Below are 144,179 nucleotides of genomic sequence, written 5' to 3' on the forward strand. Positions count from 1 at the left end.
CTTCATATGGTACTTCTATTACCCATGGAATTTTCCAGTGCTCGAGGTGTTTGTGTCCTAGGATGTCTGAGTCCGTGATGACTTTCTGGATGTAGGAATGTGAGGAAGATTAGACATTAGCAGAGAAGTCTGAGAGAAGAATCAAGGCAGGAGGTTTTACAGTACTCTGGAGACCTCAGAGATCACGACAAGAAAACCCTCCTGCTCCTCTGTTCTTGAGTTTCAGACCTGCAGGTGAGTGAGCAGTTCCATTCCCAGGCCTTGGGTCTTAGCTGTTCAGATAACATTAGTAGAACTCATAAAATACTAGCTAAATTGGGAGTGTAAAGTGTCCAAAGTGTTTTTACATGAATTTTATATTTATTATTGAAACCATGCACTTGTGTTCTGAGTTTCTTTTTAGCTCTTCTGTCTACTTACCCCTCATCCCTCCCAGTCAAACTCCCAGCACCTACTTCGGATCTCAAGCCCTTCCTTCCTTACACAATTTCTAGAGTTTCATCAGGGGACATTTTTCCAGACCATCTGAGAGAATTTTAATTAGAGATTTCACTGGAACCTGCCTGACTTTTTAATATTTTCAAGATCATAGTCATAAGTAGTGTCATGTAGTGACATGGACTTGAATTTGAAGTTAAACACACCTGATATCATTCCTTGGCCTGCGGAGTGTTAGCTGTGTGACCTTATGCAAGATACCTAACATCACTGAGTCTCTTGTATAAATATGTATGTATGATGACAATCTGACAGAAATATTATGAGTAGTAAGTTAATAGAAACAATGACTTAGCATACAGCAAGTGCTCCCAACATATTCATGCCCTTCATTCCTTCCACAAGAATCTATTTCTACTATTTTAACAATAAAATAGTTTAAGTAACATATTTTTTGTTATAGAAATGTTAGAAAATAACACTAAGCAAATAAAGTTAAAATAAACAAACAGAAGAAAGTAAAAATAAGAAAAGAGGAAAAAAAGCAAATTTGAGATAGCTACTATTAACATTTTGAAGTACTATTCCTGCGTACTTGTATTTTCACTCACTCACACACGCACACACCCCCATTTTAAATAGGTTCCCACAGTACATAATATCCTGTAATATAATTTTTTTCACTCAACAATATTTCATGGATGTTTGTTTATGTGACTATGTATTCTTCTAATACTCATTCCTTAAGCTGCATAGTACTTTATTATTCCTATACAACCCATAAGTGATTATCAGGCATTTAGGTGGTTCTAGTTTTTTACTCCTACATGCAATCTAGCCCTTAACGTTGTTGTAGTTAAGTTTCAATTTCTTCCTTGTGGTTTTCTGCTTTCAGTGGTGACACCTACAATGATTCTTCCTCTTCTCAAGTTAGTACTAAATCATACTTTTTCTGGTATTTCCTTTCCTATTTTATATTTAAATATATAATCTAAATATATACAAACAATCTGCCCGGCACTTATTTCAGAACATAGTATGATAGGAATCTACTTTTTTTCTCAAGCAGGAACCAGTTGCCTCAACATGATTTATTCAGTATGTCATTGTTTTCCTGCTGGTATTCTAAGCATCTATATCTAGACTGTCTCCCTCTCCTATGTTAGTATGATGTTGTTCTAGGTATTACACAATGGCAAGTTTCTCATTTCTCACTGACATTTCAGGGCATTTTTTACATTATTTCTGTGTGTTTATATTACACATAATATATTACACAGAAACATTCTGTTTTCTTTTTTGTTTTTTGACTCAAAATTAAATTATGAGCTATTAAAAAGTATTTAAAATGTTATTTAATATAACATTTCTTAAGGTTTTATTTTAGAAAAAAGAAAAGCAAACAGAAGAAAATTCAAATGGCTCATAACCACATTACCAAGTAATTTTTAGGAAAATTTCAAAAGGTAGAAATCTACTATATGGCTAAAAATTTTCAAATACTAGAGAACAAAAAGAGTAGAAAAAGACTCTTTCCTGAAACCCTACCTAATCCATAGTCCATCTCTCCAAAGTAAATCAACATAAGATTTCTTTGTATTTTTCCTGAAGATAAGTTTATTGCATGTTTGACTACATGTGCATGTAACTGTCTCTCTTTCTGTGTATACATGCATATCTGTACATATGTTTGTGTATATATATTAATTTTTTATGCACATTAAAGGACACATGCTACATACACTGTTTTGCGTCTTGCTTCATTTCATAATGATTCTTGGAGAACTTTCATAATCAGCACTTTCCTCTTTCTGGGTTGTGGCTGCCTGATCTTCCATTGTATATACCCGCCATAATTTGTTTGACTAACTTCCTATTAATGGTTATTTAGGTTGCCTTAAGTTTTTTGTTTGTTTGTCTTTGCTATCACAAACAATAATACAAAGAATATCTATATAAATGTATGTTGTGTTTTTTTTCCCCCAAGTATATTCATGTAAAAATTCCTAGCAGTAACATTACTGAGTCAAAAGATATTGCATGTCCAATTTGGGTGGATATTGGGAGATAGGAAATTGTTCTCCAAAGAGGGTGAATCAATTTACACCCTCACCCTAGCTATGAGGATAATTCAAAAACTTTGTGGAAAAATAGAAGTGGAAAATAACATAAATATTTTCATTTTTCTACTGGTCAGTACAAGCATTTTGGAAATTAAGAGAATTACCCCCATGTCTGTCATATGCTTACAGATATTTTCCTTAGTGGTTTGTTTATGGTGGTTTTTGCTACATAGCTATTTAAAACTTTTTCTAGGTCAAATTTATATATCTTTTAAAGGTTTCAAGTGTCTTGCTTAGAAAGGCCTTCTCCATTCTAAGATTGTAAATGCATTCGTCCATGTTTTCTTCTAGATCTTTCATGATTTCTTATATTAAATGAGAATTTTTTAATTAATTTTTTATTTTTGAACACGAAACAAGTCTTAATACATTTAAAAAGACTAAGATCATAGAAAATATGTTCTGTGACCACAATAACAGAAGGAAATTTAGAAAATTCACAGATGTGTGGAAATTAAACAACACTCTCCTACATAAACAATGGGTAAAAAAAAAGGGAAATTGGAACTTGGAGATAAAAATCAAAGCACGACACATCAAAATTTACAGGATGCAGGACTCATGCAGTGCTCAGAGGAAGATTTATTCTTGTAAACACCTATATTAAAAATAAGAAAAGTCTCAAATCAGTAATGTAAAGTTCCACCTTAAGAAAAGAGGAAAAAAAGAGCAAACTAAACCAAAAACAAATATAAGTAGGAAATAACAAGGATTACAATAGAAATATATGAAATAGAGAATTAAAAAACAATAGAGAAAATCAACAAAACACAAAAGTTGATTCTTTAAAAAGATCAACAAAATTTGCAAACCTTTATCTAGACTGACCGAGAATAAAAGAGAGAAGACAGAAATTACTGAGATCAGAAATAAGCGGGCGCATTATTGTCATTATGGTTTTTTGATGTGGTAAGATTTAGTTTCTTTCTCGTTTGAATTTTTGTTCTATCAGAGAGTTTTGTTCTTTCTTGTATATTTGTGGTAGTGATCATCATTTTTCAGATCCCAGATGTAGGACTTCCTTGAGGATTTCTTGTAAGGCTGGTCATGCGGTGGTGAACTCCCAGTTTTTATTTATCTGGAAAATACACTATTTCTCTCTCATTTCTGAAGGATGCCTTGCTGCGTGTAGTATTCTTGGCTGGCAGGTTTTTTTCCTTTAGTATTTTAGTAGTTTAGTTTTTTTCCTTTAGTATTTTAAATATATCATCCAATTTTCTCCTGATCTGTAGAGTTGCTATTGAGAAGCCTGCTGTTAAACTGACAGGCACTCCCTTGTGGGTGACTTGAAGCTTTTCTCTTGCTTTTTAAAGGATTCTCTCTTTGTTTTGAGATTTGCCAGTTGGACTATAACATGTTATGGAGAGGATATTTTTGGGTTGAATCTGTTTGGGGGCCTTTGAGCTCCCTTCATCTGAAATTCCGTGTCTCTCTCTATACCGGGGAAATTTTCAGTTATTTCTTTGAACAGGTTTTCAATGCCTTTTCCTTTCTCTTCCCCTTCTGAAACACCCATGATTCAAATGTTTATGCATTTAAGGTTATCTGCCAGCTCTCTTAGATTTTCTTCATTTTTTAAAATTTGTTTTTACATTTTTTTGTCTGCCTGGGTTATTTTGAAAAGACAATCTTCAAGATCAGAAATTCTTTCTTCTGCTTGTTCTAGCCTGCTGCTTAAGCCTTGGTTGTGTTTTTTATTTTGTTGAGTGAATCTTTCAGTTCCGTGAGTTCTGCTACATTGTTTTTAAAGGTATTAATCTCTGTAAATTTCCTTCCTCAAATCCTGGATATTTTTTCTCATTTCATTATGTTGTCTAACTGAGCCTTCTAATATCTCATTGAGTTTCCTTAAGATTGTTGCTCAGAATTCCTTTTCAGTCTTATCAAGGGTTTTCTGCTATATCGGGTCTGATATTTGAGAATTGCCGTATTGTTTTGTTGGTGTAGCATTTTCTTGAGTATTTGTATTTCTGTTATCTCTGTGTTGATGTCTGGTCATCTGGTAGAGCAGTTGCTTCTTCTATTACTCTGGAATAGGCTTTGAGGGGAGAAATAACCACTTCTTTTTCCAGTCTCTGCCGGTGACTCTCCTTATATCAATATAGTTGAGTATCTGGCAGGCCACCTGCTGTGGCATCTGCCACTTTTGCAGTAGCCATCACTGTGGCAGTAGCTGTGGGGGGCCACCCACGTGGAAAGGGTGTTTTTGGTGTGCTCCTTGCCTGCTTCCAGTTGAGGGGGCTTCCATTGGCTCCTGCCTGAGGACCCTGGGCATGCTCTCTTCAATAATAGTTTTTAATAATGTTTTATTAAAATATATAAAAAAGTGCATAAATCATAAGTGTAAAATGTAATGAATTTCACAAAACCCATAGCCAAAATTCAGATCAAGAAATGAAACATTATCAGTACCCCTGAAGCTGCTTTTATGTCCCTTCCAATCATTACCACTCTCCAAGGGTACTCGTTATTTTTACTTCTAACATCTCAGATTAGTTTTTCCTACTTTTTAATTTTTAAAATATGGAATCAAACAGTATGTACCCTTTTGGCTTTTTTAGCTCAACATAATATTTGTGAGAGTCATCCATGTAATGTGTAGTTATAATTTGTAGTTTATTCTTATTGCTATGTAGTATCCCATTTATTAAATATAGAATAATTTCTATTCTACTGTGAATAGATATTTGGGTTCTTTCCACTTTGGGGCCATTATAAATAGTGCTTTTATAAACATGTCTTTGGATAAATATGTACACTTTTTTTTTCTTTTTGCTAGGCTTATACCGAGGAGTGAGATTGCTTGGTTCAGCTTTAGTAGCTATTTCCAAGTAGTCTTCCAAAATGGTTGTACAGATTTATACTACCACCAGCAGTATATGAGAGTTTCACTTGCTTCACATTCTCACCAACTTCATATATTCTCTCTTTTTCATTTTGACCATTCTGATTGGTCTGAAGTGGTTCCCCACTGTGGTTTTAGTTCACATTTCTCTGATAATTAAGTTGAGGAATTATTTGTGTGTTTATTGGCCATTTAGGTATATTCTTTTGTGAAGTGTCTGTTCAAGCCTTTTGCCCATTTTTCTACTGGATTGTTTGTCTTTTCTTCTTATGGATTTGTAAAGATTCAGTATATGTTCTGGATAAGAGTCACACATTCACACATCTCCTATTCTATGGCTCACCTTTTCACTCTCCTCACTTTATCTTTGATAAAAGAGGTCCTTAATTTTAATGTAGTCCTATTTAACAATTTTTTCATTTGTGGTTAGTGATTTTTATGTACTGATGAAACATCAATTTTTTTTATTTCTTCAAAACATTTTAAAACAGATTTAATGAAATACAGCTGTCACGCAATAAACTACACATACTTAAAGTGTATAATTTGTTTAACTTTTGGAAGTGATGTATAATGCCCATTATCTTGATTATGGTGGTAGTTTCATGGTTGAATATGTATGTAAGAACATCAATTTTAATAGTTCAATAATATTTTATCCTATGAAGGTATTCTAATTTGTTTTCCCATTCCTCTAATATTGGGCATCGAAATTCCTTTTCCCCTATCATAAAAAAAATGGCTTTGTTAAATGTCATGGGATGAAACAGCATAGATGAACAGAAAATAGTGGATTTGGCTTGTGAAAGACAAGATGTGCCATGTTGCTTGGCAATGCTGTCACGTGAGGAAAGAAGAGCAAGAATTTTGCATGGGGTGATGAGGGATACCTGAGCTGTGCCGTGCTTTGGTAATGAGCTGTCATGTGTTGTGATGTGCAGTTCTTAAGTGATAAAGTATGCAGGTGGCATAGCAAGAGGTGCTTGCCTAAGGTGGTGACAGCTGCCTGCTTTGGAAGAAACTGACTGAAGCAGGAAAAAAACCCAACCTTTTTCTCTTCTTCAAAATGCTTTTTAATTATAAGAGTATCTGCTCATTTTATGAAAACTCAGGAAATATTTGTGCATAAAGTGAAAATCATTCCCTATCTTGGTTCCCACTCCCCATAGATAACCACTGGAAATACTTTGGTGTGTAATGTTTCAGACGTTATAAATATAGATAGATATAGATAGATAATAGTTACAGTCTACACATAGTTCTGTATATATTATTATAAAAATGTTTTTTTTTTTTCAAAACAGGACTCATTGAGCATAATACTTGGCAACTTGCTCTTTTCATTTGCTATCTTGTGCCTCCCTTTCCATAGCAGTGTGCTACACCTCTATAGGGGTGTCTGCACCTCTACTTCTCCAAATGCAGTTCAGGATGCACCTGATATGCCCCAGTCTCAGTCCCAACACCTGTAATCACCAAGGTGGTTCTGGCTGAGACCACAAGGGAGAGAGGTAGCTCGCCCAGGTGAGTAGATGGTTGAGCACCAGCAGGATCTCCCACTACAGCAGTCTTTGCTTTGTTCCCACACAATCACACTTCCAGGATGAGGACTGGCTTCAGCCCCCTCAGACACCTTCTCCCTCCCTGTCCCACAGCCTCTCCTCCAGGCCATGGGTAGCACACTCAGGAGCCTACAGGAGCCTAACAGTCAAGTAAAACGTGAAGCACGCTGGGTAGAAGTATGCCACCGTAAGAACTGGACAGCACTGGCTCTGTTTGAAGGGCAGCCACTACTCATGCCATCCAATTATCCCCTTGTAAGAAGGGAAATTGCCAGATCTCTAAATTTTTAAGAGAAGCCAGAAATCCAGATTTTATGAGAATTTGATTTGAAATAGCAGCTAATTTTTTTTATTTTTTGAGGAATCCAGGTCTTTATCCTTTATTTTATTTTTTGAGTAAACTTTAGAACAGTTTTAGATTTAGAGTAAAAATGACAAAGATAGTACAGAGAATTCCCATATACCTCACACCCAGTTTTTCCTATTATTAATGTCTTAGATTAGTATGGTATATTTGTCACAATTAATGAGCCAATATTGATACCTTATTATTAATATTTTATTTAGATTTCCTTAGTTTTTACCTAATATTCTTTTTCTGTTCCTGATTCTATCCATGATATCATATTACATTTAGTTGTAATGTGTCCTTAGTTTCCTCTTGGCTGCGACAGTTTCTGACTTTCCTTTTTTTTTCTGATTTTGAGAGTTTTGAGGAGTACTGGTCAGGTATTTTGTAGAATGACCCTCAGTTGGATTTTTCTGACATTTTTCTCATGATTGAACTGAGGTTATGAGTTTTCAGGAGGAAGACCACAGAGGTCAAGTGCCATTCTCATCCCATCATATCCAGGGTACATACTGTCAACGTGACTTATCACTGCTGATGCTGAACTTGATCACCTGGATGAGGAAGTGTTTGTCATGTTTCTCCACTGCAAAGTTACTTTTCCTCCCCTTTCCATAGTTTGCTCTATGAAAGAAAGTCACTCTGCACAGCCCACACTTAAGGAGTAGGGAGTTATGCTCTACCTCCTTGAGGACAGTGTCTCTACTAAATTATTTGGAATTGTTCTCAGCATACTCTTCCATAACCAGCTCTTACCTACCTTTCTGGCTTCAGCTCCAGCTGTCTCTCCCATTCCCACTCCAGGCGCATCATACTACAGATCAGTACCTGCAGATCCTGCATAGTACCATCCTTTGTCTTGTCTCTTTGCCCTTTCTAAGGTCGCCTTCTATTGTATGGACATTCCTTATCTCTTTCTCTTGAATGATCAATTCCCCTTTAAACTTGAAGACTGCTCAAGTATCCTCTACTCTAAGAAGTCTTTCCAGAACCCAGTCTACATTAGGGAACTTTCCTTCAAGTCCCAAAATACCCTGTGCATGTCTTCACCATAGCATTCATTTCTAGATCATTCTCAAGACTCTCCTCTGTTAGAATGAGAGTCCTTTGATAGCAGGCACTATCTTTTTACTCGCCTGTGTCTGTACAATGCATACATCAGACACTTAGTAAATATTTTTTGAATGAATGAATGAACTGAAAACTTTCAGAATTCTAGGTATGAGATTTCTTCTTTAAATTTCCAGTCTTTCTGTCTTGTCAACAATCATCATATTCTACCTTGTATAATAGTTGTTTGGGTGCTTGTCTTACTCATTGTAGTAGCTCCAATACTCTTTGAGGGCTGATATTGTGTTTTGTTTATCCTGTAGTTTCTAGGTCAGTGTCCTGCACGTAATAGTTTTTTAATAAATCTTCATTGAATGAGTGAATGAGTTAATGAACAAATAAATGAAGCTGCCTGAAAACATAATTGATAAAAGTGAATCACATTAGGGAGGAAAGCATTATGGACTGAAAAATAAATGGTAGAATTTTCACAGTAAATGAAGTTGACTTGTACTACCTCCTAGCACATTATTTCCAAGTTTTATCATGTGCAAATAAATGTTGTCATATTTTTTTTTTGATTAGAGAAATTTAAAACATAATTCCATTCTAAATGAAAATGCTACTTTGCTCCTTAACAACGAAGTAAAGCTTGATTCAGTTCTTAGACGGACCTTCCCACAAAAAGATACACCGTTACTCTTAAAAATATTTAACGGTTGTATAATTCAACATATGCTCCTCTCTCCCCTTTGAAAACCAAAAAACTTAAATCCAAGAGTTTTTAAAGAGGATTTTTCTCTACCTACCTCTAATTTTATGTAATTTTTTAATGTGTCCTCTGCTGGGGAGAAGTGAACAGAAAACAACCATTCTGGAAGGGAAAAAAATGTCCTTCCAGCAAGACAGACTGCTATTATCATCATCACCAAATTTAGCTGCTACAGAAGAACCTTACTAAGAGGAAGGTGATTTAGGAGGGAATTTAGTCCCTCTTTTGCTCTCACCAAAATGTAATTTTACGGATATTTCTCAATTAGTATTTGATCAGAACAACCTGTAGAGGGCGTCCTTGCACCAAGAGCCATAGAGATTTGAGCACTACTAGGAAAAAATTTTCACTTAAAACCCCATATTTACTAAGTCAAAGAAAATGTCTATTGTGTTGTGAAATTATTACCTTTAACTCACTGACGTTAGCATTACAATGTTAAAATGTCTTAAGGCTTGCCTAATGTATTAGTACATATATAATTGAATATTCACTGAAATAAAAAATAAATGTTGAAAAGAGGTAAGCATTTTTATTTGAAAGAAAAGAAAGGCTGTGAAGCTTTGGATGCAAGCAGGCAATTTTAATTTACTTATCAGTATGAGGTAGGGGCTAGGAGAATGAGCTTTGAAATCAGAGTGCATGGGACTGGAACCCTGATTACCAGCTGGCTATCCACAGTCAACTTACTGGACTTTTTGAGCCTTGTTTCACCATCAGCAAAATGGGAATAATAATAGCACTTACTTAAAAGAGGTGTGAGGGTTAAGTAAGCACTTAGAAAAAAAAAAAGTGCTTTAAAAATTAAGACACTACAAGCTCACATCAGTCATAATTGGATTTTTTGTCTAATTCCTCCCCCCCTCCTTTTTTTTTTTTTTTGTTATCAGTGTATAGCTGAAAATATTTCATAATTAGAAATGTATATTCTGTTCATTTTGGTAACTTCTCATGACCTAAATCTACTTAACAATGTACATGTCCATTCTGTTGTTTCTGATGCTTCTGTTTGTTTTCCTTCTTGAAGTGTACACTACTGTACAGAAGGCTGAGTGAAACACCATGCCCAGCCCCAGACACTCGATCCTTGGGACATTTGTCGCAGCATCTGGGTGCTAAAGAACAAAGTAGTAAACTTTTTCTGAATCTGAACTTCCTGAGTTTTTGAAAAACCTTTTGCTTCCGTTTTCTTTGCACATCCAAGAAATTGGCAGGAGGCAAAAAAAAAAAAAATAGGTCCTTTTTGCTAGGGTCGAGTGGATAGGTTATGCTGTAGCCCACTGCCAGCCAAATACACTTCTCACAGTCAAGGCCAGATCCTTGGTCTTGCCCCCAAGCGCCTGTTGTTTCAGTAACTGCATGTGCTCTCTCAAGTTTCTTTAAACAACAGCAAATGTAAAGATATTCACAATTTTAGGGGGGCCCTACTCCCAGGGGGTCAGGTACAGTTATCTAAATCCAGGGCCCAGGGAACTGTGCCAGGCACTGCCGGGTTATCAGGGAGACAGGCGGACCTCCCCACCTGTTGGGCGTCGGGCGAGTGAAGAACGAACTCCCTGCGCGTCGAGCCAAGCCGAGCGCCTGCCGTCAGCACCCCTGGACAGTTGAGTCTCGGGTTTTAACTGGGTGGGAGCGCGCAGTGTCAAGGGAAGATTGGGTTTGCAGAGAGGGGAGCGACCCTGGCGGAAAGGGAGCAGAGGGGGACATGCGCCTTCAGTTAACGCCGGGGTAGAACGCGAGTTGTCATCAGCAGCAGCACTAGCGCTCCATCAAGCCCAGCCTGCCCGTTCATTCGTGCCTCCCCTGGAGGAAGGGGACGTCCTGGGGGTTTCTCTGAGTGACGTACCGGAGATCTCTTTGAGTGCCCTTCTCCGCATCCCCCCAGCACCGCGGCTTGAACTTGGCCTCGGGGACCCCGCGCGGCCCCGCCCCCACTCGTTCCCCGCCCCCCAGCGGCTGCCGGCTGGCACCTCGCGGCCCCGCTCTGACTGCGGGCCTGGCCGGGCGTGCGGGCATCCGCGGCTCTGCCAGTCTTGCGTCTCTGCCCTCCCCACCGCCGCGCCCCTGCTCCTGCGCGGCTCCCGCCCGCTCGTCCCCTCCCTCCCGCCTCCCTCCTCCTCTTCCTCCTCCTCCTCCTCGTCCTCGTCGTCCTCCGACTCTCCCTGGCTCACTTGCACCCGAGCCAGGAGGCTACGTGCCCAGCAGCGGGAACGGCTCCGGCTGAGGAGACTGAAGCCCAGTTGGGTAGGTGCGGCAGAAGGAGTCTGACCACCTGCGAGGAGGTCCCCAACAGCATGGCCCAGAGAAGCGCCTTCCCCGCCGCCGCGCTCCGGCTCTGGACCCTCCTGCCGTGCCTGCTCGTGCTGCGGGCGGATGCCGGGCAGCCGCGGGAGGAGAGCCTGTACCTGTGGATCGATGCCCACCAGGCGAGAGTGCTCATAGGTAAGGCCCCCGCCTGCAGCACCTTCCCCGGGCCTGTGTCCTCTCCCTCTCCACTCTTCCAGTAAAGAAGGAGGGATCCGTGCAGTTTGTATGTCGTAAAACTTAAATTCCCAGGAAGATTGCTACCCCTCTTTCAATCAGATATTTTTCCATCTGAAAGCTTATGAACTTCTCTCTCAGGAAACCAGCTGATGTGGTGTTCTGTTCATGCTGTTGCTAGTTCCACAGCCCTGCGTTTTTAGGTGCACCCAGCATTTGGTTGCCTCAGTCACTCCATGTCCTAATATTCCTTTCCCCTGAAAGCGTGTATCTGTTGTCATCATTCTTATACAGAGGAAAACTAATCGCAGTAGCATTGTTGGTTCCAAAGGCAGGTGGCTTGTGAAAATAATGACCCATACCAATTCTTTGGTTTTCTTTTTGTATGAAACTTATGACTTGGATTCTTTCAAGTTTACCTAGTTTGATAGTTTTGTTTATTGTTTAAAAAACAGGATTTGAAGAAGATATCCTGATTGTTTCAGAGGGGAAAATGGCCCCCTTTACACATGATTTCAGAAAAGCACAACAGAGAATGCCGGCTATTCCTGTCAATATACATTCCATGAATTTTACCTGGCAAGCTGCAGGGCAGGTAAGTTCTGATAACCAGAAATAGTGGAGAAAATTGCCCCTTAGTAGTTCCACTGCCTGATGGCAGGTAGAAATAATATTGAATAGCATGTAGTCTTGTACATTTCACAGTTTTAAAGAGTAATTTCTCATCTGATCGACAAAGCAAATAAAAGAGGAATTCACATTTATTTAAAGTTGTAACATCAATTGAAGATTCTCAAAAGAAAAAGGTAAGCAATGTGCCTAAGCTCACTATTTGATAAGACTCGGTGTATTGAGGTTGCTGGAAATATAAAGACTTCAAATACCAACATCACTGTGTTTCTGTGATCATTGACATTAAAATTTAACATAATATTTAAAAGACACTTATCTGTAGTATGTACTAATCACTTGTGACATTATTTATACTTTACAACAAGTTTTAAAGTCTGTAAGTATTTTTGACATTGTTCATTTTTAAAAGTTGGTATGTTGAATAATATCCATTGGAATGTGTATGCTAGATATTTCTGATAGAAGTTCATATGCTCAAAAGGTGTCATGTAAAAACGTTGTAAAATATTGGAGCCTATTGATTTTTATTTTCAGTTAGCATTTAGATACTTTCATATGGAAAAAGAAAACCGCAACCCATTTTTATGAAGAAGCATTTCTTTTATTAGCATATTAGCATCTTTTGTATGTTGTTCCCTTTTGTACATTTTCAGTATTACATGAGTGGCTTCTAATTTTGGAAAGAAAGGGAGAACAAAATGCTTATGTGAGCTGAATTTATTTTCTGCAGTTGGACAATTTAGAGGACAAATGGTAAGAATAAATTCATTAGTTGGTAAAATGTCTCTACTACGAAAATCATTTTACTTATAATTAAAACCACCTTTTCAGGACTTTTTAAATTCTAAAATTACTTAAATGGCTATTTCAAGAGGGATGTGATCCAGAAAATGCTTTATAAAAAGTATTTTGAATTGAGAAACCACTTTGATTCTCTCTAATTACCTGTTATGGTATGGGCATGACCATTTTAGCTGTCTTTTTTTCCATCAGGTCTGTTCTCTTTTTTCTCTTCTCCTAAAATAGATCAAATCTAGATCCTTCAACACTTCAATTGGTATGTGGTAAAAAAGAGAAATGACATTTTGGATCCACTAAGGTTGTAATAGGAAGGTCATTTATTCTAATACCCTATTTTGCAGATAAATTCATTGAGGCTTCTATTACGTATGGAAATTATTCCTTTTCTCCCTACAGTTCTCTCTTCATAGACACTTTATGGGCAGTTAACTTTGGAATATTGTGAAATCAGTAATAAATCAACGAATGGCCTTTCATATTCCTTTTCTTTTCACCTGAATCTACTTACTTATGGTTGACCACTTATGAAATGGGCCCAATATTAATTCTGTATTTTTAAAAAGATATTTTTTGACCTATATTTTTATGGATCCATAAGAACCATTAGAAGGTAGTTTGAATTGAACTCCTCTAGCTGAAAGGGTTTAGTCACTGTAGGAGAAGCAGAAAATACCAATGGCTTTTTTCTTTTTCTTTTTTTTTTTTTTTACATATGAATTTGTCTTCTGACAAATGGAATTTGAAGCAAAGGCTTAAATTTCATGTTATCTACCTTATTGCTTTATAGCATAGTGTATGTTTTCGAATGCCGGCATATTGATTACAAAATGGATTTACATAACAATCACAGGAATATGTCCTGTAGGGGATTAGAGAAGATAGAGGAACTGGCACGAAAATGAAGCTTCTACATCTTTTCTCTTCTGCTTAGGTGTTGATCACCATGTGGATTATCTCATTATGCAGGATAATGTTAGCACCTCAATTAAGTTATCTCACTCTCTATGCTCAGTCTGCTCTGGATGGGTTTTGCGGATAACCACAAGAAATCTGGTGTCTGTTTTTCTTAGAGAAGGCAAGGGGAGGATCTGCACGATGCCAAACACCAAGATGTTTTAAAATATTATTTAAATATGACTAACTTTATTCACTAACGCTATGTGATTCCAACACCATAATTTTTGAAATGCATGGAAAGTTTGAAGATGAGAAAAATAATGACTTCAATACAAATTAAGTATTTTGAAAGGCATCTGTGGCTAAAGCCAAACCACATCAAAACATTTACATGGAAAATGAAAACTTGGTTCCAGTATCTAGTTATTTCATCCAAATGATATCAATCATTTAGGCGTTTCAACAATACATAAACAAAATACATAGCTGATTAATTAAATTTAAATTGTATATTTAAGTGTTTTGGCAACACCTGGACAAAGTTGAAATAACTTTCAGGTTGAAGACCTTGTAGAGGCAGTAAGGTGTTATCTACTTTCAATAAAGTATTAGTCCAGTAACCCAAAGTGTTCTTGGGTCGTTTAAAATACATCTCATGTTCTACTTCAAACAAATGCAAATAAAAATTACAGTGAGATTCATTTCCTCACGTCAAGTTTGTCAAATCTTTTTAAAAGCATTTTTAGTAAGTGGAGATTTGTGCATCCCCGTATGCTGCTGATGTGCGCGTCAGACTTTTTGCAGGGCAATTTGACTCTGGCAAAAGGTTTGATATAGATCCTTTGACTGGGAAACTTTATATCCAGAGATTTGTCCTAAGGCAATAGTCGTGGACACAAATAAAGATTTAGGTCTGAGAATGATTCTCATCATGCTGTTTATAAAAGCAAAAAAATGGACACAACATAAATGGAGGTCCAGCGATAGTGGCAGAAGAACACAGTGAAGCAATAATAGGGATATTCTAGACATCTATTTGAGGCCATGGAAAGATGTTCATGATAAATTAAGTAGTCTATAACATAGACTGTTGGATTTCATTACAAAATATGTTGGCAGACATAGGAAAAGTTGTCTAATCAACATCCAATCCCCCCAGGTGTAAATATTGGTTACATCTGCATCTATTATATTCTGGTTTTTCCACAATGAATATGTATTGATTTGTAATTTTTAAAATTATTTTACATTACCTGTGTATAAAAAATTGTACGAGTTTAAAATTGTATGGTCTATATTATAAATACTTCACATTTATCATCTGGTGTTGTTTCTGTACTACACATCATAAAACAAATGGTTTTTATGGTGATCATAACTATGGAGACCAAAGAATTCACTAATGTTTGTCTGATTCGATTCTTGCCAGTTTCTTTTGAGGTTCCCCAAAATACATTTTAGAACGCTTTCCTGACCAAAGTCCTTTTACCTGACCTCTCTCTCTCCCTGCAATTCTCATTTTCTATGGACAATCTTGCCTCTATTTTATCTACCATTTAGAATACTCATTTTCTGACATGCCTCTTCTCAAGGTTTTTAGATGAGAGAAGAATTTCTACTAAAGAGGCCTAAGCTTAAAGGATTTTTAGTAATTAAGGGAAAATGCCTGTTGTTATTGTTTATAACTTTTTAATAGTTGATATTTTTCACTGAGGCATGCCTTATTCTTTTTCCCTAAATTCGAGACAGGCAGGGGCCATAGCAGCCATTTCGGTTTTCTAAATTAGGCACTAATTAAACATTTTATATGGAAAATAACCCTTTCTAAACTCAATGGCTTTCAAGTAAAAATTTAATGAGAAGTTTTGTAGACAAATCTGAATTCTAACATTAGGACACCACTGCTGATTTCCATATGAACCAATTTGGTGTAGGGTCAAAATGTTTTATTTATAAAGCTGAGACAAATAGGTCTTTATTTATAAAGATCATATAGACTTGATCTTGATAACTACAGTGTGTTCTATCACCTATACAAACCTGCTAAGGTACTATGAATCTAGTATTTAGTTAACAGGGCACCTCTTTTTATATTGCTTTTTTAGCAGTGGCAATGGATTTATGCTGAGCCATCTGTACTAGTTTTCCAACCTCCTTGTGACCAAAGACCTTGGATTTCTGAGATGAATGGCAAGTTTTGAGGTGAAATTGGTGTCTGTGGAATAAAAATTCTCTAGATGAAGATAACCAAGCAATATTAACTTCAAACCCATCACTTGGATGACTAAGCAAGCTCTAGCCATCTGTACCAAATGTTAGATGTTCGATGTTCAGAGGTTAGAGTACACTTTTTATTATGTATAGTGTACAGAATTCTTATAACCACTAGAAGTCAGTGGTGTAGCTTCATTTTTCTCAATTTCAAGACATTTGAAAACCAAACGTTAAAGTATTGGAAAGGAAGAGGAGAATTTTGTTTGCTTGGGGACGTGAGAGGTCATGTGTATATTGTAGAAGAGTTGACTTACATTGAGTTAAACTGCAGAAATGTGCTCCTTTGTTTTTATGTATGAACATTGGAAATAGAAAATATTAGATATGATATTTTGATACAGTGTATCAAGTGAAACATTTTCCAACATGTTAGGTTAATTATAAGTGAGTTTATGACCCTTATTAGCTTCCTATCAATGAAAAAGAATTATTGAAAATTGCCAGAAATAATAACAATAATAATTAAAAATCAAGTATAAGCAAAGCTTGAGAACTTTGCTTGGATAGTGGTGCCTTTGTGAATGTTTCAGTACCACCCAAATTCAGCTTTAAAGTAAGGAAAGTCCCATTGGAAAAGGGGACATCAGAAACAGGCCATTTCTCTGACAATTGACTCACAGTTTTGCTAATTTAAAAAAAACGAAATAATTCTACTAACATGTTTCTGTAAAATCAACTGGATAATCTAATTTCATCATTAAAATGTCCCTAAAGCCTCAGATAGCTTGTTTTTTAGTGTGGTATTTGAAATGATGAAACACTGGTTCCATTAAATTGGCCGCAGTTTACAGTCTTGAGTTTCCCATTGGACTGGAGTTAAGGAGACCTGTATTAAAATGTTTTTTTCCTTCCTATTTCCCCTTGAGAAAAATCAAAGAAAAATAATAGCGGGTGAATTAAAATTCACATACTTCCTCTCCATCTTCAAAGGAACTGCCAAACACCCTTAAACACCTCTTTCCAACTCTGAAGTTATGGTAACACTTATTATTATTATATAAATCCCTTAATGTGTACTGTCCACATTTTTTCCTAATGGAGTTATAATTGTTATGGTAGTTACAACCCAAGTGGTTTCATACCTTTGCCCTCCTGGGGTTTGCCATCATATCTTAGTGGCAGTCTTATGTCACCAAATGGGGGAAATGCCTCATTTTCTGACCCCTGTTCCATGGTTTCAAAGTGGGAATGTGAATATGTTTACATACTGTGGGCATGATTTTCTTTAAGGAGGTACTCGTATCAAAAGCACAGCTTTAAACCTTTAATGTTTAGATTCGGCTATGCTGTGGTATTTTGCATTGTGGTGTTGTGGACATGCCACTAGGGATCAAAGAGTAATTCTGCAGAGAGCCCATTTCATTTAGCAAAGCAGGCATGTGCCAGCCATCTGTTGTATCTTCTGATAGAAAACAGCAGTTAGTTTCTCAAACTTTTGCCAGAAAAAAAAAGTCTTTATTGCTTAGAAGAGATGAGTTACAAGGTACCTTGTAAGCCACATCTGGTTCTATAGCAATTTACATGGCATAAATATAAACTCTGCTATGTCTTCCTTCCACGGTGGTGTAAAAGCACATTAACAGACCCTTCACCAGTATCTTCCTTGTTTATTCCTGACTTTAAATTGCTTGCATCAATAAAAGTCTTTTAAATAGTTGTGGTGAAGCAGAAAGGTATGACATTCAATAAAGAATTTTGTTTTGGATTATGCTTATTTAACTTAACTGTCCCTGATGGATAAAATGAGTGTTGTGAGGGAAAAACTTTGAGGATTAAAAGTTTAGTGAAAATGTCCATCCTGTTGCTGGATCCCTGGAGGAGTCCTTGCCAGATCCGGGCTGCTTCTGCTGCAGTAATTTGGTCAACTCACTATAGTAACATGGGAGCAACTTGGTAACATTCCTATGGCCTCTTGGTGGATGGGGAGTTGTTCTCCCCTGCAGCGTTTCTCTCTGACTCAAGCACTCGATCAATAATCACATAGTGAGGCACAGAGCATACAAAGAGGAATAACCCTGTACCTGCCCTTGGGAAGCTCATAGTCTAGAAACAAAATACTGTACTACACCATTTCCTTATGGGATTTGAGCATCCACAGATTTTGGTATTTGCAGGAGTCCTGGAACCAATCCCCTGCATATGGAGGGTTGACTGTATTTATCACACTCATCCAAATGAGGTTAGAAAGTACAGGACTGGCTGACCACACAAAGGAAGCCACTCTTTTTCCTACCTGGGGGAGGAAGGGAGCCAGGGGCACTTCACTGAGCTCACTGAGCAGGTGATATGTAAAATATTTCCCAAAGGGGAAGTCAGATCTGCAAGGGAGGAAAATGTCTTCCAAGTGCACAGAGGTCTTAAAAGAAAAGGCACACTGTAGGTGATCATGAGGAGCTTGTATCTCATCTAAGAGGTTAAAAAAAAACAGTGACGGAGAGGTCTGGGCCAAATATTGGAGAAGGGATCTAGGGAAGAGAAGTAGAAGGTAGAAGCAAGTCAGAGAGGGAATAGACTCAACATCTTGCAAGCTTGTCCCAGGGAATAAACCTTTGATTATGCGCTGGGTAAATGGCAGCTTTTCCATAACCGTCATTTAGCTCTTCTCTCTTACTAAGCTTTTGGAAGCATTTGTGATGATTAGTGTCAGATCCAGGTTTTGGTTTTTTTTTTTTTTTCTGGCGATTAGGGCATGGAACTATAAAAAATTCCTTTTTGTGTGTGCATATAGAACTAAAAAATAGTTTAGTTTTCTAACGGAGTCTATAACTTTGAATGAAACTTAAAAGGGAGCTTATATAAGGAAAACAACATGTTAATTGGAAAAAGAATTGATTTAGCATCTATTCTCAATTCCTATACTACCTTTTTATGTATCAAGAAAAGTACAGGACAAGGATCATAAAGAATAAGTACAATTTGTAATAATATGCATACCAGTAATATTGATTTGATCCACATATGTCAACATGGAATCCCAAAAATATGTATAATCAATTATGATTCAATTTTTTAAAAAGTACAATAAAAGTATAGAAATTAAACTTGGCAGGTCATCCTTCAATTTAAAGAATGAGAGTTTGAATACTGGAAATGGATTTATTTAAAATAAGCCTGTTTCTTCAAGTATCTGAATTTTTTTTAACCTCTTATTACGTAAAACTCTAAAGTCATAGGACAATTAATGGTTTTCCCTGTCTTTCTCAGATACACATATGGATGTTTATCCTTCTGAGCTGTACATTTTATCTTCTTTTTAGATTTTATGGATGAATGTGATAAAAGAATCTTGGAAGTTGTCAGGCATCTTTTACAACCCATTCACCTGAATAAAATATCACAGGGCAGTTGTGTGTTATGGGCCTGGGACATAAGTGACAGTTTAGGAGGTAAGTTCTTAAGCTGGCAGCATGAAAAAGTAGATGAATATCATCTTTGCTTAGCTGCTCTTGGCCAGAACTCAGATCATGACTGGGGGTAAAACATGATTAAGAACCAGTTCCCTACCCTTGAGAAAATGAGAAACTAACTGGAGAAACAGATATATAAACAGCATCTCAACAATTCCTGAGAAGTGATATTGTAGAAGTACTGAGGTATTCCCAGGTTATGATGAGAGCACAGAGGAGAAGTAACTCCAGAGCTGAGTCTGACTATTGAGTTAGCCTATCAAAAGCATGGAAGACAAGGTGCTTTTAAGTGAAAGGAAACAGCTTGAGGCAAGGCATAGACATATAGTTGTCTGGGGAACTGGCACTCTACTGTGGTTGGAGTGTATGGTACAAGGTAAGAAGTGGAGAGGAGCTAGGTCCCACTGGAGAAGTACGCAGGGGCTAGGTCCTCGAGGGCTTTGTCCATCATGTTAAGGCGTCTGGGACTTATTCTATAGGCAATGGTGAGTCAGTCAAAGAAAAAGTATAAAGCAGAGGACAACAGGGTCAGAGTTAGATATTTCAGTCATCCTGTCAACAGGGTGGAGGATAGCTTTGATGAGAGCTTGACTGCAAGGAGAGGAATCTGGACTAATGAGAAATCTGGGCTAATCAGAAATGAAGAGGAGGGAGAAAGAGATTAAAGGAATACTTAGAAATCTGAAAGTCTTGGTGCTAGGAATAAGGAATGCCTCATTTCCTCCACTCTTGTTTCACTAACTTGGCAGTAGCCCTGCTGGCCGTTCTGTCCCCCATTATCACCTTTCCTTCCTCAGGGCCTTTGCACGTGAAGTTCCCTTTGTCTAGAATGCACTCCCTTCTGATTGCTACATGGCTCACTCCTTTGCTTCTTCCATGTCTGATCAAATGTCACCTCATCTGAGAGACTTTCCCTGACTACTGTCTAAAACAGACTCATCACTTTTAGTCTTTTTCTCAGCTGTATATTTTTTAACGGCACTTAAAGATAATATTTGATTATATTTGGTTTTATTTGTTTGAATCCCTCATTCAATGTAAGATCATGAGAGCAAGGGCTTTGTCCTGTTTATCATATATCTCCAGGTCCTAGAACAGCTCTTGGCAGATAATAGGCAATTGATTACTATTTGTTGAATGAGTGAATAAATAAGGTAGGTCTCATTATTATTCCCATTTAACAGATAAGGCAACAAAGGCACAGAGGAACAAAAGTCACACAGCTAGCAAGTAGCAGAGATGGGATTCAAACCTAGGCAATCAGGACCCTTGCTCTGATAAGTGCTAAAGAGAGGTGTGAACACAGAGCTTTGGGAACAGAGAGGAGGATGCAGCTAATTTGGGCTTGGGGACTAGGAGAAGCCCTCACCAGGGAAGATATATAACAATCGAACTGCGACTTGAAGGATGTTCATTTCACGAAGCTGTTTAGCCAGCTGAGACAGGATAGAGGCACAGAAAGAAGGGCTATCACAAGCCGAGGCAAAGGAGTTGTGAAAGTGCATTCTAGAAAAGTTAATAGTTCCTGAGGTTGGGGTTTGGTTTGTGGAAGGGAGAAAATTGGGGGCCAGGAACAGGGGAAGATGAGGACATGAGGCTGGATGTTTGGTTAAGGCCAGAGGGAGAAACACTAGAGCCCATGGAAAGGTCACTTAACCCATTTGGGCTTCAGTGCTTTTATCTATAAGAAAAGCAGTTTGATTACCTCTAAACTTTCAAATTTTAAAATATGAATCTATCTCTGAAGTAAAACTTCTTCAATCATTTAACATTGATCGAATTAGTGTAAATCATTACTTGCAAAAGGCAATATCTGTCTTTAGATTTTTTTTTTCAATCAAGGCACAAAGATTCTTTTCTCCTAAACTGTCTTGTTTGTTGCCAAATTTAAAAACATGCACCTCAGAATATCCCTTTATTTATCCTATGTTAATAATAATGGTAGATACTAACATAGTGAGTACTCTGGGCCAGGCCGTCTTTGGGCACTTCACAGGTAGTCTCTCACTGAATCCTTGCAACACTGAGATAGGCACTATTATCATCCCCAGTTTACAGATGAGGAAACTAGAGCATAAGGAAGTTAAGTTACTGGACCAAGACCACCCAGTAAGAACACTTGGGCACATGTTTGTATACTTCAGAGATCTTCCTCAGATCTGCTCTAACTTTTGGAATATCTTTTCATTCCAAAAAGTAACAATTCAAAGGACAATTATCAGTGCTTACTATGTTCTAGGTCCCGAGAATACACATTTTAATTGATCTAACTGCCTTGAGTAAGTCATCAGCCAGGGAAGAAGACTGTGGCATCAATAAGGCAATCTTAATCTCTTTGATAAATTCTCAGGGCCAAGATGGACATGGACATGGGCAAGGTCCTTTATTGCACATAGAAATCTGACCAAAAGGGTGAGTGGGATCTGAAATCCAGTGCACACTTTGCTTCCTGACACAGAGCTGCCCCTGTCCAGAGGGGGCATTTCTACCTAATTTTCTCAGAGACTTCATATAGGCTAGCTGTGGCCCCCTTAAATGCTGTAAGAAAAATGCTATGAGAGCATAAAGCCAGAGAATTTTTGCCATTGATCAGGCAGATTTACAATGAGAAGACATCACCGAGGAGGTGACATCTGAGCTGGGTTTTGACAGATGTTTAGTAGGCAGAGAGTGGTCAAGACAGGTGGGGTTGAGGTGGGTATTCTAGGTATACTGAATAACCCATAGGGAGTTACACAGAATTGAGAATCATTGGCATTGTTGGAGAATGACAATTATTTAGTACGGTTAATGTTTATAGAACAGAACTGACTGAGGAATACGGGTCTAAAAAAGTCATTTTGGGCAAGATTATGATAATTTCTGTATGCTATAATTGGCTTTGTCTTATAGATGATGGGGAGCCATTGAAAGCTTAAAAGTAGATGATAATGTTGTATCTGTATGAAGGGTAACTTTGGTGACAGATGGAAGTAGATGATGGGATGCCTGACTGAGGACTAGGAGCCAGTTAGGAAGTTGTAATGCCACCAAAGGTGAGTAGGGCCTGAACTAAGGCAGGCATGGAGAGGGAGTGGAAGGGATAAGTTCCAGAGGAATAGTTACACTCTCAGTGTGATTGGCAGGATTTACCAATTTCCAGGTGTTAATGGAAATGAGGGAATGGAGGATGACTCTGAAATGGCTGGGTGGATAGTGATGTCTTAACTGAGAAATTAATTACAGGAGCAAGAGCAGAACTGTTTGGGGTGCAAAGACAATGGGGTCCACTTGGAAATTGCTGGACACGTATTTTCTACTGAACATTCAGATGGCAAAGTCTTGTAGGCAGTTGAAAACATTTGAGTCTGAAGCTAAGACATGAAGTGAAGAATAGAAAACTGATTTTGAAGACTGAATCCTCCTTCTTGTCCTCTCTGCCTCTCTTCCTTCTTTTGGCCTAAACTCAGTAAGTACTTACTGAGGTCCTACGTAATGCCAAAGCTTATGCTGAACACTAAAAAGGCAAATGTAAATTGGATATGAAGGATGTGCTCAAGGAGATTGCAGTCTAAGTGTGAAAACAGATAAGACTCAAAATAACAATAATACAATATTAAACATATTATAATTGCAATATGAACATGGTGCTATGAAAGTATTGAGGAGGGAGCATTAACTCTGTTGGGGAAGAAGTGAATTATCTGCAGAGGGTTCCCAGTGTTCTTCAGGGAGTACCCTGAGACCTGTATAACGAAGATATGCACAATTGGAACAACTTTTTTTTAATCGACAGATCATAGTTGTATACATTTGTGGGGTACAATGTGATGTTTTAATATGTGTATGCAATGTGGGAACAACTTTTGCTCTGCTTAACTTCATGGCTTTTATGGCTTTTAATTGGGCCTAATGTATTCTGTCTTCCACTTGCCATTAATTTTTTGAAGATGAATATGACAAATGTCACTATATCACTAGGTGACAGAGTAAGTCAGCTCTTCCAAATGAAACGTCTAGAACTACTCTTGAGGAAACTAATTTGTGGGAGCTGAAGACAGGTCTGAGTTGTAGAGCTTGTTAGGATGCCTTGCTTCCAAGGGTTATTTCAGTATCAGTCATAGATGCACCACTGGGAGGATTCACCTCTGAAGTCAAGTCCATATAAGACATCTCCTACTAAAAGCAATAAGATAGACCCCCAAAAGACTTGTAGAATTATTCTGGTATTTGGATTTTTTAATTTTTGTTGTTTTTTTGAATGAGAAAAATTTTATTAACTGATCTAAAAATGAAACTAGCTATTAAACTAATGTACTATTGCTTAAAGAGTACTTACAGAACTATCTTGTCTCAATGTTTCCTTGCAAAAGAAGTAAAAATCAATAATCCATAGGTCCACTTTAAGATATAAGCCACTAATAAACATAATATATTTGTTATTTGTACAACATTTCGTCCATGTTGTACATTTTTAAGAGCATTATACATGAATTAATTTCCATCAAGTTTTCCATATTTTGGACATTTGTAGGATTTCACTTCAGTGTGAATTTTCACATGACTTTTAAAGTGGTTGGTAAAATTGTTAACTTTCCTGTATTTTTAAAACTAATGGAGTTTCAATCCAGTGTAGATTTGTACATATTTTTGTCAGTATAAGGGCCAACTGAAGGCTTTTCCACATTTCTTACATTTAGAATTTTAATCCAATATGGGTTTTTTCATGCTTTCAAAAGGAACTGGAACAACCGAAGGCTTTTTATCACATCGTTTACATTCTAAAATTTCTCTCCAGTGTGAGTTCTTTCATGTATTCAAAATGAACTGGAAAACTCTTTACCACACTCCTTACATTCACAGCGTTTCTCTCTAGTGTGAATTCTTCCGTGTTGTTGAACAGAACTAGAAAAAGTAAAGGCTTTCCCATATTGTTTACATTCACAGGGTTTTTCTCCATTGTGACCCCTTTCATAAATTTGAAATGAACAGTGCCAACCAGAGATTTTCCTATATATCTTACATTTATAAGATCTATCTCCAGTTTTCACTATCATGTGTCTTTGAATGCTTGAGAGAGAACTAAGGACTTCCCCACATTCCTCACATTTATGGGGTTTCTCTCCAGTGAGCTCTTTTATGTTTTCTAAACAGAACTGGGAGAAATAAAGGTTTTCCCACATTCCTTGCATGCATAGGTTTTCTCTTCAGTGTGAATTCTTTCATGTTTTTGAAAAGAACTGGAAAATCTGGAGGCTTTATCACATTGTTTACATTCATAGGGTCTTTTTCCAATGTGAGTCCTGTCATGACTTTGAAATGAACTAGAAAAACTAAAAGATTTCCCATATTCCTTAACTCATAGGGTTTCTTTCTAGTGTGAGTTCTTTCGTGTTGTCAAACAGAACTGGAAAAAGTAAAGGCTAGGAGAGAAATGAAGGCTTTCCCACATTCCTTACAGTCATAGGGTTTCTCTCCAGTGTGAGTCCTTCATGAATTCAAGAGGAGTGGAGGTAACAGAAGGCTTTCCCCACATTGCTTATATTTATGTGGCTTCTCTCCATAGTCCTGATTTTTGTACAGTTTGGATCCAGTATGAGACAGGATGTGCCTGTTACAGGGTGAATGACCCATATAGGCTAAGAAGAAGTAACTTGCCCAGAGTCATACCTTAGTCACCTGCAGAGCCTTGGTTTGAACTCTGGCAGTCAGATGCCAAGGTATGTGTGTATGTGTGTATATTATTTCACGTCTACATTATGCAAGGGTAGGCCAACCTTTTCATCCCAATCTATTTTTAAAAGGCAGTTTCATTTGGAGAGTCCCTACCTTACAAGGAAAATATCAAACCATCTGAGTCAAGATCTAGTTCAGAAGCCAAATAGAACTAATACGAAATCTTCTTGGCTCCAGACTGGCTGAATGTCTTCGATTCCTAACGTTTGAGCGTGAAACTTACCTGGTTTCTTGGTTATCTGCATGCTTGGGTTTAGAGAGTTATCATTGCATGTCCTATGTTGCCCAGGGTTTGAGGAAGCATTCACTCATAAACTGAGGGAGGGAGTGTAAATTGGCACAACGGTCCTCACTGAGGTAGGAGGTTGTTCTGTCGTTCTGCTAATAGCAATAACACCTTTCATTTATATTGCACTTGATAGTTTAAAACGTGATTTCATTTATATTATCTCCTTAAGTTCATTCAGTCTTCCCAATAACTGAGAAAAACCATGCATTAATGAAACTTTAGATAACTAAATATGAGGAATAACTGATAATTTGCAGTGAATGGCCTTTAGCCAAAAGTAAAATAATTCAAACCTGATCTTTAATAGTTGTGCATTTTTCTATAATGCACAAAAGATTTATGTGTTTGTGATTTTATAGAAATGCTTTTGCCTTTCAATAAAAATAAATAAGGGCCCATTCCATGAATACTATTCAAATTGTAAGGAAACATTTTCAGTGGAAAATATAAGTGGATTTCCATTCCATTACATAGTAAGCATAGAAATAATTACCCTTCATTTGTGTTCATATTTGATATCTCAGATTTTTTTGCATTCAATTTCTTGAGAAACTTGACATACCCAAGGCTTCTCTAGAATAGTATATGCTTGATTGTAGAAAGTTTTCCCCCCAATATAAAACACTGCAAATTAAGAGAGGTGATTGAATCCACCCTTTGGGGTAGGACCCAAGGCCAGGACTACGTCAAGGCAAGCAGGTCACTCAGGGTGCTTTTGAGAGCCTAGAAATTTGTGCATCTGTGAACTTATGCTCTGGGGGCCTTGCTTGCCTCCTCCTAGTCCAGGCCCTGCACATACTGGCAAGAGCACCGTGTGGGATGGTTCATTTTATGTGTCAGTGTGACTAGGCCTCTGAGTATCTAGACGTTTGGTCAATCATTATTCTGGGTATATCTGTGAAGGTGTTTCTGGATGAAATTAACATTCGAATCAATAGACTGAATTAAGCAGATTATCCTCCCTAATAAGTGAGTGGGCCTCATCCAATCCATTGAAGGACTGAATGGAAGGAAAAGACTGATCTTCCTGTGAGTACAGATAATTCCTCCTGCCCGACTGCCTTCGAACTGAAACATCAGCTCTTCCTGGTTCTCAAGTCTGCCAGCATTCACACTGGAACTACACCATGGGCTCTCGTGGGACTCCTGCTTGCTAACTGCAGATCGTGGAACTTGTCAGACTCTGTAATCATGTAAGCCAATTCCTCATATTAAATTTCTCTCTATATATCTCCTGTTGGTTCTGTTTCTGTGGAGAACCCTGACTAACATACCATGCTTTCTTTCTTAACTGACTAATAGTGGGAGAAGTTACTATCAAAGAGAGGCAAAAGGCAGCACGGGCTAAATCTTGATCAACTTAAACTATTGGGGCCTCATTTTCTTCAAGTACTAAAAGGAAATAATTAATTTACTTTTTACAATGACAGCAAAATGCAGTTGCATAATGTGGACAAAGTACTTGACACATAGTAGACACTGAAAAAGTAGAGTCTTTTCTTCTCTTTGTATTAATGAGCTATTAGTGCTAGGTGGGAGTCGTGAAGCCAAAGAAAGATAGTCCTCCAGATCCCAAGCTGGGTTGTATTCTGGCAGGATGCCCAAATTCCACTCTAAGTGAATGGCGTCCCACTCTCTGAACTCAGAGTGTCACACTGAGCTGGCCTCAGGAGACCTGGCTTCCAGCCCGGCTCCCACACCAGCTGTCCAGGACCTCAGACGAGTATTTCACTGTATTTCTCAGCTGTAAAATAAGGGGGGGGGGTTCTTTTAGTTTTAAAATGTCTGTAATTTATTGTTAGTCTTTATCATTTCTGCATTGTTCTCATTTTTGTGTTTGAATTCAAATCACAGTAGGGAAAACAGCTTGGACGATATGGTTGCTTAAAATAAAAATAAGACAAACTTTGAGTATAATTAACTTTTGAAAATATTGTTTGCCTGAATAAAGTTAATAAAATCTACTAAAATCTATTTCAGGCAACTTTTATGTGGTTTCTCTATTAGCTTGGTTTCAGTCCATTCAATTTGACTCATAAACTGACTTTATGTGTTAAATTCTGAGGCAGATAAACAGGACAGCTATATTACTAATATTTACCCTTTAAGACCTTCCCCAAATGGTAGCTTCTTTCTAAATGTTTATAACATTTATTCCTGGCTTGGCTTTTTACAAAGAACTGAGAAATCAACTCTGAGATTTTGTCTCTTTGTTACAAATTGAGGTTTTTACATTGGTAGTTGTCTTTGTAGTAATTTTAACTTGCAAAACCCATTACTCACTGAGGAACATAAACTAGACTTCATTGGAGTTTGTATTACTTAATTTCCTGAGTATAATGATTTCTTTTTATGAATCCTGACATAGTTTTATTTTAAGCTCATTACTTTTTCCATCATAAACTAGTACACCCTCTGAAAATTTTTGGAAGATACAGAAAAGGAGGAAAGGGAAAAGGGAAGTCATATATAGTTAACCCACCTAAGAAAAAATGTTAATATTTTGGTATTTTTCCATCTAATGTTTTTCTATTGAAGTAACTTACAACTTTTGTTTGTTGTTTGCTTAAGAACAATAGGGCAGTGTCCCATATTATTATGTACTCTGTAAACATGGTTTTTTAATGGCTACAAAATATTCGGTGGTTTATTTAAACATTCACTATTTAGATATCTAATTTTTCAGTATTTATAAATAACATTGTGAAGAGCAACTTGATACATAAACTTTTATTAGGATTTTTTTCCATTTTAGTATTACTTTTTTCATATTAGGGTTACTTCCTTAGGACTGAGTTTCAGAAGTGGAATTTCTGAGTCAAAACACCAGATCACTGTACAGGCTCTTGGCACCTATGTTATTGGGGAGTGGTTTGTAATGGCCACTCCATACATCCAGTAGAATTTTACAAGAATGTTCATTTTTAGTATTCTTTTGTGGCTTAAAAAAAAAAATCCTCTAAATGAAGCTTCCTGGGTAGTACTGATAGTGGTTGATTTGTGCCTATATTTTTGTTCCGTTTATCTCAGTGGGAATTTCATACTGTAGGGGGCAGTGGGGGATCAGAAAGTGGTGGGTGAGTGATTCTCATCCCTTTCTGTATGGGGCTATTAAGGTCCCTTCAGGTAAGAAGCTTTGTATAGAGATGATTATCCATTGTGAATACTGGACTCATCAGATAGATACCACATTACAAATTATACTTCTAGTCTACAAATACAAAACTACAGGGTGATTTCTAGAAATAAAATAGGTAATTCCTTTTGAACATATGAGGATACTTCAAAAAGTTCATGGAAAAATAGAATTAAAAGAAATACAAATCTTTCCATGAACTTTTTGAGGACACTTCGTAGCAAGGAAACAGATTTCTACACATTTTATTTTTTTTAATTAATTTATTTTTTATTAATATTATTTTTTTTTTTACATTCTATGTTGTTGTGGAGCAGTTGGGAGAGAGCGAGAGAGGGGAAAGGGGTAGGAAACGGGATGGAAAAAGAAGAAAGGAGCAGGGGCAGGATTGAGGCCTGAATATGAGTAAATAAACATATGAGTTCCTCTGCATGTTTCATGTATATATATATATATATATATGCAGATACATTTATCCATAAATATCTTGAAATAACAGTGATTGGAACATTTAGTTTTAAAACTCTTAAAATATTTTTATATATCAAGTAATTTATTCTCCCAACACCTAAGGATGTTTCCTCAATTTTCACAGGGACAAGGCAGAATGGGATTAGCAAGTAGGTCAACTTAAAATTTTAGAGAGTTATTGTCATCAGCGGCTGGAACATAGCACTTTTTAATGGGAAGAATGGTGTATTTGCTACATTTTATAATAATGAGGAAACTCTGAGCAAATAAATATACTCTTATGGGTGTTCATAAACAGACTGATTAATTTGCCAATCAGAGCTCCCAGGGTTGTATGTCCCAAGTAGAAGAGGAAAGAGTAGATATAGGAGAGTTCTCAGAGAAAGTACTCAGAGAGTTAAAGAGCTGGTTTCACTTGAACTAGCAGTCTTGATGTCTGAGTAAATACTCTGTATTTTAGCCTTTGAAGTGTCTGTTGACTTCTGCTGAATTTGCTCTCTGTGGAATAAAATGGTTCAGGGGAGGAGTGAGGGAACAACCTGGTAGGTATATGCAAATTTTTGTTTATAAACGGCTGGCCTCTCAGCATCTTCTGCAGCCACTTCAAAGGCAGGAGCCATCGTGTGGCTTCTTTGAGCAAAATATCCTGTGGTGAACACGTGGCAAACAGAAGGGAAATGGGTTGGTCTGATGGAGGGAAATCATTCTCAACCATCCCATTGGCTCACTCTAAGTAATTTCCTAAACTGCTTATCAAACTATATCTATCATGTTGAAAACATCAGGAACTGATAAAGGCAAAAGTATGTCTCCAAGGGTATTTGTGCACCAAATTTCCAGGTTTGCATGTGTTTCTCAGAAGATTACTCATTAGGTCTTAGATCACTAAGAGCACGGAGTTAATATGCTGAGACTTTAAGGACTGATTCTTTGTCCAGTTCATCAATTTTCTACCTAGATGTGTATGCAGAATGAACTGTATTCTTCCCAAATGCTTGGGACTCCATGTTAAATCCTGGAAGAAGTTGTCAAGGGCTACCTTAGAATTATAAACTATTACAAAGGAAGGATTCTTAAAGATCAGTTCAACCACCTTATTTTTCACATGAGCAAATCAAGGACCAGAGATGATGGTTAACTTCAGAGAATCTCAGATACAGTTAGTAACAGCTGGCAAAAGAGCACACATTTTCTGACAGCCAGAGAAGAGCTTTCCACTGTGTTTCAGTCTTAAATGTTAGGCTGTGAAAAGGTACAACATCACCACATTACAATTCAGCAATCCCATAACATGTGGATGAAAAAATTCCCTACAGTTTTTCTCCCAAATGGTGTATAGTGAAGTGCTCTGATCCGTTTTTGTGTTATCTAGTCCAGTACACACACATACACACAAACTTTAGTGTTCAGTTTTGAAGCAATAACTGGGTGCAATGGTTACACGCACTACTCGGTTCTGGTGATAATACATATCAGCCAGCACAGTGCTTAGCACATGGTGGTAATTAACAGTGATGTAATGGAAATGGTTGGTAGGGAGGCAGTATGGTGTCATGGAGAGCATGCTGGGCCAGTCCTGACTGGGTGGGCTTTGAAAATGTAACTTAACCTCCCTGGTTCTCAGCTTCCCCACGTGATCTCCTAGAATTTTTTCAGCTCTAAAGTATGATGATCTGCCATTTTACCCTAGAGGGGCTCTGTGAAGACTGACCTGTTTACAAAGCTCTCTGAGATCCCTTATTATGGAAATTCCAACGGCATCACAGAGAACTACAGATACAAATTCTTCAAACAGAGTTGAAAAGCGTTAATAGATAGACAAAATAGATCTTTAAAAATAGCACTGTTTTTACATGCCTTTGGAAAGTTGGTCTGACCCCGTATTAACCTGTTTCTCAAAGCCTGTGTTCACAGATTGGCTTTGACTTTTATCCACTGCCTATTGAGGAAGAAAGACATTATGTTAACACAACATGTACTAACCCTTATATTCTGTTGTCCTTTTCTTAATTTTAGAACTTTGGCTCTTTCTGGGAGATGAGTTCTTTCTCCCTGAATCCACCAGTCCTAGAATTACAAACCCTCTCCCCTTCCTTCTTTCTTCCATTTAATAAACATGTTTTCCCCCCATGGTACTAGAACTTTTTAAACTTTAATTTCTTCTAATAATGTCAGCCAAAGTGATATGGCACAACCAAAGAAAATTAAGGGAAGAAACTAAAGACAGAAGTACGTAAGAGAAAATGTCAAGGTGATTCTAAAAAAAAAAGTCAGAAAGAGTTCGCGGAAGGATTTACTCCCTGGGAGAGAGACAGTTTAGAAATAAATGTTGAGGAGGGATTTTGATTTTTCAAAACAATGATTTTGGAGGGATTATGTAGAGCAACATAGAATAGCACAAACAGATGATGAGGCTTGGGAGTGGAAAAGGTAGAAAAAAGTAGGCGGTGTGAGCATCTCCATATTAATGACTTTATTCATCAAAGTCATTAATAGGAATATCAAATAAATTGGTTTCCGAGACTAATCTGAATGAAACACCACCCACTATGTACACCAGGCTGATATAGATTTATGCTTTGGGTGTGCCCCTTAAATCTATTGTTTAGCCATCCCATAGAATGGTAAAGGCTAGATTTCCCATTTTGTCAACAACTATGTCATAGGGCTATTTATTGACAACAGTAGGGGAGGAATCAATATAAATCTTGAAATAGAGGTAAACTCTCTCTATTGCTTCCTGTCCTCTCTTGAGGAAGGGAATTAATTTAGTCTGGCAGTGTTTGCTTCTTGTGACTCTGTATTAGTGTCTAGGTGTTCTTCTAGATATTAAAAGAACCATGAAAACAGATACTGATGGTGACTAGTCTGTAATTTCCAGGGCCACCCTCTTTTTCTTTCTTCTTTCTTTTTCTTTTTTTTAAAAAAAAGGTGAATGAAAGATGCCCCGTTCTCAGAGCCTTTTAGTTTCCTATGCATTCATACAAATCATGATTCAGATTGCATCAGCCTTGCTGATTTGGGTACATACAGTTTTTCTATTGACCTATTTCTTTTCTTCTTTATGTGAACTGTTACCCTCTGTCACAACTGGGGACTCTAAGAAGCCCACTGATATTTTCTTTAAAAAGAGTGAAACTAAAAATATTTGAAAGCCTGATCCTTCTCTCCTTTGGTGTTACTTGCCTTCTCTGATCATTCTTTTGTGTGTGTATGCAAGACATCTAAAATTACTTTTGTAAAATAAAATGTACCCGGGAAAATAGATTGGCAAATAGTTGTAGCCTCAGTTTTTAGGAATTATAATCAAGTAAAAGGTAATATGGGGCCAAATTCACATGGGTACAATAAGTGTGTGTGAGTCAGTAATTCTAATTTTACTTTGAAAGCTACTAACATATTTACAGATGGAGAAGTACTATGTAGTGGCAGCAGAGCAACAAACATCGCTTTGGCGGTGATGTTTTGAACTTAGGAATCTAGAGGCATATAAATTTGCTGGAATTAACTTTGGCAACTTTCACATATGTTCCAAAAGAAAGAAAAATCCATGATAACAGGTAAAAAAACTAAGGTGACACTGGTCGGGGGGAAGAGAGTGGTAACAGTTATTGTGGGGGAAGAGGCTAAGATGCAAAAATAACTCCTTTGATGTGTCCCCTATTTATTGCATTTGGCTGTATATACTCCTCTCTCTCTAAAGATCTGATGTTTAGTCCAAAAAGATGGGATTAATCTTTCCTTGGATATCTTTTATTCAGTCATTAAGTGTTTCTTCAATTCAGACTTCTTCTTTAGATAGATCAGAAAACTCTTTTGGTTTTTTACTGCTGTGGTCCTGGGTTCGATATTTTTCTTCCCAAACCTTTTCTTTCATGTTTACCATTCTTCCTCCCAGAGTGAAGGCAATTAAGCTGTGCTAAACACTCACATTTCTAACTTCCTAATAATGTAATCTAGTTTAACAAAAGAGAGTCAAAGAGAGAGAGAAAATATAAATCTTAGGTAATGTAGATGATGACATAATGGCTTCCTCGCCAGGCCCAGACTTTTGAGAACTTCACACAAGGGATGTCTTTGCTAAATGAGTATATTTTCACTTATGTTTTTAACAATGATTTGTTGGAAAAATCTTTATTTCCTTGATATATTTTTTAAAACACACAAGCCACACGATTAAGTGAAAAGTTTCTGGCTTTGATGAAATTGATTTACACAAATGAGTGTCTATTGGATTTGGGAGAAATATTTACCCTTTTAAGCATTCCAAAAATCTTGCCTTTTAGGTACACACACCCAAGCTTAGGGGTCTGAAGGATACAAGGCTGATAGTAGCTGTGAAAAGTTTCATAGTCTTTTTAGAAAGTTCAGCAGCTATGTTTGGGGAAGAGATAGATATATTATGCAGGACTGCTAACTAATGCAGAGATTGTAACATATGGAATTCATAAAGGTCCAATTACAGGACCATCACTGTTTGCCATGGTTTTAACTTATGTAAGTTATTGATTATACTTTCATGAGATCATAATCAAAAGGTTATTCTTTGGTAATGGTGTGTTAGAAGAGCTTTATCCTGAACTTCAAAGCCATCCTCTGAGCCCCAAGAACAAAGGCTTAGAAGTTTGAACTGGGGCCAGAATCAGTCTGTATGAGTTAACGATGTTCCAGACCATCCGGGAGTTGAAGCAACCTATCCATTAGCGTGAACTTTCTCTCATCATATCAGATCAACAGTCATCACTAAAAGATGACAGTTGATTCAGCTTTAATGTCTCTCTGTTTTTTTTTTTTAATTGATTCACCTTGACTAACTATGGTGTCTGCTCACATTTGCCTCATAATCATTTATTTCGATGGTAAAGTACTGTCATTCACTGTGCTTCCAGAAGAGAGTGGTGATCATTGAATAGGTAGACACCTAGGAACGGCAATTGCAAGTATTAAAGAATTTACAGAAAATAAATATTAGAAATAAGAAGGCTAATGTGTAACTTAATATAACAAGTAAAAAGTAAGAAAGGAGGGTTCAGGTCTGTCCTAATATTCTGGCATGTTTTAAGTAAGCAAAAAAGAAAGACTGTGAGGTGAGCTAGTATGACAAATGGGAGATCTGCTGCCTCCTCTTTGGCTTCTAAAATCCTTATATAAGGTTTGGGCTTAAAACTATTTCACTAAGTAAGCAAAAGGCCATCGTGTGTAATCACATAGAGCGATATTTACTGTATCTCACCACAGCCCTGCAAACCTACTGTGTAGGCTATTTTCTTCCTGGGTCTTTGGATGAATCCTCAGGCAGATCCTGGAATTTCTCTAGGCAGCTTGAGATAATAAAATGCCCTCTGATTACTTTCATGCTAAGATTATTCTCATTTCAATAATGAAAACATTCACATTTGTGTAGTAGTTAAAATTCTGATCTTCATTCAAAGTGAAGACTTCTCCCCTACCTTAGCTGTAGTCTGGAAGGCAACACAGTTGACTCTTCTCAGTAAGCTACCTCTGGCTTCTCCAGAGCTGGAAGGCTGGAGGTGGGTATGGAAAAGAGGGACAAGAGGTAGAGGCAGGGCCCTGATGTCACCTACCATCATCTGACTGCTTTGCCTATGATAATACAATGCTTTCCTTCCGGCTGGACGCTCATATCCTTTCTGGTACAGCCACACTGGCCCTTTCTGCTGCTTCCTCAATGTGCCAGGTGCCCCCCCACCTGAGGGACTTGGCACTAACAGCTCCCTCTGCTGGGCTGCTCTTTCCCCATATCCACACAGCTCACTCCCTCGCTCTGTTCCACTCTCTAGTAAAATGTCATCCCATCTAAGCAGCCATGCCTGTCCCTCTCTGAAACAGCATGCGTATTCTTATTCTCTATCATCTTTCTCTGCTTTATTTTTCCATGTAGCACTTATCATTACTTGATATAGTGTACTTCCATTAAACTTTAAAAAAAAATTGCTTGTCTCCTCCTCTTCACCAAGTGGAGAGTGAGCTCTATGAGAACCAGAACTTACCTCTTGTCCACTGCTGCATCCCAGCACCTAGAGCAGTGCCTAGCATATTGAAAATGCTCAGTCAATACTTACTGAATGAACACAAGAAAGGAACAAAGAAAGGTCTGCCGTGTAGAATGACTTATTCTGCTTGTGTCACAATTTGGAAAAGTTTTTGTTATTAATTAGCATTAATTTAAAAACTTTGTCATGATCAGAACTGTTGGCCAAAATTGATTCCTAGAATAAAAGGCAAGATCTATGAAAATCAAACATGTTTTTTGGAATTCAAGGGTACTTCAAAAGGTTTGTGGAAAAGTAGAATTAAAAGATAATATGAATCTTTTCGTGAACTTTTTGAAGTGCCCTCTTGTAAGCATAGTATAATTTAACTGCAGTAGCATATGATTTCTTTCCTTTCAAATTGTAATACAGGAATTGGTTGTAAGGAATATAATATTGACTTTAAACAGAAGTGGACACTCTTGTTTCATTAAACAAGGTCTGACTTATAGCACTACTTCCCTCGTCCCCCCATATACTACCAATTGTTGTCCTTGTCATTAGGAAAATTTCTATATCAACAAGTAGGTGAATGTGAATGTTAGAAAGCTTGTAAATAATTAAATAAATATCAGATAATTTGGAATGCTATTCTCTATGAATTGAAGATTATTCAGCACAGGTGCCAACATGAGACTGTTGTTTTTTAAAAAAGCTTTTATTATGGAAACTTTCAAACACATACAAGTATAGACAGACTAGAAAAATGAACCCCTATTTATCAATACCCATAGAATTATTAGCTCATGGCCAGTCTTGTTTCATCTGTACTTGCCACCCACTTCTCCCTCCCATAGTATTTTGAAACAATTTCAGTTATGGTATCATTTCATCCATAAATATTTCAGTATGTATTTCTAGAGACAAGAACTTTTTTAAAAAAAATTCAAAAACTATTAAAATAGTTCCCTAGTATAATCAAATATTCAGTTAGTGTTTAAATTTCCAACTATCTCTCATAAATGTCATGTATTTTTAAAGGTTTGTTGGTTTGAATGAGAATCCACATAAGGTCCACACGTTGTGATTGGCTAATAAATCTTTTAGGTCTTTTTTAACTTACAGGTTTCCTCCCCATCTCTCTCTCTCTCTTTATTTCTTCACATCTTTTGATGAAGAAACTGGTTTTTTGCTCTGTGGAGTCTCCCATAATCTAGGTTTTGCTGATTACATCTTTCTGGTGTAATTTAGCTTGTTCTTCTATCTTCTAAATTTCCTGTAAATTAATAGTTTGATAAGATATTTCTAAACTGTTTTAAAGCTAAAGAAATAAGATAAATTCAGTTTTGCCTGTATATGCTAACTTGAGCTGTAAACTCACAGTTTAAGCCGAAAAGGAAGAGATTGTTTTGGACTATATTTTCAGCCCCTGGTCTCCTGAATGAAATCTACTGCCTATACCCACAGCACATGTACAGTGTACTTCAGGACTGCAGAGAACCCCCTTTATCATACCCCCAAGCCCCCAACACCCAGAAATCCCCAGGCTGCTCCTTTCTTCCTGTGGGAACTACCACTGACTAGGAACTCTTGCCATGCCCCACCAATAAGGCACTTCGTATTGACACTGTTCATAATGACTAGCATTTGTTGAATGCTTACAATGTGCCAGCATTTGCTACCTACTTTACATGCATTATTTATTTTAATTCTCAAAACAACTCTATAAAGTAGATGACATCCTCCCTTAGGTTCCTCAAGCTTGCCGAAGGCCTGCCAGAGCTTACGTACTGATCTTTCCTCTGCTGAAGAAGCTGCTTCTCCTTTACCTGTTTAACTTCTGCTCATTGAGCACATGTCAGTTCTGCCATCCCTTCTCAGGCAGGCCTTTCCTGACTGCCCCCCCAAACCCCTGCATATAAGTCAAAGTACATATTCTTATTATGTACTTCTCTGAAGCCCTTTATCACAATCTTAATTTTTTAATTATTTGATTAATAACCATGTTCCTTTCAGTCTGCAAGCTCCATAAGGACAAATACTAGGTCTGTTTTAACTCCTATTGGCATCTTAGGCATACACAATGCCTCGTGCCCGTCACACTCAGTACATATGTGTTAAATAAATGAAAGGCTAAGCCTGGACCCAAGGCACACCAGTATACCAGTAAGTAGAGGAATTAGAATTCAAGTCAAGTTGGTCTGACTCTAGCCCAGATTTCACCCAAATTCTCCCCAGCCTTGTGGACGTTATTGTTTGGACTGTTAGCCATCTGCATTGGAGAGCCAGCTCAGGACCACCTTTGTTTCCTTGTTGGCCCCATTTTTTCCCATTTCCTGCTGACTTATGATTGGGATTATTAGTCCATTTCTGTATTACTCCATTCCTGTTGCTTGTAACAAAATACACAGAATTGGGTAATTTGTAAGAAAATGTTTATTGCTTACAGTTTTGGAGGCTGAGAAGTCCAAAGTCCAGGGAACATATCTGGTGAGGGTCTTAGTGGTGGGCACAGTGACCCAGAGGTCTCACATGGCAGAAAATGGCAGAGCAGAGAGAAAGAGATTCTCACATGCTCTCCCTTTAAAGCCCTCAGAGCCATGCCCCAACCACTATTTTTAATCCATTCACTATTGCACGGTCCTACAATCCAATCACCTCTTCACAGCTCAACCTTTCAATCACCATAATAGGATTTCCCACCCTCTTAATTTTCACACTGGGGGCTAAGTTTCTAATACATAAAACTTGAGGGACACAATTCAAGCTTCGGTGGTTTGGGAGGGGCATTCAATCCACAGCAGATCTCAATTTCTACTTCTCTCAGTCAAGACTTTTCAAATGTACTTGAGCTTCTGTTTCATTTAAAGTCAGAATTGCATGCCTTGGAATGGACGTGTTAGAAGGTAATTTACTTTTTTTTTTTTTAGGATATGACTAATTTGGCTCAAAGTTTGCATTCATTTTTTACAAACACTTTTTGAGCCACAAAGAAATGTATTAGTCACTAGGGCTCAAATAAAAATAGACAAAGTCCCCTCTAAAAAGGAGAGTTTGATGGGGCAGACAAGTAGACTTACTGTAAACACAATGTTAAAGATAAGGGAAAGAACAAGACAGGAAAGAAGCATCTGGAGCAGGATAGATTTATCCAAGCGTAACATTTCATCTGAGCTTAGAGAGGTAAGTCCAAGTTTGCTTGGTGGACAAGGGCAGGGAGTGGACATTCCAGGCATAGAGTAGGAAGTAGGATTCGTGACAGAGCATGGTCATTCAGTGGACTCAAAGCTTGCTATGGCTTGATCATAGATTTGTGAGGTAACATGTGGGAGAAGAAGCTGGTGGGCAGAGCTAGGTACCAAGCTGTGGCCAAACTCTTCTTTGTGGTTAGAAGCCATTAAGGGTTTTAAGTGTGGATGGTAATGTGGTCCAGCATTTCAGAAGAAAACGGGATGATAGCATAGATCGTAGGGGATGAATCTGGAGGGCAATGAGTTACTGGGGAGATACGTTCGAGAACAATTGTAGGAGCATGGATAAGAAATGTCTGGATTTTGAAAGTAACAATAGGAAGGAAAAGAAGGGGTTAGATTTGAGAAATCAGTGAAAGCTTGTGGAGGTGTTTGGTGAGAGAGAAGTTAGAGTCTAGAAAGACTGCCAGGCTTATACCTTGGGTAATCAGGCATATAGAGCTATCTTAAGACATGCACATGAACAGGTTCATAATGAGTTTGGTTCAAATATATTAAATCCAATTGGAGTTGCCGAGACGAATCTAGAGCTCAGAAGAATGGCAAAAACTGCAGATAAAATTTGGAGGCCACTGAAATGTAGGTGTAGATTAAAGTCCTGGAAGTGGACCATGAAGAGAGTGGACTCAAGAAGAGCACACCAGCAGTTGTTTCCTCACAGCATCAACATTTAAGACAGTGGTTCTTAACCTTTTTTGTAGTCATAGACTCCTTTAAAAATGTGATGAAAGGACAAGAGATCAGAGTTTCAAGATGGCGGCGGCTGCGGCCGCTGGCGCGGAGTAGCTGAGGTGGAAAAGGTGGCCACTGGGCCTCAGGCAGCCGGGAAACTTGTGGACCTTCCTCTGGCCATCTCTTAAGGGAGGACTGCTGCTGCTGGCCGGTCGTGGGGGCTCAACGCCACTTTGCCCCCGGCAGGAGAGGCTGCCTCATTTACAGGCAACAGCTTTGAAGTGTGGAGCAGGAAAAGAACTGATTCTTAGCTGCAAAAGCGAGTCTTGAAACAGGGAACACGGCGCCAGGGCTGCTGTGGATGCAGCCAGGATCCCGGAGGCCGGGGCCGCGCTGAAGGCGGCCAGCTGCCCTATTCAGGATTCGAGGTTTCAGGCTGGCATTAAAGAAGATTCCTGGGAGCGCCCGAGCGGCGCCGTGACTGAACAGCCCGAGGCGGCAGCGCCGAGAACACGGAAGGCAACAAACCAGAGACAGAGCGAGCGCCCGACCTGGCACAGCACTGTGAGTGATCCCTGGCACAGCTCTGTTCGGGGGGTGGATGCCCACGTGGCTCCCGCCTGCACCACCAGGCCACTCACTGCCCCGGTGCTGCCTCCATTTTCCCAGGTGCGGGCAGCTCCGCCCTGCTCGGCCATCACTGAGCCCATTTGCTTGGCCTGGCGCGGGGCTTTCCGGACCCTGCGGGCCGGCCTCCTCTCCCACTCCCTCCGCGGTCCTCTGGCGGGGCAGGGGGTGTGGGGCGTCCCGACCAGTGTTGGGAGGGCTAGGAAGTATGGGCGGGCCGACTGTCACTCCACCACACCCTGGACTCCAGCCCCGGTAAACTTCCTGTTACTGGGAGGCAGATACCATCTCTGCGACCACCAGTTTGGAAAAAAGCCTAACGAATTTCTGGTTGGGAATAGTGTGGTAGGAGAGTTCCCAGGTCCGCTTGAACCTGCCGGAGAGCAGGCTGCAGGCGGGCACTAGACTCGGTTTATACCGGGGGGATACAAAGGTGAACAAGACCCGAGAAAGATCTACACAGTGCTACAAAGGCACCCAGAGAGACCGGTCGTCTGTGCCTAGCAGAAACCTGGTAGACTTCCTGGGCGAGGCGGTGCTGAGCAGGGTCTTGAAGGCCCAGCTGATAGATGAGGGGTGCAGAAGACACACCCCAGCCCAGCACAGTGTGCACAGAGGGGGGAGACGTGCGGCCAGGGAGGCGGAGACTCGACAGAAACCACACACCCGGTGGGGTCGCCACTGCACGATCTAACAGCCTGGGCCAGAGCACACGGAACGGGGAGAAGTCCTGTACAGAAAGTGAAAGCTCAACAGAGATCACACACCCTGTGGTACGTGATCCAGCAGCCCAGCAGAGTACAAGCTGACCAGAAAGGTGGCTCCCCGGAGAAGCCCAAGACCCGAGGCAACCACACACACAAGACACTAGAGGCCAACTGAGCAGTCACGGCAGGAGCCATACCAAATTGGCAACCACAGCAACATCCTAGTTAGTCATTAGTCTCAAACCGGTGGACTGTGAAACCCCCTGCCACAATGAATAAACACCAAAAATAGACACCAGAAATACAAAAAAATCAAGAAAGTACACCACCAAAAGTTAATAAATCTCATACTCTAGATCCTATAGAACAAGAAGCCCTTGAAATAACTGACAAGGAATTTCGAGTGATAATTCTAAGGAAACTGAATGAGATACAAGAAAACTCAGCTAGACATCATGATGAAATGAGGAAAAGTATACAGGATCTGAAAGAGGAAATATACAAGGAAATCAATGTCCTGAAAAAAAATGTAGCAGAACTTGCTGAACTGAAGAAGTTATTCAGCGAAATAAAAAACACAACGGAGAGTTTAACCAGCAGGCTTGTTGAAGTTGAAGAGAGAACCTCTGAACTTGAAGATGGGCTGTTTGAAATAACACAAGCAGACAAAAAGAAAGAAAAAAGAATCAAGGACATTGAAGAAAATCTGAGAGAGATATCAGACAACCTCAAGCGCTCAAATATCCGAGTCATGGGTATTCCAGAAGGGGAGGAAAATGGAGATTCCATTGAAAACATATTCAACAAAATAGTGGCAGAAAACTTCCCAGGTATAGGAAAAATCACAGATCTTCAGATCCAGGAAGCTCAACGATCTCCAAACGTATTCAACCCAAAAAGGCCTTCTCCAAGACATGTCATAGTCAAATTGGCAAAACTCAGAGACAAAGAGAGAATCTTAAAAGCTGCAAGAGAGAAGCGTCAAATCACCTATAAGGGAGCCCCAATCAGGTTAACATCAGACTTTTCATCACAAACCCTAAAAACTAGAAAGGAATGGGATGATATTTTCAAAATACTAAAAGACAAAGATTGCCAGCCAAGAATACTCTACCCTGCAAGGCTATCCTTCCGAAATGAGGGGCAAATAGTATATTTCTCAGACAAACAAAAACTGCGGGAGTTCACTACCACAAGACCACCCTTACAAGAAATCCTCAAGGGAGTACTGGGTTTGGTTCCTGAAAAATAACTACCACTGCCATAAAAACCTAAGAAAAATCTAAACCCGCTAGTACAATAAAAATGGCATTCATGAAGAGAAAACAAGCTAACAAAAACACTATCTACAACCTAAGGAACCAACAAACAAAGAAACCAAACAGTAAATCAGAAAGCAAGGAATAAAAGACACCTAAGACAACCAAACAACCAATAAAATGCTAGGAATAAATCAACACCTTTCAATAACAACTCTTAATGTTAAAGGCTTAAATTCCCCAATTAAAAGACACAGACTGGCTGACTGGATCAAAAAGCAGGACCCAACTATATGCTGCCTACAAGAGACCCACGTCACCCATAAAGATTCACACAGACTAAGAGTGAAAGGATGGAAAAAGATTTACCATGCAAACAGAAAAGAAAAACGAGCTGGAGTGGCTATTCTTATATCTGACAAAATAGACTTTAAACTAAAAACCATAAAAAGAGACAATGAGGGACACTACTTAATGATAAAAGGACTGATCCATCAAGAAGACATAACAATCATAAATATGTACGCACCCAATGTTGGAGCAGCCAGATTTATAAAACAAACTCTATTAGACCTAAAGAAGGAAATAGACACTAATACCATAATAGCAGGGGACCTGAACACTCCACTGTCAATATTAGACAGATCATCTAGGCAAAGAATCAGTAGAGAAACACAAGACCTAAACAAGACTCTAGACCAATTGGAATTGGCAGATATCTACAGAACATTCCACCCAACAACCTCAGAATATTCATTCTTCTCATCAGCACATGGATCATTCTCCAGGATAGATCACATATTAGGTCACAAATCAAGTCTCAATAAATTCAAAAAAATTGGAATTATCCCATGTATCTTCTCAGACCACAATGGATTAAAACTAGAAATTAATAACAAACAAAACTCTGGAAACTATACAAACACTTGGAAATTAAACAGCATTCTACTTAATGACATATGGGTCCAAGAAGAAATCAAGCAGGAAATCAAAAAGTTTATTGAAACTAATGAAAACAATGATACATCATACCAAAACCTGTGGGATACTGCAAAAGCAGTATTGAGGGGAAAATTTATTGCATTAAATGCTCACTTCAGAAGAATAGAAAGATGGCAAGTGAACAACCTAACACTTAACCTTAAAGAACTAGAAAAACAAGAACAATCCAATCCTAAAGTTAGCAGACGGAAAGAAATCATTAAGATCAGAGCAGAACTGAATGAAATTGAAAACCAAAAAACAATTCAAAAGATCAACGAATCAAAAAGTTGGTTTTTTGAAAAGATAAATAAAATTGACAAACCATTATCATGGCTAACAAAAAAAAGAAGAGAGAAGACTCAAATAACCAAAATTAGAAATGAAAAAGGCGATATTACAACTGATTCATCTGAAATACAAGGAATCATTCGAAACTACTATAAACAACTATACGCCAACAAATTTGAAAATCTGGAGGAAATGGATAAATTTCTGGACACACACAAGCTCCCAAAACTGAACCGTGAAGACGTAGAAAATTTGAACAGACCAATAACAATAAAGGAGATTGAAGCTGTTATCAGAAGGCTCCCAACAAATAAAAGCCCAGGACCAGATGGATTCACAGCAGAATTTTACCAAACATTCAAAGAGGAATTGACACCGATTCTTTACAAACTATTCCAAAAGATTGAAACGGACGCAAATCTCCCAAACTCATTCTATGAAGCAAACATCATCCTGATACCAAAACCAGGTAAAGATATAACCAAAAAAGAAAACTACAGGCCGATATCCTTGATGAATATAGATGCAAAAATCCTCACTAAAATACTAGCAATCCGAATACAACAACACATACGAAAAATTATTCATCACGATCAAGTGGGATTCATCCCAGGGATGCAAAGTTTGTTCAACATACGCAAATCAATAAATGTGATACACCATATTAATAAACTCAAACACAAGGACCATATGATCATCTCTATAGATGCTGAAAAAGCATTTGATAAAGTTCAGCACTCATTCATGACAAAGACCCTCTATAAGTTAGGTATAGAGGGAAAGTATCTCAACATAATTAAAGCCATATATGCCAAACCCACAGCCAATATCATCCTGAATGGGGAAAAGATGAAAGCTTTTCCTTTAAGAACAGGCACTAGACAAGGATGCCCACTCTCACCACTCCTATTCAACATAGTGTTGGAAGTACTAGCCAGAGCAATCAGAGAAGAGAAGGAAATAAAGGGCATCCAGATTGGAAAAGATGAAGTCAAACTGTCCCTGTTTGCAGATGACATGATCCTATATATCGAACAGCCTAAAACCTCTACAAAAAAACTCTTGGAATTGATAAATGATTTCAGCACAGTAGCAGGATACAAAATCAACACACAAAAATCAGTAGCATTTCTTTTCTCCAATAGTGAACATGCAGAAGGAGAAATCAAGAAAGCCTGCCCATTTACAATAGCCACCAAAAAAACAAAATACTTAGGAATTGAGTTAACCAAGGAGGTGAAAAATCTCTATAATGAGAACTACAAACCACTGCTGAGAGAAATTAGAGAGGATACAAGAAGATGGAAAGATATTCCATGCTCTTGGATTGGAAGAATCAACATAGTGAAAATGTCCATACTACCCAAAGTGATATACAAATTCAATGCAATCCCCATCAAAATTCCAAAGACATTTTTCTCAGAAATGGAAAAACTATTCAGACATTTATATGGAACGATAAAAGACCACGAATAGCCAAAGCAATGCTCAGCAAAAAAAATAAAGCTGGAGACATAACACTACCTGACTTTAAGCTATACTACAAAGCTATAATAACCAAAACAGTATGGTACTGGCATAAAAACAGACACACTGACCAATGGAATAGAATAGAGAATCCAGAAATCAACCCACACACTTACTTCCATCTGATCTTTGACAAAGGCACCAAGCCTATTCACTGGGGAAGGGACTGCCTCTTCAGCATGTGGTGCTGGGATAACTGGATATCGATATGCAGGAGAATGAAACTAGATCCATACCTCTCACCGTATACTAAAATCAACTCAAAATGGATTAAGGATTTAAATATACACCCTGAGACAATAAAACTTCTTAAAGAAAACATAGGAGAAACACTTCAGGAAATAGGACTGGGCACAGACTTCATGAATACGACCCCAAAAGCACGGGCAACCAAAGGAAAAATAAACAAATGGGATTATATCAAACTAAAAAGCTTCTGCACAGCAAAAGAAACAATTAAAAGAGTTAAAAGACAACCAACAGAGTGGGAGAAAATATTTGCAAAATATACATCTGACAAAGGATTAATATCCAGAATATATAAGGAACTCAAACAACTTTACAAGAAGAAAACAAGCAACCCAATTAAAAAATGGGCAAAAGAGCTAAGTAGGCATTTCTCTAAGGAAGATATCCAAATGGCCAACAGACATATGAAAAAATGCTCAACATCACTCAGCATCCGGGAAATGCAAATCAAAACCACATTGAGATACCATCTAACCCCAGTTAGGATGGCTAAAATCCAAAAGACTATGAACGATAAATGCTGGCGAGGCTGCGGAGAAAAAGGAACTCTCATACATTGTTGGTGGGACTGCAAAATGGTGCAGCCTCTATGGAAAATGGTATGGAGGTTCCTTAAACAATTGCAAATAGATCTACCATACGACCCAGCCATCCCACTGTTGGGAATATACCCAGAGGAATGGAAATCATCAAGTCGAAGGTATACCTGTTCCCCAATGTTCATCGCAGCACTCTTTACAATAGCCAAGAGTTGGAACCAGCCCAAATGCCCATCATCAGATGAGTGGATACGGAAAATGTGGTACATCTACACAATGGAATACTACTCAGCTATAAAAACGAATGAAATACTGCCATTTGCAACAACATGGATGGACCTTGAGAGAATTATATTAAGTGAAACAAGTCAGGCACAGAAAGAGAAATACCACATGTTCTCACTTATTGGAGGGAGCTAAACATTAATATATAAATTCACACACACACATACACACACACACACACACACACACACAAACCGGGGGGGGGGGGAAGAAGATATAACAACCACAATTATTTGAAGTTGATACAACAAGCAAACAGAAAGGACATTGTTGGGGGGGAGGGGGGGAGGGAGAAGGGAGGGAGGTTTTGGTGATGGGGAGCAATAATCAGCTACAATGTATATCGACAAAATAAAATTTAAAAAATAATAAATAAAAAAAAAATAAAAATAAAAATAAATAAAAATGTGATGAAAGCTAGGACCTACTATCCTCAGAAAAATATTTGCATGCATATGAACACAAAAGCTACAAATTTTCTAAAGGTGCATGGGCTCACATTCAGAACTCTTTTTAAAGGTCTGGTTATAGAGAGAAAAAGCATGTGAAGAAGTTTGGAGAAAGAGTGATCAGAGAAAGTGAGGTAAACTCAAAGAGATGGTTGCTATATGTAAGTCAAAAAAGAAGAGGAGAAGTTGATTGTGATTAAAAGAAACATTTTCAGAGAAGATAGGAGAGGTAAAGATGGAAAGTGCTCATTGGACTTAACAACTTGGAGGTCATCAGTGAGAGATTTTAATAGTGATGGAGGCAAAACCCATACTGTAGCGAAGACTTGATGGGCAAGAAAACTGAGGCCATGAGTGTAGATTCTTCTGGAAGCATTGTAATGTTGACAGAGACAGGGTTGGCTTTTTAATCTTTCTATCACATTGATATACATGAGGGAAGATGACCCGTCTCAGAGGATATGAGAAGGAAGCAGGAGTAGGTGTGGGTGCACTACTTGTCAGTGGATGGGGGAAAAGTTGAGGGAATTTATATCTAGCAATCTGTTTGCATATAAGATACATTGGTTGAGAGAAGATATCAAGGATGGGACAGAGGACTTCAGGGAAACTATTAAACTGCTGTGTGTAGGAAAATGGAGAGACTGGGGATGTTTAAAAGAGTTGTTCAGGGACCGTGGAGGGCAATTGAAGTTGGCCACAGATTCAGCCAGTCCTCACATTGTGGATTTGTAGCATCAGTGTTCCCCAGGGAATTGCTTCAGTTCTGCATGTTTCTCTTTTTCTCGAACAGGATGAATGATGCATGTATGAGTAACAATTTTTAAATAGCAAATGACTAGAGGAGCTTAGAAGATTAAAAGGGCCAAGTATGTTGTATCTTCTAGGCAATGATTTCTTCTGAAATGTAAAAAAAAAAAAAAAAAAAAAAAAAAAAATTTATAGAATAGATGGCTATTCTTTGAATCTTCTGCTGGTAAGGCTAGTCCCCTAAATTTTGGACTTTGAAAATATGTAACTGTGAAGTTACAGACTTTTTCTTTTTTTTCTGTCTTTTAGATAGGAACAGAACAAACTGGTCATTGGAATATATCCTGTAATATAATATTCTGATATATGAAATTGCAATCACATGAACAAAAAAAAATCAAATTAAGGCACATCTTATAACCTTTACCTAAGTAGTTTAATGTATTTTTTTTCAAAACATTAAGCTAAGCAGAGAAGTCTATTTTCTTCTGTTTTTTCTGTTTTTTTTTTTAATCAAAGAAGTTAATACTGTCCATGTGGATTCAATAAAAAATGTATTTAAGAATTTAAGAAAAATACCTGGCTGGGCTAAACTAAGAAAAATATGACCCAATTTTAAGTATTTTGATAGTCATCACTGAGAATATCTCCTAACATTTATAAGTCAAATAAAACATTTCAGACAATTTTTTCAACAGAATGAAGTAAATATATACCCCTAAGGATAACTGTACATTATAAAGAATTATGAAAGAAATGGAACATTAATTTTGCCTCTATTGAGCTACTGATATGTGCTACTCAAGTTCATATGCACATTTTATAAATATCACTCTGTCCTAAAAAAAAAAAAAATCGATGTGCTGAAACACACTACCATGTGAAATGCATGAAGGAGAGAACAAGGGAAAGGGACACTGATGCAGAACAAACATGCTGAATGGAGTGTAATTGCTTAGTTTTTAAAAACTATTATTAAAGAAATAACTCAGCACAGTTCTTTTCCTCCATGTAAATTAATCCCCAACGACTGCTTCTGAAGCTTTAAGAAAAGAAATATTCAAATGTAAGTCTTGGGATGAGAAGAAACAAAATAGGGAAGGGATTCCTTTTCCTTTTTCAGAACGGAATCTCCCTCTTCTATCTCTTCCAAAACACCTGCACTCATACTGCTGCTTTATTATTATTAGCCCCTCCATATTCTCAAATAATTATTCTGTCTTAGCATCCAGGAGAAACTTCTAGCTGTGTTCCCAAGTTTGTCCACCCTCTTTCTTTTTCCACACCTTCTGTTTGGACTGTATCTGGTCCCCAAAGTGCCAGATACACCATTTGTAGTGACATTTCCTCTCCTCAGTCCCTTTTCTTACCCCACCGTAATTGCCCAGTGCTGTCCTTCCTCCCAACACTCAATTTTTAGGTTGGCATTGCCCATGACTTTGCCAACTGCTTGAGTTGAAGCAAGTGTGCTGAGAGGAGGAGGAACTTGTCCTAGAAGCTTGAAGAAGAAAGGAAAGCCCCACTGCTGCCTGCATTGTCCTTTCCATCGGAAATTTTGGCAATCCAGTGAAAGCAGTGTGCTGAATGGAGCTGTATTTTGTTTAAAGACCGCTTTATAGTTATACTGATACCTTTTATTTTCAGTCTTTAGACAAACTGAAAAAATATTTTTTCACCTCCCAATGCTTTGCTTTTCTACTTCCCTGTTATTTCTTCCTCAACAAATAAAAAATTAAAAACCTTAACTTTTGGTTTTATTTAATACAAAATCACTATATAGCTCTCTATTGTGCCCCTTTTTAGGAATCTTGAAAGAGAGTACAAGCTAATGATTTGTCTGTCAGCCAGGTCTGTTTCTGGTTTGCATGAGCAGTGGTGATTCCAAACCCTGGGAGGAAAAAATGGAAAATGTCTTAGAAATCTCATATTCATGTGAAGCCAAACTGTGTGATCTCCTGCCAGTTGTAGTTTACAAACTCTCATGGTCCAGGATGTGTTTACTTGAACTTCAAGTTTTGATATCACCATTATATTCCAATAACTTCACTCCCTCAATTCAGCCCACTGGCTGTGGTCTAGTAGTATGTATCAAAACGATTACTAGAATAGAAGAACTTGGCTGAGAGATATTCTCTTTTTAAACAATGCTCCTTTCAATGCCAATTTAACCCAAGACCATTGAAATAATTAAATAACTACTCTGCATGAGAAGATGCTTTTTCTTTTTGTTTTTGAAACAAGTTCTTAGAGCCAGTTTCAAAAGAAGGCAAAGGAAAAAAGTCATTGTTGATATTTCACAGTTCCCAGTGATATTGCAATTACGTATTTTAATTTATAGAAGGCAAAATGACTGGAAAGCCAAGTGGGAAATATGAACCAGAAGAGCACTGGACAAAGTCATATTTCAAAATTGGACCTTGTTTACATTATCCGCTTACATTCTTTCTGGGAGCCTCATTGCCAAAGTTTTGTCCCAGCACAAGCATAAAACACAAACTACACACTGATTGGCTGGATATCAAATGTCAATGTTCATTTGATTGTTCTTTTTTTCAGAAGTGTTTTGTATTCTCTACGTGGGCTGCAGTGATTGGTCACACAGCAAAGTAAGAGAGAATTTTTTGACCCATAAAAGTAATTTAGCAATTACCAAAACAGAAAACCTGCTGCCTGTCAGTGGAATCAGAGGCTAATGCCATTTCACCGCAACAATGTGTTCTGGAATCCACTGGGTTTATGCTTCTGGATACTTCTCAGTAGGTCATTCATCAAAAAAATACTTATTTTTCAAATACCTTGCTTGTGCACAATGCTGAGTGAGTCTCCAATAGAGCACTGGAAAAAGTATAATCCCATTCTTAGCTCCAGGAATGCAAAATTTAGATGAGAATACATGATACACACATATGAAAACCTGAATAATAATACATGGTGGTGTATGTTTGAGAACCAAGCTGGTTTAAGCGCTATTGAAGGTTCGTGGAGGTGAGATTGTCGGAATACAGTCATGGCTGTGGCATCACATCAGGCCTGTTGAGCTCCAAAGATGATCCCTGTTGAGGAGTAGTAAGAGATAAAGGAAATTTGGAGACATTTAACAGGCTAAAGGTCTTATCCTAGAGATAAGGGAGACAGGAAAGCATCATGACATGGCAAGAATGTTTTAATTCAATATATCAGTTTCTATTATGACAGATATTTTAAAGCAAAAGGCAAGATGGCTATCTTTAAAAATTTATAATAATGGCAATAGGAAATAAAGGCTAGGTTTCTGTGGAAGATGAAAAGAGGAACAGAATAAAAAGATATTATAAAAGGAGAAAAGATTTTAGTGTCTGGCTATGGGGAGATGACATAGAGGCAAGAAACAATGACTCTGAGGTTCAGTACCTTTGTTATTGGAAAAACTGCAATTCTGCTGACAGCTATAGAGACATCAGGTGGAGAAGTTGGTTTTAGAAGGGAATGAGCTAGACTCCATGAGCACAAGCGTAGGCATGGGGCAGGTGGTGAGAAGAGTCTGCACTTTGGAAGAAGGGTGGGAATGGCTCATGTTGAACATCATTGCCCAAAAGGAGATAGTTCAGGGAGTGAGAGTACATTGAGTTTTATGACAGAATATAGATAGAGGAGGAGAAGGGACTGGGCTGTAGTGATTTTCTATGAGTATGAGCTGAGAGAAGGAGAGTTAATGAGCAATGCAGGAAAATCGAGAAGTGGGATGAGAATCAGAAGAGTGTCACACAATCCCAGGATAACGAGTTTTGAGTTTAAAGGATGAAATTCTGCAGAGAGGTAACAAGAAGAATGCTGAGGAAGAATGTGATATCTGGCAATTTTTGGTCTAGACATTCAGGCGTCAGCTTTATTTTAAGCATTGGGCATGCTTATTCATTTTGTTCAGGGCTTTAACGTTGAACTATTTTCCTTTCCTGTTTATTTTAGTAGATTTCTTTCTGCCCTTCACATACAGTATAGTAGCTATGTTATATCTCTTTAGTATGTCTTCTACTCAGTACCCTAATCTGAATTCACTTGTATGCTATAATAATAAGTAGTTATGACAATTAAATCAACAGTGACTACAGTATAGTAAAAAATTAACAAAAATTATTTGTATATTTTCAAACCTTAAGGCTTCTGTATGCTTTCTGTCTATAAGCGCCTGAAATTTTCTTTGGAACAAAGATGATGCCTTTATTGTTTGAGTGTGTTCCCATGAGCTCTTAGGTCAATATCATGATATATGGAGTTAAAAGAGGTTTGAGAGCTATGGTTTTATGAAAGATCTTTGATTCTTAACTCAGAGGTTCCTGCAATTATTGTGCTTAACAGATTAAGTATAGGCCATAAACCCAGAACTTCAAAGGTGAAAAAGAAATCCTGGATTCTCTCCATTCCTCCCAATGGTTAATGCAATTATCTGCTTCCTTTCTCCATGTCTACCCAAAAAGAAAAAGAGTGCCAGAGCAAAGGCCTTATGAGTTGTCCTATTTTGCTGTTTAAATGATGTCTTCATCTGTTCTGGAAGGAACAATCCTAATATTCAGCCAAGTCAATTGGAAGCAAGTTAAATGACCTCCAGCACTCCTCCCTTGATAATATTTGGGTGTCTTTTATATTTCTCCATGAAAAGAAAATTTACTGCATGGAAAACCAGGCCAGCAAAATTTTTCAGCAACTTAATTTAGACGTGAATTATTCTCCTGAATAGAACCATTCTTTGTTTGAATACAAAGCAATCTTTTCATGCGTTTTCCAAATAATCACCCTACTAGCCTCTACCTGAGTTTCCACTACTGTCATTTAATAAAACAAAATGCACTTTTTCCTAATAGAGGTTTCAGACTCTCCGTTATACTACTTCTCTATTACAGTTTCTGCTCTGAGTTCCTTTTATCTAAGTAAGAAATCTGCCATTTGTGAAACTTTTTCCCAAACTTTAATGTTCATTCTCTGTTCTCCTTGGCATAGACTTTAGGTGTTACTTGCTCCCAAATAAGTTTTTCCAGTGGAGACATTTGGTTCAAAGAAATTTATAATATTATAAATAAAATTAAAATGGAAAGTCCTTTCTGGAAGTCAGAATGTGACATAAACCTATCATTGGGTTCATCAGCCATTTTTATGACTTTTTAATCTAAGTCCTCAAATTAAATGAAGGATGTATTCACTCTCTATGTCAGGGTGATGGTAATATATTTGTAGAAATATTTATATGGTATTGGTGGTTTTGGTAGATCTCTTTACAATAGCAAAGCAAAACTTTGAAAGAAGTCAGTGTCAAGATCAGGCAAAAAGTTGGTCAAATTTCTAAGTGGTTTCCTAGTTGAAAATTTTAAGAAGGCAATGAAAACAGTACATGGACAGAACTTTTAAAAAATAATATGCCAAGTATGAAGGAAATTACATATTTCAGAGATTCGAGCACTATTATCATTTATAACAAGGACAAACAAACAAATGGAAGGTTTACTCTGGTAACTGCCTTTTGCTGATAAAATCCAAGCAAGAAACTGTTTGGACCATTCCCGCCTTGTGATACAGTATTAGAATTACAATAGAAAAACCATGATGTTTAATGATTCTCAAAGAAATCAGAGGGACACCCTAAAACCTGTAGTGGTAAATTTGTTATTGATAAGATCAGAGTATTGGCTGTCCAGAGAAATTCATTAACCCTCGCTGCATCATGTTGAGCAGTCATGCCAGTGCTCATGATAAGCTCTGATACTGAATCGAACAGATTCCGTGCCTCCCAGCCAAGTTCATGTGGACATATGAAGACTCAAAAGCTCTATGAAGCTATATGTCTGGCCTCTGGGTGAATTTCTTTCAGTTCCACATCCTTTGAACATCATCAAAACTTTTTGAAAAGACATTTAGAAGCTGCTATAATGCTTATTGTTGTTTTCTTGAAGCACACTTTCAAGGAGACATGCAAAAGCTTAAAGTAAAATTGTTGCATGAGCACGGCACACTAAACAGAAGTCCAAGAAGAATGTTTCATCTGTGATCAGAGAATTATACAAATAGAGTCGATGATTGTCATCAGTCACACAGAACTGAAAGCAGAGTACATGATTAATGCTTTTTAAATAAATGCATTTATTTCACTATAAAAGGTACAGAACCACACATAGAAAATTTGAGAAAAGGAAAAAATATCAATTACCATTCCACAATCATTCTTTTGATATTGGTGTCCAGTCTTTCATCCTTTTTCTTTATTTTTAAAACTAAAAATTCGGAGTTCTTATTGAAATTATGTAAGTTTTTATAAATGTAAAAATGAACCACTTGCTTAACTCTCGCGTTAGTACTTGTGGTATTTATTGATTATTCTTTATTCCTAGGCAAGAATATATTATTTCCATCACAAACCCTTTTAATAACCCAGTTGAAAATCAGTTAAGGATCAAAGTTCTGTAGTGAGCTTATGCATCACTGCTTTCAGTATTCATGGCCATTTGAATAGCAGGAATCATTTTCTCCACGAGAGACTTAATAGGGAAAAGAAAATGTTTACAATGTAAAGTTTTATGGCTTGTTGTCATATTGTAAAGGTGGTCTTTGCATTTTTAGGCTTTTCTCTCCATAATTAAAGTGAGATCTTAAATATAAACCTTTCAAAAGGAATGAGGCTGAAAAATAAATGTTAATAGCAAGATCGTCAAATTTTGGACTTGAATGTCTTCTTTTGCCAATAGGTTGCTGTTTTCCTTATCCTGTATTTATTACAACTCTCCAAATTCTGTCAAGAGTCTCACTTCAGATTTGAAGAAAATTAAAGAATGACCCAAGAAACAGAGATGGATTTTCTAAGGGCTAGTTGATGATTATTTTGACATCACTTATTTCCCCAAGAGCATTTTTTCGTCAATGTTTTTAAGAGACAGGAACTAAATAATATTGTTTAAGTTAAAGACTACCTTTTGGAGATGTTTTGGATAAATGTTTTTAATGTTTTTAAGGAATTAGGGCTCTCCAGAGGGTCTAATTCTATAGTTGTCAAACACAGCAGGTGAGTTATGCCTACACAGTATCTTAGATCTTGTGTGCTCCAGAGTTCCCGTAGTGAAAATTATCATCCTTCCATCAGAAGGATGATGAGTTGAGAAGTGCCTTCTCACTCTCTGTGGTTTCCATGGTACTGACTGTCAATGCCTTTTGTTGTAGGCAGAATACTTCTATGAATTCCTGTCCTTGCGCTCCCTGGATAAAGGCATCATGGCAGATCCAACTGTCAATGTCCCTCTGCTGGGAACAGTGCCGCACAAGGCATCAGGTGGGTGGTCTTCACCTTGGAGAAAAGTTTACACTTAAAATGTAATGGTGATGAGAATAATACTTAAGATCCAAATGTCATTCATCGAGGGATTCTGAAATGTTTTCCTGAAGAGATCTATTGATTTTAGGGGAGCTCAGTTGTTATCCTTTAGGCAAAGGATTAGGATGGGAGTGAAGAAATGATGGTTTTATAACTTCTGAAAAACTCAAAATACCCACCCAGCCCACACCCAGTTCATAATGATTCCAGATTTAAAAAAAAAAAAAAAAACCAGAGGAAAGAAATAAGAAAATAAACATGCCTGGCGAAATACATTCAGCCAATAGTGTAGATTAATATAGTGCACATAATTGTGGCAAAGAGTCAAAGTTAGTGATTGGGGGCAAACAGAATAAGTCAAGAAAACTCAAAACTCCCCAAATGTTTGCATTATATTAAATAGGAATTCAAAGGAGAGTGGAGACATGGGGAAGTGGGAGAAAGGGGTTCAACCTGTCAAGTCTAATCATCCTTCTTTGCTAAGAAAAAAATGGTTTGTGATACTTGTTTCCATCCTTTCAGCTTGCAAAATACTCATGCATATTCTAATTTGGATATTAGAAGGGAGTCAAGGCCAGAACTACAGCTCCATTTTATAAATTAAAAAAAAAACTTATGAAGTGTGACTGACTTGCCCAAAATCACATATTAGTAGTAAGTGGTGGAGTCAAGACTAGAGCCCAGGATTTCTGACTTTTAGAAGGATACAGGGATCACTTGTGTTAACATGCTCATGTATTTCCTTCTAGTCTTTTTTCTGTGAACACATATCTTTACATATTGTGGTAATATTATATATTTGGCTTTACATCATGGTTTTTTTTTTTTTTTTTTTGCATTTAACATTTTAACATAAGCATTTTCCCAAGTCATTATAGATTTTTATGAAAGTTGTTGTTAATATCCTTATAATATTCCATTTTATGGATATACCTTAATTTGTTTATTCATTTCCTTAATGTTTGTTAATGAGGTTTTTTTTTTTAGAGTATTCATACTAAAAACCTCACATTAAATATCCTTTTTAAACAAATAGACAGTAACTTCCATCAGGGCAGGAGCCCTCTGTGTCTTATTTGCTGTGGCTTTCCTCATAGGACACAGCACAGAGCAGGCCCTCAGAAAGTCATTGTTGGATTAATGTGGGCTCCAAAACCTTGGTGCTTATCTCATTATTTTGTTCAAATAGATTCTTAGAAGTGGAAGTATGTGTCAAAAGATATGAACTATGAACTTTTTAAAAGGCTCTTAAAACAAATAATTGCCAAAATGCCATACTTTCCATGAAGGTTGTATTTGTTTGTACCCTGACTAGCAATGAGGGAAAGTGCTTGGCTTACTGTACTCTCATAACTAGATTATTAATCACGTTGACTTCTTTGCTGACTTGAAAAGTGAAAAGTGATTCCTCACAGTGTTCTTTGATTTTTATTTTTTTTATTCCTGTTGAGATAGGGCTTTTTTTTTTTTATTGGTGGCTGCCTAGTAGAGGGATCTGAACACTTGACTTTGGTGTTATAACACCACACTCTAACTAACTGAGCTAACTGGCCAGTCTTTATTTTTTTGTATATTAGACCGTGTAAATGTCTGTGTATCATGCTCATTTTTATATTGAGATAACAGTGGTCTTATTGATTTGCAAAACTTGCTATATATTAAGTATGTTTGCCTTCTATTGCAATTGTTTTTCAATTTATCATTTGTATTTTATTTGGGGGGGCAGATATGCAGAAGCTTTAAAATTCTATGTGGTCAAACCTATCTTTTTCTTTGTGATTTTTTTCCATTGCTTTTATATTTAGAAATTAATTACTGTTCTAGAGAGCAGTTAGGTGTTAACTTACACATGCTTCTAGTATTTTATAAAAATTTATTTTGGTAATAGAATGAAGTAAAAAGCTTCTAGCCAGAATTATTTTTCTGAGCCATCAACTTTTCCAGCATGAGAAGTTGAATTGATTCAAGATATGCCTTTTATTTCACATTAAATTCTTCTACACATAGGGTTTGTTTAGAGCTTACTGTTTATTTTACTATTGTATTAGTTGTAGCTTTATAGTGTTTTAAAATAATTGATAGCATAACCTTCTCTTTTTTAAAAAAAATTGTCTTATTCTTCTACAGGAATGTTAGAATAATTTTATCAGATGTCAAATGAAAATTATGTCAGGAGCTAATTTAAATCTATAAAATAATCAGGAAGTCAGGCACCTTTACAAAGGCCGTTTTCAGGTTGTGGTTATCTGCCACTCCCAATGGATCTGCATTGCTGCATTCCTGTGCTGTAAGAGCTGGGGACTAAATAAACACAGAGTTTTTCTAATTTCCAGGCATAAGTGGCATGTCAGGTATAGATAGGAGGAGTATGAATTTGACTTTCTCTTTGAACATCCCAGTGCTGCAGGTGTGACCAGCAGCCCTCCCAGTGGATTTGCTTCTGGTCTAGATGGGTTTGAGGTCTGGGTGAAGGAATGAGGACTTAGGTTCTGGAGATATATTCCTCTGAGATTCTTAGCTCCTAAGATGTGGATATCCTGTTCCAGAAACATGGATATCTCAATTCCACTCAGATGTCATTGGCAGAGCTTAACTATACCATGGAGACAGGAACAACACTGCAGCCACCAAGTTCTTGGAATATGGCCATTACTCAGTTCCATGCCATGTCACATGGTGTTTCTTTTTAGTCAAAGATAATTTCCTAAGAAATTTATCTTGATCATATTTTTTGCTGTTTTTAAAGAAGTGGTCAGGAATCAAATAAATGCATAACATGTCTTTCATTTTCCATTTTATATATTTGAATTTTTTTGTCTTTTACTGATTATTAAAGGAATACAAACTCATTGTAGTCCATTAAAAATATATTAACTAAATTAATTACACAATTACACCTGCTCAGCTTCCAATAAATATTGCATAATTTAATGCTTGTATCTTAAGTCTTCCCAGCTTTATTCACTTTATTGTGTCTAGTAAAAATATCTTAGTGAGAGGCAAGTGGCAGAGCACACCCAGGGGGCCTAGACTAGAGATGAGAGCAGCCACTCCCTCTGCCTAGAAGCAGACAAACAGCAGAACATGCCAGCGGGTTCTAAGCAGGAGCCAAGAGCAGCAGCCACCTTTGCCCAAAAGCAGGTAAGGCGCATGATGAAAGCATCACTTCCACACGGGTGGCCCACCACAGCCACTGCCACAGCCACAGCTGCCGCAAAAGCAGATTGACACCACAGCAGTAGCCACAGCCACCATGCAGGCAGCCAGCCAGACACTCAACTGCATTGACACAAGGAGTGTCACCAGAACAGACTGGAAAAAGAAGAGTCCTTTTCTCTCTCCTCAAAGCCCTCTCCAGAGTAATTAAAGAAGCAACTGCTCTACCAGATAACCAGGCATCAACACAGAGATACTAGAAATATGAAAACCCAAGAAAATATGACACCACCAAAAGAATATAGTAATTCTCTAATACTATAAAGCAGGAAACCCTTGAAATGGCTGGAAAGGAATTCCAAGCAACAGTCTTAAGGAAACTCACTGAGATATGAGGAAACTCAGTTAGACAATATAATGAGATGAGAAAAAAAATTTAGGATATGAAGGAGGAAATTTACAAAGAGGTTATTAGTACCTTAAAAAAGAGTGTAGCAGAACTCATGAAACTGAAAGATTCACTTAACAAAGTAAAAAACACAACCAAGAGCTTAAGCAGCAGGCTAGAACAAGCAGAAGAAAGAATTTCTGATCTTGAAGATAGTCTTCTCGAAATAACCCAGGTGGACAAAAAAAAAATGGAAAAAAGAATTTAAAAAAATGAAGAAAATCTAAGAGAGCTAGCAGACAACCTTAAGTGCACAAATATTCTAATCATGGGTATTCCAGAAGGGGAGGAGAAAGGAAAAGGCATGGAAAACTTATTCAATGAAATAACTGAAACTTTCCAGGTATGAGGAGATACTTGGACATTCAGATCCAGGAGTTTCAAAGATCCACAAACAGATTCAACCCAAAAAGATCCTCTCCAAGATACATTACGGTCAAAGTGGCAAAGCTCAAAGACAGAGAATCTTAAAAGAAACAAGAGAAACATGTCAAGTCACCTATAAGGGAGCCTCTATCAGACTAACAGCAGTCTTCTCAGCAAAAACTCTACAGACCAGAAGAAAATGGAATGATATATTCAAAATACTAAAAGAAAAAAACTGCCAGCCAAAAATACTATACCTAGCAAGGCTATACTTTAGAAACAAAGGGAAAATAGTGTATTTTACAGTTGAACAAAAACTGTGGGAGTTCACCACTGCATGACCAGCTCTATAAGAAATCCTGAAGGGAGTCCTGCATCAGGAAACCAAAAACTGCTAATCACTTATCTTACCAGGTATAGTTCTGTTCAAACTTTCTGGGTTTTTTAATTTTTTTTTCATTATTCAGTCTTTGTAGGTGGTATGTTTCTAGGAATTTATTCATTTCATCTAGATGATCTAATTTGTTGAACAAGAATTATTCACAGTATTCTCTTATAATTCTTTTGATTTCTGTAAATTTGGTTGTAATGACCCCTCTTGCATTTCTGATTTTAGTTATTTGAGTCCTCTCACTTTTTTCTTTATCCATCTAGGTAAAGCTTTCTCAATTTTGTGGATCTCGTCAAAGTACTATCTTTTGGTCTCATTGATTTTCTCTAATTTTTTTCTATTTTCTATTTCTTTTATCTATGCTGTAATTTTTATTATTTACCCCCTTTGCTAGGTCTGGGCTTAGTTTGCTCTTCATTTTCTAGTTTCCTAAGGTTCAAAGGTTATTGTTGATCTGAGATCTTTCTTTTTTATTAATGTGTGCTGTACATTATATAAATTTAACTTTTAGCAAAAAAAAATTATAAAAATATTTTCAGTCATTTTTTGGAGGTATATCTGGAGTTTAAACATACCTAGTTATGTTTAGTGCAGTTTTTCATCCTGCTTTTTCATTTAATATTACATCTTGAAAATTTGTCTTAAATACTGTTTAAAATTATGATCTTGATAACTTCATTATATTACATTTTACGGAGGTCCGTAATTTAGCATTTCTCTTATTGTTGGACATTCAGTTTATTCCCATGTTTTTACCTTTAGATAGCTACCTTCCACATTAAAAAAAAATTTGAAGTAGGCTAATTGGTTGAAAGTGTGTGAACATTTTAAAGACTTCTATTTATGAACCCAATCTATTCTTCAAAAAAGTTTTACCAACTTATACTAGAAGATTTTGACATTGTTTCTCTCATAGCACAAGTATTATATAGTATCATATTTTTTCAGTTTGAGAAATAAAAAATGTCATTTTTCTGTTTTAGTTTCCATTTCTATGAACATCTTAGAATGGGTTTATTAGCCACTTGTGTTTCTTTTGTGTGTGTGACTTGTCTGGTCATGTCCTTCACCAGATTTCTGTTAAGATTTTTCTAATTCATTTTTAAGCGTTCTTTATGCATTAAGGATGTTAATCTTTGTGTTTTAAATTTGTTCCTTATCAATGACTTTAAATTCAATTGTGATTTTTTTTTCATTTGTCTGTTGAGAAAAGAATTTTGTATCTAAAAATTAAATAAATTTTTTAAAAATCTTAGTGAAATTCTGCTTTTTAGGACATGGACACATAAGATTTTAATAGATAGTGTTTAGATAAAACATTTTCTAATAATTTAGGATGTTTATCAATAATAAAACTTAGAGGAAAAAGTGGAGGACACTTTGGGCAAGGTGAGATTGAAAAAACAAGCCTCCTTCTGGCACGAGGTGATGTGCAGGTATGTGCACACGCATACAAGAATATACAGTTTGCATATACAACCCCCCACACATAACACTTTGCATTACAACCTTCCCCCCAACACACATACACAGTTTCTTGGAAGCAGATGTAGGATTTGTTTGCAGAAATGCAGGTGCAAGAAGTTTATGGGAATTTTAGACCATCGTAAGGCAGTTATTCATTAGCCTCATTAGCTCAGTCCCCACAGTAGGAGAAATGAAGGTACCATGAATTATTAAAAAGTAACCAAATCAGTGTGTCTTTGTTCCTAAGCATCCAGGTAGCATTTGTTATTCTACTGGGCTATTTTATACCCCCAAGCTGCTAAACGGTTCTTTTATCACAGATTCCTTTATGCCTAAGCATTGCATGAAGTAAGAAAACTCTTGATCTTTAACAGTTATGAAGTGCCCGCCTCTGGCATCTGAAGAGAACAAAAACAGGAAATACAAACTGCAGGGTGTTTCAGTACAATTACTGAGTTGTATAACAAAAAACAGTTTCTATAAAGTCAAGACTTTGCCTCTTTGAACACTGTCTTTGTCATACCATGAAACCAACAGAGCAGTGGTGTTTCTGAACTAAGAGTCTGAGGAATCCAATGCCTAGAAATGTTTAAATAGGTGCTAATAATGGAAGGACCGTCTTCTTCTTGGTGACCCAGTTCTTAGCAGAATGTGAAGCCCAGGGTAGGTAGTCAGTATTTGCTGAGAGAATGAATGGCCATCTGCGCAGCTTGAAGCACTGATGAATGTTTATGTTAGATAATTTCTCATCATGTAGCAGTTTACAATCATGTGGTGTTGAAGGTGAGCTCTTGCTCGCCTTTCTCTTCTCTTCTCTTATAAAGACAGTGACTCAAATGACTGGAGGCTGAGGCTGCGTGAGCACCATGGCCATCTCAGTGTGGAAGAGATATTCCATCAGAATAAGTTTGCTGTTTACTTAGTTTATATGCAGTCAGTTGTACATCAGTTTGTATATGAATGCTGTGTGAGTTATGTTCAATCTGCTTTAGTTTTTCTGAGCTGTTTTAATTCACCTTTGTTTAGATTATACAACCTAGACTGCATTGAAATTCACAATGTCTGGCCTAATTTCATCTAGTTTTTGGTAAAAGTGGCTCTCTACTTATATGTGTATTAATGAGAAATTGTTTGACTTTCACATTTCTATTATTCCTTGGAAGTAAGAGTGTTCACACTTTTTCTGCCTTCAATGTCTCTTTTCTTTGTGCATGTCTTTCTGAGTGCATGCTGTTAATATTTTATTCTCTCTAGCTCCCCTTGTCTATGGTGAATCTCTGTCTCTGTGAGTGTGGATGTGTGCATACGTGTATGTGCAAGCTTGTGCCTATGTATGTAAGGGAGGGTACATGGGCGTGTCTCCCATAACATGTATCTGTCAGTGCCTAGTTTGTGACAGACAATATGCTAGTTGCTAGGTGCTCAGATTTCAAAAAATTTAAAAAATAAATAAGCTATAGTCCTTGCCTTTGAAAATCTCATCCTTAGCAAGAGTGCAGGCCATAATTACATAATTATACTACAGTGAAATCATATAAATGTATTTGTGAAATATGTAAGTAAAATTATTTAGGCACAGGATACTAGGGAAGGCTACAGAGAGCAAGTATTATTTAATTTTGGCCTTGAAAGTAGAGTGGGAGAACAGACAGAACTGAAGAGAAAGAACATTCCAGGCAGCTGGGTGTGCTGTCAGGCCACAGTGGACCTGCACCACATGTTTGGGGAACTGAGAGAAATGTAGTCTGGGCAGAGTACAGGGTTCACAGAAGGCAACTACTGGAGATAAGACTAACAGAAGTCAGATTTTGTTATTTTTTTAAAAGCAAAATTCTTTGAAAACTTTTAAAAGATGTTTAATTATAATTCTTATTACCTAAATGATCTTACAGATAAAATTTATGTAAGCAAAAAGGAGGACAAGTAGAGTTTGCACAAGAGGAAGTAAAATTTATGTCTTATGTTTTAAAATTGAAAAATGGGCAGTGTAATTAAGGAATTTATGCATCTTTCAGTGGTTTCTACTTTTACATTAAGGATTAATTCATTGAAACTCATAAACTAGGTACCTCCTAAATTCTAAACTTTATTTCCTATTTTCAAATCATTCTATGTTATGGTTCAGATCATAACTATGATTACATGCCTCCTATTTCAAAAGAGATAGATATGTATAGATAAAACTTTTCCATCTGGGCTGAAGGGATTTTTAATGTGTTCATTTTTAACTTGAAGCTGAATTTGTTGGGTTGGAATTATTACATATAAAAAAAAATAAGCAAAAATTTTAAACCTAGAGTATGTTGGATCTTTAAAAGATGAAGGAAGAAGGAAAATATTTTATATTAATAGTAACAGCGATTGGGCATAATTTTAGACTAATAAAATAATTTTTAGAAATATAATTTCTATTAGTTCACTGAGGAAATGAAGATACTACATCTTTAATTATCTTCCAAGACTGTTTGCAGTTTTTCTATTCAAAAATGTTAAAGACTGTTTCTCTCTTTTGCATTTGGCACAATTTGGTACAACTATGCTGTATGTGTGAATGCTGTGATAAGATTTTTTTTTAATGAAAGACATTTTTGATGGTGACTGACACTATTCTTTAAGCTTTTAAATAAAAGAACTTTTTGCACAAATTTTCTAAAAATCCTTTGAATAGTATTATTAGTCATGGCCAAATGAGGAGACAGGCCCAAAGACTTTAACTAAACTACGCCAAGTCAGTGGGTCATATAGCAAGTGCAGTTCTCTACCTGATCCTTGTTTTAAGTGTTAGACAATATTTCCAGATGACAGTTATGTACTATTATTAATTTAAAATATAGGCAAATTAGAGTAGAGAGGTTATAAAAGTCAATACGCAAAGAATCCTGCAGTTGCAGATCCAAACTACTGCAACTACTTTTCATTCTAGTTTAAGTCTGTGGCTTTAAACGTGCCAATTTCTACTTTATTTTTCTAAGTGTTTAAATGATTACGATATGCTACTATCACAAAATATCTTCAAAATAAATAACTGAAACATGATCTCCATAGGGGCTCTTATTTGTTTTGTTCACTATATAGTGTCCCTAGTGCTTAGAACAGTGACCGGCACATAGTAAACATTCAATAAATATTTTTTGAATGAATGAGCTCTTTGTATTGTGACTCAAATATGTATTTAGTCACTTAGAGAAAGGTTAATTTTGAGAACCCTAATGAAAGTTACTAATGATTTGTTTTCCTTATTGAACTTTCTATTGAATTTTATGTCCTTGCATTTTTTTCCCTGGGATTGTTCAGATCTGTGTTTTTTAGCATCACTACAGACCAGTGAACTCTGTGATCGTGTCTTCACCTTCATTGACTCAGAGGCCATGTTAGCAAACCACACACTTTTATGTGAGCACTCCAAACCCTCTGAAGTGCCCCCTGACAACTGGAGCATGTGAACACGTAGTCATGATTTACCCAGATTTGCACCTGGTCTGCTTCTAGCACATCTTAAGATGTGAAGGAACTAATCATTGTTCCTAACTGAATTTCCCACAAACCCAATAAGGCATTATTTGATATTTAACATTCAAAATATGTTTTGAAATTTGACAATGCTGACAAGCAGAAATGACGACGAGTTTACTAACAAGCACCTTATCTTCCATACCAAGATTCTGGAAACTTAAATGAAACCAAAGTGCCTTTTTAAAAGAATCGGGTGGACTGCAATGTGGAGGATGCATAAGGTCCAGGAAAAGAATATATCTGGAAAACAATAAAGTTTGGATGATAGCAGGTGGTGAGGAAGATTCTGAAAGTTCTGTCTTTAAGTGCCTTTTCAGGTTCTTCTATCTTTTTAGGCCTTAGGGCAATTATTAGCCTACCTATTCATGCAGAAGATTCATAAGGAGGGTACGTAAAGTTTTATAGTTGAAGAAAATATAAATGCACCAGAAGAGCAAACAATTTAAAGAAATTATTTGTCAACTCCTTTGCTTCCTTCTGAAATAGCAATCTCTATTAATGGATTTTTTTGTTTTGTCAGTTGGCTTATAGGACTTCATTAAACCAAGGTTTTCAATGGGAACAATTTTACTTTGGAACTTTAGACACAATTTTGGATTTTTCTCTCTTTTTATTTCTGTTAAAATATCTGTATTTCCTTTCATCACATAGTAGATTATTTGCAATGCTCAAATCTCAAGATTCAGGAGAGCTGGAAGGCCATGTCATTTTAGGAATGGCACAATGCCAAAGCTTTGAGAGGGGTTTTTGGTTGCCAGCACATTAAGAAGATTGTATGACCAGCTTGGGTGCAATGCCTTATGGAAAAGAGCAGACCAATTTCCAGCTCATTTCTTCTTATAAACCAAGGGGGAAGGTTTATGAACACTCCAAAGAGAAAGGATTTGTCTTGGCTTAATATGATCTGCCCAAGCTTGGCAGTAACCGTTCCTGCCATACAGAAACAAAATGAAGCAAATTTCACACGTGTACCTACTAGCAATATTTCTTCATATTTATAAGGAAGAACTAGAGTCTGGTGGGTCAGCTAGATCAGTTTTCCCTAGTGGATGTGTTATGATAATCCAGTGGATTTTTGAAATTTACATAGTCTCTCACCCAATAGTCACATCTGATTTGCCCCATTTCCACCCAGTGACTTGTGGTTATTCCACAATTGGTGGTCTCCTGCCCTCTTTGTACAGCAACATTGTGATCTGCCTACTTTGCAGTTTCATTGTCAACACCTACACATGCCACGTGATCATTGGACTCATAAGAAAGAAGTAGCTCCTCTTTAGGAACCTAAACCATTAGGAATAAGACTATCTATGAGATTATTTTGTCACATTAAACTCTCCTCTAGACCCCCAAGATATGGACACTTCATATTAAATAGCCTGAGAAAATATTAACTTCATTAACTTAGTCCTGTGATTGGAGTCTAGTCTGAGTTACAGAATATTTTCAAAGAAGATAGTTTGTTACTTTCAAGCAAACAGTAAAAATAAACTAGTGGGGTATTGCTCATAGGGCTTTATTTCGTGGATTATGAAATGTTGACTTTTAGCAGTTTGGGGTTTACATGGAAGCTGGTGAAAGTGCTCACAAAGTTTCTTCCTCAAGTTAGTCAATCTATGCTTCCGTTTTACACCTTTAATTTCCAGAGAAAATCTTTTTTTTCAAGATAGTACAAGCCCAGACTATGAACAAAATATCCCCAATTCTATATTAGTGGAGTACAAATTAGTGAGGGTCATTCTCCATCCAGCATAATACACGAGTTCTGTGCAGAGGGCCCACATACATTCCCCACTCCAGTGGAAATACAGGGAAGTCAAAGAAATGGGAACATTTTTGCTTTGTTCTTTGTCTCTCTTCCCAAGATTTCTGTAAAACTGGAGTCAACTGGATAAAGTGTTTCTCCATACTTTCTCTCTCTTTCTTTTAGTTGTTCAAGTTGGTTTCCCATGTCTTGGAAAACAAGATGGTGTGGCAGCGTTTGAAGTGAATGTGATTGTAATGAATTCTGAAGGCAACACCATCCTGCAGACACCTCAAAATGCTATCTTCTTCAAAACATGTCAACAAGGTAATCATTGATGGTGATTCAGGAGAAGGTTCATTAGTCTTCCAGGTGTGATTTGGGCAAAAACATCTATACAGTTTTTTTGGATAATTATAACCACACCCATGGGAGGCGGGAGGGGTAAACACAGGGTCTAGCAACAGTTCTAAGACAGACTTTCTCTGGCTTTGACCCCACTTACAGTTTTAGGAACTCCTATACCCCTTCAAAATGCTCTCTCTTCTTCCTCTCTCCCCGCTCCTCCAACACAGTCTCTGGAAGTCCCCAGTGGTCTCTCACTTATGGTCATGAATTTCCCTTCTTTTCTTGCTTTTGTTCCTCATAGCATGGTTATGGTATTTACCAGTACTTCCCACCCGTCAAAGGCAACCCGACTCCACCCCCTGCCAAAGCTCGGTGCTGCTCACATCCACAGACAGCAGGGTCACCACCACCACGCCGGTCACCATCCAGGCCACGTCCGGATGCCCATTTAAACATTAAGGCCTGGCTCCTTTCCCATCCCCACACAAGCTTTTTCAGCACCGATTTAAGTTCTGGAGCCTTTCAGTGCCCTAAAGATGTCTCAGAAAGTTATCCCACCCTCTGAAAGTGCATATTGATGGCAATGTCATCCATTTTATTACAGTGTGAGTTGATAGGCGGGGATGAAAGGCAAAATAAAACTTGCTTTACCTTCTCCCCTGAGCCCCTCCTGTTAGAAGGAGAACTGAGAGAGGTGGAATCTTACTTCGAAGATTTAGTGAAATCCAAGTGGTAGAGAGGGAATGAGATAGAAGTATTGTATTTGATCAGTGACAATAATTGGTGCAATGGAATTAAAGTGATCACTAGTGTCTCTCACTGGCTGTAATGCGCACAACATGATTTCAAGGGTGTGTCCATACAAGCCTTGTTTCTCTTTGGTGAAGCTGAGTGCCCGGGAGGCTGCCGAAATGGAGGCTTCTGTAATGAGAGACGCATCTGCGAGTGTCCCGCTGGGTTCTACGGACCTCACTGCGAGAAAGGTAAACAGAGTGCAGGCTTCCCTTGCCAGCTTCCTAATGAACACAGATCCCACACAGGAGCCCGCATGGGTTTTAAACACATCCCCTAACATTATTTTTCTGGTCACATAAGGATTGGTGAAACTTTAAAAAGCCACAGAAGAGCTTTGGGGAAGGATTTCTTCTAGGAGTGGTTTTCTGTTCAATTTGATATGTGGTGACAAAGGCAGAAAACCTTGGCACAATGTCTCCATTCTTTGTGGCCATCCCCCCACTTCACTATTATACACATTGTACTTTGGCATAGTCTTATGAAAGTTTTGAGGGTTTTTTCCCTCTATACAAGTTGGGTTTAAAATCCAGTATCACCACTGATTTGAAATTATTCCCATTAAAAGTAGCTCAATTCAAAGACTCTATCTGAGTTATGAAGTTGTAATAAGGGGGAAAAAAGATGAAAATCATTTGTGTGGTAAGTACATCATTTCTTTTTAAGAAAACAATGAAATTACCTTTAAGAAAATTATATAGAAAAAGAGATAAGCGAGAAGATGGGTATTAATCACAATATACTTAAATATTAAGAACTTATTTGACCAGGGTAAGCAAAATATTCTTCATCTTCAGGAAGTAAGAATGTTTTCTTATTTTTCTTATTTGCATTTATCTCAGAATTAGAAGATCAAGGAAATAGGGCAGAGGGAAAAAATTTACAGTTTTAAGAAGACTGTATTTTAGTCAAAATGATTCTGGGAAAAATTTAATTGGGCCCTGAAAAGGAACAAATCCAAAATTCTTTTGTGAGAAATTGGTTGAGAACTTGAAAAACAGCCTGATTTATACCACAAAAATAATTTTTTTTTTTTTTTTTTTTTTTTTTTAAAGCTGACCGGTAAGGGGATCTCAACCCTTGACTTGGTGTTGTCAACACCACGCTCAGCCAGTGAGCAAACCGGCCATCCCTATATAGAATCTGAACCCGTGGCCTTGGTGTTATCAGCACCGCACTCTCCCAAGTGAGCCACGGGCCGGCCCTACGCAAAAATAATTTTTAATGTAGTAAACTTGTGTCTCTGAAGGAGTGACCATTTTAGAATTAACCCTAAACCTTGAAAATGTAGACCTGTCGTATTATTGACATTTTAAAATGATCCTGCTCCAAAATCCTGTTTGGCTTTAATCAGGATTCTCTCTCCCTAAAAGCCCTTTGCACACCACGATGTATGAATGGTGGACTTTGCATTACTCCGGGTTTCTGCATCTGCCCACCTGGATTCTATGGAGTCAATTGTGATAAAGGTAACAATTTCTTTTTCAGAACAAAGTTCTTTGTCCTTTTTAAAATGTTGGATTAAAATAAGTATATGTCATCACTCTTAATACAACTCTGTAAAAAGGGTGTATCACTTAGGTTAAAGATGGCTGCTATAGTAACTAAAACCCAAATTTTAAGTGTAAAATTTGTGGGTGAGCTTCTAAGGCTAAAATTTAACAACCTGATCCAAATCGCCTGACCGAGAAGTTTACTGACTCCCAATTTAACACTCTGCTCAAGAATCACATCCCTGAGAGATCAGGTTCCTCCTCCTTAACATTGCAGCAACATAGCCAGATTTTACTCTCAGAAAGTGGATTCAAAGTTGGCCCTAAAATATTACTGAATGATTCCTACGCTTTACAAGATACCTGACTATTTTGCCCAGTTCATATCTTTTAAGTGGAAAAAAGTAAAGAATATCCAGCAGTGTGTGTACTTAATGAAGTTATGCTTGTGTCCAAAATGCTAATTGCATCAATAGAGCATTGTTTTTGGTTAGCAAATATATATCTTGAAATAGAATGACGAATGTTATTTTTGAGAAGTGTCTCTTTAGTGATCATTAATTAGCACCAAGTGAGATTGCCAAAGAGCATTTTAAAAAAAAGAAAGGAAGAAAAGAAAGAAAAGCTAAAGAGCCCTCAGCATGACTCAGAATAATGATTTATGGTCGTCTGCTATTTTATGATATAAAAAGTACTTTTGTACAGTTGTCTGATTTCATTCTCGACAATCTTTTGAGATATTATTCATCTCATTCCCAGATAAGCAAAATGAGGTTTATGGTTCTTGAGCAGCTTGGCCCAAATTCATGTCTTCCACTGTATCATATTGCACCCAAGCTACCTAATTTGGGTCCTGGTTCCTCTGTGAGTGACTCTGGACCTGGGCAAATAACTTGAGCTCTCTGTGGGTCATGCTTTTTCCATTTCTCAACTTGGAATTAAGCCATTAATCCTCCTATCCCCCACCCTTGAGCTAACAAAATGCTAAAGCATTTCTACCTTTTTTTTTTAGTGGCCTTTTAAAACTGGAGCATTAGATTAAAAGACATTTTTAATTGTACATTCGTAAAGATTAAGCACTTATGACACTGATAATAATTAACAGCCAGTGAGTAAAATTCTTTACTGTGAATCATCTTTTTATTTGCCTAAATTTAGCATTCAGCATCTCTGCTATTTCAAAATCAGGCATTTCTGATTTTGAAACAGAATTAATCTTATATTGTCTCAAAGCTATTAAGAAAGTCCTTCAGAGATTTGGATGAGGAGCTCATGTACTCACAGGAGTAAAGAGCCATTTGTGTGGCCTGCTTACGTAGATGTGGCCATTATTGGTGTGGTTTGCACAATGGAATGACAATTGCAATGTTTTTCTAAAGCTGTAATGTCACAAACACTGCATGGTCAACTGCTGAAGGAATATATCTATCTGTATTCTGGGATGTTTTACATTTTGTAATATTTTATCTTCAGATGAAAGATTTTCCTACTTAGACTCTACTAATTTTTTAAAAATTCTTTTGGAAAGTCTGTTGAAATTCCATTTGGTCTCACTGGAGATATGGAAACATTAAAAAAATAATATTTTTTATTACCTCAACAAAAAGATGCTTTTATTATCCAGGAGGGAGTATGGGACTTCTGAAAAATGGTTTAGTTACTGGCATGGCGCTGGGCCTTAACACTATGTATCTGCACAAACATTAAAGAATAACTTTAATTGGTCCTTGGGACATCTGTCACGAACTTTAGGAACTGAGTAGTTAAGCACTGGCCAATATACCCTCAGCCCCAGTGAAAAACATTTACTTTCTCTGGCTCGTTTTCCTAGTTGAGAATCATTGCATAACAGAAATGCAGAGAAGCTTGGTCAGGACTGTAAAATATTACACAAGTACAAAGACTATGGCCAAATTATCCAACTAGCTTTGTCAAATTCTATAACTTTCAATTAAGCTACCAGGCTGACTGCATTCTACACATCTGTGAGGGACAGTGCCCACAGGGCATGGAATAAGCAGGCACAGATCCCAGTGTTTTCTCATCTCCTCTTATCCCCGGGAGAAACAGGGACAAGTGGGGAGACAGGACACACTCACAAAAACAACTGTCCGGCCCTAGCAATACTAGCAGCAAGTAGCAAAGAGCTGGTTCTGATTCTCTTCAATCTCAGATCCAAGTTCTTCTTAAATGCTACTGCTCCCTTCCACAAAAGGCTTGATTTTGCCAAAGCAAGTATAGCATTGCCTTAAGCTGCGGTATATTTCTGATTTTAAACACAACGTTTATCATTTAAGAAGCATGATAGTTGTAGAATATTTTAATTGGACTTTTTCCCACAACGAAAGTACACACATAGCTTTTGGATTTCCTTTCTGATTTTTCTACTGGAAGCTTACTTTAGCTTTTGTTCATCTATAGCCAACTTTGGCCTATTTTATATGAGACAAGAACATATAGGTCATATAACTGGAATTGGTAAATCCAGTCTCTAATTTTAATCTTTATAGAATGAGCCAACTTGTCTATTTTTAGGTATTTCCTCTTCCCCTGTCCCCATTTCTCTGTCATCCCTCTATTTTAGGTGCCAGTGAGCAGTGAAATTATAGAAATTGACACCGAGAGAGAGGGGTTAGGATGAATCATAAGTAGTATGATTATTACCTGGGTAATCTAGTTCATTGGATCCCCACTGTAATACATCCAATTTCTTCATCCCTCCGGCTCATGCTGGTGCCGCATCCCTACCTGTGGGATCTCACAAGGGTCCAGTTTGTCTTTTTCTGAATGCAATTACTCCTTCCTCCAAACGTCATAAAAGTCTATTTTTTAAAAAAATCCTATTAGGTCTTCTCTTCCTTTCATCTGTTCCAAAGTAAATTTTCTTCTTTCTATTCTTCCTTTATCCTCCACCTGAGGCTTAAAAAAAATTTTCTTGGGTTTATAGCATTCTTCTCCTTTTAAGGGTGTAGATATTTATAAGAGATAAAGAGATAATTTGTTTACACACCATGCTTTTTTTGACTAAGATGTTAACTCCCAGAGGCGGGTAGTATATAGTGTGCATGGTGTCCTATTATGTTCTGAAATCTGCAAATGGTTACAATTTACGTATTTGTAAAGCAGCTTACTTTTTTAAGTAAATGGGCAAGTAGCAGATGCTTAGGAAAAATCACCTCATTTTAAGTGAAGTTTTTGTTAGATTTAACCTGCTATCTAATGTAACTCCCTGTTATTCATTCTAACAGCAAACTGCTCAACCACCTGCTTTAATGGAGGGACCTGTTTCTACCCTGGAAAATGTATTTGCCCTCCAGGACTAGAGGGGGAGCAGTGTGAAATAAGTGAGTATTGACTTTCTGCATTCTCTATGTTTTCGGGGGACCTTAAAAACTTCATCTAGACCCTTCATTTTATTAGGGAGGAATCTGAAGTCCAGAGAGAATGAATAGCTTGTCTAAGGTCTTAGGCCAGTGGTTTCTTTTTACTAGGTTCAGCTGCCACTTATCGTGGCTAAAGGTGGGCAAAGAGTGACATAGCTCCCCTCAGAGGACCTAGAACAAATACTGTCTGATTTGGTTATGTCTGGGTGTGTATTATGTGGCATGTTTCACTGTTTCTTGTTAGTGATTTTGTCCCCTTCTCAGTATGCAGAGCCCATAGCCTCAGCCTAGAAATGTAGACCAGAGCTGTGGAACAGCCGAGATTTGTTCACCTACCTGCAGGTACAGGAGGTTTTCCTGCCACTTGTTACCAGATATCCTAGGCTGGACTGAGCCTAATAACACATCTAACAGAAAAAGACCCAAGAAAAAGGAGAATAAAAGGTGCACAGCAATAAAAAAGAATGAACTAATAGCAAACACGACATGAATGAATCACACAGATATTATATAAAATGAAAGGTGCCAGACACAAAAATCGCCTACTGCATGATCCCATATTTTTGAAGTTCAAGAACAGCCAAAACTAATGGATGACGATGGAAACCAGAGTCATAGTGGGGGCACAAAGAAACTTTATGGGGTGCTGAAAATGTTTTATATCTTGATTGGTGAGGTGTCACATGAGTGTTTATTCATGTAAAAAAATAGTTGAGCCATAAACTTAAGATTGGTGCACATTATGCCTCCGCTATATGTTTGTCATGCTTCAGTACAAAAAAAACTACAACTTAAGGGTGGAATGTGGTAGATAATCATTGTTTGGAGAACCAGTATACCAAATTGCTTGTCCTGGCTTTGCCATGTAGCCCTCAGCAAGTCACTTATCCTCTGTATTAAACTCAGAAATGCACCAACCACATCCTAGATTGCTTTATGACTCTGAAAGCAGACAGTGCCAAAGCACATGCCCAGGAAGGAGCCAGAGAAATGTGGCCATGTCTGCTGAGGGTGCTGTGTTTCTGCCTTTCTTGATGCGTGTTAGGGAAACTCGAGCATTCTCAGTTCCAGCTGCATCGCATCTGTAAAACTCTGCTGTGTTTGTGACAGCCATAGTTTCTGAAGTTGTAATGGATTCAAAATTAAATAATACTAAGTTCCTATTTTAACTTTCATCCCCTAATTTATTTGTGGGGTTTTGTACTTTAATGAGTAGTAGATGAAGTAACTATATTTTATAGAGTTCAAATAAAATACCTCTAAAGTTCCCATAGAACATGTAATTAATTGTCAGGATATGGTATCTATTCTTATTAATTACCCTTCCCTGATAAAGATATCTCTAAACTAACTCCCCTCAATTTTCTCCTTGCACTTACTCTCAGACTTTGTGTACTTAGTTGGTTTATGTTTATGTTGGTTCGTGTCCCTCTTGAGCTCATTTCTCTTCATGTAAGTGTGCCCTTTCATGCCCTTAGGTTTATGAACTTTCCATTGGCAGAGACAATGTTTTTTATTCCTGTTTTTTGGTTTTGTTTTGTTTTTTCTAACTGCACCAAAAATGTGGGTCTTTGAAAGTTTCTGATGGACCCTACCACAAGTTTTATCCAAAATCCTTTTAGAAAATTTCCTGTTTATATTACAGGAACCACATCAGCAGGAAAATATGGAAATGGGTCTTGAGGTGAAAAGTACCTCTAAAAATAGAGACAAAAAGTTGACTTTTGTATTCTTATTTTTAGATTGAGTTCATGTACCATAATATTCAACATTTTCAAGTGTGCTATTCAGTATATGCACAAAGTTGTCTAGCTATCACCTTTTTCAAATTCCAGAACAATTCATCACCCCTTAAAGAATGCCCTTTTAGCAGTCACTCCCCAGTCCCCTCTCCGCCCAGACCCTGGAACCCACTAATCCTGCTTTCTGTCTCTTTAGACATGTCTATTCTGAGCATTTCATATAAATGGAATCATACAATATATGGCATTTCGTGTCTGCCTTTTTTCACTTAGGTTCATTCTAAGGTTTTCAAGGCTCATCCATGCTGTAGCATATATCAGTACTTCCTTTTTTTGGTGAATAATATTCAATTGTGTGGATATAACACATTTTGTTTATTCATTCATCAGTTAATAGACATTTGGGTTGTTTTCACTTTGGGGCTATTATGAATAATGCTTCTATGAACATTTGTGTGCAAATTTTTTGTGTGGACGTAAGTTTTCATTTCTCTTGTGTATGTATCTAGGAGTCGAATTGCTGGATTATCTGGTAATAACTTTTTTGAGGACCTGCCAGATTGTTTTCCTAAGTGGCTATACCATTTTACATTCCTACCAGCAGTGTACAAGGGTTCCAATTTCTCCACATCCTGACCAAACTCATGATTTTCTCTTTTTTAGATGAAATGTATATTCTGGGTGGGTTGAAGAAGTTTAATGTCTTTATTTTGTCAATGCCTATTTCGCTGTTCTCATAAGGATTCGGCCATATAATAAAAATACCAACTGTTTAGTCATATCTCTTTGTCTTTAGGCAATACTTAGTCTCTTTAGGTAAAAATGTGCAATCTCTCAGGCTGATTCAATTTTCCACTATCCAGTGTATGCATTTGGTCGCAAAATATTTTCAGGAAAAGGAAATCAATATTAAAGACACTTATAGGATTCTGAATTTTAAAATAATCAGCTCTTCATGAGATTTGGTGCCTATAGCCTTCTATCAGTCTTCTGCAGTCTCGTTTCTGTTGTGTGATAACCAGGAAAGATGTCATCCTTCCTGGCTGAGGTGAATCTAAGGGTCCTTGCTTCCCTCTTGCCAAGAAAGCAAAAAGTTCCATGGCATTAATGAAAAGATTCTCTCCATGAGCCATTCTCTGCATTAGCCTCAGTTACAAGTTCACTCTTCATAGAGCATGGGAACATTTGGGCTCACCAAGTATTTCACATATAAGTACTCTGTCTTTTCAGCCATATAATTATCATCCCACATCTTGCTTGCTTGAAAAAAAAAAAAAGCCCAATGCATTAAAGAGTACTATGATATGATCCAGTTTTCTGTGTACTGTTGGGGTCAGGTGTTTCTTTGATGCAAATAGAAATTTGGAGTCAGATATTCCTTTCTTTCAGGTAAGGGTTGAGATCTTAACTAAATAGTGAATAGTATATCCAAACCCATCAAAAAGAACTCTTTTGGATTTTTAATGGTCAAGGAAAAGGTGGTATTCCATTGTCAAGGTTGTTTTAATACCTATTTGTAGAACATCCCTGCTTCAGAAAAACCTCAGATTGTAATGGTATTTCAGGTTTGGGAAAGACCCTAATATCCCAATATTGTTATGTCTATATTGTCTCCACAATGACTAAATGCTGCTTTCGTCAATTTATATATGAAGAAAGTCCTTTGGGGTAAGTAAAAAGAGAAAGTGTTTTTAGTAAAATGATTTTCATATGAAATTCACTTACTGTTTGTCAAAAATAGCACTTGTAAGTAAAATATATTGTAGTACATCTTTCAAAGCTTTCTTTGGCCTTAAAAAAAAAAAGCTTAGAGAATGAAAGGTGGATTCACTTAAGACAAATATTTTATTCTTCTCTTTTCATGTACTCAGAGGCATGTGTAGTGAGTGTTCTGCTAAAGTGAAGAAAAAAAGAAAGAACAGGAAAAAAATCCAAACTCCTCCACTACCAAAATTGAATGGCCATTTACTCTCTTTGCAACAACATTATGCCAGTCATGGGATGTGGTTTCAGCTCTGGGTGGACAGTTCTTCACCTTCCACTTCTTTAAAACCTTCAGCCTTACAATGGCAAAGTCTAGATTGCAGAGGGAGAACAATAGCCTCTGAAGTAAAAGGGAGAAAATTATTACACAATTTTACATCTAGGGCCCGATTCTAGCTCTAAAATTCTGTGATTCAAAGATCGGTGAAAATATTAGCAATACTCATTTGGCACAAAGAGATAAAGGAAAGAATGAGGTATCATTAGCATCTGAGACATTCCAGAAAAATGCATGGCTGTTGTTTCAGACACCATTAGTGCTTCGCCTCATGGCCTCTCTGCCAGCCTGTCACTCCAGCCATTGCTGCAACAGCCTGTTTGCACAGGGGTAAGCTGACTGCACTGCATCTTAGCCTCTCCACACTTTCACTTGCCATCCAGAGACTTCTCTGAGTCCTGCAGAAACACATCGCAGCATGGAAGTGTGAGGAAGTTAACCATGGGACAACCCTTGACCAGCAGGAGGCAGAGGATGATGAATGAACGCTCCCCTCTCTTCCTTTGGACAACTCTAAGGTGTCATCTATGTGGCTCCCTGGAGAGACCCAGCAGGGTAGAGCCCAGTTTCCCATAGTGGTGACCGACCCACAAACGCACCGTGTTACCTTTCTCTCCTCCCCCATCTCGCTCCTCCCATCCCCCCATTCCTGTCTCCTAGATCACTTCCCTGCTTTCTGCGGAATCCCAGGCTAAGATGTAGTCCTCAGATACAGGTGTAGGTCTGCTTTCAGAAAAGGTGACATTCAAAAATCAGAAGTCAGAGAAAAGATCATTTAGAGGGTCATTCATATCTTAACTTTTAGTAAGGTATATCTTAAATTACATTTATGGATCAGTTAAAACATTATGCTATTTATAAAAATGTAATGTAAATACAGCATCTTGGTAGCACATTTACTGTGGAAGAAGATATATATACAAAATTGTAAATAAAAATATTAGCCTGTCTGTTCCAAAACCAAAATTCAAACAGTATAAAAACCACAGTAGATCACTGAAAATAACTGTCGTTTAAAAACATTTATCCTCTCAAAGCCTTGTGATTTTTTTGAAAAATGTAATTACCTCTGAATGAAGTACTGAGTTCCTTGCTTTTTTGCATTCTTCTCGATTTCAGGCAAATGCCCACAACCCTGCAGAAATGGAGGTAAATGCATTGGTAAGAGCAAATGTAAGTGCTCCAAAGGTTACCAAGGAGACCTCTGCTCAAAGCGTAAGTACCCCATACCCCTAATCAATCTGGGTTACAGGATAATTAAGCCAGCAGTCATCTCTTATTAGATGCCTACTGCATGTTGCCTAGACATCACAGTTAACCTTTCTTCACTGACATACATGTTTTCTTTATGTAGATCAACGATGTTGTATGAAATCCATGCATGTAAAAAAATTTACACACTCACACACAACTGGTTTAACTATTAGTGGTTTTCTTAAAGAAAACAAACTTCTATTGCCCAGCAGTTTTAAAATCCTGTAGAGCATCTTTTGTGAATGAGAAACAGCATGCTTAGTTTAAGATTACTCTCAGGACTTTTTCAAAAAGTCCAGTTTATAGCTGGAGATTGACTTAGAAAAAAAAATTAGGGGACGAAGCCAAAACTAACACATTCTAAAGAACTGAAGGAAAACAGCTTTGTAATTTCTGTTGAAAAATGAAAGATCGGGAAACATTCTTTTTATCTCCTTTGATTCTAGCCGTCTGCGAGCCTGGCTGTGGTGCACACGGAACCTGCCATGAACCCAACAAATGCCAATGTCAAGAAGGCTGGCACGGAAGACGCTGCAACAAAAGTGAGTGGGGGACCGTCTGGGGAGCCAGCCTCTTTCACGTCTGCTGTTGGCTCTGGAAGCTAACAGAGAGTCCATAAGTCAGCCCTGCTTCCCATTTCATTGAAAGCAACTTTACCTTCTCTGCCCCCAGCTCCCCTTTCCTGCTCTAGACTTTAGAGTCTAACTTTAGAGTGTCAAGAGTAATGTGTCATTGTAAAATACTACCACAAATATTTCCTAGGGTAAATTAGTAATACAGGTCAATTTGGTAATACAGTATATTAACTATGAAAGAAATGACAATTTAAATTAAGATTTTAAATCAAATGCAGAATCAGTATCTACTTGCCTCTGATTGTATAAATCAAGATTTGTCTGTATTTTGAATATAAAACGTGAAGAGTTTTGCTTTTTACAATCTCTAAATTGTATTGGTTACAGTGAGTTTTAAATGAGTTCTTCTGAGGAAAAGAAAAGGTCTGTGAAGCCCCTCTATGGGAGAGATGTTTTAAAGGAGTTGTGTTTTTTCAAATTTACTGACTACCAAAAATGAACTAGCTGCACAGATGAACCACTGGCCTATTTTATACACAGAATGAAACGTGCTAAATTTAACCATTTAGTATTGATTGGTGTCTCCTCTGTGCTAAGCATGAATCCAAGCATTGAGCACACACCAGCAAACAGATGGAAAGGCCCTGCCTTGTGGAGTACAGGTTAGCAAGTGAACAAAATAACACAGTTTTAGTATGTATGGAAGCTAGAACTCAGTCTCCTAAGCATGGGCCCACTGTCTACTCTACTTTGAGGAAAGGAAGGCTTCGGTCATACAACACTCTTCAGTAACAAAAGTCCAGATTTTGTCTATCATATCATGTCTCCAAAATAATAGATACAAATTGAAAAAATCTTACAGATCCCATATTTTTCTAGATTGGAAGTCTCCAAAAGGTGATGCATGCAACCCAGTGAGTGTGGAAATTATTATTTGGGGTGCTTAGGGAAAACATTAGTTTTAAAATATTTTTTACATTTTACATTATGTTATTTATATTTATATATAAATATATACTTAATATATATTTATATTTATTGCAATCTTAATTTCTAGTTTCTGTGCATGTTTTACAGTTTTCGTATTATATTATTCTGATGTATATATAATACATTTATATGTGGGTGTACATATTTGTTTATTTTACGGTAGGCTACACTAAGCCATTGATTGATTTTTTTTCACCCACTGAATTGAGTAGATGGTTGATTGAATTGACTTCACATGGGCACAGTTCAATACAAAGTGCAGCTGATCTGGAAAATAGCTCTTCACACAGTGGCAATGGTTGAATGGCATCCCTTCTAGGACTACTTATAGAGAAACCTTCTTTGGACTGAAAGATCTATAGGAGACTAACCGTTTCTGGAACCATTTTGGAAAAGAGTGAACCAAACCCTTGATACCACCCTCAATTGCATACAAACTCCAAGGCTTATCCCAGAATCAAAGTAATTTTCCAGAAGTCCCAGGAGCTAGGGATGACCTGAGATCAGACCATGCATCATAGAACTCAATCACAAAGGTCTTCTGTGACTCATACCTGGGCCTGGTGATCACCAAGAGTGATAAGATTGGAGCACTGTTCCCTCTGATACACCTGGTCCCTCTTCCAAAAAGAAAGCAAATTAAGGGGCCATCTTGCAGAGACGAGCACATCTGACTGGTCTGCCAGCCTCCCAATAGCACCCCCACTTGCAGGCCATGCTGCCGAGAGCTGCTGTCATCAGAGTACCGCGTTCAGATCAAGGCATTGCATGCCAGAAAGATGCCCCAGTGCTTGATCAAAATGCAAACGTGTTCTCCTGGACAGGCCACCCAGCCATTTTGTACATTAGCTAAAAGAATGAGGTTTATTTCGACTAGCAGGAGGTAGAAAGGAAGCTCTGAAGCACAGAGTTCTGCCAACACTCCCAGCGGGGCAACACGTCAGAAGGTCCTGGGCACCCAGCAGGGAGGGTTAGGCTTCATGAGTGGCAGGGCGAGCAGCAGGGTAGGGATTTACTCTAGCTGTTGGGAAAATATAAGAAAATGGTCAGGGCCCCTCAGATGTTTAGAATCTTGCTGAGCGTTTGATGTAAATATGCACATGTGCCCAGGTGTTCCTTGGCTATTTGCTAACGTAATTGAGCATGTGCACCCAGGTGTCTTGGGTTATGGACTTAAGTATAAAGGACAAGTGGCTCTGATCCACAGGGCCCTCCTGCCTCCAGGGTGCCCCCAGGGGGCCACGGGGAGGCCGCTACTGCTGCTGCAAGGTGTTGCTGCCAGTGTCCCTGGGACCCTCCGAGAGGCCGCCTCCACTGCTGCTGCTGCTACTGCTGCTGCTGCTGCTGCTTCTGCGGACTGAGTTCGTGTCATCTGCCAACAGCTCCCAGGACCTTTCCCAATTACTTGGCATGGACCTGCGTGTGAGAAGTCTGGCGACCCAGCCTGGCATGTGAGGGGTCTGGTGACCCAGCCTGCGTGTGAGGGGTTTGGTGACCCAGCCTGGAATGTGAAGGGTCTAGTGACCCAGCCTGGCATGTGAGGGGTCTGTGACCCAGTCTGTACAATGGATTTGAAGGGTCTGAGCCCTAGCCCTGACGATACAAATGGAAACTCAGTATAACTAAAATAATGAAAATTTTGGCTTTAGCTATGACTTGCCTTACTCAACAACTGGCGTAGTTTTGTAGCTTTATACCAGCTCATTGTTGGCTCGTGTTTTGATCATTCCATGAGCGACTAGCCTACATACTGACAACTCAAAGAAACACATTCAGGAACAAAATATTCTGTTCTCTCAGTAGTTAACAGCATGTTTGCATTTAAAGACCACAAGGAATGAATGAATATCAAACTTGATTCTGATGCACAAGAAGATGGAGGCAGATTTGTTCAATATAATTGCTGCCTTGGATCAGTTTTAGGACATCAGAAATGAGTCAGTGCCCTAAGCACCTTTTGAAGTTCACAAGTAGGAGGAAAAGAGGTCTCAAGTTGTATAACTCAGTGCTACATTCTACTTACATGCAACCCAATGAGTGTGGAAATTATCGGTTGGGGTGCTGAGGGAAAATATTAGTTTAAAAATATTTTTTACATTTTATATTACTATATTTATATTAATATATAAAAACATATTTAATATATAAGTATTTGTATTTATTGCAATCTTTTTAATTTCTAATTTTTGTGCATGTTTTAGTTTTCACATTATATATCCACCTTGAACAGATCCCCACCTTGAACCAAACTCACAAATCCCCATTGATAGGGAGTCAGTTCAAATCATAACCCTTTCTCTAACACATATAATGGAAGTCCTTAATTCTTACAAAATTCCTGTTTTGTGTAAGTGCAATAGCCACACCCAATCATGTGATCTTTATGAAGCGTGGGGGTTGTTACATTGAACTGGATCAACATAAGCTAGGCTGGTTTTGCAATGCAGTGAAAAGGATCAAGGACCAGGTCCTCTGCAGAAGCATTCAAAGCCTCAGCGCTAGACTCTTACCAGCCCTTGGGTGGAGAATATCCTTTCACGCAATCCCATTCATCCAAACTCTGCATCAGGAGTTTCTGTCTGCATGGCTAAACCATACAGTGAGTGAGAAATCCAGTGCCAGATTCGATGGTATTAGTACAATGGGTTTCTTTTAACGGAGATCTTGAACCTGTACCATCTCTTCATTCAGGTAGATTTTTGTGGTCTCTGTGGTCTTTCACTCTGGGTTAAAAAGGCAAAATGGATTTCATTTGAATGGTGAATAATGAATCTGAAGAGCCTGTTTTTGTACTTTCTTTCCTTTTAAGCTGTGAATAATTTTGCAGGGTACGGAGCCAGCCTCATGCATGCCCTGAGGCCAGCAGGCGCCCGACTCGGGCAGCACACGCCTTCACTTAAAAAGGCCGAGGAGCGGCAGGATCCACCTGAATCCAATTACATCTGGTGAACTCCGACATCTGAAACGTTTTAAGTTACACCAAGTTCATAGCCTTTGTTAACCTTTCATGTGTTGAATGTTCAAATAATGTTCATTACACTTAAGAATACTGGTCTGAATTTTATTAGCTTCATTATAAATCACTGAGCTGATATTTACTCTGCCTTTTAAGTTTTCTAAGTACGTCTGTAGCATGACGGTATAGATTTTCTTGTTTCAGTGCTTTGGTACAGATTTTATATTATGTCAGTTGATCAGGTTAAAATTTTGTCTTTTCAGTGTGTAGTTGGCAGATATTTTCAAAAGTACAATGCATTCATGGTGTCAAGGGGCTGGGGAACATTAGAGAAGTTAAATTGGGCAAAAAATGCATAAATCACAAGGGTTTGAATGAAGCAATAAAGAGTGTTGAAGTTACAGCATTTCAAATTTTATTGTCATATATTTAAAAGTTTGTCACATTTCAAATTGCCCTGATTTTTGAACTCTGAATACAGTATATTTTGACCTTGCCATTATTCCAGAGAACTCAGTATTGGGGGAAAAGAAAAATTACACTGTGGTAGTGACATTTAAACAATATAATATATTGTAAACACAATGAAATAGGGAATATAATGTATGAACTTTTTGCATTGGCTTGAAGCAATATAATATATTGTAAACAAAACACAGCTCTTACATAATAAACATTTTATACTGTTTGTATGTATAAAATAAAGGTGCTGCTTTAGTTTTCTGAGTGTTGTGTGGAGTGGTCTTTTCATGTGCTATATTATGGAAACAAAATTGGCTGCAATTTAGTGGTAGTTAATACTTTGCAGTACCATGAAAAGATAAGAGAGTCCATTCTCTGGTGCTGCCCTGGCTCTCCAGCCTCATTGCTGTCTCCTGCTCTCTGACTGTACTCCAGCCCTACCACACTATACTCTGTTGTCACTGCCTGCAATACGCTGCTCACGTCAGGTCTCAGCTTAGCTGTCATTGCTTTCAAGAAGTCTTCTCTAAAGTAGAATATGTTCACTATCCCTTTAGTGGAAGACTTCCTAAGACTTTCTAAAGGTGTCAAAGTGTCACAAATGAAAAGTGCTACCATTTATTAAAAAACCTATTAGTTTCCTTGGACTGGACACTTAGATCAGTTGGTTAGAGCACAGTGTTATAACACCAAGGTCAAGGGTTTGGATCCCTGTACTGGCTATCAACCAAGAAAAAAACAGAAAACCTATTGGTTCCCAAGTACATTATATATGTTATCTTACAATCCTATGAGGCGAGTATTATTGTGCCCTCTTACAAATCGGGAAACTGAGGCTTGAAGATAGTAAGTAATTTACCCAAGATCACACATCATAGGGACAGGATTTGAATCCATGTCATTTGACTCCAAAGTATTAACTCAGCGTGGCTCTCCCTCCTTCCTTTTGCCCAGCAGATTTACTAAAACATAAAATTCTGCAAATCCTAGAGAGCAGCTTTCCAACATATGCTAGTCTCCTCATTCTCCCAAGGGAATGTAGACTTTGTTTTATAAATAATCTAATGTCTATGGTTGTCGTCTGCAAGGGTGTGTCATGATCAGTTGTGTGGTGTAGAAGGTGACATGTTGATGGAAAGTGATGAAGGGAGAGGCTTTAGCAGACTGAATGCATCTTTTGTTGCAGTACTAGGCCACAGCGAACCTTCTCGTCTAACTGGCTGGTACCCAGAGTCTCATCCTGTGGTCAAACGGACTTGGTAAAGCAGGCCAGGAGCCAGGAAACCAACATAGGGCCCCCAATAAGAGAACCAACTCATTTATCTAAACCTTTTAAGTAAAAGTCCAGAGGTGTGATAATGAGGATCTCAGATGGGTGGCAGAAAGTTGTTTGGTGATAGGATAATAATCGTAGCTAACACTTACATAGTGCTCACTTTATTCTAAGCACTTTGTTTTCTAATGAATGGCCAATAGAGTGGTGGGGAAGTTAGACAGAAAGCAGAGTGACAAACTGCAATAGTCTAGGTTGGTCATCTCTAAACCATTTTAATTGCACCTCCATTAGAAATTTTTGAGCACATAGTCCTATAATGACTAGTGTTTATTTACATGGATAACTACTGATATATGTATTATGAAAGCCAGAAATGTTAAAAGGTAGAGATAAGAATATAAATAGAAGCTCTAATATTTTGTTCAGTTAGCCAAAAGATGGTTTTATGTACACTATGAAGTGCACACACATCCTGTAGGACACCTCAGGTATGAGAGATAGGTGATAGGATCTGGAATGGCTTTAGGGTCCTAAAGGAGAGTTTGGACTCAAGAGAGATTTCAGATGTAATCAGGGGACTATATGACCAGTTGAATGTAGGGGTTAAGAACAGAGAGGAATCTGGACAGTGATGCTAATGATTGGCACCGGGAACAAAGGAAGAACAAGCGTGGGGCAGGAGAAAGGGTTTCCAGAGATGCTGAACCCGGCTTGAAGATGCTGAGTTTAAAATGCCTTTGCGACATCTTGTGGGAAATGACTGGTAGGCACTTGCAAATAGGAGTTTAAGGCCAATAAGTTGTTCATTATTAGTCATTTTGTAAGTAATACTAATTATATATTGTATTATTTTTAATAAAAATGCACATAGGAGCTTTATTTGGTTAGGTATAGTGTAACTCACTTGTGTTTTCTTGTGCTTTTAGATTCTACATACAGTTAACATCCTTTGCTACTTATATAACAATATGGCCTTTTACTATTTGGCAAATTGGCTGAGGACCAAGCACCTCCAGCCATCATACGCTGATACTTCAAAAAGTTCGTGGAAAAATAGAATTAAAAGATGATACAGAGGGGCATGAAAATCCAGTACAATGTATTTTGAGAAGTAAAATTAAATTTAATTTAAAAAAGAGGATATAGATCTTTCCATGAACTTTTTGGTTTCATAATTCATATATTATGAATCTGCACCCAAAATATACTCTTTGGTTACTTTGTTAATTTATGTAGGACCACAACAATGGAAGCCAGCTCTTAAAACAAAGGCTAATAATTGTTACTTTATAGGATATAAAATCATTACTGTAACTCTTATGAAGTTACCATACAAGAGAAGGTGGAGGGGGTGGAGGAAGAGGAGGGGAGTGTCTGCATAACATACCTCTAAACAAGAATTTAAAAGTTAAATTAGTAAGGAGTTAAGGCAGTCTGAAAGATGTACAGCATTTGGCAAGTTAAAATAAGTAGGAAAAAAGGCAAAAGGAAATAAAGATTAGACAGTAAAATGGGTGCAGCGGTGGGGTCAGCACCTAAGGCCGACATGAATCGTGCACACTTGTGAGAGGTGGGCCACACATTGAGCTCTAAGCTCTGCTCCCCAACTCCAAAGACCACGAACGCAAAAACAAACTAGTTGGTCAGGAAAAGCTGGACTGTACAAGCCCATCAGGGCTGCATCAAGAACTGCGGTTCTATGAAAAAGCTACTTTTTTTGGCATCCCTTTGAGCTGATAATCTTTAAAACATCTCTTCCATCTTTATTGACAGAAGAATTGCATGGAAAAAAAGATGAACAAGAACTGCTGACAGGGTTCAGCTTCTCATCCACTATCCCAGGCCATTCCTCTCTGGCCCTCGAAGCCTATGCCCCACTCTGCAAAGAAAAGCTCGCCAGTAAAGTCTAGCCAAGCTACTTAGAGAAAGGTTTGGGGGCCATATCGTTACTTGAGTATGTTTCTTGAAATTCTTACCACCACCCCAAGTGGCTTTTCAAAGGATTCCTTCAACCATATACGGTGCTCTTCCCAAAAGGAGTTTTGGTAACTAGATTTGTTTCCCATCTCATTTCATGTTCAGTGATCTTCATGGCATAACTTTAGCTTGATATGCTACACGTGGTCCCAGATGAGCTAGCCCTTAAGCCAGCTCTAATTGAAAGCAGAGAGAAATGTCTTTCATGTGTCCTGTAAAGAGGTCAGAGTGTTGTAATATGCAATGCTATCAGTAATATGGACGGAGTGATAATCATTAGGACTGTTTCTTTTCATACTCTTCAAGAAGGCACAAATCTTCACAATAAAGTCCAGTTTATTAAAAGCATTTTTACCAAGGTAGCAGAGGAGAAGGGGAAATAGCAAGGTGAGAAATTTTTTAATTGGGTAAAAAAAAAGTTGCCGTTTCAAAAGAATTTCCTAAAACAATAAAAAAGAAAGAAAAGGAAAGAAAACAAATCACTATCCAAAGACAGCAGTTTTGTCGCAATAATTCCTAGGCAGTTTATGCAAGCGGTGCAAATATAAAAATTTAATAAGCTCATTGAATAAATGTCCTCCATATGGCTCAACATAAAAAAGAAACCATATACAGGAAGCAGACATCATAAAACAAAGTATTCAGGTGTTCAGTAAGATTTTTAAAAGTTCTAATGTAAAGTCCAAATGTAAATTGATTTTGCACATGTTTACTGGTTTTTTGTTGATAAGAGTATATGAAAAATAATATTTATTAAGCTTTGGCATTACAGGATTTTTCCTGAGCAACAGATTTGCCTTCCTAATCATGTTCAGCTTGCACAACTGTTGAAATTACCGGGCATTTCTTAAAAGTTCCAGCCAACTGGAGAACCATGGTGTGGCAAGAAAAAGCTACTCAGATGACAAATAATCCAGAAACTCCACAGGAAGATCATTGAAAGTTGACTCACTGCAGGGCAAATACTCAGCTTTGTGCTCCAGTGGACATGACAGTGGACAGTCCAGCATTGAGCATGGTCCTGAGGCTGGCTTTGGAGCCAAAGCAGGGAGAGAGGTGCGAGAAGAAAGTAGAGCACCCTAGCCAGCTGTGATCCAGGAGAAGGACAAGCTGCATAATTTGAGGGGCCCGGAGCAAAATGAAAATGTGGGACACCTTTGTTCAAAAAGTGCTAAGATTTCAAGATGGTGACAATAAAGCATTAATCCAAGCATGGGGTACCTCTTAACACAGAGCCCTGTGCACCTCTAAAGTTCACACACTCATTAAGCTGGCCCTGCCCGGGAGCAAGTACTTAGGTCCATGTATGAGGAAGTTTAAATAAAATGCAAAATATCTCCCACTCCTTAGGTAGTGGCCAAATGAGCTCTTCCCTTGTCTTTTACCCTCTCAACTTCAGCCTCATAGCTGATTGTAAGATCCCAGGCCTTGAGAATGGAAAAATCATTAGCCATCAAACCAGGTAAGTCAGTGTGCGTTTACTGAATTTTTTCTGAGTTAATATTGCAAACACAAAATTAGGAAAGAAAGTAGAAGGGAAATTAAGGGGACAAAAATTTATTCGCTTTATGTTTCATCCCAGTCAAATTCTTTGATCCTCAGTTCCTGCTTAAGAAAGAAGGCATTTGTAGCTTTAAGTTTATAACTCACAAGGGAAAGACATGTTTTGGAATTCTGTGAACAATCCGTTTTAACCAAAAAGATAATCTTGGGTTATTCCAACTTATAGCTGCTGTTCTTTATTAGAAGACAGAAACACAGAAACGTGGCTGAGTTGGGATCTTAAGCCTTGTGACAGAAAATAAGTTCGTCCCCACCCATGGAAGCTTAATCAATGAGGAGCCACATGACACTCTCCAGAAACCCCAAACACAAATATTCCCAAAGCCCACATTAGTCTTGCCTCACTTCAAGGAAACACCCAAAACTAAAAAGCGAATCTGTGATTTATTTTTCTGCTCTGTAAAGATGACTATTTGCTCAGAGTCTGCATCTGTGCCTAAAACATAACACGCTTTGGGAAGGAAGAAATTCTGCCTAGAAGCAAAGCCAGCCGTGGGTATCTTGTCCACTGGTCACCTCATTGAATAATGAGTCCTTGCCTTGTGTCATATGAGCTAAACCCCAAGTATCCTACTGGAATTTTAAAGCTGCTTCGCTTTTCAGGCACTCGGATATTCTACCCTGGCTTGTTTATTTAGATTACATACCACCTTTTTCTAAACCAAAACCAGACTGAGGAGGCAGCTTCAGAGTAAGGAGCCGAGGTGAGCCTCAAGGCTACAGCCATTCTGGCTCCTCATTCAAGCCACCCTTGAAATGATGTGAACATAGGTTATTCCATGACAACTTGTCTCAGAGTAAGTGGCTAAAAATGTACTAAAGGAAATTACTGCAGCAGTTGTGCCTTCAGAAGAAAAAAACGACCTTTGAAACAGACCATCAGATTGAAATGAAGCAAGTTCTAGCTTCCCTGGCTTTGCCAGGTGTCCACCAACACTTTTGCGCGTGTGCCAGCTCAAGGTCTCATTCCACAGACCAGGGATGTGAATTGTTGAGATTCCTAGCAGAATGGAGTCACAGAACTAGTCCAGTGGCTTTCCGTTGATAAATGTTAGCCCAGCACAAAAGGAGCATCCAAACGTTTTAGAGACACTTTCTGTGGAAGTTTTGATTCACAGTATCTCTGTGAGAGGGGTAATTCTAAGGAGAAACTGAGGCCTAGGGTTTGCTGAAGATTATAAAACCATTTAGAAGCAGTAACAACCCTAGTGTGGAGATTCCAAAATTGTGCCCTGGAGAACACTAGTGGCTCGAAAAGTTAATAGGAGTTTTGTGAAAACAGGATTCTGGGGTTAAGTATGTCTAGGAGTGAGGAATTACATTAAGTTAGGTAGGTGTCTCTACAGTAGCACCTCTCAGAGACCTTTTTCCCTAAAGTGTTTCCCAGGAATAAAATTCCACATAGCACATTTTGGGGAGCACACCTCCACGTAAGTAGTTTGAAGTCCCTGAAATCGGGTCTTTAGTTCACTCTTTTTTTTCTCCAAAATTTTTACTGTTATACTGTCTGTTTGAAGCTCATTCAAAGACAACTGAAACTTGTAACTTACAACACAAAGAACTTCTAGGTTGAAGTATAAATTACTTGGTTTTAGGTAAATTGCTTATTTTCCCCTAGGTATTTCTAAAATAAATTGATCTGTATTATTCTAGCTTTACTCATATATAGGAACATGAGAAAACCCTTTAATTATTTTAAGTACTATTAAACTTTAGATATAAGTATACAATTTATGGAATTAAGCAAAAGGATTAATGAATCCTTATAATGAATTCATTGTCAAGGTATTTAAGAAACATCCATCATTTAGGGAGTCCATGTGAATTACCTGGCTAAAGCACTTCTTTGAGTCAGCTGCCTTTGCATGTGTTTATGGTGACTTCATCAACTCTTTTATTTATCTATCTATCTATCTATCTATTTATTTTGTATTCCTATATTTATCATTACACAACATAATCATTTCTCGTGGCTGTTTACTAATTTCTCTCTAATCCCCCACCTTCGCCTCCTCTGGTAACATCAGTTCCATTCTCTCCTTTTGAAAGTTCTATATATTGTGATTATTATATCTTTCATTCTTTCTGTTTTTATTAGTTTATTTTTTCAACTCCCACTTATGAGTGAGAGCATGCAGTATTTCTCTTTCTGTGCCTGGCTTACTTCACGTAACATAATTTTGTGTAAGTTCATCCATGTTGCTGAAAATGGCAGGATTTCATTCTTTTTTGTGGCAGAGTAGTATTCCATTGTGTATATATACCACATTTTACTTATCTGGTCATCTATTGATGGATATTTAGGTTGGTTCTAACTCTTGGCTATTGTAAATAGAGCTGTAGTAAACACGAGAGTGCAGGTAACCCTTTGACATGATGATTTCCATTCCTCTGGGTATATATACAGCAGTGGAATAGCTGGGTCATGTCGCAGATCTATCTGTAATTGTTTGAGGAAGCCCCATACCATTTTCCACAATGGCTGCACAAATTTACAGTCCCACCAACGGTGTACAAGGGTTTCCCTTTCTCCACATCCTCACCAGCATTTGTTATTCTCTTTTTGATAATGGCCAGTCTAACTGGTGTGAGATGATATCTCAGTGTGGTTTTAATTTGCATTACCCTGATGTTTAGTGATGTTGAGCATTTTTTCATGTGTCTGTTGGCCATTTGAAATGCCTGTTTAGCTCCTTTGCCCATTTTTTAATTGAGTTACTTGCTTTTTTACTATTGAGTTACTTATATAATCTAGATATTAATACCTTGTCAGATGCATAGTTTGCAAATATTTTCTCACATTCCATAGGTTGTCTTTTTGCTCTATTGTTTCTTTTGCTGTGCAGAGTTTTTTAGTTTGATATAGTCCCATTTGTTTATTTTTTCTTTTGTTGCCTTTGCTTTTGCGGTCTTATTCATAAAGACTTTGCCTAGTCCTACCTCATGAAGTGTTTCCCCTAGGTTTCTCTTTAGTAGTATTATAATTTGGGGTCTTATATATAAGTCTTCAATCCATTTTGAGTTTATTTTGTCATATGGTGAGAAGTACAGGTCTAGTTTCATTTTTCCACATATGGATGTCCAGTTTTCCCAGCACCACTTATTGAGCAGGCAGTTCTTTCCCCAATGTGTGCTCCTGTTGCCCTTTTCAAATACTAGTTGGCTGTAAGTATGTAGGGAGATTTCTGGATTCTCTATTCTGTTCCATTGGTCCAAGTGTCTGTTTTTATGCCAGCACCATGCTGTTTTGGTTACTGTAGATTTGTAGTATAATTTGAAGCCTGGTAGTGTAATGCCTCTGGCTTTATTTTTTTTGCTCAGGGTTTCTTTTGCTAATTGAGGTCTTTTCTTGTTTCATATAAATGTTAGGATTATTTTTTTCTATTTCTGTAAATTTTGCCTTTGATATTTGATGGGGATTGCATTGAACTTGTAGATCACTTTGGGTAGTATGGACATTTTCACAATGTTAATTCTTCCAATCCAAGAGCATGGAATGTCTTTCCATTGTTTTGAATTCTCTTTAGTTACTTTCAGCAGCTTTGCAGTTCTCATTGTAGAGATCTTTCACCTCCTTGGTTAAATTGATTGCTAGGTTTTTTTGTTTTTGTTTTTGTTTTTTGTTTGTTTGTTTGGCAACTTTTGTAAATGGGCTTGCTTTCTTGATTACTTTTTCTGCTGGAGTGTTATTGGAGTATAGAAATGCTCCTGACTTTTGCATGTTGATTTTGTATTCTGAAACTTTACTGAAATTGTTTATCAGCTCTAAGAGTTCTTTGGTAGAGTTTTAGATTTTTCTATACACAGGATCATGTCATTCAAACAGGGACAGTTTGACTTCATCTTTTCCAATCTGGGTGTCCTTTTTATTTCTTTCTGTTGCCTGATTGCTCGGGCTAGTACTTCTAGTACTATGTTAAATAGGAGTGGTGAGAGTGGGCATCTTTGTTTTATTCCTGTTCTTATGGGAAAAGCTTTTATCTTTTCCCCATTCAGGATGATATTGGTGGTGGGTTTGTCACATAAGGCTTTTATTGTGTTGAGATACTTTCCTTCTACACCTAATTTGTTGAGAGTCTTTATCATGAAGGGATGTTGAATTTTGTCAAACGATTTTTCTGTGTCTATCGAGATAATCATATGGTTTTTGTCCTTGATTTTGTTGATGTGGTGTATCACATTTATTGACTTGTGTATGTTGAACCATCCTTGCATCCCTGGGATGAATCCCACTTGATCATGGTGTATAATTTTTTTGACATGTTGCTATATTCTCATTGGCAATTTTTGTTGAGGATTTTTACATCTATATTCATCAGAGATATTGGCCTGTAGGTTTCTTTTGTTGTTGTTGTGCCTTTCTCCAGTTTTGATGTCGGAATGATGCTGTCCTCACAGAATGAGTTTGGGAGAATGGCCTCTCTGTCGATTTTCTGGAATAGTTTGAATAAAATTGATATTAATTCCTTTTTCTGGGTTTGGTAGAATTCAACAGTAAAACCATCTGGTCCTGGGCTTTTCTTTGTTGGGAAACTGCTGATTACTGCTTCAATCTCATTGCTTGTTATTAATCTGTTCAGGTTTTCTATTTCTTCTTGGTTCAGTCTTGGTAGTTTGTGTGTGTCCAGAAATTTATCCATTTCCTCCACGTTTTCGAATTTGTTGGCATATAGTTGTTTATAATAGTCTCTAATGATTCTTTGTATTTCTGTGGTATTGGTTGTAAGGTTTCCTTTTTCATTTCTGATTTTTGTTATTTGGGTCTTCTCTCTTCTTTTTTTAATTAGCCTAGCTAATGGCTTGTCTGTTTTGTTTATCACTTCAAAAAACCAACTTTTTGTTTCATTGATCTTTTGTACCATTTGGGGGGTTGCTATTTCATTTAGTTCTGCTCTTATCTTAATTATGTCTTTCCATATACTAATTTGGGGATTGGATTGTTCTTGTTTTTCTAGTTCTTTGAGGTGCAGTGTTGTTTATTTGAAATCTTTCTATTCTTTTGCTGTAAGCATTAATCACAATAAACTTCCTTCTTAGTACTGCTTTTGCAGTATCCCATGGGTTTTTGTATGATGTGTCTTTATTTTCATTAGTTTCAAGAAACTTTTTGATATCCTATTTAATTTCTTCTCAGACCCATAGGTCATTCTGGAGCATGTTGTTTAATTTCCACGTATTTTTATAGTTTTCAGAGTTTTGCTTGTTAATGATTTCTAATTTTAAACCATTGTGGTCTGAAAAGATACTTGAAATGATTTCAGTTTTTAAAAATTGGTTAAGACTTGCTTTGTGACTTAACATGTGATCTATCCTGGAGAATGTTCCATGTGCTGATGAGAAGAATGTATATTTTGTAGTTGTTGGACGAAATGTTCTTTAGATATCTGCCAGATCCAGTTGGTCTAACTGCAGTTTAAATCCTGTGTTTCTCTGTGGATTTGTTGCTTAGATGATCTGTCCAGTGCTGAGGGTGGGGGTGTTTAGGTCCCCTACTATTATTGTATTGGGATCTATCTCCTTCTTTAGGCCTAATAGTGTTTGCTTTATTTATCTTGGTGCTTCAGTGTTGGATGCATATATATTTATGATTGTTATGTCATCTTGCTGAATAGATCCCTTTATTATTATATAATGGCTTTCTTTGTCTCTTTTTATGGTTTTTGCTTTAAAACCCATTTTATCCAATATGATAGCTACTCCTGCTCTTTTTTTATTTCCATTAGCATGGTTTATCTTTTTCCATCCCTTTGCTATTAGTCTGTGTGTGTCTTTCCAGGTGAGGTGAGTCTCTTGAAGATAGCATATAGTTGGGTAGGCTTTTTAACCCAATCAGTCAGTCTGTGTCTTTTGAGTGTGGAGTTTAATCCATTTACATTTAGGTTCTCATGAAAGGTATTCTCTTACTTCTGGCATTTTACTGAATTTTGTTTGGATGTTTTAAACATATTTTGTTCGTTTCTTCCCCTTTTATTGTTTGTCTTTGATTTTTTTTTTTTTTTGAGGTGATAAGATTTAGTTTCTTTCTCTTTCTCACTTGCATTTTTGTTCTACCAGTGGGTTTTGTTGTTTCTTGTGTATTCATAGTAATGATTATTGTTTTTCAGATTCCAGATGCAGGACTCCCTTGAGGATTTCTTGCATGGCTGGTTGTGTGGTGGTGAACTCCCGCAGTTTTTGTTTGCCTATAAAATACACTATTTCTCCCTCATTTCTGAAGGATAGCCTTGCTGGGTATAGTATTCTTGACTGACAGTTTTTTGTCTTCAAGATCAGAAATTCTTTCTTCTGCTTTCTCTAGCCTGCTGCTTAAGCTCTGGGTTGTGTTTTTTATTTCATTGAACGAGTCCTTCAGTTCCAGGAGTTCTGCTACCTTCTTTTTTTAATGTATTAATCTCTTTGCAAATTTTTTCCTTCAAATCCTGGGTGTTTTTTCTCATTGCATTATATTTTCTAACTCAGTCTTCTCATATCTTATTGAGTTTCCTTAAGATTGTTGCTCAGGATTCCTTTTCAGTCATTTCAAGTGTTACCTGCTCTCTAGGGTTTGGTACTTGAGAATTACTGTGTTCCTTTTGTGGTGTCATATTTTCTTCATTTTTCATATTTCTAGTATCTCTATGTTGATGGTCATCTGGTAGATCAGTTGCTTCTTCTGTTACTCTGGAGTGGGCTTTGAGGATAGAGATGTCCTATTCTTTTTCCAGTCTCTGCTGGTGACTCTCCTTGGATCACTGCTGTTGGATGGGCAGTAGGCTGCCTGCACAGTGGCTGTGGCTGCTACTGTGGTAGCAAGCTGCCCTTGTAGTAGCAGTGGTTGTGGTGGTGGCTGTGGTGGACTACCCATGCAGAAGTGGTGTTTTAGTGTGCCCCTGCCTTCTGCTAGGTGGTGGGGGCTGCCACCCCAGACATGCTCTTGACTTAATGATTCTTGATCTCCACATTGCTCCTTAAATATTACTCAACTTTAAATCAGGGATGAAATGGTGGCAGAACAAAAAGTCACCATCTAAAGACCATAGGAAGCATAGTGTACCAGGAAGGACAGTATACTGAGAATGAAGAGTCCCAACCTTCAACTATTCCACTCAGTAGCTGATAGTTCTTACCCAAGATCCCCAAAGTGGTGCATATTAAGTTGGATGTTGTGGATGAGCCTGGAAGACATGTTAAGTGAAATGAGTTAGTCATAGAAAGATAAATACCACGTGTTCCCACTCATATGTAGGAGCTAAAAAAAGTCAAACTTTTAGAAGTAGACAGTGGATTTGTGGTTACTAGAGGCTGGGAAGTCGAGGGGGAGGATAGGGAGAGGTTGGTTAATAGACAAAACTCAGCTAGATAGGAAAAATAACTTCTAGTGATCTACAGTAGAAATAGGCACCTATGATTAACAATAACTTATTGTATGTTCTCAAATGGCTAGAAGAGAGGAGATCAAATATTCTCACCATAAATAAATGATAAAGTTTTGGGATGATAAATGTGCTGATTATCCTGATTTGATCATCACACATTGCATACATGTATTGAAATATAACTCTATGCCCCATAAATATGTACAATCAACAAGTTTCAATTCAAAAACAAATAAATTCCCTTTTTAAAAAATGTTAGAAATTGCCTATTCATTTCTCTCTCTAGGTCCTTTCTTTATTCCTAACAGTTGGTTCCAAAGCCCAAAATGATCTGAATGCATCAAGCACTGTGATAAAGGGATCAAGAAGCTAGTGTTCTCTTTACTTTACTACTAATTCAGTGCTGTTCTTTGGTGCCCATGCCCTTAAATTTCAGTCTCTTCTAACAGTAATTAATCTTTCCTGAGGACAAGACAGGGTGGCCCTAGGTTAGTGCTAGGGCTTTTTCAGGATAATAAGAAAATATAATTACTTTCAGCCTCTATACAGCTCACTTGTTAAAATAATAGTAGTAGCAGTAGTAACCAGCTAATACCTACATACCATTTGCTATATGCAAAGGCTTTGTTCAATGTTCTTTATATACATTAATTTACATGAGCTAAAATTAGTTTATACCAACTCATGAGAAAGAGTCAATTGTTAAATTTTTAGGAAACAAATGAGCCAGTTGTTAAACTTAGCTATTATTAAAAATTTAGTTATATGAATACAATTAAATAAATTATTTTTTAAGTAACAAATACTCAAAACTGACCTCTTCCTAATTATTGTACTACATTTTACTACTATCTATATTCTTGAGGCTATTCACATCTATTGGATCTATACAGAGTAAATATTATATAATGGTGTGCCATTGTGCATTTTTCCCAGCTCTGCACTCAGTGAGCTACATTGATAGCTTAAAATTGCCCATGAAGGGAGTATTTATACCACAGAAATAGGCAAGCACTAAAATTGAGACTCTATTTATTTCCCCAGAGTTGGTTGTTAAACCATTACTGTTTAATCCTCATAAAACCCTTATGCAGATGAGGGCACCAATGCACAGTAAGATTAAGTGACATGCCCAGAGCCACAAAGCTAGTTAGTGGCAGAGCCAGTATCTGAACACAGGGAGTCTGGTTCCAGAATCTTGCACCCCTGATGATTACAGTTAGTAACATAGGTTTGGACTCAATAGAAAATAAGATATATCAAGTAATGGCAGATATGTAATTTCTTTCCAAATGGAAAGGAAAACATGCCCATAATACAGTAAAAGCAGTCAAATAGACTTACTAGAACTTCAGTGATTGAAAATAATGAATGACTGAATGAGTAAATGAATGCATTTCATTCATAAAAAAGGCTAACCCTGAAGCCTTTCTCTGTCTCCTGGATCCAGGACTATGTTTACCACCTCCAGATATGCTGTGTTTCAGCTTTTACTCTTGCTCCATTCAGCCACCATTTTAAGCAATTGTATTAGTTTTCTGTGGCTGCTGTAACAAATTACCACAATCCTGGTGGCTTAAACAACAGGAATGTATTCTCACAATTCTGGATGCCAGAAGTCCAAAATCAGTTTCTCTTCCAGCTTCTGGTAGCTGTCAGCATTCCTTGGCTTGTGGCCAATTGGCTCTCTGCTCTCTGTTCACATGGCCTTCTCTGTACGTCTGTGTTCAACTCCCTCTGCTTTTGTCCTCTTATAATGATGTTTGTGATGGCATTTAGGGCACACCCATATATTCCAGGATGACCTCTTCCTCTCAAAAACCTTAATCACATTCTTTGCCATATAAGGTAATATTCTCAGGTCCCAAGAATTATGATGTGGACATATCTTTGGAGCCATCATTCAGCCTACTACATCACCAATGGCCACAAACCTATGCTGAGAGTTAGTTCTTTGGGCGAGATTGTGGTCCTCAAGAAGCCTGTAGACTATAGAGGAGACAGGCTTAGACCAAGAAGTTAGTCACAGGGAAGATAAAGTGATGCAGCCCCTTTGAAAAACAGCTTAGTGGTTTCTTAAAAAGTTAGACATTGATTTGCTATATGACACAACAACTTCACTCCAAAGTCTTCACACAAAGACTCGCACATGTTCATAGCAGCATTATTTATAATAGCCAAAAAGTGGAAATAATCCAAATGTCCACGAATTAGTGAATGGATAAACACACTATGGTATATCCAAACAATAAAATACCATTCAGCAATGAAAAAGAATAAAGTACTGATACATGCTACAACACAGATAAACATTATGCTAAGTGAAAGAAGCCAAACACAGAAGACCATACTTTGTATCATTCCATTTATATAAACTGTTTAAAAAGGGCAAACTTTCTGTCAAAGAGAGGCAGAAAGTGGATTAGTGGTTATCTGGGGCTGGTGGAAAGTGAAGGAGCTGGGATGGATTGCAAATGGGCATAAGGGATCCAACCGGCATAAAGGAAATGTTTTAAAACTGGATTTTGGTGATGGTTGCAACATTCAGTAAACTTACCAAAAATAGTTGAAATGTACATTTAAAATGGGTGACTTTCATGGTATGCTGATTATACCTCAATTAAGTTTTGGGTTTTTTTTAAGTGAGTAATAGTTCAAGGCCACAAATGTGAAGGGTAAAGTAAGTGACGCAAAGATTAAGAGAGGATATGAGTGTGGAATGTGTGTGTGCATGCATGCGCGTGTGTGTGTTGGTCATATGCAAAATTTTATTATAGTTTCCATTCTACTACTAAATAAAATTATCAGACAGAGCATGATTTGGGGCAGGCAGACAAGCACAATTGGGGAGAGGACCTGCCCAGGGTGTACCAGGAAAGGTCAGGTTCAGCTCCAGCCTCCGTGGCCCACAGTGCCATCCTTTTCTCCACCACTTTCATCGACTTCCTGCTCTCTCTCCCTTGGCCTGCAATCCAGACATCCAATGGACTCCCTAAGCCTAACTTGGCCAGAAGGCTAGAGGCAACAGAACACATCACTCCTCTCCTTCCACATGCACAGTCCTCAGCCAGGCTTGCCGGGGCCTCTTCCATCAGGTGAGTGAGGCTCTGGGAGACGGATCTGTTAGCTTGCGTGGGCCCAGCTCCAACCTTCCAACGCAGAATGTTAACACCTTTCCATGTCCCTTTGAATCTACCCCACAATATTTCCTATAGGTATTCTCTCAGGAAAGTTGACAGGAAGCTCTGTGATGTTTGCTTTACTCTTATATACTATCAACATTGTGGAAAACATTTCTTAAAGTGAAGACTTTACATGTATTTAGGAAGGAACCAGGCATACTAACCTAATTCTGTGTAACCACCACACACCAGGGGTACACATAAATGACAGAAAAGTTACCTGTAACAAGTGAAAAGGAATGATTCCTCCCATCTTTGAGAATTTGAAACCCTCCAACTAAATAGAAAACGAAGTGGGAATGGTCCTGATGTCCTCTTGCTCTCTCCTATCTCTCTGTGACTTAGGCTCTTATATAAAACAGATTCAAAATAAATGTTTATTGGATAGACTCATTTAGAAGAGCCAACAACTACATTCCCTTCTTCTAAAATTCCAGACTTTTATAATCACCAGCCAAATCTTTTTTTGGAAATCAAGCAGATCAAATCATTTATTGAGCAAATCATATTGGGTTCCTTCAGGAGATAATCATTCCAAGAGGAAGCTTGTACCTTGCTCCAGTTGGTGTTTTCACATATAAGTGATTTCTTATATCACTCTAGACACAGCAAAAATGCCAGTGACCTTGGCCTTTCTGCTAAGGTAATAAGGAAATGGCTTTGGAAATAAACTCTAGAAATTTTTCTTTCATACAACAACTAGTAATTTTTTTGATCTGTGGAAGTCCATAAGACAGACTTTAGGAACTTGTTACCTACTGTCAAATTGCAGTCCAACAGGATTACAGGTTAGTCTTGGGTCCCAAGTCACCTGTTGTAAAAATGTGAAGCCCATCATTTGGGGAAATATAGTTTGTAATGTATATTTTAGTAATAACCTCTCTGGGACCCCAAAATATGACAGTAACTACTTCATAAGGTTGCTGAGGAGATAATATGTAATGTGCAGGTGTGGCACACAGAAAGTAGTCCTAGTACATGTGACAATGCTGGTTATTACACTTTAAATATGAAGAAAAAGAATAGGAAAGATCAATAGCCAATAATTGTTTGAAAGGGCATTCAACCTCCTTAGTTAGTAATCAGGTAAATGCAAATTCAAACCATAATGGGATACCATTAGTCAGCCACTCCAGTGCAGCACCAAGCATTAGAAAAAATGTGAAGCAATGCGGACACCATCTGCTGCTGGTGGGAATATAAATTGATACAACAAATGTGAAGAAGAGTTTTCTATTATCTTGAAAAGCTGGACATATACATCCTCTATGATGCAGCAATTCCACTTATAGGTACATACCCCAGAGAAATTTTGCATATAATGCCCTGAGAATCGTGTGCAAAATGTTTGTAGCAGTGTTGTTTATAATGACAAAAAGTTAGAAATAGTCCAACTAGGGGCCGGCCCGTGGTGCACTCGGGCGAGTGCAGCGCTTGGGAGTGCAGCGACGCTCCTGCCGCGGGTTCGGATCCTATATAGGAATGGCCGGTGCGCTCACTGGCTGAGTGCGGTGCAGGCGACACCACACCAAGGGTTGGGATCCCCTTACCGGTCACAAAAAGACAAAAAAAAAAAAAAAAGAAAGAAATAGTTCAACTACCCATCAACAGGACACTTGATAAATATTACACAGAGCAAAAATAAATGAACTATAGCTACAGAAGTCAAACACTGGTGAGTTTTAGAAACACAGTGCTGAAGCACAGGAATCCAAACAATATGACTGTATTCAAAAGAAGTAAAACTAAACAATATGCCATTTGGGGACACATAAAAAAGCAATGTGAAGATGCTGAATAATGGGACTGGGAGGCACACATTGGGGGTTCAAAATAATCAATGATATCCCATTTTTTAAACTGGGTGGTGGGTTCATTGAGAGTTTATTTCTCTGAACATATTCTCTTGTATGCACAAACTATTCCTAATGAAAAAATAAAAATAAAAATAAATCCTAACATTCACAGCAGAATAATCAATAAGGAATGTGATTAAATGATACCCAAGAAAAGAGATACCAATGACTAATAAATTGATTTTTGAATCTTCCAATTTACTAGTAATCAAATAATTATAAAACTTTTTATTGTAAATTTTTTAAATGGGTAGCATTTTTCATCAATCAAATTGCCAAAGATACTTTTAAAATAATACTTAATGGATGTGTTAATGCAGTGAGATGGGCACAGTTCTACTCTGCTGCTAGAAGCATAAATTAGAACAACTTTTCTAAAAATTTGTTTAACAATATATATCAAGAAGCCTTAAAATTTGTTCTCTTGACTCAGTAATTCCACTTCTAAGAATGTATCTTAAGAAAATCATGATTCACTCAAAGATTTAGATTCAATACAGCATTGTTTATAATAGCCAAAAATGCAAAATATTTATTCATTAATTCAACAAGTATTTATTGAGCACCTACTATGTACCAGGTAGTGTTTTGGGCACCTTTAATGCATCAGTGAACAAAACGGGCAAAAACTTATGGAATTTACATTACTGGGAAGAATAGATAATAAACTTAGTAAATAACAAAAGTAAATATTACATGGGAAAGTAACAGAGGATGTGGAAAAAAAACGGAGCAAGAATATTTTAGTTCGGAAGTATAAGTTCAAGTGACCTATTGTATAACATGGTGACTATAGTTACTAACAATGTATTGCATCCTTGAAAATCACTGAGGGAATAAATTTTAAGTGTTCTCACCACCAATAAATAAGTTTGTGAGGTGAGAGAGAGAGAGAGAAATTGGGAATGGCAGGAGGCAAGATGGGGGAAGAGCAGTTTGCTTCATTAAGAAGGTGACATGAGCAAAGATCTGAAGAAGGTGAGGTGTCTAGGTGGTGGGTCCTTGGACATTCCAGACATGAAAAACAGTTGGTGCAAAGGCCCAGAGGCACAAGCCTGTCTGGTGATTAGAGAAACAGTGATGAGTTCAATGTGCCTGGAGTGGCCTGAGCAGGGGGAGGAGTAGGAGATGAAGCCCGAGAGGTGAGGGCTGGGAGCAAGGCTGAAAGGCCATCAGAAGGACATTAGCTTGTACTCTCGGCACAACGGGGAGCCCTCACAGGGTGTGGAGCAGAGGACCGACATAATGTGGCATAGTTTTCAAATCATAGGAAAACTGCTCAATAAATTACAGTAAATCGTGTGCTTGTTCATAGCAGGAGCTCAGAAAATATTTAGAGAACAAATGAATATAATGAACCATTGTAAGTTCCATTAAGAACCATTATATACAACCATTAAAAGTTATAACTTCAAAGAATAAATAGTGACATGGAAAAATGCTCATCATACATACTAAATTTTTAAAAATCTGGCTAAAAAGTTACATGGAAGTTATAGCTTCAATTTTGGATAGCTAGAAAGGTAGGTAAGTAGAGAGAGATAAATAGACAGATAGATGATTGATAGATAGATTCATTTAATAGAAAGAGAAATAGATAAAATACCATCAGATACAAAATGGTTTTAAGTAAGTTATGAAATTATAGGTGATTTTTATAGTATTTTTTGTATTTTTGTGTATTTCTGAATTTTCTCTAGTAATGATGCATTACTTTTAGAGTCAGAACAAAACAACAAATACGATTTTTTAAAAGGTGACCATAACCACATGGTATTCTTTATGACTTCTATGGTGATCTTCAGGAAATATATTCATCGATCAAAATTATTAGCTTCTTTCTGGGTTCCAGGGAACATGGAAGGTATTTGATATTTATTGGCTGAATATAGCAGCAGGCAGCCTGCAGTTCATCAGTGCGGCTGTCACCAGTAGTTCAATAAATCCACTGGAATCACTACAGAAGAATTTCTAATGGGATCATGGAAACAATTTGGCTGGTAGAAAACAAATGATTAAAAAGTCATTACATTATCTACACAGGCGGGGAAGAATTGCCTAATTTAACCACGAAAGTCACTACAAAAGACGAAAATAATTACAGTGTAAATGGATATCCAAAATAAGGGAATCATTTGATTTTAATGATACCTTGAGAGAAAATTACGGATGCGGAGTGAGTTTGCCAGAGCTGCGTAAAACAGCTCATTAGCACTCTCATTGGACTCGATCGACTGCTCATTCGGATCTGAGGCGCCCAGTCCCCTCCTGAGAGCTTCTTGTTCATTTCACTTTGGCATCTGGGTCTGATGTCTTCAAATGCCTGAGGCTCACTTAAGGCATGCCGGAGGACAGGTTTCCCACGGGACGCATCTCCTTTTAAGTTTCTACAAGGCTCAATTTGTAGCAGGATTTCAGCCTTCTGTAGCCAAGAACATGTTGAACCATGAGAAAAATGTGGTAATTTGGTCCATGAGGCATATGGACTGATGAACAAAAGAAAAGACCTTAAGGAAACCCAAAGTGGGATTCCCATGAAACATTTGAAAAGCTTCCAGAGATGTGCTTTCCCTCCCTAAAGGGAAGGTTCTGTATCCCACTCTCTCCCGAGCTGCCAAGGAGGGTAAGTGCCCTTGTACAACTGTATCTTCAAATTCAGCCAGGCTTACCTAGCAAAGGTGACTGCAGAATTAAATTGTTGCACATTTATTTAACCGTGTAACAGATATTTACTGAGTTCCTACCATGTGCTACGTTTAAAGATAAATAAGAACCTGCATTAAGAAGTGAATAATTTAGGAGGCAAAACAGACAATTTGTAGAACACGACTAAGAGGTATCTGATTCTGGCCTGAGCCAGGGTGGGGAGAGGTGGTTAAGTCTGCCTTCTATAGGAAATGTCTCAAGTTAATTCCTAAACAAGTTAGATGGAGAAAAAGACAATGGGGGGGTGGGTTATTGTGTCCCACACAAAACATTCCAAAAATAAGCCTAACACTGCTGGGTTTTATTGTTATTGTTGTTTTGTTTCATTTTTACAAAAACAGATTTTTCCTCTAATGATAAATGTAATGCATGCCCCACCATGAAGTTTTTTCCTTTCACTGCTTTGAGATAATAAGTCTTACATGCCAAAAGTCTTAATCTGGGTTTTTAGCTTACAAGTAGAATCATCTCACAATTTTTTCAATCAGCCAGATTCTTATAGGTCTGGTTAATGAAACAGAAAGCAACAAACTTTCATATTAAATTCACTTTTCTGAATAAAAAGGCAATAAGGAAGAGGTATTTGGTGTTCTTATGATCATATTACTAATAGAAATCCAGAAACTTCAGAGCCTTCCATGACCACCACCTCCCTCATTGCAGAATTTCTGAGGACACCATACTCATAAGGAATAATAACCAAATTAGAACCAAAATCTCACTTTATTAAGATCTATGCAAGTGCCGCTACTCCAGTACAAGGCTTGTTTGGACTTGGAAGCTTAAATAGGACTTCCTGTTTTCGTTCTTGGTTCCCTCCAAAATTTAAATATTGTTCAACTGTGATTTCCAGACAAAAGAAACCGAGACAAAGATAGATAGAGAGAGTGTGAGGGAGGGAGAGAAACAGAGAGACAGAGATTATAAATTCTGCAAGGCAACTGTCATATAGTTTATCCATCCAGCTGTTTGCTCAAAAAAGATGTATTAGTCAGATTGTTACTTAGCTGCTGCAACTAACAACCCCCCAAATTTAGAGACATAATCCAGTATAAATTAATTTCTCACTTATGCTGCCCAAAGCAGATGTTCCTGGTGAGTAAGCAGATTTCCTCCACACAGTGATTCAGAAACCCAGGCTCCTTCCATCTTCTGGCTCTGCCTCTAAACTTTTTTTTTTATCACAGTTCACAAGTTGTATATTAACTTTGATTAGTCTTTTAGCTAATGGGAGGGAGGGTCTGTTGATTAATGAGAGGAAGCAACATGATGGAGTTGAAAGGACACAGGTGGAGGGCTATAACTGATGTCAATCCCTAATGTTTACTGAGTGCTGACTCTGTGCCAGGCTCTGCTCTAAGTGCTTTGCCTGCATTAATTCATTCAGTCCTCAAAACAGCCTATAAAACCACCAAATCTAGGTAATTTTACTTTAGAACCTGTGCTCTTATCCATTACAGGTTTAGTCTTTCTCTAAATGAATTTGAATTCAGCTTCTACCCTTCGTTAAAAAAAAAAAAAATTACCCAAATTAGAGTTTGAGCAAAGAAACAGTTTATGAATTGGACAATACTCTGAACCAGTAAAGGTTCAGAGAGCTCCACCTAGCAACCTGGGCAGGCACTATTTATAGACAGAAAAAAGGAAGTGACAAAGAAATAGCCTGATTAGTTATAGCTTGGCATTTGCCTTATTTGGACATGTCTGAGCAGTTTGCAGCTGCGATTGGCTGAAAGCTCAGCTGCTGGGATTGGCTGAGCCTCCTTTACTTGTTACAAGAATACATTCTCAAGTTAGGTTGCAGTTGTTTATATATTAAGCTATGTACATAGGCAGTTTTAGGCCAAATTTAATTTAATCTAACATCTTTAAAACATGTACACTTGCACAAGTTCCTTATTTTCTAAGAGCCTATCTCCCAATCTATAAAATCAGTTGTTGTTAGAATTAAATAATGTGAGGTTGATAACATCATAATAGGTACTCAGAAAAAATATCCATTCATTCAATCAACAAATGTTTTTTAAGCTCTCACTACATGCAGTGCACTATGCTAAGCACTGGGATTATAAGTGGTGAATAAGCCTGATAAAGTTCATGCATCATGGAGCCTAAAGTATAGATAAAGGTAGTGATGAAGGTAGAAAATACAGACATTAAATAAGCAATTGGAAAACTAATTAACTAGAACTGAGTAAGCACTATATAACAAAAGTCCAGAGTGATGGACTCAGTGTAAACCTGATGGGGGTATGTGGGGGTTGGGGGGTGAAGTCCAGAAAAATGGTGAAGAATCTCATTTTTGTTTAAGTCTAGGTCTAAAGAAAAAGAAACTAATAAGCACAGACGAGGTCACAACCGTTAATTTATTATTCTACCTGTGTTTTCATACGACTGTTATTTTTCATTACTAGATTTCTTATTACATCATTTCTGAATCTTTTAAAACCGGGATTTATATTGTCAATTATTTTAAATGTAGAAAAGATTACAGGAACCGGTCAGATCTTCTGGCTTACCAGGCCAAGCCTCCAGGAGAACTTTGGGCATGAATGATCTCTGGAAGAATGTTAATAATGGCATTGAAACTGTTATTGGTCTCAGGACCCTGCATTAAGTAACTCAAACAGAGACAGAGGCCCAAAAGCTAGCCCCAAACTCTTGGTACATGCCTTCAGGTGGGTGGGGTCTTTTGGGGATAGAAAAAGGTCAAGGACACTGGGAAAAACAGGGAGTGATAATAGGGGTGTGATGGGAGGGGGCGGTGCCCCTGAAGTGTCCTCCAGTCCATCCCGGGGGATAACGGACATAGAGTTCCACGCCCTTCCTCACCCTGACCCCTGCCACAGCAGCAATGTGGACAGGTTCTTGGGTGGGACCAGGATGCCTTTGGGAGAAGGAAGGGTGGCAACTCGGGTTCCGGTGATTCTCCTGATGGGAAACTACAAATCAAAGGCACAGTCTTCCGCTCCTGTCACTGGAATTGTTACCTACATCTTCAGTTGTCCTTTTCCAAGATGGATTGGCCAGGGTTGTTGAAATAGTAATGAGACTTACATGTTAAACACTTTTCTGGAAGCTATCATAAAGGAGAATCAGGTATTTCTCCTTATTGGTCTGAAAGGATATCTCTTTCTCAGTTATAAATCAAAAGATACGATGAATCCTCTAAACAGAACATAGGAAGCTCTTAAAACAATTGTGCTTGAACACACTTTTCTGGATCGATGTTAAGAAGAAAGCTCTCCTTCCCCCTACTCTCCTTTCTTGTCCCTTCCTTTCTCTTCTTCTCTTCCCTTCCCTTTCTGAAGAATTCAGCCCTGAAGCCATTAGGTGAGGCAGACCCAGGTGGGCTTCCACATTGACAGGGAGAGAGGAGAAGGGGCTGTAGGGGCCCAGAGCACGGTGTCAGGACCCAAGGGTAATGAGAAGGGGTCCACGCATGGGGACAGTCCAGAGGGGGCGTCAGAGCCCAAGCAGGCTGAGGATGTTGTCCAGATGAGGGTGGCCTGGGTGGGATGTCAGGGCCCAAGCAGGACCAGGTGTGTGCACACAAGGGTGCAGCCCGGCTCCTGGTGTCAGAACCCAAGTGGGGCAGGGAGGGAATTCACATGTGGGAATGTCCAGCACAGAGCCCCGAAGCCCATGTGAAGGGTGGTCAGCACAGGGGGTCAGAGACAGCACAGGGTGACGAGAGTGACCAGACAGGGGAGGGGTGGCCATGGAGAAGGGAGATCAGTTACATACAGGGAGAGAGACAAATAAGCAAATATATTGAGCGTAATGGGAGCCAAGTCTCTCACTGTCACAAAGGAAAATACAAACAGGAACCCACTAGAAGCAGAGATACAGATGTGAACTTGAGGTTGTCCACATGCAGAGCAAGACACAGAAATAAAGATGGGTGCATGTGTATGTGTGCGTGTGCGTGCGTGCATGCGTGCGTGCGTGTGTGTGTGTGTGTGTATTGCTCCTTGGAGAAATGGCTGTTTCCCAAGCTGTGGCAGGGAAAGAATAAGATGAGCCTGGAATATCTATTGCCAGAAAACAAGGAATACTCAAAGAATGAGGAGGACATGTCAAAGGACACAGAAGCCAATGTGAAAGAGACCCACTAACCAAACGGGGTGACAAGGAAAGCATCTAAAGGAAGAGTTACAGCGATGCATTATAACCCACTGAATAAATAGCAAGAGAACCAGGAGCTCATACAGATTTAGTTAATAAAGGAATAAGCTGAAAGTTTGACAATGAATGGGATATTTACATAGTTTCAAAGTACCTCCCCCCAAAATACTTATAATTACAAGTCATGACACAGTGGAGAAAGCAGGAATGCACCTTTTTTAAGTGATCCAAGTGAGTGCACCAGTCATGCAACAAATTAAATTCTTGTGCCATCTGAGAGGATACAAGGAGATGAACATACCTCACTTCTTGATTTCCCTACCAGAGATGATGAACCAAAATCTAATCATGAGAAAACAGTAGAGAAATCCAAATTGGAGAGTTTCAAGATGGCGGCGGCTGCGGCGGCTGGTGCCGAGTAGCTGAGGTGGAAAAGGTGGCCACTGGGCCTCAGGCAGCCGGGAAACTTGTGGACCTTCCTCTGGCCATCTCTTAAGGGAGGACCGCTGCTGCTGGCCGGTCGTGGGGGCTCAACGCCACTTTGCCCCCGGCAGGAGAGGCTGCCTCATTTACAGGCAACAGCTTTGAAGTGTGGAGCAGGAAAAGAACTGATTCTTAGCTGCAAAAGTGAGTCTTGAAACAGGGAACACGGCGCCAGGGCTGCTGTGGATGCAGCCAGGATCCCGGAGGCTGGGGCCGCACTGAAGGCGGCCAGCTGCCCTATCCAGGATTCGAGGTTTCAGGCCGGCATTAAAGAAGACTCCTGGGAGCGCCCGAGCGGCGCCGCGACTGAACAGCCCGAGGCGGCAGCGCCGAGAACACGGAAGGCAACAAACCAGAGACAGAGCGAGCGCCAGACCTGGCACAGCACTGTGAGTGATCCCTGGCACAGCTCTGTTCGGGGGGTGGATGCCCACGCGGCTCCCCGCCTGCACCACCAGGCCACTCACTGCCCCGGTGCTGCCTCCATTTTCCCAGGTGCGGGCAGCTCCGCCCTGCTCGGCCATCACTGAGCCCATTTGCTTGGCCTGGCGCGGGGCTTTCCGGACCCTGCGGGCCGACCTCCTCTCCCACTCCCTCCACGGCTCTCTGGCAGGGCTGGGGGGGTGGGGCGTCCCGACCAGTGTTGGGAGGGCTAGGAAGTACGGGCGGGCCGACTGTCACTCCACCACACCCTGGACTCCGGCCCGGTAAACTTCCTGTTACTGGGAGGCAGATACCATCTCTGCGACCACCAGTTTGGAAAAAAGCCTAACGAATTTCTGGTTGGGAATAGTGTGGTAGGAGAGTTCCCAGGTCCGCTTGAACCTGCCGGAGAGCAGGCTGCAGGCGGGCACTAGACTCGGTTTATACCGGGGGGATACAAAGGTGAACAAGACCCGAGAAAGATCTACACAGTGCTACAAAGGCACCCAGAGAGACCGGTCGTCTGTGCCTAGCAGAAACCTGGTAGACTTCCTGGGCGAGGCGGTGCTGAGCAGGGTCTTGAAGGCCCAGCTGATAGACGAGGGGTGCAGAAGACACGCCCCAACCCAGCACAGTGTGCACAGAGGGGAGAGATGTGCGGCCAGGGAGGCGGAGACTCGACAGAAACCACACACCCGGTGGGGTCGCCACTGCACGATCTAACAGCCTGGGCCAGAGCACACGGAACGGGGAGAAGTCCTGTACAGAAAGTGAAAGCTCAACAGAGATCACACACCCTGTGGTACGTGATCCACCAGCCCAGCAAAGTACAAGCTGACCAGAAAGGTGGATCCCCGGAGAAGCCCAAGACCCGAGGCAACCACACACACAAGACACTAGAGGCCAACTGAGCAGTCACGGCGGGAGCCATACCAAATTGGCAACCACAGCAACATCCTAGTTAGTCATTAGTCTCAAACCGGTGGACTGTGAAACCCCCTGCCACAATGAATAAACACCAAAAATAGACACCAGAAATACAAAAAAATCAAGAAAGTACACCACCAAAAGTTAATAAATCTCATACTCTAGATCCTATAGAACAAGAAGCCCTTGAAATAACTGACAAGGAATTTCGAGTGATAATTCTAAGGAAACTGAATGAGATACAAGAAAACTCAGCTAGACATCATGATGAAATGAGGAAAAGTATACAGGATCTGAAAGAGGAAATATACAAGGAAATCAATGTCCTGAAAAAAAATGTAGCAGAACTTGCTGAACTGAAGAAGTTATTCAGCGAAATAAAAAACACAACGGAGAGTTTAACCAGCAGGCTTGTCGAAGTTGAAGAGAGAACCTCTGAACTTGAAGATGGGCTGTTTGAAATAACACAAGCAGACAAAAAGAAAGAAAAAAGAATCAAGGACATGGAAGAAAATCTGAGAGAGATATCAGACAACCTCAAGCGCTCAAATATCCGAGTCATGGGTATTCCAGAAGGGGAGGAAAATGGAGATTGCATTGAAAACATATTCAACAAAATAGTGGCAGAAAACTTCCCAGGTATAGGAAAAATCACAGATCTTCAGATCCAGGAAGCTCAACGATCTCCAAACGTATTCAACCCAAAAAGGCCTTCTCCAAGACATGTCATAGTCAAATTGGCAAAACTCAGAGACAAAGAGAGAATCTTAAAAGCTGCAAGAGAGAAGCGTCAAATCACCTATAAGGGAGCCCCAATCAGGTTAACATCAGACTTTTCATCACAAACCCTAAAAGCTAGAAAGGAATGGGATGATATTTTCAAAATACTAAAAGACAAAGATTGCCAGCCAAGAATACTCTACCCTGCAAGGCTATCCTTCCGAAATGAGAGGCAAATAGTATATTTCTCAGACAAACAAAAACTGCGGGAGTTCACTACCACAAGACCACCCTTACAAGAAATCCTCAAGGGAGTACTGGGTTTGGTTCCTGAAAAATAACTACCACTGCCATAAAAACCTAAGAAAAATCTAAACCCGCTAGTACAATAAAAATGGCATTCATGAAGAGAAAACAAGCTAACAAAAACACTATCTACAACCTAAGGAACCAACAAACAAAGAAACCAAACAGTAAATCAGAAAGCAAGGAACAAAAGACACCTAAGACAACCAAACAACCAATAAAATGCTAAGAATAAATCAACACCTTTCAATAACAACTCTTAATGTTAAAGGCTTAAATTCCCCAATTAAAAGACACAGACTGGCTGACTGGATCAAAAAGCAGGACCCAACTATATGCTGCCTACAAGAGACCCACCTCACCCATAAAGATTCACACAGACTAACAGTGAAAGGATGGAAAAAGATTTACCATGCAAACAGAAAAGAAAAACGAGCTGGAGTGGCTATTCTTATATCTGACAAAATAGACTTTAAACTAAAAACCATAAAAAGAGACAATGAGGGACACTACTTAATGATAAAAGGACTGATCCATCAAGAAGACATAACAATCATAAATATGTACGCACCCAATGTTGGAGCAGCCAGATTTATAAAACAAACTCTATTAGACCTAAAGAAGGAAATAGACACTAATACCATAATAGCAGGGGACCTGAACACTCCACTGTCAATATTAGACAGATCATCTAGGCAAAGAATCAGTAGAGAAACACAAGATCTAAACAAGACTCTAGACCAATTGGAACTGGCAGATATCTACAGAACATTCCACCCAACAACCTCAGAATATTCATTCTTCTCATCAGCACATGGATCATTCTCCAAGATAGATCACATATTAGGTCACAAATCAAGTCTCAATAAATTCAAAAAAATTGGAATTATCCCATGTATCTTCTCAGACCACAATGGATTAAAACTAGAAATTAATAACAAACAAAACTCTGGAAACTACACAAACACATGGAAATTAAACAGCATTCTACTTAATGACATATGGGTCCAAGAAGAAATCAAGCAGGAAATCAAAAAGTTTATTGAAACTAATGAAAACAATGATACATCATACCAAAACCTGTGGGATACTGCAAAAGCAGTATTGAGGGGAAAATTTATTGCATTAAATGCTCACTTCAGAAGAATGGAAAGATGGCAAGTGAACAACCTAACACTTCACCTTAAAGAACTAGAAAAACAAGAACAATCCAATCCTAAAGTTAGCAGACGGAAAGAAATCATTAAGATCAGAGCAGAACTGAATGAAATTGAAAACCAAAAAACAATTCAAAAGATCAACGAATCAAAAAGTTGGTTTTTTGAAAAGATAAATAAAATTGACAAACCATTAGCATGGCTAACAAAAAAAAGAAGAGAGAAGACTCAAATAACAAAAATTAGAAATGAAAAAGGCGATATTACAACTGATTCATCTGAAATACAAGGAATCATTCGAGACTACTATAAACAACTATACGCCAACAAATTTGAAAATCTGGAGGAAATGGATAAATTTCTGGACACACACAAGCTCCCAAAACTGAACCGTGAAGACGTAGAAAATTTGAACAGACCAATAACAATAAAGGAGATTGAAGCTGTTATCAGAAGGCTCCCAACAAAGAAAAGCCCAGGACCAGATGGATTCACAGCAGAATTTTACCAAACATTCAAACAGGAATTGACACCGATTCTTTACAAACTATTCCAAAAGATTGAAACGGACGCAAATCTCCCAAACTCATTCTATGAAGCAAACATCATCCTGATACCAAAACCAGGTAAAGATATAACCAAAAAAGAAAACTACAGGCCGATATCCTTGATGAATATAGATGCAAAAATCCTCACTAAAATACTAGCAAACAGAATACAGCAACACATACGAAAAATTATTCATCACGATCAAGTGGGATTCATCCCAGGGATGCAAGGTTGGTTCAACATACGCAAATCAATAAATGTGATACACCATATTAATAAACTCAAACACAAGGACCATATGATCATCTCTATAGATGCTGAAAAAGCATTTGATAAAGTTCAGCACTCATTCATGACAAAGACCCTCGATAAGTTAGGTATAGAGGGAAAGTATCTCAACATAATTAAAGCCATATATGCCAAACCCACTGCCAATATCATCCTGAATGGGGAAAAGCTGAAAGCTTTTCCTTTAAGAACAGGCACTAGACAAGGATGCCCACTCTCACCACTCCTATTCAACATAGTGTTGGAAGTACTAGCCAGAGCAATCAGAGAAGAGAAGGAAATAAAGGGCATCCAGATTGGAAAAGATGAAGTCAAACTGTCCCTGTTTGCAGATGACATGATCCTATATATCGAACAGCCTAAAACCTCTACAAAAAAACTCTTGGAATTGATAAATGATTTCAGCACAGTAGCAGGATACAAAATCAACACACAAAAATCAGTAGCATTTCTTTTCTCCAATAGTGAACATGCAGAAGGAGAAATCAAGAAAGCCTGCCCATTTACAATAGCCACCAAAAAAATAAAATACTTAGGAATTGAGTTAACCAAGGAGGTGAAAAATCTCTATAATGAGAACTACAAACCACTGCTGAGAGAAATTAGAGAGGATACAAGAAGATGGAAAGATATTCCATGCTCTTGGATTGGAAGAATCAACATAGTGAAAATGTCCGTACTACCCAAAGTGATATACAAATTCAATGCAATCCCCATCAAAATTCCAAAGACATTTTTCTCAGAAATGGAAAAAACTATTCAGACATTTATATGGAACAATAAAAGACCATGAATAGCCAAAGCAATGCTCAGCAAAAAAAATAAAGCTGGAGGCATAACACTACCTGACTTTAAGCTATACTACAAAGCTATAATAACCAAAACAGTATGGTACTGGCATAAAAACAGACACACTGACCAATGGAATAGAATAGAGAATCCAGAAATCAACCCTCACACTTACTGCCATCTGATCTTTGACAAAGGCACCAAGCCTATTCACTGGGGAAGGGACTGCCTCTTCAGCAAGTGGTGCTGGGATAACTGGATATCGATATGCAGGAGAATGAAACTAGATCCATACCTCTCACCGTATACTAAAATCAACTCAAAATGGATTAAGGATTTAAATATACACCCTGAGACAATAAAACTTCTTAAAGAAAACATAGGGGAAACACTTCAGGAAATAGGACTGGGCACAGACTTCATGAATACGACCCCAAAAGCACGGGCAACCAAAGGAAAAATAAACAAATGGGATTATATCAAACTAAAAAGCTTCTGCACAGCAAAAGAAACAATTCACAGAGTTAAAAGACAACCAACAGAGTGGGAGAAAATATTTGCAAAATATACATCTGACAAAGGATAAATATCCAGAATATATAAGGAACTCAAACAACTTTACAAGAAGAAAACAAGCAACCCAATTAAAAAATGGGCAAAAGAGCTAAGTAGGCATTTCTCTAAGGAAGATATCCAAATGGCCAACAGACATATGAAAAAATGCTCAACATCACTCAGCATCCGGGAAATGCAAATCAAAACCACATTGAGATACCATCTAACCCCAGTTAGGATGGCTAAAATCCAAAAGACTATGAACGATAAATGCTGGCGAGGCTGCGGAGAAAAAGGAACTCTCATACATTGTTGGTGGGACTGCAAAATGGTGCAGCCTCTATGGAAAATGGTATGGAGGTTCCTCAAACAATTGCAGATAGATCTACCATACGACCCAGCCATCCCACTGTTGGGAATATACCCAGAGGAATGGAAATCATCAAGTCGAAGGTATACCTGTTCCCCAATGTTCATCGCAGCACTCTTTACAATAGCCAAGAGTTGGAACCAGCCCAAATGCCCATCATCAGATGAGTGGATACGGAAAATGTGGTACATCTACACAATGGAATACTACTCAGCTATAAAAACGAATGAAATACTGCCATTTGCAACAACATGGATGGACCTCGAGAGACTTATATTAAGTGAAACAAGTCAGGCACAGAAAGAGAAATACCACATGTTCTCACTTATTGGTGGGAGCTAAAAATTAATATATAAATTCACACACACACACATACACACATACACACACAAACCGGGGGGGGGGGAAGAAGATATAACAACCACAATTATTTGAAGTTGATACAACAAACAAACAGAAAGGACATGGTTGGGGGGGAGGGGGGAGGGAGAAGGGAGGGAGGTTTTGGTGATGGGGAGCATTAATCAGCTACAATGTATATCGACAAAATAAAATTTAAAAAAAAAAAAAAGAAATCCAAATTAAGGGACATTCTACTAAACAACTGGCCTATAATCTTTCAAAGTGTGAAGGTCATGAAGGTCAAGGAAAGTGAAGAACTGCTGCAGACTGAAGGAAGCCAAAGGGGCATGATAACTAAATGCAGTGCATGAGTCTAAACTGGCCCTTCTTGCGATAAAAGGCCTCGTTGGGAGAGTTGGTCAACTGTGATGCGACCTGAAGTTTCGATGGTAGAGGTGGATCCCTGTTAATACCCTGAACCAGATGGTCATACTATAGCTATGTATGAGAATGCCCTTGTGGGCAGTACACACTGAAGTACTCAGGGATGAGGGGGCATCGGGTCAGCAACTTGCTCTCAAATGGCTCAGAAAAAAAGTTTTTATACCATAGTTGCAACTTTTCTGTAGTTTCCTATAGTTGCAACTTCTCTGCAAGTTTTCTGTAGCAATTGTTTGGAAAAAACTTAAGTATATTTTTAAAACCAGGACAACAGAATACTTTACAGCAGGGCTCTTCTGGAGATGTCAGGGTGTCTGGCCATTGTAGGTAAGAAAGGACCTTTTGGGACAGTTCTTTTGGCCCTTTTATGAGCAGCTGGTCTTTCCACTTAAAGTTCTGGTTTTCTCTCCACCATGGAGCTTAGGCCCAGATTATTTACACTTATTATTAGCATAGTTTCTGCAGGCTTGAAAATTCATCTTGTGCTTAAGAGAACTTAAAACACAAAAGACCAGGCACCTGTCCATTGAGTTTCCTTGCCAGGGTAATGCTGAGATGTTGCCACCAGCTGACATCTGTAAACTGTGTGTATTCAGTGGCTCATTGTTAAGAAGCCAACACTTCTGAAGGACGACAACAGATGGTCGGTGCCAGGACACCAGAGGGAAGCAGTTTCCTCTTTTTTTTTTTTTTTTTCCATTCAACAAATATTTATTAGTACTTATTGTGATGGACTGAATGTTTGTGACCTCCAAAAATTAGTATGCTGAAATCCAAACCCTCAAGGTGATCATATTAGGAGATGTGTCCTTTGGGAAGTGATTAGGTCATGAAAGCAGAGCTCTCATTTAATGGGATTAGTGCCATGATAAAAGAGGCCCAAGAGAGCATCCTTGTCCCTTGCACCATGTGAGGACACAGCGAGAAAACAGCTATCTATGAATCAGGAAGCCAGCCCTCACCAGACACCAAATCTGCTGGTGTCCTATCTAAGACACTTAGTATGAGCCAGACATTGTGCTCAAAGCAGGGGATGGAGCATCGAATAAAAAACTCCTCCCTCTTCTCAAGGAGAGCACAACCTGGGTATTTTTTTAAAGAAAACTTTAAAGAAAAAAAAAGGACTATAACATACACACACAAAAGCACACAAATCATAATCATACTGCTCAGCAGTCTTTCATAAACAAACACATCTGTGTAACCAGCACTCAAATCAAGAGAGAGAATGTTACCAGCACCCAGAAGTCTCTCTGCTCTTTCCAATCACTACCATCCCTCCCTGACCCCCAGCCAAGGTTAACCACTCTCCTGACTTGGAGCAAAGCTTAGTTTTGCCAAAATCAATTCACTATTAAAGGAGGAAAACTAAGTGCAGGTGTTGGTTCTTCCAGAACAGAGCTTCTGCTCCTGCAGAACCAGGACCACACGGGGCTAACATCATCTCCCTGTGCAGTTACCTGATTCTGATTCTCCATAGTGCTATGTGTTGCTGATTAAGGGTGACAGTTTGAGCTTTGCCTGGTATGGCCCTGGACAATAGTTCCCATATGAAAGAGTTTGAGCAGGGGGCCCCAACAGAAATCTCCAGCCTTACTCCTTTTGTCCGACCAGACACAGCTGTGTGTGTGTCCATCTCACACAAGGGCCTAGTGGCAGCCCTGAGTGTAAGAGTTGTTTGGGTTGGAAAAATGAGTGAAGAGGCATAGTAAGCTTTATCCGTGGATCCAATGGCAGTTCATGTGCTTGCATGATTCTTAGGTGTCCCCAAAGGAGCCCAGCCCCTGCTTCTTTAATAGAAGCCTTCAGGGATGCCTCCCCAGTTTTCCCGTGGTGCTACTGCTCCCTTCAGACTGCTCCTCTATGTCAGTAAATCCCACTTTTGCCTTAGAGACCATCAGAATAAAGTACCCTTTTATTTGTGCAGCATAAAGCCCTGTAGAACTCGAGAAGTAGGCATACATTCTCAGCTAAGCCAGCTAAAGCATCCCTAGTTCTTTTTAGAAATTTTGACTCATCGGAGTCCATTTCTCTTGAAGGTTGTAGTTTCTTCCCTCACCAACCCCTTCCTCGCATCCTCCTCATTCTCCTCTCATTTTGGCCTGATCTTCCCTTTCTCTTGCCTTCTTCCTTCCCTCCTTTCTTCCTCTTCTCCCTCGGTTAGTGTTTTCAAGGGCTCCACTTGGGGGTCATCATTGGCAATCATATGAAGAACAGAACGAAAGAAGACTCATTCCCAGAAGAAAGGCAGGGAAGAGAAGATGACTTGTAGAGACGGCCTTGTATGTCGCATGCCTTTAGTAAATAAAAACTAGAGACATATATTGCTACATGGGAAACATTTTACATGAAGTTCTCCTTTTAAAGTGAATTTGGAGGAAGTTGCCAGAAGGGGATGACTAAGAGTTATGTTGATGGGGAGGTATGAAATAAACATAAAGGTACCGAATGCTAAATTTGTGAGTTTCCAGAACTCAGAGGGTTCTGATGGGTCATCCGACCCAACACCTTTATTTTACAAATGAGAAAGCAGATCCAGAGATGCAGATTTCCTGAGGTCACACAAGCAGTTGGTGGCAGGAACCCACATTTTCAGTCTCCCAATACAGTACTCCTTCTCTCATGATGATTCCCGTAAATTGGAAAAACACACAATCCAACTTCATTCTAGGTGTCTTGCTCAAGTGGCAAGCTCCGGCAAGTTGAGAAATTAAGAATTATAGTATTATTTGCAAAAGCATCCATCAGAACTTATTACAGCCTTCAAAAAGCACAATACAAAGAAAATCTCTTCTTTACTACCTTAAATTAAGGGCGGCACATTTAGTGAGGTTTCCCTAACTTTCTTGTTTTAGAAGTGTTGAAACTTCTCAGAAGAGTCCAATCTTTTCGTCTTCTTGTGGTTTGTTTGATATTCATTACCTCTTTCATCCCTATAATCCCTTTCTCTCTCTCCCTCCCCCTACTCCACCCTCCCACCCCACCCCAGTCCATGTCAAATCTGAAGGATCTTAAAGGGACTATCACAGTCACCAAGGACTTATCTGCATCCCCAAGATTGATCCCATATGGTGTCTACAAAGACCAAGGGTGAGGCTGAGCTCTTGTGTGTTCCACGGAGACAATGCAGCAGCACAACTCCACTGCTCTTCCCTTCGCTCCTTTTCCCATCCCTGAGATGAGTTCCATCTGCCAGACCCAAGAATTTCAATTCCCCTGGCTTCAGCAGAACTTCCAGCCATGCTTTTTCCATTTCTCCAACTGCATTTCAAGAGCAACAGGATGTAGAGGTTTGAAAGGCTTAGAAAATATATTTCCATCTGATCCTGTGCCTACAGAACTCATGTTCAAATTTACCTTTGAGCTCTTGCCTACTCTTACTAATTCAATTGTTCCCTTTGTGTGTGTAAATTATATTTGGATCTTTTTCTCTTTCCTCTAGTTTGTTTAGTTTCCAGGACAGAAGAAATCTCATCTCAGGCTCTGATTACAGCTCCAGCACTAATCTGTCATTTGTTTCCAAGATGTTGGCGGAGATGTCTCACTCAATTTTTACCCTTCAAGTTGATGTCTCAGAATGTCAGTAGAGACTTCCAGAAGCTTCTTCAATTAGCCATTCATCGATCTGGAATCTGAATGTTTGCTTCCAAAATCATGTGCTGCAACAGAGGTAGGGAGACACATAAGGACAAGTGCAGGAAATGCTAAGCTAGCATGGCCGTCAGCCAACCCCTTCAACGCTAGCCCTGTGGCCTTTGTTCCTAAAACATCTTGTTCTTAGCTACAAAATGGCAACTATCAGTGATACTTTGAGTTTGTTTCTTTTAAAGAAAGAAGTGACTTACTGTTTGATTTCTCCCCATGATCTTCATTGTTTGGCTGACCGTGTTTAGAGAAGCCAGGAAAGCCCAGCTACGAGAAGGAAGATTTGTCTGTCTCTCCTATTTGCTTGCCCAGTTCCCAGAGTATTACAGCTTATGCCAACAGCTACGCTATTGAAGAGCCAGCCAGAAATGGACATGAAAGGAGAAAGGACACATAAAAGCAATTCTGCTCTAGTAAACTGCTTCATGACATTCAAGGAGGGGAAAGACCAACAACCCGAAACACAATTTTAAAATGTGCTCAGCAAGAAACAAACTGCCCACTGGGACCTTTGGAACTTTGCTCTGATGCAAAGTTCAGTTATACACTGAACTAATGAGTCATTGAGATCCAGCCTGTGTTGGAGGAAAATAAACACTCTGGCTCTGTTGAGTACAGGTATCTGATGGATTTACCTCATGTTGAGAAGTACTCTCTCTAATTTCATTAATTCTTTTTTTTTTTTTTACACACACACAAATACAAATGTGTAATTGTGGTGATGGGAAATTTCTAACAGTTTCAACATATGTGAGACTGCCCGAGAGGTATATCATATTTATATGGTTTCAGAATTTCATTAATCCACCTTCCAGGAATGTAACCTTTTACAGATTGTACTTGTACAGTACAAAGACAGCTAATTCTTAACAGACACTAAAGAGCAGTCTCTCTTTTTCCAACATACTCCTCATATTTCTTTAGTTGCTCAAACACAGAAAAGCAACTTATTAGATGCTCAGCTCCTGGCTTCTTATCCAGATCCCCTTCAGACAACAAGCAATCTCTGCTTGAATAAAGTTTACAAGAGAGTCAGGGCCAGAGATTATATTAACTGATTGGTCAGGAGTGACACCTGTTAAGTTTCTCCTTGTTAGATTTGCCATAAAAAAACTTCAATTTCAAAGATATAAAATAATACCACTGAGTTCAAGTGTCTCTGCAGGACAGATCAGACAAATTCCTGTGATGAATTTCCAGGATGACCATTTACAGCTGCTGCCTTTACCCAGATATCAAATGAGAATGTTATTCTTTTAGGCAAAAACATCTGTTACCCAGGAGCCCCCGTGCTTTTGAGTTAAGTGTCATGGTAAGTTCTGCTGGCTTTTTTCTTGCCTGGAATGTGATCTCTGAGTGTCTTATTGAATCAGGCACAACACTGAGTATCTTCTTGCTCCAACCTGAGTGATTGAGGCTCTGCCAGCAGAACAAGCATTGATCTGAATGTAAACTAGAAGTGTTTCACCATACTCAGGACTGAGTGTGAGGAATTTAGAACTGCAAAGGACAATTTAGCTCACCACCTTGTCACTAGGTAAAACCATGCTCAAATAAGCCTTAAAAAGTTTTTAAATTTTTTTAAAAAATAATTAATAATTGAGTGCTTCCAATGCCAGCAAGAAGAAAAAGGAAAGAAGGAAGGAAGGAAGGAAGGAAGGAAGGAAAGAAGGAAGGGAGGGATAGTAAACACATCTTGGCTAACAGAGCTAAAAATCTGATGGGAAAACGAGCTACATAAAACAATTATAGACTGTTACATGATCCTGCTCCACTTTCATGAGCTCTCTTACTGCAGTCCTACTGTGCTCCCGTCTCACTCCATTCCAGGCATGCTGGTCTCTTGCTGTGTGCCAGTCACAGCCCCACATTAGCAATCGCTGCTCCCCACACCAGGAACGCTCATCCCTGCATGTCCAATCAGCCAACTCTGGCTCTTCCTTCACATCTTTGCTCAGTCTCTCTTCTGAGTGGGCCTACCCTGGCCACTCTGTCTAAAACTGCGGGCTGTCCTCCAGCCCCTTACTCTCCATGTATCCTTCCTTTCTTTGTTTTTTAGTTTTCTGGATTTGGGGGTTTTTGGGGGGGTAACATTTATGATCTTCTAATGTACTATGTAATTAACTTATTTACTGCACGAATTGGTTCTTTTCTTTTCTCCCACTAGAATGTAAACTTCACAAAGGCAGGAATTTTTGTTTGAATCCCTGGAATATCCTGAGTACATAGAAAAACACCTGGTGCATTGTAGGTGCTCCATAAATATTGGTCGAATGCGTAAGCAAATGACTCAAAGAAGCAGAGCCGTATCAGAGACGGTCGCAGATGAGGGAAGAATACCTCTCAGCAGCTCTAGTCCATCAGGAAGTAGAAGCCCCTCCCCTGCAGGGGAGAGAAAGGGAACAAAGCTAAGAGGTCAGAGCAGAGGGCCACGCTCTCCCTCAGGACCGAAACCCCCATGGAGAGGACTAGGGGCTGTAGGAACTCCAGGAAGGTCTGGTGGAGAGATCCCAGTGCAATTCTCAGCATATAGCTCAAGGAAACTACCCTCCTCGCCCACATGCTTCTTAGGTTCCCCCATGCCTAAAGAAGGAGAAAGGGAAGGTGCAAGAAATGCTGAAAAATAATGCAAGGACCCAAAAGAGACTGAGGTAGACCAAAAGTGGCTATTTTAAAGTGTAAAGAATGAATTTTATTAATTGATCATTTTAAGGGTTTTCCTCACCATCAGCAGGAATGAGACCTAACATAAAAAATAAAGGAAACACATTTAATTTCTGGCACATCTGAGTTGTAAGGCGTAAATGGAACCTGCTGCCTTTGGTTATGTCTGTCCCTAGAGCTAGACATTCAGCCTCAGGAAGAAAGGCCCCATATCTCTTCTGTTCACTGCTGTACTTCCAGCATCTAGCACAGTGCCTGCAATGTGGTGGGTGATAAATACCAAGGGTTGATAGGATGGGCAGTTGATTAAATAAGTGGATTCAATAAATTCATTCCATATGGGCTCTGGAGTCAAACTGCTGGAGTTCAAACCCTTGCTCTGCCAGGAACAGTACAGACAGCAGAATCATCAACATCATGTCTTCATCCTGTACTGGCAGGATCATTTATTGAAATACCAATTTGTATTTTGCTGTCATCATCTTTTTCTCTACCCCATTATAAGCCACTCATCTTCAAGGGACTGTGATGATCGAGATGGTGAGAATATTAGCAACAATTACAGGCTGAATAATACGGGCAGGTTTTCCATTTTCTGAGCATCATGTAAGGCTCCTGTACAACCCTGGGGAAGATATATGGGGCCCCCTTGATTAAGCATAAATTTCTTGCTGACGCACCATATTGGAGGAGGAGGGAGGTGTTGCTTCTGAGTCAGATTTGATTTAATTTATATAAAATAAATACATATGACCTCCTTGCAAACCTGTATTTATGGAGAAGGATTCATACCACACACTATTATGTAACAAACTTACAATTCTAGAAATATAGTGACCCCAAAGTTCCTCCAAGGATCTTCTTAAGAAATGATCCCAAATGTCTATTGGAAGGTGGGTAAAGGGGACACTGGATTCAACTTAAAGCCAGCACAACATATTCCTGGGAGAAGTCTAAGCAGAGCTCATTTCTCCAGAGTGTTAGAAGTGCCCCTGCAGGTCAGGGTCTAGGAGTTGGGTGGACTACAGTGGGCTCCTAGAGTAGGCTCTCCTTTTGGCAACATGAGTGCTTCCCCAAGTAGGCCTGCTCCCCAAGGAGCCTGGAAAAGCATTTTCCAATGTTGAGAGCTCCTTTCACATTTATTTGTTTTCAAACTTAAGCCTGTAACCAGGTCCATACAAACCTAAGTTTTAGAGATGAACTGAAAATTACATTAAACTTTCTTGAAAAGTCATTCTCTGTATACAAATGAATTTTCTTTTCTTCCCAGGGCTCAAATAGGCATAAAGAATTTTTTTTAATTATGTAAGTGCTTCACACTTGGCCTAAGATCAAACCTGGAAAATACGTTTCCTTTCTCTTCAATTAATAATTAGTAGAGTTTAATCAGTCCTTTAAAAATTACTTTCTTTTCTTAAAAAAAAAATTCCTCCTTGCTAGTACTTTTTCCCTTACATTTTCCTCACTATGTGTGTGTTTACACAGGAAACACCAACAAACATAGAACAACCCGTCCCTGTGTGAGTGCAGTGGAAATAGCGATTTCCCTTGGTGTTTTTTTCCCCTTTTCATTCTTCCTTTTCTTTGTTTGTTATCCTTCATTCATAAAGCCATCCATTTAATTAACAGAATACTGAAGTTTCAGAATATTGAACATAGCTACACTCCATAGGCACTGTCCCCTCCTCTAAATACATCATTGGCTTTCTTTCACATGCATGGGAACTTCTGTTCTGAAAGTTGGCTTGAAACAGGAGTTTGGGAGGGGTAATCGAAAGACTGCCCGAAAGATTACAGCTGCCAGAAGAAGTGGATGATGGAAGGGCGGTTTGGTGTCTGCTTCTCAGCCAGCCTCGTGGACTGAATTTGAGGCACTGTGGTTAGAGAAGCGGGTCAGAAATGTTCAAAAAACCTCGCCTGACTGTACCTAAGCAGAATTGTTTGAGGGCCCCACTGGTAGGTGGCAGAACCTGGGACCTCTGAGGGACCAAGAGGATTGTAGCACAAAGCATTTGGAGTCAGTCCCTTGGCAAGAATATTGTCACCTCATAAGTGAGCATAGAGCTTCTCCAAATGATATTCTGAGCAGAAGAATAGCATCCATTTGAAAATCCCAAAAAGTAATTTGTTGTAAGGAATGAGAGAGGGGCCTATTGGGCCAGCAGTCACTTGTATTATACATACAAGGGGTCTTCAAAAGGTTCGTGGAAAAACAGGATTAAAAGATAGTATAAATCTTTCCATGAACTTTTTGAAGTATGCTCATATAATACACATGCATTTATATATAATAGATAAGCAGCATTTTATCCAGTGAATAAAAGAATGTGCAGCAGAAATAATGAGAAGCTATTCTGATGACAAGGGAAGCAGTAATAATATCATTTCAAGGAAAGGAATGAAATCACAGTGGTTTTCCCCACACACAGCAAATCCTGAAAAACATTTTGAATCCACTCCAGATCACCTATCACTGTTTTTTATCTGGTGCATTCTTCCACACCTTCTGTTTTGTTGGAAACATTTTTGTCTTGATATCTAGAATGGGCTTCCTCATTAGAGCCTCCAAAAGAGCATTTCTGAGGATACTATGAAAGAGAAATAAACAAAAAATATGGAAGGCTACATCCAAGGACAATTATTGCAGCTTTTTTTTTTTAAAGCAGCAGAACACTAGTAAACCTGAGTATTCATGAATAGGAAAATAGTTTAATACGTTGGAGTATGAAATTAGATCTATAGTAATTAATCTGGAGAAAATATCCATGATGCATTATTAAGTCATATATGCAAGTTGCAAAATAATGTATGCAATTTTAGTAAAACAAAACAACAACAAAAAAGTCCTCTATAGAGCTCCATACATTTGTATGAGCACAGAAAAAAGTATAAAAGAATACACATCAAGCTATCAACGTCTTCAGTGGATGGGCATGGAGTAGGAGGAAATTTTTAACTTACTCTTTATATATTTTTACATTGTTTTACTGGTTGTAATAAGCAAACATCATTTTGGTAATTTTTTAAAAAAAATTTTAAATGCATGCACCTTATTAAAAATGGAGCCATGATTTTAACCCCTCCAGAGCTTAATTGCCATGTGAGGCATCCTAAAAATTCACATGTCTCTTTAGAATGTTAATTGTTATTCACACTGCAAGTGCATTCCAATGCTACCTGTTTGGGATGAGAACTTAACATGATGAAAGCTTTCTGTTAAAAAATTTCCTTTTGGAAAGTTGCCACCACCAATGAAACCATTTGAAATACAACAGGAGAAACACAACTAATCAGAGTATTACTATGTCTGAGCATTTGCTTCCTGGGTGTGTTGGAATTTAGTGTTCCAAGAAGGAGCTGGATTTTGTTTTTGTTTCTTTTAATAACAACTTTTATAGGGAACAAGTAAGGGTAGGTCTAGCACAAGCTGATATTTTAAGGAAAAGGGAAAGAAAAAAAAAAAAAACCCAGGCATTCAATGACAAAACTATGGGTTGGAAAACAATGACTGGCAACCACATTTTTGGCAAGAATTTCTTGGGTTCTTCCAGTATGTCAGGCACTGTGCTTGCTGCTGATAATATAGAGACATAAAGATCAGCCTTTGTCCTCAAGGAACTCACAGCTGAATGCAAGAGATAGGCAAGTCCTTCATTCGTCCTTGGTCTGTTTTCTTTCTCATTCTCCTTAGTGACCATTCCAAATCTTCACCAAACCAACTTTCTCAAGTTCTTTTTATCCACTCCTACCTTCCTCTCTCTTAGTAAATAGCCTTACTTAATACCTAACCAAGGAACATGAGTGATCAAAAATAAGTTTCCTCAACATCTCGACTCACAATCTACAAGCATCTCCATCCACTCACCCTTACTTCTTTTCAGCCAGTCTCGGAGGTGAAGTCCCTCCCCTCCTGTTTAAGGCCAGCCTGGTTCTGGATCTTGACCTTCAGTGATCTCCCACCTTCCCTCCTATATGTTCAATTTGTCCTTCTCTATTAGCCCCATCTCTTCAGCCTATAAGTAGGTTTAAGTTTCTTCCATCCTAAAATTATCCTTCTTAAATCTTACATTTTCTTCCAGTTTCTGCCTTCTCTTCTTCCCTCTGTACTAGTTTGTAGAAATCAGGTTATGTTGCAATAAAAAAAAAAAAAAAAAAACAACCCAAAATTCAGTGACCTAATAGAAAAAGCCGACTTCTTGCTAATACTACATAGACTTCTTTTACATGTTCTCTGTGGCACTCTCACTCAGGGACACAGGCTGATGGAGGCTCTGCAATCCGGAACATCAACAGTCACCTGGCAGGAGATTAAAGAATTGTGCACCAGTTTTTAAATGCTTCAGTTCTTTTATATTTCTGAAGTTATATGGCCCCAACTGAAAGAAGAAAAATCCAAGTTTCAAAGAAGTCAAGTGACTTGCCCCAAATCATGTATCCATCATGGAGGGAAACTATTTCTCAAACCGGATGGCTTGATTCCAAATTCAATATACTTTCTCCAGTGACTCAGTGACAAAAATTAATCATTTAACTATTTGTCTTATAATCTAAATCGCAGATTTAATTTCCTTTTTTTTTTGGTGGCTGGCCTGTATGGGGATATGAATATTTGACCTTGATGTTATCAAACAGATTTGATTTTCTTAATTAATTTAACAGTTTTGCCTTAACCTAAGGGAACCAGGTATTTATATAAGGTACTGACTGGCGGTAGATAGAAATGTTTTTTTCTATTATAGCTCCAATCTGGTGCTTCAATCTTGACAAAAAGAGAGATAATGTTGAGTGAGGATGAGGTTGCTCCAATTTTAGAAACTCCTTTTTTTTTGTCCAGCTCACATATGAATACACCTAAGCAGTGCTAGGACAACAGGGGTAATAATGGAAGTCTACTTAATAAAGTGTTCTGCTCTATAAATGTTTGGAAAATGAAGAAAGAGAAGGAAGAAGAGAAGAAGGGAAGGGGGGAGGGTGGGAAGAAGGAAGGAAGGAAGGAAGGAAGGAAGGAAGGAAGGAAGGAGGAAGGGAAGAAGGAATAAAGGAATGAAAAGGAAAGTTTTTATATAAGTCACTGAGACTAGGTTACAGGGTAAAATGTCATCACTTGTAAACAACAATTGCCACATACCACGAGCTTGATCTAAGAGACTCAGGTATGCAGAGTTAACCTATACTAGTTTTAAAGGGTAGTAAGATTAGAGCAAAATTAAGAAAAATAAGTCATTCATTCAACAATAAATTGAGAAAGGAATATGTAGGATTCAGCAACAGGGTAGTTGATGGTGCTCTTGGCAGGAGCAGCTTTGGCATAATGATGGGAATGGAAGTAAACTGAGATCAGAATGATAATGACGAACAGCATTTCTACAAGTATGAAATCCCAAATGAGTGGCATTTTCAGGATCAAGGACAATAGTTTGACATTGTTGAAGGCTTGTATTGGTGAGGTCTTTTGTTGATTTGTTTTTTGTTATTTGTGTGAGGAGGAGTTTGGGGTTTTGTTTTGTTTTGTTTTGGATGACTTGAAGTTATCATCTGGCCCAACAGTAATGGGAAGTTATGTTCAGGTTTGTTCCCTGAACAGCTGAGTATAGCCTCTTATGTAACCTACATCCTAGTCCTAGAAAATTTTACCTAGAACTTAAGCATCATGAAGATTTGTTTTTGAGCTCAAACATGATAACCAATGTAGAATTTTATAGCAACTCTTCTCTGTATCTGCAAAATCACTAACAAAAGTCTTTTGTGATCTCTGAGGGCCTCAATTTTCTCATTTTGATGAGTCCATCAATATCTACCCTTCCAGTTCTACCTTTTGTTAGATTTATTGGGTTAAAAGTTTCTGTTTGGTTGATGTCACAGAGACCAGATGCTGGTTGGTGGACTGCATAGTTCATATCCAATCAGTTTTTTATTCCCGCAAAGTTACCAAGGAACCTAAATACCTAAGAATAAGGGAGTTTATTTCTCTTCCCTGAGTCACCTTTTATTTTTGCCTAGTCTAGACTTCTTTTCTCTAACCTAGGCTGGTCAGAACTCAATCACTTGTATGTGAAATGAGACACTTGTGGCATGAACCTAAGAAGAGAGATCCAAAATATGTTCTTTCTAAAAGAATGTAAAAGTAAACAAATACCAAATCAGCAATGATGAAAGTAAGCAAGCTGGATGCCAGGCAGTTATTCGTCCAAGCAGGACTGGATTTCTCTGAATTCTCACTTAGAGTTTTTAATCTATGGAACAAAGCAGAATGTACCATAACAAAATTCAGGATTTTATACAATGATAATTTGCTTAATCCTGTTAGGAAATAAAAGTATATTGCAACTGCCAATTCCCATACCTATTGTTGATACAACGGGATTCTATTACCAGATAGATTGAGACAAGGATGACTGAATTTAAGAAACATTCACAAACAATTGTTCTCATATCCTGACATTCTAAATTGAGACAGTCTTCTGGTTGGCAATACATATCAAAAGACTTTTTAAATGTTTATATATTATAATCTAGTAATTTCATTCTGTTATTTTATCCCAAGGAAATAATCATGGCATGAACCAAAATTTAACTTCAAAGATGTTCCCTGAAAGAACTGTTGATAATTGCAAAAATCATGAAATGCTGATTAAATAGATTTTGATGCTATAAAATGCTATTTTAAGCCTTTTGGATTTCTTTTTTAAATATCTTTTTTTTCTATGACCTCATCTCTTTGTCTTCTTGTTCTACTTCTTGAGAAGATTTCTTCAACTTCACCTTCCAACTCCCCTGTTAAAATTTTTATCTCTACTGTCAGATATTTTATTTACAAAAGTTTGTAGTTTGTTCTCGTCCTATGATTATTTATTTCTTTTCTTAATTTTTCCTTTCTTTTTAGATTTTTCTGTGAACAAGGGCACACAGATTTTAATTTTTATTAAACATTTTTCTTTCTTTTTTGGAAACATAATTGTACATATCTGTGGAGTACAGTGTTGAATATCAATATCCAATTTTTTTGAAACATAATTGATTGTACATATCTGTGTGCAATATGTGATGCTCAAATCAGGATAAATAGTATATTCAACACTACCCTATGATTATTCTTTTCAAAACAGTGTCTTTGCCTTGTTTCAAGGATACAGTATGTTATCTGTCTCTTAGATATTAATTTTAGTGTTTTCTTAAGTTTTCTTTGGCTCTCTTATTGTGTCTATTTTGTCTGTGTCCCTTTTTTTTGTTTGTTTTGGTCTCTGGATTTTATGTTAAGGACTTTCCTCACATAACTGATGATCCTGGACTAAAAGTTCCTGTTTAAATACTAATTAGAAGCCCTCTGTATGGGGACAGAGCTTGCTAATTGGTAGATTTCACTGAAGTATTGGGCTTCCCCTAGTCATATGTGTAAATTCTTTTCATTGAACAGTTCAAATTTCCCTCCAATGTCCTATTTAGAGGTTTAAGCCTGGCTGCTGTTGTCCTGGGAGCCAAGCTGAGAACTCAAAGTTTTACCATTAAGTATAGTGACTTTTAATTGTTTCCTGTTTTTAATATGATTCCTCACCACCCCTGGCTCCCAATACGCCTGGTGTACCTGAGTCCAAAGACCTCTTTAGAAAGTTAATCCTCCTGTCTTATGCCAAGGTGGGGGAGGAATAGTGGTTTGGATGCATGTGTGGGGAAGAAGATCTAGGGTTCTAAATGCTCTTTTTAGAGACTTTGAACTAGGTACCTCCACCTTTGATGGAACATGGTAGCTCTGATTCAACAGGGAAATTTGGCAGGAAAAATCAGCTTGCTTTTACTGGTCTTGGCTTTCCTACTGTGGACTTAGTTTTCAGCCTTTTCTGGTTTGCTAAGTGAGTTGTATCAATTAGCTATTGCTATGTAACAAGCCACCCCCAAAACCCTGTGTTTTAACACAACAATCATTTATGACTACTCCTGACTCTGCTGGTCAGCTGCATGGTTCTTTTGCTTTCTGCAGCTCTCCCTTAGGCATCCGTGGTGAGGTACAAGCCTGGAAGGCAGTTTTGTGAGTTCACTCACATCCTTGCAGTCTCGACTAGGACAACTGGGCTGACCTCGTTCTGACCTACATATTCTCCTTCATCAGATTAGCTCAGGACTGTTCATGGCAGAGGCTGGGGTCTCTAGATTTAGAGCACAGGTCTCTTGAGGTCTAGTCTAGATCTGGTGAGATTTCACCTCTGTTCCTTTCTGTTGGTCAAAGCAAATGACAAGTCACATTCAGGAAATGAGGATTTAGACTCTGCCTCTCAATGGAAGTATCTGCAAAGACACATCATAATAGGCATAGATGGAAGAAAGTAAGAAGGACTAGTTACTTTCATAATTTATCACAGTTACTTCTAATTGATCGGTCTTTTGATGCCCAAGATGGTGATTTCTCTTTCCAGCAGTTGTTTCTGTTCTCATTTTTGTTGTTGTGGCTTATGCCTCTTTATTCCTTTAATCATTCATCCATTTATACAACAAATATGTACAGATCTGCTTCTATGTCAGGCACTGTCCTAGGTGCTGAGAGTGCAGACATGAATACAATAGTCAAAATCCTTGCCTTCATGGGGTTTATATTCCAGTGGAAGGTTTATATTACAGTGGAATGATTTGCTTATTTTCTAATAAGGAAAATATATAAGTAAATTTTATGGAGAAAATAAAGCAAAGAAGGGGAACAGGGAGTGCTGGGACTGTGCATTCTTTTTTTTTTTATTTCTTTTTAAAATTAAAATGTATTGATTGTACATATTTGTGGAATACAGAGTTGAATATCATTACATGTATACAATGTGTGATGATCAAATCAGGGTAATTAGCATATTCATCATTACAAAAATTAATCATTTATTTGTGACAAAGACAATCCATCTCCTCTCTTCTAGCCATTTGATAACACACAGTAAGTTATTGTTAATTATAGATGCCTAGCTCACTGTACACTGAAAAACTGTGTTTCATATCTAGCTGTTAATTGTTATGTTAGGACATTTGGGGAGGAAGTAGAAGTAAATGTACGTGTTAGTCTGTCCTAGTGAAATACCATGTCTCCAGTAAAAATTATACTATGAGATAATATTTGACTTCCAATTAAGATACATTAGAAATCCACACTTTAAGGCACCCTCCTCTACTCTAATCACACAGCAATGATTAATAAAACATAGAAAGAGACACATAAATACATATAAATAAGATAATTTCTGAAAAAAACATAAAAAGAGAAAATAGGGAAGGCCTAGCCACATGCAAATAGAAGATCAGCATTTCTGTGAACCACAGACAGAACAGAAACATAAACCAGAAAGTAGGATGAAGCTGCAGATCCTCTGAGACCTAAGCCAGGTTTACTGCTCAAATCCAGGGATGGGAGCAAGGTTTCTTGCACTTAAAAAAGACTGAAAACATTTCAATTACCCATTTCCTTAGTCTATGTCTTACTTATAGCCACTTATCTGTGATAGTGGGAGGATATAAATTCAGCCCCAAACCCAACACAAAGTTCCCCACTTGCTTGGTAATAGGATTTACTCCCAAGCCCCCAATGTAAGACTTGGTTCTGTATTAGCAAAGAGAGAGAGCAAGACCAAGGAATAAGAACAAAGAAGAAAACTCCAATTCAAAATGAGCCCACACATCAAAATTCCAAAACATGTGAGGAAAACTAAGAAAATAGCCAGTAAAATCTACAATCGAAGAGGTAAAATAATTCCAAGCAAAATAAAAATTGAACTATACAAAAACAACTTTAATATAAGTATGTGTGTGATCCTCAAAGATATAAAGCACATCATAATAGCTATAAAATAACAAAGAATTATGAACTAAACATCCAGAGATGAAATCAGAACAAATAAATAAGAAAAAGAGCATTTAGAAATATAATGAATGGGTAGTAGGTAAGGTTGGTGACAGATTTCTAAGGCGTACTTAATTTGTGTAAGAAGCTACTGGTCGAATGAATAAAATCACAATTTATGTCTTCTAATTTCCAGATGAAAGATCAGTTGTCCAAACTACATTTGGATAGCAGATGAGGCAAGAGAGATAAGATGAGATGATATAATTTGTAAAAAAAATACTAAGTATCATTAATGTAAAATAATATATATTGTATTTGGTTCCTAACTATGGGAACTGGCAAGTCACTTAACCTCTCTGAGCAGGAATTTTTGTGACCATGACATGAATGCCTACTCTGTCTGTTTTTATGAGAATAAAGACTGAAGCAATAGGTGTAAGCAAAAAAAAAGAAAGAAAGAAAAAGAAATATAATGAAAATATAGACATTGAAATAAGACATCCAATAAATGACTTAAATTCTGGGTTGGACAGAGCTGAGGAGAGAAATACGAATTAGGAGATAGTACTGAGAAATCTACACAGAGACCACAAAGAGAAATACATATTGTACAGTGATAAAATATACAGTGAGAGGTACCAACTTATATCTGACCAGAAGTCTAGAATCAGCCCGTCAATCAAACAAGTATTTATTGAGCATCTATTATGTGCCAGATACCATTCTAGGCACATGGATACATCAATGAGCAAAACAGGGGGAAGAAGCCCCTGCTCAATGTAAACTGGAGCTTACATCTACCCTGGATAGAAAGACAAAGGGTTTGTCAAGATCCCTCCAGGAAATAGACGGCACACTCAGAAAGGGCGACTGTACAGAGCTCGATGACTATTGGATGTGATGAAACACCCCCAAGCTAGCAACTGGAGGAAGCCGTTACCACAGAGGCTTGAAAAGCACACCACAGCATGGCAGAGAGATGAGAAGTCAACGCTTTCCACAAACTTAGAAAAAGACTGACTGTTGTAGCCCTGGTAATAAGTAGCCATCAGAACCCATTTTAAACCTGTTCAAAGGGTCAACGAAAACTCACTTCAGTGAACATGCTTTTGCAAGCCAACTACTGTCAGGCCCTCATTCTGAAAGTCAGGCAAATAGAAACAGACTCACTCTGGTAAACATGCCCTTGAGAGTCAACCAATCAGCTACTGCCAACTACCAGTGCATCCACAGATGATGTCAACCCATCTAAGTCTCGGAAAGTCTGCCAATTCTGAGTTCCTTGCTTCCTCAAACCCCTGTGCGAGATCAGAAGTTTCCTCTGCTAGGGGACATTGTGCTGACCAGTCTAGTCTCCTTTGACATCCTTTGAGAGAGTAATTTAGGGAAATACATACCCCAAACTCTTTCTTCCCCACATCCCATATTTTGACAGTGGGTCCTATAGCTGAACTCAACTAGAAGCCAGACAACAAGGGAGATCTATCAACACATAAACCATACATAGATGTCAGCTCCAGGGCACAGAGCAGCGTGGATAAGGATGAAGAGTGGATCTGAAGGAGCAAAAGAAATTTCAAGCATGATAAACATAAAAAGTAAATTATATATAATAAAGTAGAAGGCAAGAGAATAGAAAAAGTGGGATTATAAATAGTGGGAAAGTTAGTGGGGTAAGATCGAAGCTTTAAATAGGCTTTTCAGGATAAGTTTCATTAAGAAAGTTATATGTGAGCACAAACTTGAAAGAGATGAGTTAGCCATTTGTACGGGGGTACTTGGGGGAACAGTAGTCAAGGCAGCAGGAACAGTTCAGGCAAAGGCCCTAAAGCAAGAGCATGACTGCCTGGCATGCTCACAACAGTGTGGCTGGAGCAGCAGGAAAGATGGGGAGAGGAGCAGGAAACGAGATGAGAGAAATCTGGGGCCACATCATGTAGGTCCCTGTAGACCATTGAAAGGAGTTGAGCTTTGTATTGTTTCTAGGGCTGCTGTATTAAAGTACCACAGACTGGGTGACTTAAAAAACAGAAACTTATTTTCTCACAGTTCTGGAGACTAGAAATCCAAGATCAAGGTGTTGGTAGATTTGGTGTCTTCTGAGGCCTCTCTCCTTGGCTTGCAGGTGGCTGCCTTCTTGCCGTGTGTTCATGTGATTATCCCTAGGTCTGTGTGCTATCTGTGTCCTAATCTCTTCTTATAAGGACACTAATCCTTATGTTTGATTACAATCCACCCATATTACTTTGTTTTACCTTAATTACCTCTTTAAAGGCACTATCTCCAAGTACAGACATATTCTAAGGTACTGGAGGTTAGGACTTTGGCATATGCATTGGGGCAGGGGAACATGACTCAGCTCATGAGAGGCTTTTACTCTGAGTGTGTTGAGCCACTGGATAATTCTGAACAGAGAAGAGGCATAATTTTAAATATCTACTCGGGCTGCTTTTCACAGCTTAGGCCAAAGTGAGGTGAAGATAAGAGTGGAAGTAGGAAGACTAGTTAGGAGGATATTTCAATAATCCAGGTAGAAGGTGATGGTGACTTGGTCCAGAATGGAAGCAGTAGTGGTGATGATAAGAGTCAGATTCAGGATGTATTTTGAAGGTAGAATCAATAGGATTTCCTGCGGGCTAGGACATGTGATGTGAAAGAGAAAACGGCATCAAAGATCATGCCAAGGTTTTTGGCTTGAGCAGCTGCAAGAATGGAGCTATCATAGCTGGTGCTGAGAAGGCTCCAGGAGGAACAGCTTTGTGGGGAAGACTTAAGAGTTAATTGGAGGCACATAAATTTTGAGATGCCTACTAGACATTCAAGAGGATATGCCAATAAGCTGTTGAATATATGGGTCTGGGGTTCAGGAGGAGACCCATATAAATATGAAAGTCATCAGAATGTATGTGCTACTTAAAGCCATAAGACTACAAGCAATCATCAAGGGAGGGGCATGAGAAGGGAGAATAAACCAAAGGGTAAGTCCTGGGTCCTTCTAACATTAAGGGTTAGGAGTAAAGGAGGAACCTGCAAAAAGACTGAAAAGAAGCAACCAGTGAAGTACAGAAACAGAGCAGTTTGGGTCTTCAAATCAGGTGAAGAGGGTTTGCCAAGGGAAAAAAAAAAGCAGTCAGCTGTTTCAAATGCTGCTGAAAGTCAATGTTTAGGTCATTGTTAATCTAGGCAAGACTATATGATATTGCCCCATAGCTCCTAAATGCTCTATTTATTAATTTTATTAACTTTTTTCTCTCTGTGTTTCAGTTTGAGTAATTTTGATTGACCTACCTTCACGTTTACTAATCCCTTCCTCAGCTGTTTCACATTCATGAATGAGCCCATTAATAGAGTTCACCTCTGTTACTGTTTTTCACTTATGTGTTTCCACTGAATTTTTTCTCATTGTTTCCATTTCTCTGCTGAATTGAGCCAACTTTTCATACACGTTGTCCTCCTTCTTCACTAGAACTCTTAACATATTAACCATGGCTATTTTAACTCTGATGGTTCCAATATTTGTGTTATATCTGAGCCTGGTTCTGTGGATTGCCTTACCTCTTGACAGCGGGATTTTTCGTGCTTCTTTGTATGCCTTGTAATTTTTTGGCTGAACGCCAGACATCTCGTACAGGATGGTAGAGACTAAGGCTACTAGTCTACTAGTCTGCTGTTTTTATGCCTTCTTTTCCTCCTCAGTTTTATGCCCGCATAGGGGCATGCATTTCCTTCTGCAAGAGATGGTGGAATCAATCTAGTCAGGATTTGAGCTGAGTTTGTGACTTGTTGATACGATTACCCTCAGTGCACCACAAGCCTTAAATTTCCGTAGTTTTCTCTGGTGTTCAGGGTTGATGCTGGTTTGCTGAATGTTTTCTGACTATCTGTTCCACACTCGGCTTTACGTCTTCCCTTTTCACTGCATTTCAGTGCTAATTGCTCGCTGCTGTTTGTTAGCCTGGTTTGGTGGGGGTGGAAGACAAATCTCACTTGTTCAGCTTAATCCTGTCTTAGGCAGGCACTGTGTGCCTGGATCTCCAGGGTCGGGCCATTTCAGTGATCCTGTCCCACCCTCAACTGGGGGTCCCGGGACCATCGCCTCTTCCTGCCCCTACTCTGGGAGTTGAGGTTTTTTGTAATCCCCTCCCCACAGTTGCAATGGGTTTCTCCAGTGCCCCCAAAGAAACAAGAGAGTGATTTAAGAATTTGTTCCATGTGAGAGATAGGGGAGAGGCACTTGTGCCTTTCCTGCAGTGGTAGTTCTTCCTTTTCTCCAAAGCTGTACCGTGAGAAAGGCTTTCTCGGAACACTCACCCTGCCACCCATCTTTTTTGTGAGTACTTGGTGGTGTCCATGGAGAAGAGCCTTAGAGTGCCTATGAATTCCTGCCGTGTCTATAGCCCCTGGCATTACATATTCTCTAGCTAGCCCACATTCAGCCTTTAGTTTAAAATTTTAGCTGAGTTCTACTTAGCAGTGGGATCTGCTCCTGTAAACATGCTCTTGAGTCTCATTTCTCCGGGAAGGTACCTGGTTTTCCTTAGATTGCAGGTGCTCTGATGGGTTCACAAAGAGTTGTGAATTTGCAGATGGGCATTTTGTTATTGTTGTTAGAGTGAGAATGATGCTTTTCCAGCTTCCTATACCCTAAGCAGAATCCAGAAGTCCTGCTTCATTACTCTTTAACTATGTGATTTCAGGCAAGTCTTTGGACCTCAGCTGTGAGAACAGAATGCTAGAAAATCCCTAATGTCCCTTCCAGTGCCACATGCTCTATGGCTTCAATAAACAAAAGAGCTTCTAGAGAAGCCACAGTTTTATACTTACCTCCTAGTTAACCACTTAGTAAGTAATAGGATATAAGGGAATTTGAACTCACATTCTATGTAACAATTTCTATCAGCAGTAGATCTAGAATCACAACATGGTCTGACTTCTTAGATCACCCTCTATTCATTAGCTCCAAGAGAGCAGACCGGTTTCAATTCAATGAGTAGCTCATGGATTCAGGAACTCATTTTCCCCTTAGTTAATTGTCATCCCTAATATTTATTTTCTTTCATGCTGAACTTTGTGGCTCCTTCAGCACATTCTTGGATGGTTCCACTACTCTCTCATGTTCCCTTCCTTCCATGATCTCTGGCAATTTTGAAAAAGCCTAGAAGTTGTTCCTGCCAGAAAGTGTTTGTGTCTCCTTGGTTCTATTGCTCAGATTGTGGAGTGCTTTCTCTTGAGGGTAGCTACTGGGAAGGCAGAAAAATAAAAGTCTCATGTACCAAATCCACCAACTTCACAGCCTCTCGGAGCCCAACACCAAAAGGGGGAAGCCTAAGAGGTGGACTTTTCCTCCTTTTATATTCCAACTTGAACAAAAGAGTTTTTGTCCACAAACCAGTCCAGCCAGAAAACGACCTCACGCAGTTCCCAAACTGTTGACTGTTGCGTGGCAATGTGCACATGGCGCCGATGAATCCTTGGCCTGTCATTTCCTCCAAGTCTTATACAACTGATTACTAGATTTTACAGGCCAGAGTTGGCTACTACAAAGAAGCAGCATCCTGGGCTCTGGAGAGCTTTGCCTTGTGCCTGTCCAGCTCCTCCTTTACTATTTATTTTTATGTCTTACTCAAGCCCCTTCTCTTTTATAATTGATGACTTTCCAGGCTTAATGTTTAGCCAAAGGAATTAACAGATAACCCAAGGCAATGATTTCATTGCTATGGACTCAAAACACTGCCATTACACTAGAGAATACAGAATTTTATGGTCTCTCCTTTCTAGATTCCATTCCAACAGAGTGTGAAATCCAGTGGTTGTTAGATGGCAGGAAGCTGAACTGGGCTCAGGGCTTTGGACAGAGTGACTGTCTGTTGGCAGAGCTTCGCTACCTGGAGAATGAGGGAGTTATAAACTTTCCCTTTAAAGAGGCCTCAGTGAAGAGAAGTTTTATAAAATCCTTTGATACTAGATTGGTTTGGCTTTTCCTCTCAATCAGTCCATTATGTGCTGAAACAATGTTTCCCTTCTTTTGATTTACATAACTTGTTTAAAATTTGTAAATTTCCTGGACTAAAATTTTGTGACCTATTTAAACTTTTCATTTTTTTTTTTCTATGCTGTCTCCACTCCTCACTTCCCACTATTCTCTCTCTCTCCAAATTTACATCTGGCAAGCTAAAGATGGTGGCTCTTCAGTGGTGGGAGTCTCTAACATTCACAGGAAATGCTTGAAAATTAAGGAGATCAACGAATCACTGAGAGACCAACACGCTTCATTTCAATTTAGGAGAGGGGTAGTAAATGCTTGGTTCAGTCTAATCTAACACAGGGACTCAGAAATGCACCCGCTTTCATGAGACCCTCTACACAGACTCTTAACATATGCTCATGATACAGACAGAGGAAATGCGAGGAAGAGGATCAGATCTCACACACCCTCACCCCCTTCCCAACAGAAGTACGGGAAGTGGGGTTACACCACTGAAACACTCAATCCTGAAATGAAGTGCAGACTGGAACCCTAGGGTGAGACTGGGAAGATAAAGAGGAAGAAGAGGAGAGGAAGGAGCAAAAGAAGAAAAAAGGGAAGAAAGCATTGCCAGCTAATATAATGCACTGACATTCATTGTCATGAGGTAGTTCAGTCTGGGCTTGAAAGTTGAGCTTCCTGGATCAAACCTTGACTCTGAGAGCTATGGTGACTTGGGCAAACCACCTAAACACTTTGTGCCTTGGTTTCCTCACCTTACAGAGTTGTTGTGAGGCTTAAATGGGATAAAACTGGTAAACAGCATAGAACAGTGCCTGACAGACTAACAACCATAATAATAATAATATGCTATTATTACTGGTCATCACATTTCATTAAATGATTCATCACAGAATCAAGACAGGAGGCTTTTCCACATAGGGCAAGGGCTGGTCATTCATTCACTTCCTCGATAAAGATTTCCTGGACAGCTTTCATAAGGTAGGTTCTGTTCTAGCTGCTAGGGATACAACAGTAAACAAAACAGGCCAAGTGCCTGCTTATAGGAAACTTGCATTCTGCTGATCTGAGAGGCTATTTGGAAGGCAAATGCTTATATATTCCTTCGAAGTGAGACAGGTTTGTGTGAAGGGCTGGAGATCTAAATTTGAGAGTCAACATAAGACTTAAGTATGCAATCATTTACTAAACAAATGTTTACTGAGCACCAACTCTGCTTTAAGCACCAAGAATACAGCAATGAACAAGAGAGATATGGAATCGTTGAGGAATTTATTAACAAAATGCTCTGTATACTAGTAGTAATAAAAAAACAGTAGCATGAAAACGCTTTGTCTAAATCTGTACTGGCCAATATAGCAGCCATTAGCCATGTTTGGCTATTTAAATTTAAATGAAATAAAATTTATATTCATTTTCTGTGTTGCACTAGCCACTTTTTAAGTGTTCGATAGTTTTCTATTGGATAGTGCTAGCAAAAGCTTAGCCACATTAGGATTTGATAATTTCACATAAAATAATAATGTTTAACACTCACTATTTTCCAGACACTATTCTAAATCCTTTACATATATTAACTCACTTAAACTTAACAGCATTCCTATGAGGCAGGTACTATTATTATTTCCATTTTGTAGATAAGAAAGCTAAGGCACAGAGTGGTTAAATAACTTGACCAAGGACACACAGCTAGTAGGTTACTTTGTCAGTTATAGCTCTGGATACACAAAGTACCCCAGCTCTACTGAAATATCTGAAAGGTCAGGTTATCTCAGCAGTGGGGCCCTGACAAGACTGCTCATTGACTTCCATCCTGCACATCTCTCTGTTACTGCCCTTGTTTTAGTCCTTTGAGACCTGGTGCATCTGCTTTCCTATAGACAGTGTGGTCCACCCCATATCCCATACCCTTTCAGTCTTTTTTTTTTTTTTTTTTTTTAGGTTAACAAGTCTTGGTTTCTGTTACTTATGACCAAAAATACCTCAACAAATAAACCCTCATCAACTCAAAAATTGTTCAGGTCTCTCCATGTCTTATGAGTCCCAACTCCACACTTTGAATTCAAGGTTTCCCATAATGAACTACGAACTAATTTTCCATCCTTGTCTCCCATTTACTCTCCTACACAAACTCAGGCCACTCCTTCCAGGAAACTGAAGTATCTGGCCTTCTTCTTTATCCAGTTTAGTGCCCTGTGACATGCTTTATGCTTTCCACATGTGCATTTCACTGTTCGTCTGATTATCACAAACCTATCAATCCTTCCACCTCAGCTTATATTTCAGGACCTCAGAAAAAGCTTTCTACTCATAATCTGCATCAATCTCTCTATTCTCTAAATTCCTATAGCAATATAACAGGTGTACCATTCATTTGGCTCCTAACCATACTTTTCCTTGCAACATTCCTGTTGAGCTTTAAAAACTACTAAAGCCTGACACTCCCAGAGTATCTGATTCAATTTATTGTGTATATGGTCTAGACATCAGTATTTTTAAGACTCCCCCTTGGGTTTCTAATATGCAGCTAAGGTCGAGAACCAACAGTGTAGATTGAAAGCTCACCAAAGGCAAGGACTAGTTATTTGTCTTTGAAGAGTTGAAGTGGAAAGTATACCAGTCAAAAAAAATAAGACATGCAAAGACCCTGGGGGTGAAAAGGATTTTGGAGAGTTCCAAGAATTGAAGGATCACAGTGTTGCTAGAGCTCAGAAAGAGAGGGGCAGACCCGAGATGAAACTAGAAGTAGAAACGTGAAACCTTTTTAGAACTACACTGCAGTTTGAGACTCTTCCTTCCAACCTTCCGCCCTCCCCTCTCTCCTTCACAGGGGTCTGACCAGCATCTCTGTCTGAAGGTTCCCCGTCTCTTCTTTTGCTCCATCTCCTTTCTCCCCAACAAAACTCTTACATATCTAATCCTGCCTTGGCATATGCTTCTCAAAAAACCTAAGCTAACACAACTACAAGGCATAACCAGTTTGCCATTTTGGAAAGATCACTGCATGCTGTGTGAGAATAGATTTGAGGAGTGTCAGAGTGGATTTGGGAAGGCCAGAGAGGAGGTACTACCAATAAACCAGACAAAAGTTTCAAAAGTTAGTGGTGGCTTGCACCAAGGTGCATTAGCCCAGCCTCACATTAAGTATAACGGATATCAGATTTAGTGAGGGATTTCAAGTTTCAGATGCCACCTGCCTGTTGCTTAAGATAGGGCTCCTTATATCCCACTACAGTATTTCAAGATCTAAAAGAAGAAGAAAAAATAAAGCTGGAGGCATAACACGACCTGACTTTAAGCTATACTACAAAGCTATAATAACCAAAACAGTATGGTACTGGCATAAAAACAGACACACTGACCAATGGTATAGAATAGAGAATCCAGAAATCAACCCACACACTTACTGCCATCTGATCTTTGACAAAGGCACCAAGCCTATTCACTGGGGAAGGGACTGCCTCTTCAGCAAATGGTGCTGGGATAACTGGATATCCATATGCAGGAGAATGAAACTAGATCCATACCTCTCACCGTATACTAAAATCAACTCAAAATGGATTAAGGATTTAAATATACACCCTGAAACAATAAAACTTCTTAAAGAAAACATAGGAGAAACACTTCAGGAAATAGGACTGGGCACAGACTTCATGAATATGACACCAAAAGCACGGGCAACCAAAGGAAAAATAAACAAATGGGATTATATCAAACTAAAAAGCTTCTGCACAGCAAAAGAAACAATTAAAAGAGTTAAAAGACAACCAACAGAGTGGGAGAAAATATTTGCAAAATATACATCTGACAAAGGATTAATATCCAGAATATATAAGGAACTCAAACAACTTTACAAGAAGAAAACAAGCAACCCAATTAAAAAATGGGCAAAAGAGCTAAGTAGGCATTTCTCTAAGGAAGATATCCAAATGGCCAACAGACATATGAAAAAATGCTCAACATCACTCAGCATCCGGGAAATGCAAATCAAAACCACATTGAGATACCATCTAACCCCAGTTAGGATGGCTAAAATCCAAAAGATTCTGAACGATAAATGCTGGCGAGGCTGCGGAGAAAAAGGAACTCTCATACATTGTTGGTGGGACTGCAAAATGGTGCAGCCTCTATGGAAAATGGTATGGAGGTTCCTCAAACAATTGCAGATAGATCTACCATACGACCCAGCTATCCCACTGTTGGGAATATACCCAGAGGAATGGAAATCATCAAGTCGAAGGTATACCTGTTCCCCAATGTTTATCGCAGCACTCTTTACAATAGCCAAGAGTTGGAACCAGCCCAAATGCCCATCATCAGATGAGTGGATACAGAAAATGTGGTACATCTACACAATGGGATACTACTCTGCTATAAAAACGAATGAAATACTGCCATTTGCAACAACATGGATGGACCTTGAGAGAATTATATTAAGTGAAACAAGTCAGGCACAGAAAGAGAAATACCACATGTTCTCACTTATTGGTGGGAGCTAAAAATTAATATATAAATTCACACACACACACACACACACACACACACAAAAAAAAAAAAAAAAAAAAAACCCGGCGTGGGGGGGAAGAAGATATAACAACCACAATTATTTGAAGTTGATATGACAAGCAAACAGAAAGGACATTGTTGGGGGGAGGGGGGGAGGGAGAAGGGAGGGAGGTCTTGGTGATGGGGAGCAATAATCAGCTACAATGTATATCGACAAAATAAAATTTAAAAAAATAATAATAATAAAAATAAAAATAAAATAAAAGAAGAAGAAAATGTATTTGGAGGGTTTCCATCCATACCTGCCACTAAACCAAGGCTGATGAAAACAGGCCCTGACACCGTGGAATTTGGAATGTTTTCCTTCAGCTAGTTTTAAAACATTCTACAATTCAGACCATGTTCAAGGTTTTAGCAGCATGAGATTTTTCAATGACAGAGACTATAGCATTGCTATTCAACCACTATAATCATAGAAGGGTCAGCATTTCTACTGTTAACATTGTATTTCAAGAGCTATAAAACTTACAATGTGCTGAAATGTGGCTTGCAAAGTCAGCCACAAAAATTGTCTAAATTTCCCACAAAGATTCAATCACTTCATTCTTAAAAAGCAAGAATGGAAATGTAAGTAAAAGTTTGTTTAGGATTCATCTACCTTAAAAAGAGTGACCTCTGTTATACAATCAAACTTGGTGAATGAAAATCTTCATTTGAAGGAGCAAGGATTTTTAATAGGTATTACATCAGAGAGCCACTAAAAGAAGTATATTTGTTGGACTTCTAGAAAACCTAATTGCTACTCAATTCAGGGTTTCCCATGAGAGCATTAAAAAGTCTTGTATACAGGCCTTTATTTTCTTTCTGGAGGAAAAATCTATCACAATTTCTGAGTCTTAAAGATAATGGAGGAGCTGGATTTAGTTTCCAAACCATGGGAAATGAGGGAAAAAATCTTGACACCCAGTATCCCATACTAATGCTATTGTGTAATTTATTATTCCCATCACAGAGTGGACTTAAGAATGAAAGTGAGCTGCTATTTTATTCTTCTTTCACATTCACATGGAGGCAGCGTCTTAACTGATGTTGCTGTTGGTGAATGAGTAGCAACTACATTTTAAAATTCACTTTCCCCATGGGCAGAAAGTTACTCGACCAACAGATTTCTTTGGTGCCTTAATGACACAGACAGGGAAACCCCTCAGACTCTGGGTGCTAGAGCCAAGGACTCTGGAGGAAGTGGAGGGGGGCTTCCACCTGCAGATAGAATGGGTGTTTGTTATCTCCTCAAATTCCTTGAGACCACCCACAGGCAAGAAGGCTAGTGAGCAAAGCCTGAGGAATGGAGACTCTTTCAAAAGGTGCTTCCTGGGAGACTTAAGGGACAATAAGAAAATAATTTGTTGGTTTGTAAGTCAGCTGTCGTGGCTTTTGATCAGTCAGATGGGACAGTTCTGCCTGGAAGGGATCGATCTATTTTTGTTCCAAAGACTAACACCAACAGATACAAATCAAAGGAGGTGTTCTTTCAACAAAGGAAATTCCAGAAAGGACGCCTAGGCTTAATTAAAATATAATCCTTTGTTTCAAGGGCTCTTCTTTCTCTTGCAAAAGGGAATGCACTCTCTGAAGAAGCATGTGCCAGGTTGCTGAGATAGAGTTCTTCAACAAGTAAGGATCTGTCTGTATTTGGGGCACATCTTGGGGAAGCCTTGAAGGAACCGTGCCTGGAGACCCATCTGACTTAACTCATCATCCCAGTCCTTCATCACAACATAATGAGTGTTATTACTTCCTCCTGTGGCCTGTGGGCTTTGTTAATTAAAGAATGGAAAGGTAAGTAGTTCCAACCCTTTGCTTTTAATTAATCAAAAGATGTGTTTTCCATTTTCGTGTTGCTGGGCAGCAAGTGTTTAGTCTGCCTTCCAATACCAGAAGTGAAAAACTTCAGGGCTGGTTTGAGATTGCATAGACTACACAGCAGATGACTGGCTGTCTTCTTTTCTTTCTAAATTTTCAATCAATTGTATTGGCCAGACTGCTGCCTACAACATAACAGTATGTGAGGAAAAATAAAAGGTCATCCCATATCATCCCATCGACATAAAGATTTTTTTTTAAAAAAAGGTCCCTATCTTAAAAGTTCTTCGAAATTTATCACAATACTAGGTAATCAGGAGGCACTCAACACAAGAATTGGAGTAACACTTACTGAGTGCCCGTTATGCCAAAACTCGTCCTGTTTTTGTCATATTGTGCTGCCCTCCTGTTCACTCAATGTATTTAAACTTCCAGCATTAGGGTCTTACCTCCACATTAAAACATTCTCTGCATTTTAAGTAGAAATCTATTAGCTGAAGGAAAACACATCAACCCATTAACAAAGATGGCAACTCAGGGAGTGAGCAGGATGATACATATTTCCTTTTGGAGGGAAGTTAGGAAAAGCCTGGAGTGGGGGTGGCAAACACCATCTATCTAGTGTGCCAGCCCTTTACAATTAGTGCTGGCGGCTGGCTGCCTGGAGCTCTGTTTTGAGGAGCCTGGAGGCAGAGAGTCTGAGCTCTGTAGGGAAAAGAATTGCAATGGCCTAGTGACGTTGGCCTTGCTGGAGGCTTGATAGTGGAGAGAGGGAGCTTTAGAGTCTTAGGAAGAAAATCTGCCCTCCTAAGCTACTGAGAGAGAGGTGGAGGTAGAAAGTGAAAATGATCCTATCTCTTAATTAAAACCCAAATCTTATAAGATTGTCTCTGCAAGAGAATCTCTGTGGGGGTGGGGCAGAAGACCAGAAAGCCTCTAAAATTCACTCCTCCAGATTCACTTTCCCCTTGGGGACATCTCCCACCATGGTGGCCTGTGAGGAGTCAGGCTGTGTTCTGTCCACTTAATAAATACTCTGGCTCACGTGGAGCCATGTGACTCTTCTGTCAACAGCCCGTAGCACAGCTGAAGCAGGCTGGTTTGTTTAAAGAACACGTCTCTGAGAAAGCTAGATGATCGTAAGTACATAGAGCAGAGGCTCCTTAAACCTTTTCATGTCGTGGAGCCCTTTGGCACCTTGGTGAAGCTTATGGAACCCCTTGCCAGAATAATGCTTTTAAATACGTGCAATAGAGGATTACAAAAGAAACCAGTTACATTGACGTATAGTCAGTAAAATATTAAAATAAAACAAATGTGATCTAGTAATATATGGGCTTCTTTACTAATACGTTAAATAACAAGACAATACATTTATTTTTATTTTTATTTTTTTTTAATTTTATTTTGTCGATATACATTGTAGCTGATTATTGCTCCCCATCACCAAAACCTCCCTCCCTTCTCCCTCCCCCCCTCCCCCCCAACAATGTCCTTTCTGTTTGCTTATTGTATCAACTTCAAATAATTGTGGTTGTTATATCTTCTCCCCCCCCCCCCGGTTTGTGTGTGTGTGTGTGTATGTGTGTGTGTGAATTTATATATTAATTTTTAGCTCCCTCCAATAAGTGAGAACATGTGGTATTTCTCTTTCTGTGCCTGACTTGTTTCACTTAATATAATTCTCTCAAGGTCCATCCATGTTGTTGCAAATGGCAGTATTTCATTCGTTTTTATAGCTGAGTAGTATTCCATTGTGTAGATGTACCACATTTTCCGTATCCACTCATCTGATGATGGGCATTTGGGCTGGTTCCAACTCTTGGCTATTGTAAAGAGTGCTGCGATGAACATTGGGGAACAGGTATACCTTCGACTTGATGATTTCCATTCCTCTGGGTATATTCCCAACAGTGGGATGGCTGGGTCGTATGGTAGATCTATCTGCAATTGTTTAAGGAACCTCCATACCATTTTCCATAGAGGCTGCACCATTTTGCAGTCCCACCAACAATGTATGAGAGTTCCTTTTTCTCCGCAGCCTCGCCAGCATTTATCGTTCATAGTCTTTTGGATTTTAGCCATCCTAACTGGGGTTAGATGGTATCTCAATGTGGTTTTGATTTGCATTTCCCGGATGCTGAGTGATGTTGAGCATTTTTTCATATGTCTATTGGCCATTTGGATATCTTCCTTAGAGAAATGCCTACTTAGCTCTTTTGCCCATTTTTTAATTGGGTTGCTTGTTTTCTTCTTGTAAAGTTGTTTGAGTTCCTTATATATTCTGGATATTAATCCTTTGTCAGATGTATATTTTGCAAATATTTTCTCCCACTCTGTTGGTTGTCTTTTAACTCTTTTAATTGTTTCTTTTGCTGTGCAGAAGCTTTTTAGTTTGATATAATCCCATTTGTTTATTTTTCCTTTCGTTGCCCGTGCTTTTGGGGTCGTATTTATGAAGTCTGTGCCCAGTCCTATTTCCTGAAGTGTTTCTCCTATGTTTTCTTTAAGAAGTTTTATTGTCTCAGGGTGTATATTTAAATCCTTAATCCATTTTGAGTTGATTTTAGTATACGGTGAGAGGTATGGATCTAGTTTCATTCTCCTGCATATCGATATCCAGTTATCCCAGCACCACATGCTGAAGAGGCAGTCCCTTCCCCAGTGAATAGGCTTGGTGCCTTTGTCAAAGATCAGCTGGCAGTAAGTGTGTGGGTTGATTTCTGGATTCTCTATTCTATTCCATTGATCAGTGTGTCTGTTTTTATGCCAGTACCATACTGTTTTGGTTATTATAGCTTTGTAGTATAGCTTAAAGTCAGGTAGTGTTATGCCTCCAGCTTTATTTTTTTTGCTGAGCATTGCTTTGGCTATTCGTGGTCTTTTATTGTTCCATATAAATGTCTGAATAGTTTTTTCCATTTCTGAGAAAAATGTCTTTGGAATTTTGATGGGGATTGCATTGAATTTGTATATCACTTTGGGTAGTATGGACATTTTCACTATGTTGATTCTTCCAATCCAAGAGCATGGAATA

General features: G+C 38.5%; 1 protein-coding gene across 1 annotated transcript; it reads left to right on the forward strand.

The window, feature by feature from the left end:
* The first annotated feature begins 11,433 nt into the window (after positions 1 to 11,433).
* On the forward strand, positions 11,434 to 80,805 carry WIF1 (WNT inhibitory factor 1). Its single transcript, XM_063076189.1, has 10 exons — positions 11,434 to 11,581; positions 12,076 to 12,215; positions 54,003 to 54,111; positions 65,425 to 65,565; positions 66,474 to 66,569; positions 67,752 to 67,847; positions 71,120 to 71,215; positions 76,157 to 76,252; positions 76,738 to 76,833; positions 80,684 to 80,805. Exons 1-10 carry the CDS (start codon positions 11,434 to 11,436, stop codon positions 80,803 to 80,805), a joined length of 1,140 nt encoding a protein of 379 aa, XP_062932259.1.
* Positions 80,806 to 144,179: the final 63,374 nt, after the last annotated feature.

This window comes from Cynocephalus volans, chromosome 12, assembly GCF_027409185.1.
Source record: "Cynocephalus volans isolate mCynVol1 chromosome 12, mCynVol1.pri, whole genome shotgun sequence".
Taxonomy (NCBI): Eukaryota; Metazoa; Chordata; class Mammalia; order Dermoptera; family Cynocephalidae; genus Cynocephalus; species Cynocephalus volans.

Bases quoted from the DNA above. Each gene is read 5' to 3' on its own strand.
- WIF1 (XM_063076189.1), top strand. From the start codon at position 11,434: ATGGCCCAGAGAAGCGCCTTCCCCGCCGCCGCGCTCCGGCTCTGGACC. The intron at 12,216-54,002 runs GTAAGTTCTGAT...CTTTTGTTGTAG, and splicing joins CCTGGCAAGCTGCAGGGCAG to GCAGAATACTTCTATGAATT. The intron at 76,253-76,737 runs GTAAGTACCCCA...CTTTGATTCTAG, and splicing joins AGGAGACCTCTGCTCAAAGC to CCGTCTGCGAGCCTGGCTGT.